Source organism: Lygodium microphyllum, chromosome 18 (genome assembly GCF_053477565.2).
Source record: "Lygodium microphyllum isolate KBCC chromosome 18, Lygodium_microphyllum_v1.1.10, whole genome shotgun sequence".
NCBI lineage: Eukaryota > Viridiplantae > Streptophyta > Polypodiopsida > Schizaeales > Lygodiaceae > Lygodium > Lygodium microphyllum.
The window spans coordinates 52,695,659-52,839,837 of record NC_141152.1 but is presented as its reverse complement, the minus strand read 5'-3'; the positions used below and the strand labels follow the sequence as shown (position 1 = coordinate 52,839,837).

Genomic DNA, 144,179 nt, shown 5'->3' with positions numbered 1-144,179 from the left:
CCACATGTGTTCAGTAGTTGTACTCTTCTTTCTATGAGGAGTTGCAGCAATCTAAGGAGAAGCTACATAAGACTAATACTAACCTTGCCTCTATTGAGGAAACCCTTTTTTATATTTTCAAACAAATGGAGTCACAAACTAAATTGCTAGAAGCTCAAAAAGTGAAAATATCCTCTTTGCAAGCCTAATTGATTGAAGCAAAGACTCAATTAGCTAGTGGCACTAATGGTAAAGATAATCTTTTTAAGAAAACCCAAGAGCTTAAAGCTTTAATTGTTTCCCAGAAAGTTGAGTTGCAATCAACAAACTACATAGTTGAGCATTAAAATACCAAGATTGAGGAGTTAAAAGAATAGTTGACTCAATCTATTCCTCCAATTCCTAATGTACCGCCAGTACCTTCTTTATCAACTATGGACTTTTCTACTCTCCAGCATAATGTAACCTTTTTTCCCTTATTTCAATCTAAGGTGGAAAGGCTTCAATCTAGAATGGACCTTTTGTGTTTTGTTTTGAGTAATTTATGAAATACATCCCCCCATATCATTCTTTCTTTATGTACTATCAACAACAAAAGCTAGCCTTTTATATTAAGCTGTCCATTATGGATTTACATCCTCCAAAGGATGGATGGAGTGGTGCTTGGTCCTCATGTCTTCTAGAAAAGGTTGCACGAATGGTTTTTGTGGATTTAGTTATACCTACACCATTTTGATATCTTACATGTATCTTAAAGGTGATCTTCTAATTCCAGATGATGAGGATTTATCTTGGTATGTGGGAGACATTATTTTGTAAGCTATTCTTTATGTTTGACGTTTGGAGTTGCAAATGGATGAGATTTTTCAAGCCTATTCCTTTGAAATGGATGCATGCCTTGAAGTTTCTTAGCCTTCCATGATAGATTCAATTGTATTGAATTAGTGAAAAGTGAAAGCCCTTGCATGTTTATAAAATACTAATCAACTAAGGGAGGATCTTTTAGCCCATGTTTCTAAACAATTTCCTTTTGACATTTCCTTCTTTGAAGCTTATAATTATCGATCTGTTTTAGGTCCATCAGTGCCTTTCCTCATTTATTATCAACAGATGGCCCACATATTTGATTCTTATTTATATGTACTTCAATTGAATTCCCATATTATTTCTCCTCTTCTTTTTCAACCGCAAGGTGCTTGCCAAATTTCTATTTTTACTCATTGCCCATTTATTGTGGATTGTTTTTTCTTCCCTATTCCCCCTTATCCTCCACTATCTGCTACACTCCTTTCTACTTTTATAGTGTATTTATTAACTCCTTTCTTATTCGATTCAATTAAATTACATGAGTCTCCATCTTTAACCCTTTCTTCTTTTCACGATTTTATCAATCCATCATCTCATCCCTTGATGTTTGTTTCTCTTCCTCCATCCACATCTTTTATTCCTAGTTTCCCTAAGTTGGTTAGTAGCCACCCATATTGAAATTTCCAAATACCTATATGTAGAGGGTGGAGTCAAACCAATTCATTGACATGTCAGATGACAGGTCCTTAGATTAATTGACTTGTGATTTCAATGGATTGGCACATTCCTATACAAGCTTATCAAAAATATTTACAATGTGCCTAAATCTATCATCAAATCCTTTAGTTAGATTAATTGCTCATTTTTCTTTGTACTTAGCATACATGCATTGTCCTTTTCATAATGATCATAAGCTAGTACCAAAGTTGTGTATTAATGTCAATGTGGATATTGATCTCCATCACTTGGATATATTGTATTTTCATGCTCTCTGTCTTTCGAGCAGATATCTTGTCCTTTTGGAGATGATGTGTTGTTTGCAATTTTTTCAAAATCCTCACAAGTTATTTGTGGATGAATCCCTTTTCATGGATAGGTTTAGAAATCATCTAGCCTTTAAAAGAGAACATCATCATTGATTGTTTCTTTCTAGATGTAATTGGTGGTTGAACTTTAATGAAATCTCTTTTCACTCTCTCTTATTGGGATGTCATTCAAATTTCTATGTGTTATATGTTTGTGGGTGGGTATGTTTGATTTGTGTCTATCTGGAGATATAGTTTGAGAAAGCTACAAAGATTTGAAGATGCTAATTTATTGATATGGGTCAAGTTTTGAAGACTTGCACAGGAATGGAAGAATCTCTTATATCCTTTACTAGTTTTTTTTGTTGCATTTTTAAAGCTAAGAATTGGTTCATGCTTCAAGGTTTTTTTCTTTTGTCAATCTTTTTTATAGATCCATGTTATTTTGGAGCTGGATGGGGTCAAGGTTGGTTTGTGGATTGATTGATGTTCGAGATAGAAGTGTTGAGATGTTTTTTAGGCTTAGTATTTTTTCTTTTTCCAAGGTTGCGAGGACACTTCCTGACTAAGTGTGGGGATATGTTGAGGGCTGAATTAACTTGTTTTTTAGGTTGACTTTTATTATTTTTGTGAGACTTGAATGGTTATTTTTGTGATGGAACGATTGGTTTATATTGAGATTGGAAGTGTTTTAGAGTGTGTTGAAATAGATTTTGTAGGTTTGAGAAGCTCATGATGGTTTTTGATGGAGATATGATGTGCTAATAGGCTCTGTGATGTGTTTGTTTTGGTTCCGATAAAGTATGTTGTTTTGTCTCTGTTTTGGTCTATTTTCTTTCTATTTGTGAGATTGAGATTGTGAATGAGTATTTTAAAAAATTATTGAGATTACTAGATGGTTTTTTTTTGTTTGAAGTGGTTTTGGTTTGAGCTATATGGTTTTTATGCCTTCTATAGACCTTCTATAGTGTATTGTTGAGCTTTTGTATATGGTCTCACTATAAGGGAATGGGGTGATAGCGATAGTCAATTGCAATGAAAAATAGCAGCATTGCTATTTGCTTTGCTAATTACTATTTACAACTAATTACTATTTACAACGTAAATAGTGACGCTATTAGCTTATGAAAATAGTGATGCTTGTAGCGACGCCACTCTAAGAAAAAATAGCACCGAAAATCTGTGCGACATTTGTCAAAAATATTTGCGAGAGAGAATGAAAGAGAGAGTGAGAGAGCTCAAAGATTTGAGAGGGAGAGGGAGAGGGAGAGCTCATCACCATTGCCATCATTGCCATATGCAAAGACGAAGGACAAGGGTGCAAGGGAGAAGGGAGGGAAGCCACGAAGAGGAGGCATAAAGGATTTTATCTTCAAGGCTTTGAGGTAGGTACATTATCTCTTCTTGCTTTATTTTTGTGTTTTCTTCTTTTTTTTCTTTGTTTTTGTTTGCGAAGAGATGCATTGAAGAGAGGGAGAGAGGAATGGAGGGTGGGAGGGAGAAGAAAGAAAGGAGAGAAAGAGAGAGAGAAATGGGCGAAAGAAAACAAAGAGGAAGGGGAAGAGAGAAATGATAGATGAAGGGAGGGAGAGAGGAGGGCAAGTGAGAGATAATGAGGGAGAGAGGGGGGAGGGAGAAACAAAGAGAGAGGAAACAAAACAAGGGAAACAAAGAGAGAGAAAGAGGGGTGGGGAGAGTTGTCTTGTCGGGTTATTGTGTTTTTCGTTAATTTTTTGATGACACAAAATAGTCACAAATGTTGATTCACTCTTTGCGACACACTTATGTGTGTTATTGAATAGGCAATCTTCTATCCAAATCCCTAGCAACCTCAATGATGGTACATTGTGCCGTCAACACCTCGGGGCGTGTGAGTGTATGATGAAACCAATGTCCCCAGCATGGACAAGGAGAGTATACAGATAGAGGGATCTATGTTGTGGGAGGTGGAGGGAAAAGTGCACGGAGGAGATAGACACAAGTAACATAGACGAAGAGATAGGAGGCTAGGAAATTTTCAAGAATGAAGTGGACTCCTCTTTCTGTGGAGACCTATGGAGAGACCTTCCCGTGTAAATCGAGCTGTATCAAGAGCTTGACATGGAGCCATAGGTGTGGTTGTATTTGCATCCGCTTGCTCAATTCATTGATAATTCACTTTTAAGGGTACTTTAGTATAAGTGTTTTAATTAACATCATTATTTGCAGATTTATGTTATCATGCTTTATCTAAATCCTTACATTGATTATGCTAACATCATTTTTTGATTAAGCAGGTTACTTTGACAATATCTAGAGAGCATGATATGTTGAGGAATGATAGATGAGAAGCTGTACAAGGTCTTCATGTGTGTCTCTGGATCAGATGGTCCACTTTAGAGATATGGAAAACCAGGAATTGTCAATGTCATCGTCATGCCACTCTACAAGGTCTGCCTTAGTGTACGCTCTGATGCTTCTCTCTAGTAGATAGAGTCGATGCTCTAGACTATGGCCTTAGATGGAGGAAGTGGTTCTAGGAGGTGTTGTGGAGATGTATATGCTGTGAGCCCATAGCCAATTGCTACTCCTTACTCTCATATTGATTCTAGAGAGATTGGCTTAGGTAGGTGTTATGGAGGCACTGATGTAGTTTCCCCGTCTTGTCGGTCTAGTAGACACTTATCACCTCCAGGGTTTGTCACACTTGTAAGGATGTCTACTCTAGTGACTCCAGGTTTCACTTAGTCATTTGCAGTTAGTGGCACACCTATGGGTGGTACTCCAAGAGATACCACCCCTGTAGATATGCTAGATGTACAAGGGTCTCCTAGTTATGCCTAGGAGCATGGCAGCAAGTGTGGAAGAGGCCACACCTTAGACATATCCTAGTAGGGTACAGACACCTCATAGATAAGAAAACATGTGTTGTGATTATGAATGATGAGAGGAGAAGGGTGATGGCTTGCATGAGAGAGTTGTGCCAACAAGTATTTAGGCACAATATTTTAGACCATTGGAAGAATTTACTGGAGAGAAGCAAGAAATATGTAGTAGCAACCTTACACTAGGAATTTCTGATACCTATGGTGGTAGAGAGGTTTTCCATCGGGTGGATGATGGATCGTATGCATGTATACATATCACATAGAGGATTAGATGCATGCAAGGCAATCAAGAGTGGCACCTCAAAACCTAAGTGGTTGGACATAAAGGATTGGCAAAGGCTCAGGGAGGAGACTATAGACTCTCCAAGACGATGCTGGCAGCAACGGGAGGCAACGAGGGCACAATTGGAGGCAAGGGTTCTTAAATATGCACCCCCCACGGATATTGTTCCCCAAGTTCTACAATAGGCTAAATTATCCTCTGAACACTCGTTTGGAATCAATGCACCCCATAGACCTCCAGGATGCCTTGATTCAAGCTGCTCCTATTGTGCGGGAAGAACAATCAAAGCCTAACAACAATAAGTTCTGGAGCTACAATAACCAGAACAAAGGAGGATTCAAAGGTCAAGCACAAAGAACTCAAGGCTAATTTTACCAAGGTCATAAGAAAAAGGTAAAATCCAATGCAGTTGGAAATTTTGTTCCTACCTAGGGAAACAGGGATGGTCTTAGGTGCTTCCATTGTAATGAGACAGGTTTCAAGAGAGATTGTCCAAAGCTTGGTAGGAACCATCACCAAGGCCAATTTCAAGGTCAAGGCAGAGAGCTGCCCAAGGCCATGGTCAAGTAGCTATGGCAAGAGGTAGAACATCAAATATTACCCTAAAAGAGACTAATAAGGAGGAAGACCCTACTATGGAAGAATATATTGAAAGAGCAATTGTTCATGCTGCATTCCAAAGGAAAGGACCAAATAGTTAATATTCGGTAATATAGACATCGACTAGTCACCAAGGTAAATCATTTAAATTTTTGATTGACTGTGGAAGTACGCTCATTTATTTCATCCAAGTGTGCTAAGAAGATAGGAATAGATAGAGTAAATGCATCAAATCTGCTTGTGGAATTAGCAAATGGAAAGGAAGTACTTTCTACACACCAAACTACCAAGGTAGAGTTGAACCTAGGAGAAAACCTTTCAAGTATAAGGTTCATAGTAATGAACTTAGGAGCCTATGAATGTTTACTAGGAATGGATTGGTTGATTCCCAATGATGCTCATATCCATTGTGAAAAGGTCAAGCCACATTTCAGGATTTGAATGGTGAAATAGCAACTACACAAGGTGAAAAAGGGAAACCTAAAGTTCAATTAGCAAAAGCTTCTCGAATTGTGAAAGGCTTAAAGAAGTGATTACTTGTTTACTTGATCAAGCTTAATAGGATAAATCAAGATGGTCAGGAAGAAGAAGAACCATCGTGGTTAAAAGAGTATGCCGACATATTTCCTGAAGAGCTAACTGAGTTACCTCTAGAAAGAGAAGTTGATCATGAGATCAAACTTGTTCCAAGAGCTGCTCCAGTGGCAAAGAGACCTTTAAAAATGTCTATTCCTGAAGCCATCGAACTAAAAGACCAACTCAAGAAACTACTAAGACAAGGGTATATCTGGCCAAGTGGTTCACCATGGGGAGCCCCAGTATTATTCCAAAAGAAGAAAGATGGAACTCTCCGTCTTTGTATTAACTACCGAGGGCTAAACCAGGTAAAGTAAAGAATAAGTACCCAATCCCGTGGATAGATGAGCTTCTTAATCGTCTACAAGGAGCAAAGATCTTTTCTAAGATTGATCTTTGGTCAGGATATTATCATATTAGAGTCAAGAATGAAGATATTCCAAAGACTGCCTTCAACAGAAGATATGGTCATTTCGAATTCATTGTGATGTCATTTGGGTTGACAAATGCTCCAACTACCTTCAACAGGTTAATGCAGGACATTTTTAGACCTCGTCTTGATGATTTTGTTCTTGTATTCTTTGATGATGTCCTAACTTATTCCAAGGAGGGAGAAGATCATAAACCACATCTTTGCATTGTCCTAGAGACAATGAGAACACACAAGTTGTATGCCAAGAAGAAGAAGTGTGCCTTCTTCAAAAGGAAGATTGAATACTTAGGATTCATAATGTCTGCTGAAGGTATATCAGTAGATCCTGCCAAGGTCAAGGATGTTCAAGATTGGCCACCTCCAACCACTATCAAGGAAGTGATAAGTTTTCTAGGTCTAACAGGATGGTACAGGGTATTCATCAGAAACTATGCTCAAATTGCAGTACATCTTACAAACTTACTTAAGAAGCAAGTTGCCATTAATTGGATGCAAATCAAACAGTCTAGCTTTGAGCAACTAAATCATAGTTTGGTAACTGCTCCTATCTTAAGGCTACCTGACTTAAGCAAGGAATTTGAAGTTTTCACAAATGCCAGCTCTCTTGCATTGGGATGTGTACTAATGCAGGAAGGACATCATGTAGCTTACTCTTCAAGAAAATTGAAAACCCATGAGCAGAAATATGCTACTCACAACCTGAAGTTGTTAGCTGTGATTCATGCTCTCAAATTATGAAGACATTACTTACTTGGAAATAATTTTTCCTTAGTCACAGATCATAAAAGTCTTAAGTGGATTTTTACTCAGCTTGATCTTAATATGAGGCAACGACAGTGGATCGAGATTCTACAAGAGTATGACTTTGAATTTAAGTTTAGACATGGTAAAGAAAATGTAGTAGCAGATGCCCTTAGTCGTAAAGCCTTCCTTAATGCTCTTATCACTGAAGAACCATCTAGGACAAAAACTCTAGCTACAATGGTATCAATGCCAACTAATCCTATCATCGAGTTGACCAAGGATGAAGCAAATAAGGACCTATACTATCAACAACCGTTTTGGGAAGTTCAGAATAAGAAACAAGATCCCAAACTCAAGACTAAGTATCAGGAATTCTGTATAGATGAAGACGAAGGACTTGTTTATTTCAGAATGAGACTATGCATTCCTTCAAGTCATACTCTCAAGAGAAGGATACTTTGGAAAACACATGATTCTCCTTTTTCATGACACCCAGGGTATGAAAAAACCCTTAATGCTGTCAGGAAAAGTTATTACTGGCAAAAACTCAAGGGTGATGTACTTAAGTATGTCACCAAATGTCTAAATTGCCAAAGGGTAAAATCTCAACGTGTCAAATTACCAGGAAAACTCTAGCCACTTGACATTCCCCATATGAAATGGGAATTCATTAGCATGGACTTTGTAGTTGGGTTACCTTCTGTACAAGGAGTATATAACTCAATAATGGTGATAGTAGACATGCTAACAAAGGTCGCTCATCTTATTCCAACAAAAACCAATTACAGAGCTTCAGATATTGCTAGAATTTTTGTAAAAGAGATTTTTAGGTTACATGGGTTACCTAAAAGGATCATAAGTGATCGTGATTCTCTTTTCACATCACACTTCTGGAAGAGTTTATTTGAAGCCATTGGAACCCAAATTTGTTTTAGTACTGCTTATCATCCACAAACTGATGGACAAACAGAATGAGTTAATCAAGTAATTGAGGATATTCTGTGTGCATATTGTAGCAAGGAACCAAAAAGGTGGATTCAATATCTATCCTTAGTGGAATTTTCCTATAATGCCTCCTATCATCGAAGTATTCAAATGACTCCACTTTAGGCACTATATGGTCAAGATTGCCGTATGCCACTTAATTTTTTTGATCCTACTCTAAGGGTAGAAGCCTCGAGAAAAATGTTAGAAGAAATGGATTATCAAATCAAGATTATTAGACAGGATATTCAAGCTGCCAAGGATCAACAAAAGGCATATGCTGATCTAAAAAGGCAAGAACGAATCTTCAAAGAGGGAGACATGGTCTTCATCCATGTCCATCCAAAGAAGAGCTCTTTGTCTTTGGGAGAATTTAAGAAGCTAAGTCCAAGATATTGTGGACCCTATAAGATTCTCAAGTGCTTAGGACCAAGCACTTACAAGATACAACTCCCTGAGAATATAAAAATACACAATGTATTTCATGTTAGCTTATTGAAAGAATACGTAGCTAACCATAACCATATCCTTGATGATCAACAAGTTGTAATACCTAGCCAAGGAGTCCTTGAGCTACAACCTGATAGAGTAATTGATGTAAGGGAGAGAAAATTGAGGAGTAGAACCCTTAGAGAATACCTTGTTCAGTGGAAGGGTTATCCTGAAGAAGATGATTCATGGATAGATGAGGATGCTCTTCATCAACAGTACCCAGGGTTTCTCTCGAGATGAGGACATCTTGATTTCTCTAAGGGGAGGAGGATATAATATTTCCAAGCAATAAAAGTTAGTTGGTTAGTTCAAAAGTTAGTTAGTCAATTAATAAGTTAGTAAGGTTATTAACTAAAGTTTAAAAAAATTAACTAACGTTAATAACTAACTAACATTAAAAATAAATAAATAAATAAAACGGAGAGTCGTAACTCAATATTTTTATGAATTAACAAGGACCGTAGCCACCCTTCATGGAAGTTACAACGTGAACAAGAGAAATGAGCTATATTAATCACTAATGTTAATGTGTATAGTAAGGATGGTCTAAAAATATTAGATTTTTGGACAATACTAGAATATTTTAGATATTATCATTTTTTTAAAAGAGATATAGAAATTTCTAGAACTGGATGTCATTTAAAAGAAAAGACAAGTGATGTGTTAGTTAGTTTGAAGATTTTATTTTTTTAAAGAAAAAAAGAAAAAGAAAGAAAGAAAGAGAGATTGGCGAAATCCTGTGTGCCACGATCGCAATATACAAACAGAAAACAACACTTCGAACAGAGAAAAGAAGGAGTGAACTGAGAGTTTTCTAAGCAAGTGTCTTGTGGTTTTACCCGCCTTTAGGAGCCAATGGAACCATTAGATTTATGATCTAAGCATCAGATCAGTGATCTTTCCAAGATCCCCCTCCACAAAGAGCTCCTCTTCTCAGCCACCACAACCCCTCTTCTCCAATTCACTATAAATAAGAGGCATGGAGAGAAGTTAGTGACATATAAGGAGACCCCAAGAGGTTGCAAGAGAGAGGTAGAGAAAGAGAGATAGAAGGACACTCCTTCAAGAGATTGCGAGAAGAAGCTAGAGAGAGAGAGAGAGAGAGAGAGAGAGAGAGAGAGAGAGAGAGAGAGAGAGGAAGAGAGGAAGAGAGTTACCTCAATTTCCTTGTCTCCATCTTTAACTAAGCCATATTCTCTTATGCTCTCTCATCTCGAATCTATTCCACCTTCTCTATCTCTCGAACAACTCATGGACAATGGCTCCAAAGCAATGAAGTGGAAAAACCATGGGGACCAATGCAACCGGTCAAGAACTGGGTATTGGCAACGATACGAGAGTGCCCGAGGTTGCGGGAGTTACCGCTACCAACGGAACATCGGGTGTGGCTAATGCAAGCGTGAGTAAAGACAAAATTCCTAATGTCGTCATGCTGTCAAACCAAGTTATTCATTACTAGATTGTTATTTTGCTATATAAGATAATAACATAAGATATTAACTTCCATATTCTTTACTTACACAAATTGATAACTCATCTAGAAAACATATTAGTGCAAGCATAAACAATTAATCGTTATGATTTGCAGCTAGATTAATTGAGATTCTAAGTCATAGAATCATGTTAGAATTAATTGCCAAATGTTATTGTACATATGTCTTTATGCGCAGTCGATATAGTTAATCAAATGCGACAAGATTAAGAGTTGACTAGAGATGGTTATAGAAACTAATTGTATATTTAAGAGTCCTATAGGTCATCTCGTTGTGTTATTGCCACAATGTATTTCTTTAAGGAATTTCTCTTATGTTGGGTAAGATAGCCCAAACGGAAAATTCATGCCTTGCTTAACATGTTATAAGAGATGTACTCAACACTTCTTTATGGGGAGGAGAATCCTCATTAGAATGTAAGGTTACCTTAGGATAAGGTCTACCTTGGCTATGTGAAGCTGTGAATCGCATGATGGGGTGATTGTCATTGCATCATTTGTTATACATTTGAAAGGCCTGTTTGTGTTTGCTAGAATCTAGATCTCTAATTGAAATTGTTGTCAAACAGAATAAAAGGAAGAATCATGCTAGGCTACCCCCAAGCTAGCGACGAGACCATACTCCAAGGAAGTCATGATTATCACTACAAGAGGCTTGGAGCAGCTCTGTAGGCGAAAGGTCTATCAGTAGGGATAGTCTCGGATAGTAGGAAATGTAGGTGCCAGAGGGGGCTCTAGCTGTAAATCCTACATTGTTCCCAGAATCTGACGAGCCCCTTCGTGACCCAGGATGGGATCCTAGAACCCTAAATACTAATTATGAGGGTGGAATCTTGGTGGATAGAATATCCTTATGGATTTCTATGTATCTTTTGCTGGGACAGAAAGATGGAAATTGTAATAAGCTTCCAATATAATAAAGAAGTTTGCTTTACTACTCGAATTATATGCGTGTCTGTGAGATAAATTATGTGAAGGAACCTGTGACTCAATGGACTAATTAAGAAAGCTGGTTGTATATGTTCCAATAAATGTGTTGTAGGTAATTAAAAAACTAAAAATGACCCATCATCAAAGGAAAGCGGGTGGGCGTAACCCTCGACAGGTCCGTCCAATGGTAGGGTGGTCCCAATTAGCTAGGAGCTTTTCTAAATCAGCATAGAAATAGAAAGATGGTAAATTGAAAAACTAGTCATTAAGTATAACCGACTTGCATTATTTTAGGGGGCCGGAATGGGATTTTGCTTTATGGGTACGAGGGTTGGCATACTGTACTCCCCTCCGTCTCACATTCTCTTTGAACCAAGTGCAATGGCAAGTCCACTTCAGATCGAGTAATCCTATAAAAGTGGGACTCGAAATTACTGATGCTAGCTAGCTGCTAGGAGACCCATCCGATTTTAGGAACCCAAAACTTCAGGTCGTCCTAGTGGGTCCGGCTGAAACTCTCCCATTGCGAAGTAGACTCGGTAGGGCCTAAGTGACAAACCCCGTGATGTTTCAAGGAAGCACCAAGCAGCATCCTTTTCGAAAAACCTACTGATGGACTACTAAAAGGTGTACCGTGGATTGAAACTACCAGACACCTCATACTAAAATATACTAGTTTTGCCCAAAATCTAATATTTTTGGACCATCCATACTATACACATTAACACTAGTGATTAATATGGCTCATAACTCTCGTTCGTGGTGTAACTTTCGTAAAGGGTGGCTATAGTCCTTGTCAATCCGAGAAAAATATCAGATTATGACTCTCGATTTTTTTTGAATATATATTTTTAATTAAATAAAAATTGTTAATTATTAACATTAGTTAGTTTTTACTTTATTTAGTCTTTATTTAGTACTCTTAATAACTTATTAATTGACTAATTAACTTTTAAACTAACCAACTAACTTTTAATTACTTAGAAATATTACATAAAAGAGGAAAATATGGCAAAAAGGGCATGATACTTGGCGCATGCATTTGGAGAGGTGCATGATCAACACCATAGCTTGATTCAACATCTTCATCTTTCTTCTCATTCTCCATCTCTCTTACAACTTTATTGTGAGTAGGTCATTCTTGGAGCCAACATGGTGAAGACTCAGCAAAAGAGGGTGTAAAAACTATATGTGAAGAGGAGGTGACAATAGCCTAGACAAGTTCATGATGGAAAAGAGGACTGGAGTGACAGCCACACTAAAAGCATCGTTTTCCTTGTCCAATGATGAAGTGGTGATTTGGCAACACCTATGATAGATTGTACTATTTTTTGGATACATCAGAGTATAGCACTAGAGGCTAGCTGATGCAAATTGGCGTATTTTTTGTTGAATTACCTTAGGAATCATGGAGTAATAATGTGCATGCAAAGTAGCAGCTTGCTATCTGATGGGACCTCAAATGGGCCGGCACTGGCTATGGCACTAGCCGGACCTCATGCTCATAACAGACAAACACACCCTCACAGCCTCGCGGGCCAGGAGCGTCTATCTGTTGCTAAAGGGCGAACTGCCCTAAAGCCTAATCTATGCGTTTATAGTTTTGTAGTCCAACGTTTCCCTTTCTATAAACTCCAGAGAGGGAGAACCCATACAGATTGGCAATAAATGCCACGATAATCACATATATGGGAGGCAACCTCTCGATGGAATCACTGCGGCCCCACTGCAGCTCTCCTACATCGCAGGGATTGGCCCCTTGATGCGCTGCTCAACATATAGAACAAATGAACGAACTCCACTCTTTCATTTTGAAAGTATTCCAGGAGATACCATGTGTCCTTACCAAATGATCCCCCAAGAAACGAACGTATATCCTACTACTTAGGTTACCCTTCCACACTCAAGCTTGGGTCATCATAATCGAAAACAGGTGCTATGCATCCAATTCTTTGTATTCTAATACCATGGTTTACATGCACATGCAAAAGTGGATGATCCTAAAGTTCTCAAACATAATTTTCAATCAGGAACATGTTGTGCACAACCAGGCTTTCCAATGCTCATTCACTAACCCATTGCGGCGATGTAAGAATAGCACCGAGACAACACTCGTGCTACTATCCTCTTAATTAAAATACACAAACTCTATGTCATGATGTGAAAATCAGCAAATCATCAATAATCATCACGCAAATCGCACCATTCAAACATCCCAACCCCCTACGTTTAGGTATTGCTTTCGTTGTATAGGTGTAGAGGTTCATTTTGTCATGTTTTGATGTATGAAAAGCAATAAATCACAAACTTTGACAAGGAGATAGGGTAAACTGAGGCTAAACCTCATGCTTTGCCACTAGCACACATCCACAAACAATCATTATATTTTTTCCTATTTTTATAAAGCTTATTTCTATTTTTTTCCTTATTTTTTCTATTTTCTTGATTTATTTGTCAATAAAATATACTATTTTTTTATTTTTCTTGTTCTAATCACTTCAGCATACTAACATTCAATATATTTTTCATTTTTCCCCCATAGGAACACATTTCACCCACCCGAAACGACAAAACTATCATATTACCGCTTAAAAACCGCATTTCGGGTTTATGAGAATTAAATAACGCATGTAAATCATTGAAAAATTAAAATTTTCTAATAAATAGCAATTAATCATGATGCAACCAGTGCTCAAACAAATTATCATTCAATAAGAACATCATTACCATCATAAACTATCAAAAAACTTCATTTTCCTTCATAAAAATGGTCATGCCGTGTTTTTACGAAAATCGAGACGCATTAAATGACTGCACGACCAGCAGACGGAGCCTCCATTGCTCTCAATTCAATGTTGCACATCAATCTTCATCATCTCCATCAATTTCCATCACCGTTTGCTTCAATCTCCTTCCCGATTCCTCCTTCAAGATAGTGCGCATGAACAGCCCATAGAGAGGAGAAAGAGGGAGGAGAGAGAAAGACTAGATTCTGATCTCTTCATCCAAACAGCCATATCTCCTCCGTGAGGACCAGCAATATGATCAGGGAAGAGGGAGAAGTTGGTAGCCAATCTCTGTTCCATGGGTTGCTTACAGCCCAAATTTCAATTTTGGGGGGGGGGGGGGGGGGGTGGTGGAGGTAGCGATTTTTTCGGCCGCCTAATCAGCGTGAAGATGCCGCCATACAAGAGTTTGGCAATGCCACAGGCACAAGGAATCAATATGTTTTAAGGCATGCCATTTCCAAGAGAAGGTTCTTCATCACATTAAATGGTTTATGGAAAGGTTTCTTCTCTTTATCAAGATAGATACAATCACCAAAGATATATTTGGAATCCTTTGGTATGCCAAAAATGTAGCTATTCCTAGTTGGCCAGGTATTATTCATGATAAGCTTGTGTAAGAAGTACATGCACCCACTATTAGAAAGCAATAGTAGAATAGTCTAATTGGATTGATGTTGGTAGCTTTATATACTCATTTACACGTGTAATGTCCAATTGTTCATTCGTCTCTTTGGGACTCACAAAAGGGGATAAGCTTAATGCATTCAAAAAGAAAAAGATAATAGATGGTATTCTTGTGGATCTTTATGACAAGGATTTGACTCATTCTAATGCTTTATTGCATGGTGAAAATAGTCAAGGCAAAGAATTTGTTGCCCCAGTGAATATGGATTATTCTTTACATGATGTATCTAATGCTGATGTGTGCAGTGCTATGCCTTTGGAATTTTCTGAACGGTTGAATGATGATTGTTAACCCTCGCCTTTTGAGACAGAAGCAACAGAAATGAAATGCAGATGAAATGGAAGAAGCAAGATTGAGAACAAGCAAAGGCACAAGGGCGGCCTCTAAAATCAAGTTAAAGGCAAAAGCGCATTTTTAAGTGAAATACACCCCAAAACTTTTGTAAAAGAGCGCTAGGATCCCTCTTATGAAAATTGTAAAAGGGTAGATGGGCCCTGGTCATGTAAAAAAGGGGATGACCACCCAAGGGATTTTAGGGCATGTATATAAACTCCAATAAGTGAATTAGAGGTCATTCTTTGGTGTGTGGCAATAAGAGACTCTTCTTCTTCTCTTCTCTTTGCTTACTTGTGTGTGCTTGAGAGAGGGAGTGTGAGAGTGTGAGGGAATGAGTGTATGAGGGTGAGGGATCAAGGAGGTGAAGCTCTCCACCATCTCCTATCTTCTTCTTCTCTTATCTTATCTTGTGTGCAGCTATGGAGGATGGAGCTTGGAGGTGGAGGCTTGAGGATGCTTGAGCTCGCATTAAGAATTGTGGAGCTACCGATGTGCTTGAAGGAGGAGACAACTCATTCAGGAAAGCATTGAGGTAAGCTCATTACACCCCAGTAGGATCAAAGGCGTGTCGGCTAGAGATAGCTATAGGTGCTTGCTTGAAACGCTTGAATGAATAAGTAGTCCGTGGGTCTCAACGGTTGAGCATAAGCTCCCTCTACAATGATGTTAAGCATGATGCGGTTCATGAAGATGTGGTCATAACGGGTAGACAAAAGAAAGTACAATTTTCTAAGGTGAAAATGGAGACTATGTCCAAGCAATCCAATTGTATGCAACAGGGAAACAATATGTCTCATGACAAGAAAGTATTGGAAACAAATTACATTTTTCATAACTCGAGGAAGCATGTTCATTTTTTTCTGAATTGCATAGGTTTTTGGTTAACATGAATGCATGTGGTGTGATCAAGTTGGATGTTGTTCTAGTCTTTGCAAGAACTGTTGTCTTGTATGAAGTTTGAGAGGGATACTATGCTCATTGAGATGGATTAAAAAAAGGAGTTTCATGCTAGTGAAGTGGATTCTTTGAGGAGACAAATTGATGAATATGGTGAAATTTTTTCGAAGTGTAAGATATCCCCGGCCACTTTCAAGGAATCAACATCCACCACTATGTAGGCAAAATTTTAAGGTGAGCTTGATTTAGTGGGTCAAGAGAATGCCAAACTCAAAGCTAAGAGGATTCTTCTAGATGCTTGGTTGGAAACTTTACTTAAGGTTGAGAAGCAACTATTGAATGACATGGAAGTTGATTTGGATGGTTCTGTGTTTATGCAGTGGGATTTGGCTGGTATGAGGACTACTTTGATTAGGGTTAGGCATGATCAATGGGTTTCTATTGCTGGAAGGATGTCTCAAGTTATTTCTTAGCCTTATTTAGTGTTGTAGTAGTCATTTGTTTCTCAAAATTTGGAAGCATTGATTCATGAACAAGATATGCTCAAAGAGAAGCTTGATGGGATGCAGGTGGAGTATGATAAATTTTTGGGCTTGATTACTAGGTTGCAAAGTGTTAAGTAGATTGATCATGCTCTGAAAATCAATTTTTGGATGTTGATGTTGTCAAGGCTGATATCGATGATGTATTACATGATATCAGTAAATAGGTAAAGATCAGAGAGCTTACACTTGAACAGGATTCATGATATGAATGTTTTACCTCTTATATCTCATGAGCAGCATGCACAGGAGCAATCTATTACTAACTCTCATGATGCTCATGAGCCTGACAGCTCATGAGATATTATTTTTCCAATGTCAAATTTTGTTTATTTTTCCCATTATACTTACTATGTATGCCTTTATTTTGTCTTGACTGCCTTTTGAGTGGATTATGCAACTACAGTAGAGGGCTATAAGTATCCTACTAGAGAGGCTCTACTTATCATTTCTCTTTGTGGCTTACTTCATGGTGCAAGGGTGTGAGTAAGATATACTTTTTCTCATTGGTATGTCACTTTTTGATAAGGCATTTGACACCATGGATTATACGAGGGTTCAATGCCAACCATCTATTTGGTTGTGCAAGTGTTAGCTATGGACTCACACTTCATACGTTATATTTTCCCTTCGTATGGTTAATACCTTAGTCATATTAGTTCTATATGTGGAGCAGCCCTTAAATGCCTCATGAAGTGTGGTTTATAGGCTTATAGGCAATTGTAAGAACATAACCTAAAGAGGCAACTGGTGTCATTCTCAATTTTTGGAACACCTCTGATGTTCACAACCTGTGCACAATGGATTCTTATCATGATATATCATGGCTCTCTCTCATATCCATGTAAGCTTTTCAACTTGGACACTCTCCCTTGCCTTTGCATATGGGATACATTTCATACATTGTAGGTAGCCTCTTTTGGATGCCAACTCATCCATCCTTATCCATCTCCATGTCTATCCATTATCTTAGGCCTAATTTCCATACATAAACATCAAATATGCTAACAACCTCTAGTTCCCTCTCCTTCTCTTCAACCTAATTTTTGAGCTCCCCATGTTGTTGCCCTAATTCTATTAGAATCTCCTAGTACTTCTCCGTTATCATGTCCAGCTATACTTAGAGCTCAAATTTTCCCTCATTGCTTGGACCTTTTCTGTGCATAGTCTTCACATAGGTGTTCCAAAAGCAATGTGCTCTTTTTTGTCCCAACAAGACATACTTCTTGTTATTGTTACTTTGTGGAATTATCCACTTGTTGGTGACTTTCTCTAAGGTGTCTTTTTCTACTACCCACTCTCTCTTCAACTCTTGAAGGTTAGCCTACAAAGCCTTCAAGGTTGCTATGGCATCCATAAAGTGGGGCCTTTCTCTGCCACCTTTAATTTGCCTTTGCATGAGCTATAAACTCTCCAACTTTGATCCAAGATTTGTTATGTCTTCTTCCTCTCTCCACCTCATGTGTCCTCCATGATGGACTCTTTAATGCCTGAGAGAAGGTTCTCTTAGTCTTTCTTATACAAATCTTACTCTCTATGCAAGTCCTCGAGAGACTCCCATAGTGTCATGGCCACATATTCTTTGTACTTGTACCTTTTCTTTTGTTAGCCTCTCTCCTCTTCATCAGCCATCATCCCCTTAGTCTTTGTCTCTCTATGTAATGTCTTAGTCTCTTCGATAGTCCTTGCATGTGAAGGGGATTTAAGAGGAAGGAAAATTAATAAAGTTATCAAATCTTAGTCTTTTAAGAAAAAGGAAATGAACAAATGGACCCTGAACTTGCCACCATCATCCTCGTTTTTTATGCTAACTCAAAGTCTAAGAAATTGTGCATCAGGAATGAGCCTCTGATGATCTCCTCATGATGATCATCATAACCATCTATTCATCATAGCTATCTCTTTATCAATAAACTTGCAACTTTCAAAGGCAATAACTCCATGCTCCTATAGTAAAACAGCCCCTATGCCACAAACAATAGCATCACAATATATTGTAAACTCTCTAGATAAATCCGTATATACTAAAATAGGAGTAGAAGTAAGTAGTTCCTTTAATTGATTGAAGCTACTATCTGCAAGTGCATCCCAAAAGAAAGCCTCCTTCTTCAACTTGCCAACCAAAGGAGCTATAATAGTCGCATAATGCTCAATGAATCTATGATAAAATGATAATAGACCAAGAAACCCTCTAAGTGAAGTAGTGTCAATAGATGTTGGCCAATGTTTAACACACTGCACCTTCTTAGGGTCATTCTTTGTATCCAATAGCTTTCTTTCCTTTAGGTAAGGGTACTAATTTCCACATGCCATTATCCATAAGTGCATCCATTTTTTCATCCATAGCATGCTCCCAATACTCATTACCCATTACATACTTTAAAAAGTGGATTCCACATCTTGCACAACCTTAGCCATGTATGTATAGTAATGACCTACATAGCTATCATATGTCAATTTTTGCATTGGCTTTCTCATTCTACTTGTCCTACATGGACTTAGATCACTACTAGGTGCTTTAGTATCCTCTTATGCCTTCCACATACTAGGTGGTTTAATAGATGGAATCCTAAGCTTCTAATCCAAGCTCTACTTAGAGCCATTTGAATCAACATCAACATGAGAGAAACTTGATGATACATCTGTCACAATAGGTGTGTCTTCAACTTTCTCTTTGCCTTTTCTTGATATCTGTGATGTACTTAGTGGAGGAATGTCTATGACCAAAAGATATTGGCTATTCTACATGTGATAAAGAAATGGCACTATTATTTGTATGGCAACCGATTTAGAGTTCAAAGTAATCACAAGGTCCTAAAGTATTTCTTTATTGAGTCAAATCTCACCCCTAAGTAGCATAGATGGGTGGCTAGTCATGAAGTGTATGCCTTGTCAACAGAACAAGGATAGCACCCATAAGCCGGGTGGTTTATTGCAACCATTGCCTATTCTTGAAGGAAAATGGACACATATTATCATGGATTTCATTACCAACTTACCTACTACTAGAAAAAGGGTTAAATAGCATTTATGTGATAGTGGGCAGACTCAATAAGACATCCCATTTTATTCCTACCAAGACTCAATTCACTGCTTCACAAGTGGCTAATCAGTTCATGGAGTAGATCTTCAAAATTACATGGATTACTACAGGTGATTGTGCATGATAGGGATACTAAGTTTATGGGTAACTTCTAGCAAGCGGTGTTCAACTCCATGGGTACTAAATTGGCTCCTTCTACAACCTATCATCCATAGACTAATGGTCAATTAGAAAGGGTAAATAGTGGTTGGAGACTTACCCTTTCCATTTCTGTCATGATGTGCAACATGTGTGGGATTCATGGTTACATTTGGCTGAGTTTACCTATAATAACTTCACTCATGCAAGCATTGGAGCTTCACCCTTTGAGGTTATATATAGCTACAAGGTGCGTCTACCCATACTTATTTTCAATGAGAAGATTAATCCTCATGCCAAGGAAGAATTAGAAAGAATGCATGCCCTTCTTCAACAATGTAAGATGAATCTTAGGAAATCTCAAGATAAAATAAAGATATATGCTGATGAGAAGTTATGAGAAGAGGTAATCCTTGGAGTTCCAGTACCCAAGTTGTATTCTACTTTAAAGGATGGATCCAACAACAAGCTCGCTCACACGTTCTATGGATCCTACAGGATCTTGAAGCATATTGGAGACTTGGTATATAGATTGGAACTTCCCTCTTCCATTAAGATTCATAATGTATTTCATGTTAGTTAGCTCAAATCCTTGTATGGTACTCAAGTGGAAATAGTTGATGAGCTACCTCGTATGGATGAAGAAGGACTTATTTAGTACATTTGTTAGGAGATCATATGCCAACATGAGAAGAAGCTTTGCTCTCATTCTATCATTGAGTATTTGATCAATTGGGAGGGTTTACCACTTGAGGAATCTTTTGGAGGCTAGATTCTATTTTGGATGAGTTTCCCTATCTATGGGATGCATTAAAGTTTGAGACATAGTCATCATGGGAGCCAGTTGTGTTATAAATAGGGTCTAGATAATAGATTTTTTAGAATAGATTATACTCTGCTTGATTTTCAAAAATATGCCACTTACATAGGATCAAAGTACTCTTCAATAGCTATGTTTTGACATGTGGCACATCCTATTTGAACGCTTTTATCAGAAGGTATGGCAATTTTGTTCAACATGACTTGTTTTTTATAGCAAGCTCTCTATTCTTTATAGAGTTTGTTTCTTGAAGTTTTGAAGGCTCCAATTCCTTTTGAAGATCCCGATTATATGTATGGAATAGGCTTTCCTTTATGACGTTATTTCAGTAAATAACTCTTCATTGCTTGATTCCATTCTTATCATTCGTATAGCTAAAATGAGAGTAGTACTCTCTTTCATCCATCCTTCTTTGCCATTGTAAATTTGTTTTTGTAAGCAAAAACCTTTGGATAGGGATGGATGGTAAGAAGCTGGGAAGACATGTTTTAGTGAGAGAGTTATTAATAATACCTTGTTACACTGATATAAAAAGTATGAGATATGTAAATTTTGACATCTTTTATCATAATATAATTATTGTCTCTCATCTCACCTACTTGTATTCAACTTTCATGGCTTCTCTCTCTTCTTTCCTATCTTTCTAATCTTTCTTTCTCCTCCTCACCCATTCTCTTTCTTTTTTTCTTTCTCTTCTACTCTTCTTTTGCTCACCTCTCAGCCGTCTTCTTGTTGACATGAGGGAGAAGAGGAGGAAATTGGAGGAGGTGAGGAGGTGGTGGAAGAGGAGTGGGTAGAGGAGGGCAAAGAGAAGAGGCAACAAGGAGGAGAAAAAGACCATGGGGTAGGGGGAAGGGAAGTGGAGATGTGTTAGCAATGTCATGCCAAGTAAAGGAGGGGGAGAAGGTAGCCATGGCTGTCAAGGATTATAGGTGGTACATGAGGGTGACACTAGCACACTACATGCATAAGTGGGATACTAAGCGGGCAATGGATGACCAATGGGAGGGAGGAAGAGAAGAGGAAGAAGAAGGAGAAGCAATGGAGAAGGAGGATGTGAGAGGTTGTAGATGACAAAAGATGATGATGATAATGACGAAAGATACGAGTGATAGATACTTTTTTTTCATTTTTGTTAAATGGTTTTTGTTTCTTTTAATTTTGATTAGATTATTTCCTATTATATGAATTAAATATTTAGTATTATTTTTTAAATTTAAATTTACAAGTAATTAAGGAAGATAGAGATCGTTACCATATATGCATTGGGTAGGGATGAAAAGATTTTTTATGTCAAGAACAAAAATGAATCTATGAATGAGTGTGAGACATAAGAGGGGCGGTGGTGTGTTGTTGTTGAGATGGTAAGCTCAACATGTATGGATAGTGATGATGGACCACTTGGTTAGATGGGTCCACATACCTATGTTTAGCACGTGGAAGCTGGTCATTATAATCCTCACATGGCCAGTAACTTATCACTTATTATATTTAGTTAGTTACACACACCTACAGTTGGCATACTTATAGCATCAATCAATTAGTATAGTCAATTATACACTGTTTGACATAGTAGGTCACTTTTCTTTATATTTTATCTTATCTATACTTTGTATACATTGTATTGTGTGAGGAAGAATGAAGAAAAAATCAGCAAGAAAACATTTTGGCCTCCATCTCTGTTCTTGTATTCTTGAGTGAGCTTCCTCTTGTATGTATTGTGATTTTAGCAAAGTAGGTCAAGCAAGTCCTTTTACCATACAATTCCTAATGTGGTATCAAAGAGGCGCCACTAAGAGAGGCTGGTTTTGAGGCTGAAGTGAAGGAGAAGGAAAAAGGATTCAAGCATATAAGCAATCTGTAAGAAGCTCTCCCATTCTCTCTCTTTCCCTTGGATAGTACTTATGGAGGCATTGGAAGCATAGCAAAGCAGAAATCTCAAATTATTGTGAGATTTGGTGTGCAAAAAAATAGTGTAAATTCTGTAAAAAAGCTCTTTACAGCTTTCCCGTTGTTTTTTGGGCCATTTAATGCCATTTCAAGCCCTATTTAAGCTCCACAGTGTTGCAAATATCAGTTTCATGATATTATAATTTCTACTATATCAAACATTCTCAAGTGTACAAGCTACAAATTCCAAGTCTATAAGCTTTGAAATATTTATTAGAAAGAAAACACAATTTTTATTTGCAAATAGGTTGCAAATTATATATATTATTGATCATTCACTTAAAAAGGTTGCTTGGTGTGTTGCTGTGCACATCCTATGAAAGGTTGCAGAAGACTTACTTGTTGTCTAGTACTCAGCTTTGTCATAATGGTCAAGAACAGTGGAAATCATATCATCGAGAAGCTAGAAAAGAACAATTACCCATCATGGAAGTCCCATGTGATGAAGTTTCTTGTTGAAAAAAGTCTCTATGAGTTCATTTCAAGTGAAGAAAAGGAACCAAAGCTAAGTAATCTTGTCAGACTACAAAAGAATTAAAGGTGTAAAAAAGGCCTATATGAGTTCATTTCAGGTGAAGAAAAGAAACTAGAGCTAAGTAGTCCTATGATTGTAAAAGAATTAAGAGCATGAAAAGAATGAAATGCAAAAGATAAAAATATAACTTATTGGTTGCATGCAGATATTGATAATACTATACTAGGGTATATTAGAAATGCAAAAACTTCACACGTACCTTAGACAACCTTTGAGAATATGTTTTTAGTATACAATGGCATAGAAGATTCAACACAAGCAAGAGTTATATACTTTGAAGAAAGGAAATACATCTGTTAATGACTATTTTTGAAGGTGAAAAGCATCGCAAATGCCTTAGCAACTATTGATACAATGCTTGACGATGATTTGGTTTCATCTACTTTGAGTGGCCTTAATAATGAGAAGACCTGAAAATCTTTAATTACTTCTATGTATTTACAGAAGCTATTTTTAGATTTCGATGAGTTGGTCTCCCTCAGGATCATTGAAGAGATCAACATGCAAGATGAATCATCTAAAAGAAGTGGTGAATAGGTCTAAGCATTTTACTCAAGTTCAAGAAGGGACATGGTAAATCCTCTTCAAGAGTTTGTGATATGGATTGTGCTAATGGTAACTAATAAAATAGATTAAAATAACAATTTGGTGATATGTAAATTTCACGTGACCATGGTAATTTTAAAGGTAGGGGGAGCTCTAGAGCAAGAGGTGGATGGTAGAACAAAGGTTCTAGCCACTTAAGTATTATTTGTCATTACTATGGAAGAATAATTCATATTGTAGCCCATTGCTTTGATAAGAATGATGATATTCATAATGGTAAGTTACAGTAAGGAAATTATGCAATGTCTTGAAGATAGAATGATGAAAAAAATGAGGATTTGTTTGTCATGTGACATATAATGAACATTGCCACAGAAAAGGGGGCATATAATGATGTATGGTATATTGATGCAAGTGCATCTAATCATATGGCTAGCCATATTGAATGATTTGGAGAGATGGAGGATTTACAAAGTCTAGGTTATATAAAGACATGTGATTATTTGTGTCATTTGACTTCACATATTGGAAAAGTATCTATATCCTTGCATGATGGTTAGATAAAATGTTTGTCAGATATTTTACATGTGTCATCTATCACAAAGAATTTGGTATCTATTGGTCAAATGGTAGAGCAAGGCCTACAAGTTACTTTAATATAAAGGGCTATTTTTTTGAAGACTCTAATAATAAGTGTAGGTTGATTTCAAAAGGAAGTAGAGTTGGCCACATGTTTACCTTGGATGCTAGAATTCTTGCCATAAATGTAGTTATATATGTTAAAGGCAAAGGTGAGGTTGCAAACATTGAAATATGGCACAAATGTATCGGACATGCAAATTTTCAAAAGCTGGAATTGATGCAGTCCAAAGGTTTGGTTGCCTATATTTAGAGTTAAAAAGTTACATAAAGTTTGTGAACCATGTCAATTTGAGAAGCATGCAAAAAAGTATTTTCACATATGATAGAGATGTAAGCAAAAATATACTCAACATTGTGCATACAAATGTTTAAATATCTATCCAAAATGTATCGCTTGGTAATAGTAAGTATTTTATTACATTCATTGATGATTGCTCTAGAAAACTCTTGGTATATTTTATAAAGGAAAAGGCTGAAGTATTTAAGCACTTCAAAACTTTCAAGGCTATTGTTGAAAACAAAAATAAGTTTGAAAGTTAAGTGCTTGAGGTCAAATGAAGGGGAAGAATACCTCTTTAATGAGTTCAATTATTTTTAAAAATCTCATGGGATAATGTAACAATTTATATGCAGGTATATCCCACAACAAAATAGGATGGGAGAAAGGAAAATTTGACATATTGTAGAAGTTGCACATGCATTAATAGCTAAACGAAATATGCCCAAGCATTTTGTACCTGAGCCTCTTCATAGTATTAGTTGTCTACCTTTTTTCAATTATTAGACCCCACAATATAAACAAGTCTCCCATAGCTGCAATTCATGGTATGATTCTTAAAGAACACTTTACAAGCAAGAAACCTAATGTAGTACACTTTAAAGTTTTTTGTTATATTGCATATGTCCATGTGCCTAATGAGTTAAAGAAGAAATTGGATTTAAAGGCTAAAAATTGTACTTTCGTTGGAGCAAAAAGGGGTATCGTTCTTTAGTGGTGAGTTTCAGGTGATCAAGGATATTATCTTTAATCATATGTGTAGTTGGTATGCATTTAGTGGAGATGTATTGGATGATATTGATGATCATGATAGCCATGTGCAGATAGAGAACCATGATTCATGGACTCTTAGTGGACCAAAGACATTATCTGGTAGTAGATCTACAGTCGACCCTTGGTCACTAATGGGAAGTCCCATATCTTTAGGTGTATCTACTAGTATTTTAGGTCATGAGAAAGTGGCGAAGAAAGTGGAAAATGGTAATAATGCATCTACTAGTCATGCAGTTATTGATGGAGACTCTAGTGGTTCAAAGATTTAGGGTGATGAGTTTGGTATTCCTTTAGTCAGGACACCAAGTATACAGAGAGCACATGCTAATGTAAAGAATCCATTGAGTAATCCAATGGTACGCAAGTCTACCAGGGGGTGAGATATCCTATTATAAAATTTGGTATTGAGGGCTATGAAGCTCACTATTATGATTATATGGTAAAGGTAGTTGAGGATATTGAGCCCTCTTTTTTTAGGAGACTATTGGTCATGTTCATTGGGATTCAACAAAATGGATGAGGAAATGACTACATTAGAGGCCAATAGGACTTGGGATCTAGTACCATTGCCCAAGGTCAAGAAAGCTATTGGTTGTAAGTGGGTCTATAAAATAAAGCATAATGTAAATTGTTTTATTATTTGGTATAAGGCCAAGCTGGTTGTAAAAAGCTATACATAGACGTAAGGCATAGATTATGAAGAAATATTCAATCCAGTTGCTAGGATGGAAACTATCAGACATGTGATTGATTTGGCAGCAATCAAAGGTAGGAGTTTACACCAAATGGATGTGAAGAATGCCTTATTGCATGGTGATTTACAAGAAGAGGTGTATATGGAGCAGCCAGCATGTTATGAGGATTAAATTATCCCCCATATGTGTGTAGATTAAAGAAGGTGCTCTAAGGGCTAAAGCAAGCACCTAGAGTATGGTTTGAAAATATTGGAGAATGTCTTTTCAACATTGGCTTTTATGTCCATGATGCAAATCACTCACTTTATGTAAGGAAGGGTATTGTAGGTTTGGTCATCATAGTCATCTATGTGAATGACTAGATTATCACAGGTTGGAACCCCAAGAGGAACACCAAGAAAATGGGGAGTCTACTACAAAAAAATCTATCTTATATCATCAACAAACATCTTTTTTATATTTGGTATGACTACAAAAAGAAAAACAACACCAAGAACAAGAAATTTTCACGCATCTTCATACAAACAATTCTCCCACGGCTTTAACTTGAACCAAAATTGATTATGCTCTTCATATTATTTATAGAATTCATCAAGATATCACAAATATACAAGAGAATACACCACTTTGAATGGAAATCATCACAATATTTTTCTTCAAAGGTTCCATATATTTCTCTCACAATTTCTCACTCATAGATACATTGTTTTGCATAAATTTGGCTGTCTCTCACTCACTCCCTCTCTCTCTCTTTCATGCATCCTCTCTCTCAATAATACAATAGGATAATCAAGTATAATTATCCACAATCCCTCTTTGGTCGTGGATACCCCTCCCAAGAGGTATGTCTAGTATGAAAGGTCACCAGAGCCACTACAATGTATGTCTCTTGAGAGCTCATTACTGTCATTGTCACTTCAGTATCTACTTCAAGTCTTCAACAGCTAATTTTTCCACTCCATCAATCATCATTCTAACCTATCATACAAAAGGAAAGCAGAAGCTCAACAGACCCAAACAGACACTAACAGAATATATCAAAACATCATATCTCCACTATAAACCATCATGAGCTTCCAAAACATAATCAACCTTGTCCAAAACATTCTCAAACACTTACTAAACATTATTCAAAATCCATCAAAAATCAACCATTCAATCCTAAAAAAGGAACAAAAATTAGCCAAAAAATTCAATCATTTCAACCCTCAACATATCCCCACACTTAATCAGGGAGAATCCTCGTGACCTAGGAAAAAGAGAATACAAGTTCAAAATATAGGTCATCTTGATCTTCTTCATCATCTTCAAGAAACATAATCCAAACACAACCCCAACTTATAATATGTATCTAATAAAGAATTGCAATGACAGGAAAACACATTTATCCATTATTACAGCTTTGAAAGAGAAAAGTGTGACAAACTTTTAACCGATATAAGAGGTTGGTTTTCATCCTCCATAAGCATCCATCCCGTAGATAGAATCATGAACCACCATTAGTTAACTTCTCAATCAGCTTCATCTTCATCTTGAACTCCATGCAAGAGGGATAAAATACCACATATACACCATAAAACATATATACAACTCGTAGGGACACAAGACAATGTAGTCTAAATGGCACATGCTCCCAAAAACTAAAGAGCAAGGAGAAATATTTTCATTAAAAAGGATCAGTACATCCAAGAGAGCATCCATAGACTATGTAGGATGAAGATATTTTTTATTGAACTTTATACTCAGCTTGAGACGTTCCAGACTCTTGTTCTCATCCGCAAAATGTAGAGGCACATTCTGAATACATTGTAAGCAACACATCCTTTCCAATATGATAATAAACCTAGTAGCAAAATCTTGTGCAAAACAATACAGAGCATCCATTTGAGCAACAGTCACATCCTCATTTGGATTAATCATCAAGTTGTTCGGAATGCTCTTCCTAGTATTCAAGTGAGACTACTAATGCATAAAAGTAAGATACCAACAAAAATGAGATGCCAAGCATTCCAAAGTATCCTCAAAACAAGCATGGCTCTAGCAAATTGAAGATAAGAAGTGGAACATTGCGCCGAAGTATCCCAAGAACCAGGAATGATAGCCTAATTAAACATTGGTCATGTCAAAGAATCATTCAATGTCCATTGCCATCGATGGAGGATATCACCGTTATACGCAGGAGTATCCATAACTGATTGGGTAGAATGATCAATATAATCAGATGGATATGGTAGAGGAATAATAAGAGAACAGTGAAGAGGTGGGTAAGATAAATCATAGAATGAAGATATTTAAAGGGATAATGAGGGTGGGAAAGAAGGGGAAAAAAAATATAAATTTTTGAAGGGATTCTGATGGAAAAATAGAAGGAATGGGTTGAATAGCAAAAGTAGATTCAACAGGAGTAGACGAGGATATAGGATCGGTAATAAATGGGCATGTAGTAAAAATTGGAATATGAAGGGAAACTACAGGGGTAAAAGATAAAAGAGGGATGAGATCATAAAGATATATGGAGCATCGAAAATCAAAAGCTTTAAAAAAACCCTTAGTGAATAAAGTATTGTTAGCGATATGGTTTAATAGTTGTGGGGTCTCAATGGCTGAATATTTGACTTGTGACATACACTCCGTCGACGGTGAGGCTCCAAAACCTCATCCTCCAAAGGAGGATGCCAAGCATAGCCTATACACCACAATTATCTGCTAATGATAATTCTTCAAGCCATCAACCAAAGTCATTTTAGCTAAATGGACATACATGACTACTTGCAAAATCACATCTTCTACATAACAGTTCATGTCCTCCTCATCAAGGATGTGCAAATCTCCTCAAGGATACATAAAAGATAATAGTTGAGTTTCATGAGAGATCAACTCATCAACAAATCTATCAAATAATACGGCTTTGAGTAAATTTGCTGACCACATATTTTGCCACCCATCCTATGGAGGTTCTAAGTCCACATTACTCAAGGAGATGTACAACACAAAGCATTGCTGGTGATACTAAATCCAAAATGATGATGGAGGTGACACCAATTCAACATAATGAACAAAATCCTCCCAGACACAATTCATACGCTACTAAAAGTGCTCAACCTTGGCAAAAAATCCATCACACAATTTAGCTTTTTGTTGCAAATGATCTAGTTCTTTCTTAAACAACAAAGAAGACATCATGGGGGCTAGAGGAGGAACAGAAAGAGTAGAAACTTTCTAATTAAGTTCGTCAATAAACTTATTTTTTGCGAGTCTATAGTCTCTTGAGAATGCTGCCAACTAGTCTTCACAAATACCAAGCTTATGAGGCCGATTCAATCATTTCCTCAAGGGTGGCATTCTTCTCTTTGGTTAAGGACACATTCACTTCCTCTAAAGTAGCAACCTTAGCTTCTAACTCTTTAATCACGGCATGCTATGAATCCATCAAATCCGTAGCTATAGCCATTTGTGTATGGATATCACTTAAAGCAGTCTTTTCATAAGCTAAATCTACAAGAGCTTTGCTAAGGTGACTAGTCAAAGAATCCACCTTGTCTTGCAATGAAGTATACATTCCCATATAGATTGTCTGAAGACATGAAGTCATGGAAGTCTCCAAAGCATTACCAGAAACTAGCTGTGACAACATAGATCCAGAAAGTACTATTTGCAAGGAAGGAGGAATCTGTGGATCCAATTGTCCTTCCTATTGTGCTGCAAAAATATTGGTACAATACAAGAACAAGAGAAGGGAGCTATCAAACACCTCAGGATTGGAATCTGTACCACAGGGGTTGGAACAGGTAAAGGGTCATAAGGATCATAAGGACCTTGTGGAAGGGGAACAAGATCAGGCACATGAATGCCACCTGGGGGAGGTGCCAACTAAATGATTTTCTGTAGAAAAACTCCATAGGATACTTACTGAGTTGACCTTTCGTGACTCACTAAAAATGTTAATCCTTCTTAGCCAACAAGAAGGTTGTCCAATTAAGCTTAAATCCTTCTTGGATCCTAATAGAGGCCGTGAAGAGCTCTTGGAACAAACACTTTGAAGTAGGCTTGCATGACATAAAGTGATCCTAGAAAAATTGGCATAATTTCTTCCATAAGAGAGAGGAAATATGTGCCACTGATACCCCTAAACTAGTGATAACTTTATGTGCTACCAAAGGAGTAGAGGTTTCCTTCTGCAACAAGGCAATGATCTCGGTAGTGGATAATAAATGATTACAACTAGGCACAAGGAAAGCTACAAAAGGTAGGAACAAGGCCTCATTGGCAGTAATAAGGGATAAACAGCCATAAACCAAGCCTAAAAGCTTCTTATAAGTCTCTAGAAAAGAATAACAGAGCTTTGTATCTACTAGAGGGAACTTCAAGGCCATAAAGAGATGAAGGCCAGCCTTTCAAATATACAGTCAACATCTAAGAGAAGAGAACAATCATGAACCGTTAACGGTACATGCTAGATCACAAGTGGGGGAGTGGAAGAAAATGCCATTTAGACCATACTAGAGTATCCACACACACACAAAACTAGGAAAAGAAGGAAGGATTCCTGCAACCCCACACATACCACCACTAAGATTGATAATAGGGGAAACAAAAATAGCAACAACAGATTGACCGCCGAACTTGATCAAACCTCCCCAAGCATTTCACATCCTATGAAAACTTTGACGTGACCTACGCACATATGCGACCGAAAACTTCATACGATGCATACATTCATGCACTCAAAATCCCCGTAATCAAACACTGAAAAGAAAATAAAATTTCACACATTCCGTATCCCATATACAATATAGAAATCAAGACTAAACCATAGATTCCAACCATCACTATAAATATAGACAGATAAGACCTTTGTCTTCGACCACCAAGAAAAATCCCAATCCCCGTAAATGTAAGGTGTATACCTATGGTGCGCTGAAGTGGGTGAGTGAAAACTATACGACTCATTGTTGCTAGATGATCAATTAATCACAGTTCATTATTAAATTATTCTATTAATGCATGGTGGGTCGTTTGTGTATCCCAACCCCTACTTATACACTTACTTGACTTGAGTGGGATCTCTACAAATGCAATTCATTTTTTTAAAAAGTTATTTGATCTATGGTGCAAAGCGCATGTATGCGTGACTTTGGGAGATTCATTAAATTAATTATAAATTAATTGTGTGTATAGCGAGTGTGTGCGTGCACTTGTGAATGGATTTTAAGTTACCAAATTAAATAGGTTATGGTGCTATGTCCTCGTGCAACGCAGAATTTTGTTTTATAAATTAATAGTCAGTTATTTTTAATAAAAAACTTAGGATGTGTATTCTATTAATTTTGTGGGTGCAACAATCGGTTGATTTTTAATTACAATTACATGTGTGTTGCGATGCATGTGAAGGAGGAAAAGAGAAAAACCTAGCGGTGTGTGGACAACCGCAAGGTCTAACGTGCAAAAACCCACTTCCAAACAATCCAAAAGAAAGAGGAAAATCATTGTACGTAAACAACAAAGTGACCAAGTGGCAGTCGACCTCATGTAAGATACGAAAAACTAAATACTAATGTAAAAAGAACAATGATAAAAAAGAGTTTGACACTTGGGTAATTATGTGTTGGGGTTTTGTTTTTTGTTTTGTTTTGTTTTTTCTAATGTTTCTTTTTAAATATTTTTGTGTATTTGTTTTAAGTTGGGTTTGGTTTATTGTTTTCTTTTTTTTCTTTGTTGATTTTGGTGTTAATTTTTTCTTTTTGTGAATAAATAAATAAATAAATGTGAGTACCCACATGGCAACAAATATTTAAAATATAAAAATATTTTTGTGGGAAATTTTTGAGGCATTAAAACAACCATTTTTCAAAATTTCCACAATATCTCATTGTTGAAGTTGTTTTTTTTCATCAGCTAACTCATTTCGAATATGTTTGCTAATTTTTATGTATTTTTAAGGAGTCATAATCATAATTGAAATTATTTGAAATTTTCTAAAAAATTTATCATTTTTTAAAATTATTTTCATAATTTTATGAAATTTGTATGACTTGTTGAAGTTTTGTGAGTTTTTGTGTTTTTGTTTAATAATAGTGTAATAATTTTCTATGTTTTATTCACATTTTCTCATTAATATGAAATACTCCAAAATTTTAGAAAAATTTGGATTTTTTTCTATGATTTTTTGTAATTTTCTTCATTTTATTGGAAATTTTATTGATTTTAGACCATTTTTAAATGTTTTTATCGAAATTTAAAAAGGGAGGGAAATATGGTACATGGTCATGGATGGCATGTAAACAGCTGAAGCTCTCCACCGTGTAGATAAATTGCATGCATGTTCTCGCACGTGAACGACGGTGATCACGAATGCACGTAACGAGAGTGAAAACCTCGCATGTGAACAAGACCTTGAGGAATAGCAACATGCGCACAACGGCAAAAAAGGGGGTGATCACACGCAAAAGATTGAAAGAAATGGGGAAAGGGGAAAAGGGTTTGGAGGGTTGGCATTAAGGTTTCTTGTGTGTGGTGTGTTTGGTTTTTGTTTGTCATGTGTTGTGTGTATTTTTTTATTTATTTTATTTGTTTAAGTGGGTTTGTGGTGATGTTTGTTAATGTAAATTGGGAAAGTAGATATAGATATATGGAGAGAGAAAAGGTGGGGGTGTGGGGGTTTGAGGGGGGGTTTTTTTGGAAATATTAGTACTGTTATTACTTTCATTGTTAGGGTGATGTAAAAGAAAGAATAAAAAACATATATATATGTGTGTGTGTGTGTGTGTAGATGGATGAGGATGGGGGTGTTTTTTGTTAAATATAAAATGGTTAATGGATAAGTTTGGTTTAGTTGTAAAATTTTAATTAGAAACTAATTTTGTTTTTTATTAGTTTTTTAGAATAAAAAGGGTGGTAAGTTTTTTTTTTTTTTTGGGGGGGGGGGGGGGGGGGGGGCCTCGTGTCTATGGTAAGGGGGGGTCTTTAAGGAGGGGAGAGTGGTGATCGACGGCCCCCTTTTTGCCCCCATCACATCCGATCATCTGGGCCGTCGATCACGTTGACTGTGAAATTCGAACGGATATTGGTCTTGTCGCCCAAGTGCCCGGCTCCGCGCGTGCCTTGCTCCAAATGTGCCCGGCCCCGAGCGTGCCCGGCCTCGAAAGTGCTCGGATCCTGGGATGCCCGGCCCCGGGCGTGCCCGGTCTCGGAAGTGCCCGGATCCTGGGGTGCCCGGCCCTGGGCACATTCGGTGCCGCGAGCTCAATTTTGACGTGGGTTCTTTTGGAGAGAAACAATTATCTGTCTGGAACTCTTTCGGCCGATATGTGCAGGCTCACGGGGCTATGGTACTTGTAAGGGTCAGCTCTCTCTGCCTGGAAAAGCTTTAGTCCTGGGATTAGAGGTGATGCAAGCACGAATTCTCCTATATCATGGACATTGACGATGGAGCAGTAGCAGAAGGGTGGTGCGCGCAAACTCTGGAGCAAGGAGTGTCGACCCTCAGTATCGACGGCCTGCGAGACGAGAATTTGCTCAGGTGAGTTCCTCTACAGCTTTGCGATCTGTGTTGCACCTGGCATAGAATAAAGAATTCCACTTAATTGCAGTAATTGCAGGGTATGTCATCCATGCCCGTAGTCGATAGCGTAGCCGCACAGCATGGTTTAGGGCTTTTGTGTCCAGGTGTGTTGTGGAGTTCGTCCAAGTGCATGTTTCAAATTAAACGTGTGTTTGCTGGCTCCAATAGAATGAAGCCGGGCAAAAGACCCAGATCACAACGGCAGCAAGCCATGCACGTGGCATCAGCACCCCCCCAAACACCCCAAGCACGCTCACCAATGAAGCTCCGATCACAAGGGCAGCAATCACCATCTCCTAAGCAAGCCATGCATGTGGCCTCACCATCTCCCGACGTACCCCAAGTCCCCTCGCCAAGGAAGCTTCGATCGCAAGGGCAGCAATCACCATCTCCCAAGCAAGCCATGCATGTGGCCTCACCATCTCCCGATGTACCCCAAGTCCCCTTGCCAAGGAAGCTCCGATCGCAAGGGCAAGAAGCCATGCACGTGGCATCACCATCTCCTCAGCGAGCCATGCATGCAGCATCACCATCCCCCGAGACACCCCAAGTGCCATTGCCAAGGAAGCTCCGATCGCAAGGGGAACAAGGCATGCACGTGCCATCACCACTCTCCCCTCAGCCAGCCATGCATGTGGCATTGCCATCTCCTGAGACACCCCACGTGCCCTCACTAAGGAAGCTCCGCTCTGGCAAGTTTGTTCCTGTGCGCAAATTTGTGGTGCCGCCGGCTCCCAGAAAGCAAGCAAAGGCGCAACAATCTCCAACCAAGAAACAATTGCCATTTGTTCACATCAATCGGATGCTTTCAAGGGAGTTCACTTGTAAGTTTTTATTTTTCGCATATAAGTGGTTTCAATTTATTTTTGCACCGAGGTTTAATTGCATTGCCTAAACAACAGTTAACCACGATGCAGGTACGGAAGAGCCTGCAGACGATCTTGCCCAGGAAGAGGATCCTGTCCTTGACAGGCCTTCGGCTGATCTTGCCGATGAGGAAGATCAAGCCGCTACCAGGTCTGCCAATGATATTCGTGATGAAGAACATCAAGTCCCTGCTGCTGACTCGTTGGCCGGTTCGGGGTTGGCACCAAGAGAGTACATTGCATGCCCATTTGGGATGATTTTAAAAACGTATACTATGGATTTCTTGTTGTTCTTGTCTGTAGATCAGAAACTCGTGTCAGAAAATATTGTGTATGAATGCTGTCATCAAGTCAGATTGAATTCTGAACATTGTTGTTGTGCCATTTGATGCTTTGCCAGGCGAAACGACGACAAGTGCAGACACACATGGCATTGACCGAGGTGGTCCTAGAGCACGCCCTGGGCCTGTGCACCCCACGGATGATGGTATCGTCCGAGCCTTCGAGATTGTCTTTGACAAGAATGGTCGATTGGCTCGCCGGTACACTTGTGACCAGTTCTGCAGCAAGCGCACACACTTCTACTATCGACGCTCAGCCATGGAGGAACATTTAAAAGCTGCACATGGCCTGAACATTGCAGTCCCTGCTGGAGGTAGAATAGGGCCTACTGATGCACGTGTATACGGCACCCACACGGAGTACGAGGAGCATCGTAGCCGCCAGAGATTCGAGGATGTGGAATTCAAGTGGCAGAAAAATAGAAAAAAGCATGAGATTGATTCAATGGTCAAAGGATGGAGGATATACAGTGAGTTGCCAGATTCTCAGAGGATGGGAGGTCCGAAGCAATGGGTGGACGCGTATGTGGCAGAACAGATGAAAAGATACGATGCAAAGAAGGATGATCACATAAAGAGGATCCGTGCTCGCATTGCCGTAGGATTCGATAGATATGTAAGTGTATCTCTGTTCTTCAGTTTTTCTGCAGTTGACTTTGCTGGTTTCCATTGATTTTTCTGCAGTCGACTTACTTTTCTGCGTTGCCAACAGCGGAGGACTGCAAGCACAGATGTTGGGGGCCCAGCTCGGACGCAGTCATTGCACCATGCACAGTCGATAGACGCCGCAGATCAGGAGGATGCTGCTGCAGAATACATTGTTGCGGACACACCCATAGAGCTCTTATCGCCAGAGGGGCCTTCATTGTCGATCGCATCTTACGACATTACTGTTTTGCCTGGTCGTGTGCTATATGCATTTTCTGATGGTGACAGGGACACATGCAGGATCATGTTCGTATACAATTGATTCTTCTTGTGGATACCTATTTGTCTGCTTCTTTGATTTAACACTTTGATTATATTGTGCAGATATCGATTCAAGTCAACACGCCTCCAACTGGAGTTGCCAGTACAGGGGGACTTTGAACAATTGAAAGATCCCGCACAGCAGGCCAGCACCTTGGACATGAACTTCTTTGCGCTGTGGATGGAGTTCAGCCTACAGGAGGAAATAAGCTGCAAATTCTGGATTGTTGAGCCCTTGTGGGTTAGCTTGGCAGGCATTGCATCTACAAAGTCGAGCTTGGCCAACTTTATGTCTCCGATTGATGAGCTATGTGACATTGTGTTTTTACCCCTGGTCATGAGCGGTCATTGGACATTGTTTGTGTGCTTCAACTGTTCGGGGCATGGGGTGACTCAGTTGCATCAGAAGCCGGGGCTGCTATTCTTGGATCCTATGAACAAGCCACCCACTCCATTGATGTGTGAGATGGTTAAGCTGGCCGTGGAGCAGATATGGGCTGCGGAGCGTCGCCATGAAACCATACTAAGCAACCCTCCTGTGCAGGCGGTGATACCGTGCCAACCGAACGCCGTTGATTGCGGGTATTATGTGATGCATTGCATGCGCCTGCTAGTGGAGGCTTGCTTGCAGGGAGTGGTTACGGCATCTTTTGTGAGTATATTTATTACATGCACTAATATGGATTGATTTAGGTCGGCTCAATCTAATCTGAATCCTTGTCTTCATTCAGCTGACAAAGCGATGGTTCGAGCATGATGATGTTGTGCAGATGAGGAGGACCTTGAGTCAGTGGGTTTCTCGCGTGGCTGGCAATGTCTGAGTGGGTGTTGATCTCCAGCCATAGTTTCATGGGATGTTTTTGAACTGTGGACCTGGGGATGGGTAGAATGCATTGTACATGTTAGGCCATTCTGGCGAGGCTCTTGTAAAGACTTCATGTTTGCATCAACAGCAGTTGACTGTGCATCCGCTTTCTCTTGAGGCGGATCAATTTTGGCTTTGTAAACTGTCAGCTTCCATTGACACGTTCATGTGGCTTGTAAACTGTTGACACTCATTAAGAAGATTACATATTTCTATTTGCAGCTTTGATGTCTACCCTGAGTTAATTTTGCAATTCATGGTAAATTTTGACTACGCCATTTGGGGCTGTGACACATCTATGCAAAAGTGGTCTCCATTTGAAAAAGGTGCTAGCATACGTATGTTAATAGGTTAAAACAACACGTTGTAAACATGATCCAATCTTTTAACTAAGAGTCTACCAAAATGGCAACAAGTATGAAACGTGTTTGGCAAATAGGAAATATACAACTGTTCAGGGCACCAAAATAGACATCATGCTTAATAAATGGATATCCTAGCTCTCGCATGGCTAGAGGCAAACCTTTCAGAAAAAGTTTTGTTTGTAAAATCATGATCTTCAATAACAGGAATCATCTCATGCCAAACAATTACTTTTGCAGGCAACTTTATGGTACTTAGGAATTGAAAGTTTAAAAGCCTATGCTGAGTAGATGTCTCATGAGTCGAGATTTAGCAAAATATTCAAGCACCTCAACCTACCTAATATTGCAAGCAGTACACACTTACATGGTGCACATTAAGGGTGTGTATGTATGCACGTAACATACATGTGTGGAGTGCACATGGTATACACATGCATGTCCCGCAATCAATTCAACAGCCTTTGACAGTGTCAATCAACAGAATCCTTGTCAAACAGGCTCACAGATTACCACAGGATCTTCCCAATTTGTTCCCTGTCTACAAAGAGACTATAAAGCTAATGGACACAGCAGTTTTAATTAGGGGCAACCTAACACCACAAGGATATGGCAGGAAGGACATTGACAGAGTAGCAGCACCCATGATGCATAAAGTCTGGCATGCATCACTGAAACTGGAAGACAACAAACCGCCAAGCAAGTGTCTCTGTGAATTTATGGCTAGCTCAGAATTTAGTCTGAAATAGTACTTGTTTCTAGATCAACTACAAGTGTTATAGGCGATATCAAGCTGGAGCAGCCAGATAGATGCTAGGAACAGTAGCTCAATGATGGAAGCATAGGGACCATTTCCTATAGGTGTATCTTGTTTCAAACCTTACAATTTTTCTCATGTATGCAGTGTTTTGTCTTGCCTGCTATTTGTTTTGCCCCTACCCAGCAAAATAGGGAAAGAGCAATAAGCACATATATATTAAACAAATACACGCATGCTGACTTGTCTCAGAAAATCCACCAACACCAATCCAAATTATAAGCAAGAATCTATAAAATCACTTGTAAGAATCAATTGCTCATATATATGTTGTCATTCGACATGTTCACAAAGACAGTCAAAGTTCAAATCACCTATAAGAACCAATTAGCCATATATAGATGTTGTCATTCCACATGTACACAAACAGTCAAAGTTCAAGCTTGAATCACATACATATTATATCCGAAATCCAAAGTTTTATGGCTAACATGTCATGAAAAATAACTCCACTGTCAAACCAAAAATTTAGACTGAAATGTAAAATAGTAAAACTCTAGAATCCCAATAGACAATCATCTTGTGTTCTTGAATTCTGACATTGTGTTCTTAAAAGCATATTTTGACAATCGGGAAAGAATTTCTGCCTTTAAGCTTTTCATTAAATGTAGAAACACTCCAGTGCATAGAGATCGACCCACAGAATATATTAAAAGATCGAAATAGACCCAAAGCCCTTCCTCAGTATCATGCTGACAAAATAGCAAGGCTTTGAAAAAATTGTGAGGGATGATACAACACTATGCTACATAGAGCTGTCAAGCAATCTGAATGCAGAAAAACAGGCTGCTGACTCACACACACAGGAGCAGCCAGCTTTAAGAAGGGCAATCAGCACTTTTGAGATTTACAAAACCAAGGCAGCAGAAACAGAAGGAATCTTAAAAGTAATTTTGGAGTTACTGTATACCAAGTCCAGCAATATATTCATAGCAACCACCTCAGCATTGCCGAATGGTTTATCTCAGCTTCCACTAAAACCATGCATAGGAGTGGACTCAAAGGAGTCTTAAGGACCCTCCCAGAAGTTCATGAGGCAGTTGAGGTCCTTCAAATTGATCAAAATCGCTTACAATAAAATTGAGAGCTCTCTAAAGGTGCAGTACTCTTGAAGTTCAAAAACAGTCAGCAGAAAATGACCTGACCATAAACATAACACTCATACTTTGATAATATTAGACTAAGATTAAATGGAGTTTTGCAAGGGGTTAACCACCAGGTTATATTAAGCAATCACCAAAGATGTGATAGATTGACATGCATTTGTGAATTCCAACATATTTGATGATCATGTGTACACTCTGTTGTGTGTCAACCCACAAACTTCACCACTTGTCTCTAGCTTGGATTGCTAAACTTTTTTGCAGTACATGCACATATCCCAAAAGAACCTAATGTCTTAATCTTAAAATATATTTTTACTCCTGTAGGCCTTGCCTAGGTTTGAAAAGGATGCATACAAATCCAAGAGAAGCCACAAACATAGCAGCGCCACTAAAAGCATCCACAAACAGCCTCTCTGCCATAAGCATTGAGAATATATAAGCTTCTGGCAAGAGTCCCAGTAAACACTATACCGCTATCATGCATAAGACATAGACCAAGCAACAGGTACCATCAAAAGTAACTTGGCATCCAACTTGGGCCATGCTAAACAGAAGCTAGATTTTTCTTTACCAGTGTGACATAAAGCACATGCAAATACATCACCAAAGACTGACGCAAGTCTGACCTTTCCAATGCCTTTGACAACTGAGAGACATCATTGGCACATGTGACCGAACCCCCATTAGGTGTACATTTTAAGAATATAAATAGGACATACCATGATGTAATGTGCTTCACTGCTTAGAAGCAACACTATCAAAATACTTGGTAGACACGGTATCAGTGGTAGACATAACACATCATAACCAAAGGGATCATAATGATTTGCCATTTTTGATCAATCATTGCATTGAGTTCAGCACCAAGAGCAGGTCCACCATATTTTTGACATGTCCTTGCAGCAGTCGGCTAGTTTTGGTAATTTCCAACTATTTATGTCTGGCCCAATATATTGGCAGATACATTGTCTTGCAAATTTCAGCACTCTCCGACATCCAGTGGCACTCCTCCCTCGTCCGGTGCTTCTCTCTGTCATCAGCTTCATCCAGTGCCCTCGCTCTGTTGATAAACACGGATGTAGAGCTAGTTAACTATGGTGGATGCAAATCAAACACACGATACATTATCAAAAATGAGAGATTGTAACTCAAGTGAATTAGGTTCCAAGATAGATTAGCTTGGACTCATAAACACAATCTTGAGTGAATTAGGTTCCAAGATGGTAGCCATGGAACCTTGGCCTCGAGCTCAGAAATCCCGAAGATTTTGGTCTCTCCTTGGTCCTCGGGAGTCCCTCTTGAACATTGCTCGAGATTTCAGCCATTAAGAAGAACGGGAAGAAGATCACAAGCAAGGTTTGAAGGCATGCACTTGTGGGCAGCCATGGCTATGGAGTAGGACCTCCAGAGAGCAAGAACCCTCATGGGGAGGTCCTAAACCATCCTGCCCCAAGCTTGATTTCACCCTTTCTTGAGGAAGCATACCCATTTTGGAGCCATGGAGCATTCGGGATCAAATGGAGCTCTCATGGAGGACTAAGGTGGCATCAGTGACTGCCTTCTTCTCCAAAGACTCAAGGTAACTGACTCTTGGCTCTCATTCTCTCCGTTTAAGCCTCTTGTTGAATCCCATCCAATTTTTTGAGAGAATGTATGAGTCCAAGTAGATAATAGGAGACCCAGACCTTGAATGCATGCTGATTCTCATGTCCCAGTTATTTCTCTTTGATCTTATAGTGCTGAAATGGATTTTACTCATGCTGAAGCTTCATTGTGATTATATTTTGCTTACCCATAACCCATTTGGCTTTTTGTGAATTGGCTGAGCCAAGAAGTGAAAAAAAATCCATCAAAGAAGTGACCCCCCTTGCCATCAAAGACCCTGAAGGGGTGCACAACCCGGACCAGGGGGAACTTTGCCCACCTCCCGGTGATCCAGAGCCCAAAGAATTATTGCAGGTGCAGGTACATTTGATGGAATAGCCCGAACGCTGATCACTTGAGCTTACAAACCCTTACATGCATTGGTAATGTCATAAACCGCTTGCTAATGTATGGTGGATGCAATGCAAGAAGGGTAGGGAATGCAATATGGAACTGGTCTAAGCAATAAGCTATGGATGCAAAGAATGTATGGCTTTATGGGGCATTGAGAGCCACCATTGAGGCCCTACATGTCTGGGATAAGACCCTCACCATTGGGATAAATAATGCTTCTTGAGGGAGCCTTTGCAGGATATTACAAACAGCCAGTCCTACACAGTCAGCCCACAAGAATTGATTACAGCAAAGCCTCTTTGTGTGATTGAGTGCAAGCTCTATAGCTTCACTCGAAGAGGGCATTTTCCCCTTCGATCTAAGCTAAAAATCTCCACATTCCGCCCTACGGTTTGAGAGATACACTCAGTTTTGTACCCAGAGGTACTGTGGGACAGGTAGCGGTCCTACACAGTCAGCCCACAAAAAGTGATTACAGCAAAGCCTTGATCATTTACTGTCGGAGATATTTTTACATAGACTCATAGAGGGAATCGAGGGCTTTCATTTGAATCAGAAAGTTTGGCAATCGGAGTTCCCTAGCTCAAGTTATCATCATTTCTGTAACAGGGGGTCTGGTAGACTGCACTTGGGATGACAGGCCACAAGGGTAAAGCAAAGGCCAAGGAGGAATTTCAGTGTGAAATAAGGGACTCCCATGCTTCAATGAACGATCCTAGCTATGCCCAGGAGGATTGTGAAGACTTGTTTGAAGAAGGTGCCCCCGAGATAGATCGCTTATCTCTGCTCAACCAAACCCTATGCCAACATGAGACCCGTCATGCTGATCGACATAGAGAGATGGAGCAACGCCACAGGGAGATGGAAACCCGCCAAGATCAGTGTCATTCCGAGATGATGGCCAAGATGGACTGACTCATAGAGCACATGGGCGCCCTCATTCCCGCCATTGCCCCCCCCCCCTCGGATCAACCCAAGGAGTATGTCTCTCCCCGTGACGCTAATCGCCCTCCCCCCTTGGAGACCGGGCATAGCTCACAAGGTCTTGGTGGTACCCATGGCATTTCCCATAGCACTTGATCAAATGGCAAGGCCTACCAATAGAGGAAGCCTCTTGGTGCCCAGCATCTATATTGGACGAATTCCCACACCTCAAGGAGGCTATGTTGGCTGGCACCTCACCATGACCCCTGTTTTGGGCTGCAGTTTGCATCTGGACAGCCACCTGTTTTGTACCAGATTTGGTCCTGGTCCACTCTCAGCCCCATCCTCCATACATGGCCAGAAAGTATACCTCGAGGGCTCCATTCCGACACCTTACTTGCCCCGATCGGAGTTCCCTAGTGGAAGTTATGGCTGTTTTTCTCCAGCCATACCATCTGGGACTGCACACTAGAAATTCCTGGACAGCCCTTTATTTTGTACCAGTTTTGGTCCTGACCTGATTGCAGCCCCGCCCCAGCCACATGGGCTGAAAGTACATCTCATGGGCTCCGTAAAGACACCTCAATTGTTCCATTCGGAGTTGCCCATACAAAGTTATGGCCGATTTCCTACAGCACACTCTTACAATCCATGACTACATCCCTTGTTTTTTAGGACAAAAACTTTATGAGACGGGATGGTTTGTAATGAACGGGAATCACGGGAATATCTTGTTCAGTGGAGGATAAACCCTACTACCTTGTTCAGTGGAGGACAAAGCTATCTTCTCTCTACAAGCTGAAGACCTTTGTCCACCGTATTACCACAGAAAAGAAGCTCTAAATGCTTCCCGTCGATGATCTGCAGTTGAAGACTTGTGTTATTTTTTCAAAGGAGCAGGAGGGGGTGAAGATGATCTGCAGTTGAAGACTTGTGTTATTTTTTCAAACAGGCTGAATGCCATTGTAAACTGAAGGTATGCATTGAGTGATTGCCTACTCTATGGGTCAAGCTGCAGGTTGTGGCTTGTTTAGAGCCTTGTGAAGGAGGTATTAAGCACTAGTGTGTGCTCCATCAGCATCAACCTCAGCAAATCGAGCTGCTGGAGCAGAGGTCAGATTTGCGTGAACTGCGCCTGTTTGCTGCTATGAGTTGTTGGGCTGCACTTCATCAAATGCAACACATCTGAAAAAAAGAACAGATCAGTTGCTGGAGCAGAGGACAGATCAGAGTGGGCAGATCTGAAAAAAAGGCCAGCACTGCTGTATACACAGCATACATGGTATATGCAACACATTGAAGAGCTTTGGAAGCTCTCTGACAAGCCCAAAAGTACTCTTGGAGCATAGGTATATGCTGGAGGTCATATGTACCTGTTGTGATCCACTGCAAGCTGATTTTGGTAACTGAAATGCTCAGATGTGGAGCATTTCAGACAGGCTGAAAACTGTCATTTGACATGGACAGCAAGCATTTGTTATTTACTGAAGCATACTGTGACATTTGGTGACATCTATGAGATGCATGTACTGACATATGTATGTCAGAATGTTCATGGGTTGAGAAAAGCATTAAGTGCCACTGAATGCTGAAATTTTTGAAGCTGAAGCAAATGCAATCTCGTCTTTTGGCATATGACTTTGCTCATTAGAGATAGACAGTCTATGGTCACTACATAGTCATGCATTGACCTTGTCATACTGGAGCACATGCATGGTTTGGTTTGAAGACACTTTGAAGTGGTTTGAAGCTGGTTATGCTGGTGTTTGGTTGATTGCAGCCTGCAAACAAAACTGTTGATACTTGTACTTGCTGATTATGCACTGTTTTGTCCTTCTATGCTCATGTCTCGAGTGACATATGTACTTGCAATCATCTGAGAAGACTTGGGACATATATGACATGTGTGCATGTTGCTTTTGGCATCAAAAGTATCGCTGTTAATCACAGTTTATAGGTTTAGACTGCATGTTTTTGGACCCTGCCAGTGGATCTGCAGGAGTTCAATCTGAAGCAAGTACACGGCATATGTATTGACAGTTATTTCTACGAGCTGGACAACTTGATTGTGGACTATTTTGGGCTGATACTGGGCTGAAATTTACTGGGTTTTTACTGCATTTAATTGTAGAAAATTGTCATCAACTGTAGTGGACTGAACTTAGTCAGTCGGACTTATTGACTTGCAGGGAGTCAGGCATTTGTCATACAGGCTGTTGCATCATGGCTAATGCACATGGGACTGATAATATCACGCAAATAGTTGGAGAAAAGCTAGACAACAAAAACTTTGCATTATGGAAATTCAGAAGGAAAAATTTTCTGGTTGGCAGAGGATACTGGGACTTATACACAGGAGATGAAGCAGCTCCTGAATTGCCTGAAGCAAATGCAACAAATGAACAGAAGAAAGCTCACAGGTTATGGACTGAAAGAGCATGTAAGGTACTGCATTGGTTTTCACTATGTATATCCGATGCTATGGCTATTCAAATCATTGGCTATGAGTCTCCGAAGGATGCTTGGGATATACTAATGAGAAATTATGGAACCATGACACATGCACGGAAGATCCAGTTGAAACAACAGTTCAATAATATGTGTAGGAATGGCAAGAGCATCCAGGTGTATACCACGGAGATTAAGACCATAGCTGATCAACTTGCTACTATTGGCTCAAGTGTATCAGAAGATGATGTGATTGCTGTTGCAGTAAACGAGAGGATGTGCCAACTTTGCGAATGGGAGCCGGAGAGCAATTACAGACCTTTTCAGTATGGGATCAGAGCCAATCCCAGCCACGTCCACCCCTCCAAAGAGCAATTACAGACCACAACGAAGAGAGCCGCTCTAAATAGAAACCACAACAACAAAGAATGGGTTGCACTACATTCTTTTAAGCATGGGTGCCAGGAAGAGACGGAGATCGGAAACCTTTTACCAAGTAAGCTGAAAGCTGGACACTGTACAATTTCCCTCAAATATGCAAATTCTCAGTATCAAATTCCATTGCCGAGCATTGAGAAACTTGCATTGCATAAACTCTTGTAACAACAATCCAAAAGACTGGAACTGAGATGGCCAATGTACTATAGCGATACTAGAAAACACAGCTGACCCATCATTTTCTGCAAAGCTGTGTGCTCTGACCATGGTACTGAATGATAGAACAACATCCTCTGTAAGGACATGTGAGACATCAATGTCACCCAAGGCAAAGAAACCAATAAGGACATGTGGGCAATCAACGAGGACGTGTGGGCAATCAATGCCATGCAAGGTAACGAAATCAGGAGAGCCTAGGCATCTCTCTCCACAAGATGGAAATTGGACTAAGGAAAGTCGAACGCTTTTGTAAATACTTTCCAAAAAACCTTGGAAGCACCAAATCCTGTCACCAAGAATATGCATAGACCAGTCAAGATCTCTGAGACCAACAAGGCCTCCATTTGAGGTGAATGGTTTCATGTTTTCCTTTACAGCATCAAAGACAGCCATTCGCTCCATTTCTGCGATGTCTGCCAAGCACCATGGTCCTGCTTGGAGAGTACTGCAAGCATTGCACACAGATTCCAGAGTGTGAGTGTAGCATTCCATGTCCATTGGAAGGCTGCTTATCACCTTCTCAATAAGCTCCATTAGAAGAAGACCGCATCAATCTGGATCCAAGAGAGTTCTGCGAGAACAAGACTAACAATCAAATGAGCTATGCTGCCATCTCTTATGCTGAGAACCGTCAGCACCACCCTCACAGAAACCTGACGATGGTGCCTCGCAATCTGATCAGACAAAGCCACGTCTTCGATCACAGAAACCAAACAAAGTCATCACAATCCTTTGCAAGTTCAATATATGAACAGCCCAATGGCCATCCACACACCCAAAGATTCATCTGCAAAGTTTCTATGTCAAAGAGTCCCTTCCCACCTCTAACTGTCTCCCTCCCCCACACTCAGTACATTTTATCTCGTTTCTCAATCTTGTTTTCCCTCAAAAATATGCATACAGTAGCCTTGGGGTCTGCATAGTTGCCTTTTTGCTTTTCATTAGATATCAGAATAATCAACTGCTGTAGACTGTGTCACGCTGACATGATTATCACGCAATGCCAAACAGAATATGCATACAATATGCAGTTGATTATCTCGTTTGTCAGTCTTGTTTTCCCTAAAAAATATGCATACAATAGCCTTGGGGTCTGCATAGTTGCCTTTCTGCTTTTCATTAGATATCAGAATAATCAACTGCTATATACCAGAGGTAGCCATGGAGCTGAGAGAAGACTTGGCCACAGATAGCCCCAATATCAACTTTGCAAGAGTGAGCATCCACATATAGACAAATTCACATTTTGAACTGTGATCAGACCCACAAGCAAACAATTGGTGAAGAGCAATCAACTATTCAACAGCTTGGGGGTGTGACAATCAGAAGACCCACGTATCATCATCATACTCATCTCTCAGCAAAGTTCCCCACCAAATGCAAACGATTGCAGAGTTTTCAGAATCAGACAACAACCACAGGCCAGAAAGGCATACTAGACCTGGCACTTGCAGCCAACTGAAATGCATGCCGTAAAAACATCAACAAAGGATATGACAAAAAGCTGTGGACTCAATGGACATCCCTGCCGCCTTAGAGATCTGTGTCCACAGAGTCCATATAGTCTGCCACAAAGAAACAAACTGACATGTTCGTCCTCAAACAAAAGTTGGGACACAGCAAGCAGTGTGTGGCCCAAGGAGCCGTGCTCTCTACTTAGAGGCCATAGCGGGGGACCAACCTGCATCTGGAGGCCCTAATTGCCTCCACTGAGCTGTCACCTAACATTTGAACAAGAAAGCTCCTTTCCCCCCCTTCAGTTGGATACGCAATGTCTGCAATTGTTCCATCCCACAACATTGCATCGCCATGGAATGCAGTGATTGTAAGACCAGTCAATGTGCTACGAGCAATCTCTGCATTGCAATCTCTAGCACCCAAAGGCAGCATTGCATCACATGTTTTGCAAGCAAATGTGGACCGGCAGTCAATGATTAATGTTTTGCTACAACAATGTGGACACTGAATACGATCTTGCTGAGGAAACCTGATTCGTTTACGGCCTCGTTGATGTTTTTTTGGCAGTCGGCCTGTCTGATTCCTTGGGCGCTTAGGTGAGATTCCAATTTTCGGATCAACATCACTCTTCTTTGCACCATGCCCGAGTCTTGTCTCCGTCACATTTGCTTGGATCTGCCGAATACTTCCCCCGGATGGCATCTCAGTGGTTCCAGGGGCAAGCAATCCAGCTATATGGCTCTGCAATGCTTTCATGTTTTCAATACAGCCCCTAACATCAGCAGCAGACAAAGAGGTTGCTACGTCCTCAAGTCTTTCCAAACTCCGACGTAGCTCGCTGATTTCAGCCTGCAGACATGCATCTTTCTGCGATTCCATGATATCCACGTCAACATCAACATCTTCATGCACCCCAACTGCTGGCAATGCTCCTCGCATGGACATAACATGGTCAACCACAGGAAGAGCATCGCGAAGATGTGAGAATTTGGTATGTAAAATTTGTCTTAACCCAAGTAAATGCTTGCATTCTGTGGTCTGGTCAGGGCAGTCACAGTAACTTGCTTGCACGGAAACATTGTACCAAATGTCCGAGTTTGACTCGCTTAAAACCTTGAACAGCATGGACTCCTCACTAACCACTAGGACAGTAGATGGGTCAAGTTCGAAGCGCTTGCATATACGGTATCCCCCTTGGAAGTGCTTTGCATGGTCTTTGGATGCCCCTCTGTGTGCATATCTGCCCGACTCTGCAATCCCCTGCTTCATCTTGAACCATTCAAGAGCGGTTCCACCCATCCTTGTGCCCGTCTGACTATCACCAACCAATGCATGCACAAGCTCAGTTATGGATCGATTGATCCTTCCATCTAGCAAGGTGTACTTAATGTACTGCCACAATCGCTCTACCAAGTTTGTCGTGTCAACGTTTCCATGGTAAAACAATCGCCCAAATTTGGGCCACATATATCGCCACTGGGAGCTTCTACCACACCAACCATGAGAAATGTAGCTTGTGACATCTGGAAACTGTGAGTACTCGTGCATGGTTGCATCAAACAATGTGTCAAAGTCTTTCTCACTTGTGCAATGCATTAATTGACTCATTCTCTGGTACAGGCAGTTTCTATCAGCGCTTCCAACCTTTGGCAAAAAGTTTTCTACCCAAGCTTTCTTGACATGAAACCAGCATAGTAAAATTCTGCATGCTACCAGCTGTCTTTCAGCATCATGGGACTGCCAGCAGTGTGGATCTTCAGCAATGACATTAAGAAGGGCAGAGTACTCTATAGGAGACTTGTCGATAACAATAGCCGCTGGTCTCACGTGATCCATTCTTGCGAATACAGCTTTGATGGTTACTGTTAGTGCAGCAATCTCCTGTGCAGTCCCTGGATCAGCCGAACACAGCATGAGCCATAGAGGAATCCCATGCCCAATATGGTTTGGTGCGACGGTTGCGTACAACGGAAGACCAAACATATTGGTTTTGAAAGTGCTATCTAGAGCCCATGCATTGTTAGGAGACAGACGCTTGCACATTTCCAACATCCACTCGTCTTGCAGTATCAAAATAAATGGTTGCTTTGCCACATTTTCAGCAGTTGGATCATATGGCTGCACATACAACACCTTGCCAGCCTCCTTCAACTTATATGCCTCATGCATCATTGAAACCCAATCATTGTCAGACACCTGACTTCCCATCCGCAACTTGTATGCCAGTTGAGCAACCTCTTTTGGTATCATAAAGAATCTATGTCTTGCCCTATCCAAAAGAGGAACTCTGGACATCTGCCATGTTTCTTTCTTTGAGCTCATTTTTGCTACGTGTTTAACTGAACCCACGTCAAACAAATCATCCACACAACAACGCATTACATTCTCGTGCACGGGTAGATTGTATCTGTCACTACGAGTACCCGGCTGATGCCCTTTGTGATCTGCGTATAGAAATATTGTAGCCCTGTCAAGCGTTGTTTTGTAAACCACATTCACGCGAAAGGGACAGCCACATCGCTTGGATTGTTTAGGTCTCCGCACAGTTGTGCCTCTTCTGTTGGGCTTACCGCTACGATGGCAATCGTACCGTTCATACCTGACATCCGGGCAGCTTCTCTTCCATGGCCTGCCCTTTCTTAGCCGACTATTGTGCTTGATCTGAATTTCTACCAACACTTCTTGCACCTCGTCTATCCGACACTGAAATGTCTCAGTCGCATTCTCTTGGGCCAGCAAAGTATGTTTAAACTCTTCAGCAGATACACGGCGCACTTTTTGACAAGCACAAGCAAGCACCAGGGCAGTCACATAGCCTATTGGAATCCCATGATGCAAGATATCTGTACACCAATGCTTTTTCAGAAAGCTGAGAGTTTCAGCCAAGCTCCTGTGACATCCGTGATCTCTATCGAAGTGAGCATCCCAAATGATATCAGACCATTCTTCGACCCATGCAATGTAAAGCTTGTCTTTTGACTTCAAGCACAAACGGCCGTTCGCAGCAATACATACATTCTCTTTTATTTTTCGCCATCTTCGTATATCAATGCTCTTGTACGAACATGCATGCCTCAAGCTCTCGATGGTTGCATGATTTGTGCCAGTAATATCCTGAGTCATTGTCTCATACAGCGGCCTTGTAAAGGCTAAATATTTGGATGACAGGAAATCTTGCGCGTTAGGCACATTTGTGTGTGGCCATTTGCGGTTATCACTTGAAGCATCATGGTCGTTTGTGAAGGAGTTGTTCCCTCCATTGGATTCCTCGCTGCTTTCAGAAACAGAAACAGAATCAGCATCTGAGGAGTATACATCTAAAGACATGCAATCTTCTCCACTACTGTCAATGATGTCTGCTGGAATTTGATCCTCTCCAAAAGCATATGCCATGGAGCCTGCCATTTGCAAGGAATGTGTTTACTTAGCAGGGGGGTTGCCTTCTTTGCAGAACGCTTGATTCTATGCATCGCCGATCAGACCTTATCCATTCTATGCATCCAGATCAAGCACGAATTCCGTTGCACTAATCCATTGCCATGCAAACATTCAAAAGTACCTTATCCAGTCAGTGCATCCAGATCAAGTACGAATTCAGTTGCATTTTACATTTAAATGTACCTTATCCCTTCAGTGCATACAAAACAAGCACGATTTCAGTTGTATTCTCCATCCAGATCACACACGAATCCAAATCAAGGCATGAATTATCCATGCATGTCGCATATTGGGTGCTTCGAAGGTGGTGCAGGCATTCAAATGTACCTTGTTCATTCATTCAGTGCATCCAAATCAAGGCACGAATTCTCCATGCATGTTGGGTGCTTCGAAGGTGGTGCGAGCTTTCAAATATACCTTATCCATTCATTCAGTGCATCGAGCTGGATCAAGTACGAATTCAGTTAACTGCATTCTCCATCTCTGCAGATCAAGCACGAATCCAGCTGGATCAAGCTTGGCACGATTTCTCCATGCATATCGCGCGCGTACTGGGTTGCTTCAAAGGTGGTGCAAGCCCGGTTTTTTCATTCGAATTTAAACTCTGTTCCCTTACCATAGACACGGGGTGGGGGGGGGGGGGGGGGGGTGGGGTGAGCCTTCAGTGGGCGGGCGGGTTGTGGGGTATGGGGAAGGGGGCGAGAGACAGGAGGGGTGACGGTGGAGGTGGCACCCAACGGGGGTGGAGGTGGCGGGTGTGAGCTCCGTAGCGCGAGCACGCGGACGGCTGGTGGACACCATAGCACTGGTGGGGCGGCGATGTGCAGGCGACCGCGGGCTCGAAGCAAGCACCAATGGGAGGCGCACCAGGCGACAACGTGGCAGCGGGCGACGACCACGGCTCCAGGGACATCTAGTGGCAGGCGATCCGCATAGCAGCGGGCACCAATGGGAGGCGCACCAGGCGACAACGTGGCAGCGGGCGACGACCACGGCTCCAGGGACATCTAGTGGCAGGCGATCCGCATAGCAGCGGGCATGCAGGCGGCAACGCTACGATGGCTACGGCTCTAGGGGGCGTCGACCTCAACGGCAAGCAACGGTGGGTGGTTGCGGCATGGCGGTGCTACCACGAGGGTTGGAAGGAAGAAGGGGGGAGGAAGGAGAGGAGAGGAGAGGAGGGAAGGAGGAGATGGGAGGTGATATGCAGGAGTAGATAGAGGAGGGAAGGGGGGGTAAGAGGAGAGAGGAGAAGAAAAAACGAAGGGCGGGGGGGCGGAAGGGGGTGTGATTTTTTTTAATGTTTTTGTTTTTTCTTTCGTAAAAAAAAGAGGATCCCCCCATCCCATGCATGAATCCGAGCTAGGGGTAAAAAATCGATTTGATATAGCGGAAGAGGCATACACACGGGAGAAGGATGTTGGCACAAACGTGTCAACACATGGAAAATCACAAAATGGGAGGGTATTCACACAAAAGCACGCAAAATGGTAAAACATAAATTATGAAAAAATCAATAACAATTAAACCGACAACTTTTAAAAAGGGATAAGACGTGTTCTCATGGGGAAAATGGTAAAACACACTTAAAAAATGGGAAAAAAAATTAATACGAAAAAATCCAGCTATTGAAATAAGGACAAATAAAAACAAAAAATATCCGTAGGAAAGTGACAAATAGGATGGGTAAGGTAATACGTTGTTTGGGGGACAGTACAACACATTCACATGGAAAAAACAACAAAAACACAAACGAAAACGGAGTCAAAAATTAATACATGAAAATTCTTGCATTAGAATGAAGTACAATGAAAATTAAAAATGTTAGAGGAAACTTGTGGAACATGGCCCTCAAGTCAGAATGCATTTCCACTGGCATTTAAGGATGTTCACATAGAAAATTTAGGAAAATTGGACACAAAAACTCATGGAAAAATCAATATCAAAAATTTGGTAAACCGAAACAAGATGGGGGAAAAAGAAAAATTGAGCAAGGGAGCAAGCCAGACAAGGCTATCTTAAAAATTTTGAATTTTGAGGTATCTAGGGCAGGTTCACATGGAAAAAGGAAAAAAAATCATACACAAGAATACCCAAAAATACGGAAAAATTAATAACAAACAAATCGTATATTGGAATGATGGGCAGTAAAAAGAAAAACTGTGGAGGGAAAGGTGTGATTCCACACTCAAGGCATCTCAAGTCAGTCTTGTTACTATTAGTTTGCTCCCTTTCGTGTCATGGATGACTGCAAGTCCAACATGTGATGGGTTCATGGTTCCGTCCTCCTAAGCCTATGCCTCTCCCTCTTCCTAATACCATCATCGGCACCGGTTGATAGTCCATGAGAACTGGATTGCCCTTTTCATTGTACAAGACGTAGGGGTTCACGTAAGGCTCCTCATTGTTTGGTTCCTCCACATAGTGGATTGGAGCATTGCTCAGTGGATGGGTCATGTAAGATCCAAGCGGCCTAGGTATGCCTGTGGGATTGATCTCTATCTTAGGGATGGCTGGCTTTGCATCATTAGGTGCTGGGAGGGCCAATGGGGCTCCTCTCCCCCAAAGAAATTCGGAGGGTTGTTCCCTAGGTAAGGGTCGTTGTAAGGCTGTGAGTATGGAAGTCTATGCAGTAGTCTATGTAGTGCATGGTATCGTGGTCGAACCTTCCGTAATCAGAGCAAGGTCGGGACCTAGGGTATTAACACCATGCTGGAAGGTGGTTTCCACCACAGAGTCTCAAATATCCTCCTTGTCCTTTTGCCTATCATTCATCAATCTAACTATGAGGTTGTTAGAGTATCCCGCCTCAGAGAATCTCTTGATGAAGAGACTCTTGAGGGTGTTAAAAGTAATTGTGTTTAGCATTGTCTAAACTAGTGTACCACATCCATTCTTTGTCTCCTAGGCAAAGTTCGAAAGCTTGCGAGTGTTGAGCGAGATATGTGAGGCTGTTAGCCTCGCAGACTTGCTCGAATTTCTTTATAAAACTGTATGATTGGCTGGTGCTTGTCTAGTTGTGTAAGATGGGTGACTAGCCACTTTGGCATTTACTCTAACAACTTTTACCCATAAATATCTCAAACATATGGATAGAAATGGCAAGGCTCAAACATATAATTGTTTTGTAATGCCTAGTGCTTTTTTCCATTTGTAACATAATGAAGGCAACACAAAAATGCACTCCTAGAAAGGTACCCACTTCAATAAATAACAAGTCTACCATTAGTATTGTGAATGAGCATATCAAAGAAAGCTCTATAAAATCTTCTAAATCAAGTGATGTCCCCTAATTTTTCTTTCATGATACTTTTATATTTTTCTTAATATGAAGGTTTTATTATCCAAATCTAATGTGCTTTTGTTTCATTAGAAATGCCGTGAAGGGCACATGCTAATCTTAGAAGAAAATCTCTATCAAAATATGAATATTTGTTTGATTGTAAGTGGCTAACTATGTTCGGCTCCTATTAATAATGACATTACTTACAAGTTTGTAATGATCTTTGCATATGCGCAATGTTGAGCTTCCCTAGAGCAAGTTGTGGAGAATTGTAAGAGGCTATTGAAGGGAATTTGAAAGAAGTTAAACACTTGGATCAAAGTCAAATGTAGTGTAGTCAGCACTTCGTAGTACATGGGAAATGCCCCTTTAGATTAGAAACGTATCAAGCAATAACTAGATGACCTACAGCAATGCCTTGTACCTATACCTAACACCATATGTACAAAGATAGTTGCAGCTCATGTAGAGCAAATGGTACAAAAAAAGAGAATAAAGTTTGAACAACTAAAAGGTGTTCTTGACAATAAATGAGTAGAGCTGTGAAAGAGACATGAAACCCAAGAGTGAAGGATCATCATTTTCCATTATTGTGCTTGTAGTAGACTTGAATAAGCTAAAGAAAAGGGATTGTGAGATGAATGGACTTAGAGACTATAAGAGAGGTTGCAATCCAAACATTTGCACTTTCTGATGCATTGACATTACTTCAAGTAGACAAGACCATCTCTACTATTAAGTTAGAGGTGAATGTATCATAGGCATATGCTCAAGTTCATGGACTTGGCAAGTACTTTTTGTAGATATTTTGCAAGTCTATTCAGTAGTAAGTTTAGAAATGTCTAGTGCAAGGACCTATAAGGTATGTGTCATAGGTGCTACAAAAATACTTGCAATTACTACTACCTAATTAGGCATATAAGTTAAGTTCATTATAATTGACAAGAACCTAGATGGCCCATTATTAGAAAAATATAGGTGATATCAAGTAAATATTATAAGTATATCACACATGACTTCAAAGAATTGTTGGAAGAGTCTCGTTAGATACTTATAGACTACTTATCATAGATAGTAAGATGCACTTGTAGTCTCTCAAATGATCTATGTTATCATAGATAGTAAGATGCACTTATAATCTCTCAAATTATGTATGTTAGGTACTTGTAAAGTATCTTGCATAGGTAGATTAATTGATAGTTGCAATCTAAAGCACTTGACATATGTGCTTAGTTTTATTTCTTAGGCCATTAAACCTTATTACAAGTCATAAGTGGTAAAAATTTACCTAGCATAGTACATAGCACATGTAAATTAATAATTTTAATTTAAAGTGCTTGATATAGGTACTTAGCTCTATGTCTTAGACCATTAAACCTTATTGCAAGCTATAAGCATTAAACAATTATCTAGTATAGGACCTAATACAAGTACATCACCAACACATACAATTTAAAGCACTTGACATAGATACTTAGGTTTGTTTCTTAGGCCATTAGACCTTATTACAAGTCATAGGTGCTAAACAAATACATTTGCATGCAAACTTCACAGTTGTTTGATTTCTATGTTCATTCAATATCCTACATATTGATACTTGTCATTTGAATTGCAAAATATAACTTTTTGTATTGAAAATAGAAGAGAGAAATGATATCTAGTAATCAACATTTTGCCACAATTATAGAATGGATTCAATTAAATATGCAATTCCCCACACCATATATGTCTTCACTAGAGCTTTAGAACATGATACAAGTAGCAAGAGTCTATGTGATGTGGTGAGATGCCTATTGATTGTGTCATTGTCAATGTATATATGTCCTGGCATGTGGGCATCAATATCATTCTCTATGTTTTGGTTATTGGGTGGATGCTAAGAAAGAATGTGGAGATTTCAGTTGTGAAGGGTGTTGCACTCTATGAGCTTAGCATCTGTACCATTGGACACATCTGTATTCTTTTAAGAATTTTGACCTATGAAGCACACAGTTATCTCTAACCTAGCCTACTACTCAATGATGAGAATAGATAACACACTTACTAAGACTCGCCAAATTGTAGGCATTGCATTGACAAGCCACATTCTCAATCCATGTGCACACTCCTTTGCTCTTGACCTTGCTTCTAGTGTTGACCACAAATGAGAGGAGTTGCAAATAATGAGCTTGAGGAGATGAAGAGAAGAAGAGAGCTTTGCAAACCACATCCCTCATACTCTCAACTTGACAAACTTTTGCTTGCATTCACAACTCACCAATGTAAAGAAATACTTGTCTGCAAATAATAAACACAATTGTTTGACAAAGCAGAGATTGATAAAGGACATGAGTAGGATTAGGGTAACTCAGAGATAATGAACAGAGAAGAAGATAATGAATGAATGATAAATGAAAATATGTACAATGCTCAATGCAACAAACACATTATGTAAAGGTGAAATACTAACCCTTGAACTCTTGTGTCTCAAGGATTGAGGCAGAGTATGAACAAGAGAGTGTGTCATACTCTGATGGAGATGAAGAGAAGAAGAGAGCTTCATGAACCACGTCCCTCAAACTCTCAACTTTACACACTCATACTTGCATTCAAAACTCACCAATGTAAAGAAATACCCATTTAAAAATAACAAACACAATCTCATGACAAAGCACAAACTAACAAAGGCCATAGGTAGAATTAGGGAAACTCAGAGATAGTGAACATTGAAGAATATAATGAATGAATGATAATTGAATATATGTACGATGCTCAATGCAGCAAACACATTATGACTGGTGAAATACTAACCCTCAAAATCTCATGTCTCAAGGACTAAGGCAAAGAGTATGAGAAAGAAAGAATGTTGTACCCTAACAAAGAAAAAGAGAAGAGAGCTTCATGAACCACGTCCCTTGACATTCTCAACTTCACACACTCCTTTTTGAATTCACAACTCACCACTATAAAGAAATACCTATCTATAGAAAATAAAAACTATCGTATGACAATGCACATATTGATAAAGGACATGGTTAGAATCATGATAACTTAGAGATAATAAATAATGAAGATAATGAATGAATGCTAAATGAATATATGTATGATGCTTAATGCAACAAACACACTATGAAAGGTGAGAAACTAACCCTTGAACTCTTGTGTCTCAAGGACCGAGGCAAAGATTGTGAGTAAGAAAGTGTATCAGCTAATCAAGGTAGCATCAACAAAATGTTGATCAAATGATAACACACCAATTGGGCAACAAGCTACAATAGCAAAATATAGATCTAGCTAGGTCATGGAAATGCTAGTACACAAAACACAAGGCTTGCTAATGAGATTAGCAACTGGCAACACTAGGAGGAGGATAAACATAGGCTAGAACATGATCTAAACCAATGAACACAATTGTTCTAATGATGATGGCAGTTGGCTAGAAACAATCACCAATAGCAACAAGGGACTAAACAATAGGTGCATGATGATATATAGTATTGGGAAGCATCTCAAACTAAGACATCCTTCGTAAAAAGAGTGTGGACAGCAAAGAGATGGAAACTACAAGCTACAAAAATTAGATTAAGACTAAGTATTGGGCAACTTGTCTATTCAAAGATGGATGGGTCCTCCCGAACTAGGGTATGGCTTATGGAACATAGATACTCTCTAGGATCATATATCTTTTCAATAAAATTTGGTAGATTTGAGATTTAAGAATATAATTAAGAGTAATTAAGTTTAAATCTCATTTCCAATTCAATTCTCCCTCTAGGATCATGTTTTTGTTAAATAAAATTTTGGCATATTTGAGTTTTGGGACTGTAATTAAGAGCTAATTAAGTTTAGAACACATTTTTAGCTTAATACCCCCTCTTAGGCCCAAAATTGGAGCCCAAAGGGATAGTGGAGATAGCTTAAGCCCACATTTTATTTTATCTTATAGCGTCTCACCCCAAAGTAGCCAAGGCATCAAGCAAAGGATACTCATCAGTTGCACAATGAAATACCAAGACTACAGAGGCAATGGTTATCTTACCAAGGGAGCCCAAGTGATCACCCAAAGAGGCAATGATTATCTTACCAAAAGAAGCCCAAGTGATGATCCAAAGAGGCTAAGACATTAGACAAAGGGTGTGCTCATCAGCTACCCAATGGCCTACTAGGACCTGCAAAGGCAAATGGAACTACAAGAAACCTTTTCTTTTCCAGTGTTTTAAATCATAGTTTTGTTATATTGAGTAATCTGCGCCTCAAGGGGAGAATAAAAGGGATAGTTAGAACCAACATATCACAAAATAGACAAGCTATTTTGACCATATGTGGGTGTCAATGAAGAAATAATCTATTCCCTCTTCTCCATTTGTCAGTAATCAACTAGTTTACTGTGTGTCATGAGTTAAAAAGACTTGAGAAAGCCATAGCTTACATTAATCTTGCATATACGTTTATCAATCTTGATGAACCAGATAATGATGGTAAGCTCATCAATGATGCAAATCACAATGATAATTACCAACTCATTAATAGGATCAGCCATTTCATGGATAATACGCCCAAACAAATGCACTCAAACAATAGAATTGTGAGAATAATGAGCATAAATATACATTCAAGTGGCATTCAAAGACTTGCTAAAGATGGTGGAGCAACCACTCTCTAATTGAAAAGGAATAAATGCATGCAAATACATGTTTATAAGAATAAAATGCCAATGCATGGGATAATGCAAAGGGAAATGCAAATGGTCGTGCTCATACAAAATATTATGCAACAGTGCCACTTGGATAGTGCTCTTGCAAGAGGATTGTTCACTTGTCACAAGCACCATTTTACAATCATAATCATCCTTTGATATGGATAATGATACAAAGCACAAAAATAATGTCTCTAAAGTTATCAAAATCCTCTAGACACCAAGAGGAGAAGACCAGCCCCTCTCATCATCATACCATGGAAGAAGATATAAGCACCCCCTCTCTCTCCCTAAAAAGATGGAAAGCTGAAAACACTAATCTTTCTTCATCTTCTTCTTTCTCTACTATAATGGTTTACAAAGAAAAAAAAGACAAAGCACAATATACATAACATACAAGTGGTCCATAATGTGAGTACACTAACTAGAAGGATCACTAGATAGATATCATGTAGCTTGGATAGGTGGACTAATTGATGTCTAGCTATAAAGTATCACTTGAAGCATATGCTAATGCAAGTACTAATGACACCAATGATATGAATGTGAAAACGGTCACCCAAGTACATGACTATTAGCTCGTGTTGAGCTTGATATCTTCCCTCCCCCTCAAGATCAACCCCATGACCTATACTCCAAGTAAGCTTTAAAATTATCAAAGTTTTTCTGCTCTCCTAGGGCCTTGGTGAAAATATCTGTAATGTGCTTCTATGTGCTTACATATATAAGATCAATGTCATCCGTCAAGACCCACTTTCTGATGTAATTGTAATAAACCTCAATATTGTGTGTGGATGAAGCATTGGGTTTCTCATCAACTATATACTACTCATGTTGTCACAATAAATGACAAATATCATATTTATTTGTATCCTGGAATCATCTAGTAGCTTTTGCATCCAAGCTACCTCACATGCCATCATTACAACACCCTTGTACTCTACCTCTGTACTTGATATGTAATAGTGGGTTGTTTCTTACTACTCTAAGTCACATCCCCACTCCCAAACAAGAGCATAGCTCCACTGGTAGACTTATTGTTAGACACATTACCTACCCAATTCGCATCAATATAACCAAATAGATGCACCATTGAATTAACCCCATAAAACATAGGATAATCCAATGTGGCCTTAGGGTACCGCAAGGTACATCTCGTTGTCCAAATGAGGCTTACAAAAGGCATCTACATAGATTGACTCTCCAAGTCAACTATGTAGTTACAATCTAGTCTGGTGATAGTGGTGAAGATCAAATTCAATATCTAGCACAACAAGTGGCTTGATTACTTTTTCTCTTTCCTTTTGTTATACATTTTTTGTACTTTTAGGAGCGCTATTTGCACACAACTTGCCACTCCATGGTCTCTCAAGAGACCTACTAGAAGAGGACTCTTTTGGCCCACTCAATATCTGTGAACAATGGATTCATATTTTCTACAATTACCTTTTCTTTTACATCATGTGCAAAAATCTATTTTCAATAGTACACCAACTTCTCATGTCATCAAATACCATATCTCTACTTACTTATAAGTGGATTATAATACATGTAACCTTGTGGTTAAGGAAATAGCCAACAAATACACACTTTTCAACTTTTGGATCCAACTTCTTTCTTAGCTCATTAGATAGATGTACATATGCAATGCATCCAAATACTTTAACATGTGAAAAATCTAATTTCTTGCTAATAAACTTCTCCTCTGATGTCACATCATGCACTACAATAGTGGAAGTTCTATTCATAATATACATAGCCATAGAGATAGCTTTCACCCAATAATAATGAGGCATGTTCTTTTTAGACATAAAGCCTTGTGCAATTTCTGTAATGTGTATATTCTTCCTTTCAACACCACCATTTTGTTGTGTAATATACATGCATGTGAATTGCCTTTAAATTCCATCTTATTTCAAAAAATTATTGAACTCATGGGAGAGGTACTCTTCCCCTCTATCTAACCTTAGGCACTTAATCAACACACATGCTTGTTTTTCAACCAAATCTTTAAAATCTTGAAAGTGAGATAACACCTCACGTTTCTCCTTCATGAAATACATCCATACCTTCCTTGTATGATTGTCAATAAAGGTTACATAGTACTTACATCTAGCTATCGATGCAGCATTTGTAAGACCCCACATGAATGTAAATCTCAAGTAGATGTCTACTTATATGTTTATCATGAGGGAATGCATGTCTTGCATATTTTCCAAATTGACATGCTTCACAAAATGTCTACATATCAATCACTTTAAACTTAGGCAAGCATGTTACAATCTCACTTTGTTTATATATTCTTTGACCGCCACACATTTACATTGCTAATACATGTATGCCGAATGTCAGTGTCAGCCACAACTTCTACATCTTATGCAAACCGAAAGGGAAGTAGAGCCCAGGAGGAAGAAGCTTGGCGATGAGAGCTATGGCGGATGGAGAGCAAGAGCAAGAGAGAGAGAGAATCTCAAAAGTGGAAACTCCAACAACCACAATGTGTGGCCGGGCCTTCCTTTATTCAAACTATCACTAAAAGAATAAAGAATAAGTGATTGTGATGGGCGCCCGCCACCTACAATGTGCAGTGGCGGGTACTGTCAGTGTAGTAAAGTGTAGTAATACATGGGCGGCTAGGCAGAGGCCCCTTTACCCCCAACAACCTCCCACTTAAAGGCGAATCTGTCCCAGGGAGAGAGAAGGAAAAAAAAGACAATACAACATGTACACATGTACAATAGGATGGGAAAAAAGATGTCATCTCATCCAAGGCCCATCAATCTGCTAAGGAAGGCAAAGTGCTCTGTAGTGAGGCTCTTTTGAGCAAGTTTGCAAGATTCTGCTCAGTCAGAATCTTGACAAGGTCAATAGACCTGTCCTCAAGGACCTTGCAAATGAAGTGATACCTCACCTCAATATGTTTTGTCTTCGCATGGAAGACCGGATTCTTGGCCAACTGAATGGCACTCATAGAATCCGAATGCAGTGTAGGCATATCATCTATCATACCAAGGTTTGAAATCAAACGGCCTAACCAAATAGCCTCCTTGCAAGCCTCTGTGGCTGCAATATACTCGGCCTCTGTAGTAGAAAGAGCCGTACACTTATGCGCCCTGGACATCCAAGAGACCCCACGACTCCTGTATCCTAGCTGCCATAGCAAATAAACATATCTGTTGTGTCCTTTAGGTACCTCATGATACCCTTCACGGCATCCTAATGTTTCTTGCCATGTGTAGCCATATAACGTGCCACAATCCCAACTGCAAAAGCAATATCTGGACAGGTGGCCATCATGGCATACATAAGACTGCCCACGGCTGATGCATAGGGAATCTTGGCCATCTTGGCTCTCTGCTTATCTGTTTGCAATCGGCCTATGAAACCTTCACATGATAAGGTAATGGACAAGCAATAGGCTTAGCATCCTGCATACGGAAGTGCTCAAGGACTTTATGAATGTACTCTCTTTGTGACAGATAGAGTAGTCCCTGAGATTTGTCGTGCGTAATGTGCATACCAAGTATATGAGAGGCATGTCCCAGATCTTTCATCTCAAAGCTCTTCTTGAGCTGAGCCTTAAGAGCATCTAGCTCCTCATGAGCTATCCCTGCCAAAAGTATGTTATCCACATAGAGTACCAAAATCAGTATAAAACCATCATGGGCTTTCTTCATGTATAAGCACAGATCCATAGCACTGTGTCTGTAGCCCTGTGACTGCATCAATGCATCAAACTTATGGTACCATTCCCTAGATGCTTGCTTTAAGCCATATGGAGACTCTTCTTTAGCTTGCACACTAGGTGTTCCCTGCTAGGGTCTGCAAAGCCCTTAGGTTGCTCCATGTAAATCTCATCATGCAAGTTCCCATGTAAAAAAGCCGTCTTGACATCCATCTAGTGCTTAAAGCCCTTAGCAACCAATCGAGCCTTGTATGCCGGCTTGGGGTGTCTAGCAGTACTTTTCAGTTTGTACACCCACTTGTATGGCAAAGCCTTCTTACCCTAAGGCAAGGAAACCAAATCCCAAGTCTGATTTTTATGCAATGAGTCAAGCTTAGACTGCATAGCCCTCTCCCAAGAGTGACAATCACCCCTGTGCATAGCCTCATCATAAGTGAGAGCCTCTCCTGCATCTGTAACCAGTACATAATCCATAGAGGGCGCAAAACGGTCAAGAGGTCATCTATCTCTAATAGAACTCCTCAACCCAGGCTCTACTGCCTGACCGACATCATGTCTAACATCAGCATGTCTAGTATCTGGGCCATGAGCATCAGGTGATGCCGCATCCTGTCTAGCTGGCTGTGGAGCAAGATGTACGGGAGCAGGTGGCTCCTCTTGAAAGATAACTCTGCATACCTCAACCACTTTCTCACGCTGCATATGCATTTTTTCCTCATGAAAGATGACATCATGGCTGCGGATCACTTTCCACACCTGTAGATCCCATAGATGGTAACCCATCTCTCCTACATCTCCATAGCCAATGAAAATGCATTTAACACTTTTAGGATCCAGCTTATTGTGTTTGTCCTTGGGCACATGGTAGAATGCCTCACATCTAAAGCCACGCAAATGATCATAAGAGGGGGGCTTGCTTGCCCATACCTCCTCTGTAACCTGAAACTCAATGCCACTGCTAGGTGACATGTTAATGAGATGCACTGCAGTAGTAACTACCTCAGTCCAGAAGTGTTGCGGTAAGCCAGCCTGACTAAGCATGCTAGAGACCCTTTCCTGAATGGTCCTATTCATACGTTCATCCATACCATTCTAGGGAGGGGTGTAAGGGGCGGTCAACTGACACTTAATACCCCCTCATCACAAAACTGCTCAAAAGCAAGTGATACATATTCACCCCCATTATTTGACCTTAGGCATTTCAGTCTATTTCCAAACTAGTTCTCTACTAATACAAGCCAACGCTGAAATGTGTCTAAGACATCGGATTTTCTCTTTATGGGATAAGCCCAAACCTTACGTGAGTAATCATCTATGAAAGTAACAAAATAATTTGCCCTACCTAGTGACTGGTAGGGCATGGGCCCACATACATCCGAGTGCACAAGAGCCAAGGGCTCATCCATGCGTTTCTTACCAGACTTTTTATGTGTATTCCCGGTCTGCTTGTGATACAAACAATGATCACAAGAATGAAAATGCGGAGTCAAAATGCAAAAGATACTGCAAAGCATGGAGCATTTTCATTCATTTAAGAGACATATGTCCCAAACGAGCATGTCAAAGGGATACATGGGGGATAGAATCCACAAACAAAACATGATTCAAGGTAGCTCCAGATACAAGTAAGGGATAGAGGCTGCTAGACTTGGCACCTCTTGCAAGCACAAGCCTGCCATGAGTAATCTTCCATGTAGAGTCTCCAAAAGACACAAAATACCCTGTATCATCAAGCTATCCAGTTGACATAAGGTTGTGAGTCAACGCAGGTACATGGCATACATCATGTAAAACAAAAGAACTTGTAGAAGGAAACTGCAGCCTAACATCTCCAATGTCCATAATGTCAAGAGACCTGTCATCACCAAGACGCACAAAACTAGAGATGGTACGATAGGTATAAAACCAATCTCTATAGGGTGTCACATGAAATGATGCATCCGAATCCAAAAGCCAGCATTGCACATACATAGAATGTGTCTCAAGAGGCCTGTAAGGCATCGCATGAAGAAGCTGAAAGTATGTGATCCTCATCTGAATCAGTGGCATGCATGATATTAACCTCTTCTATCTTCACACTCGACTTTGCAGGTACAATACTACGCTCAAAAGACTTTTCTTGCACTTTCTCTTTGCCCTTTTCCTTGTGCTTATCATCGCGCATCTTATGGCACTACGGCCTAATATGTCTTGCTTTTTCACAATAATGATAGGTAAGATCAGACTTCCGTCCATGGGACTTACTGCGGCCACGTGACTTTAATCTGGACTTCTGAGAGTCCTTGCCCTTATGATCATTATCATGCCTACCATGTCTGCAACCTCTAACGGTCAATGCATGTGAAAAGCGGGAAGCATCATCGTTTCTCCAGTTGATTTCCTTGGTCAATAAAGTATTCTCAACATCTTTGATTTTCATCCCATCAAGCTTATTCGTGCATATGGCAGTACGGAAGACATCCCATGATTCAGGCAAGGTGCCAAGCAAAAACAACGGGTGCAAGTTGTCTTTGAACTCAATACCCTATGACAACAGATTCTTCATGATAGTATGAAACTGGCTGAAATTATATATAAGGATGTCTCCTCCTTCATGTGAAGGTCCATTAACTGCTTCAGTCAATATATCTGTGACGCAGGACTCTGCTGTGCATAAAGCTCCTGAATCTTCTCCCATAAGTCCCATGCACTCTGACTCTTATCTTCAACAACATTATGATGGACCTCTTCTAAGAGTAACAAGATAATGATAGACTTGCATAGCTCATCAACGTCCATCCAAACATCATTATCCATATCCTCGGGTTTAGCACCCTTGAAATGCAATGGTTTAATCTACAACTTTTGCACCAAAACCTGTCATATCTAGGACTTCCAATACCCATAGTTGGTACCATCCAACTTGGCAATGTTAAAGAGAGCTGTGTCTTTTAAATGACCAGCCATACTGTCCCAAATCAAAGCAAAAATGCAAAATTGCAGGTTTTAATTAGTAGAAAATGCACTAAAACCACTGCTAAAATTGACTGAAAGAGTGGATATTACCAAGAGAACCACTGGTTCACTAAATATGACCAAGATAACATCAAACAGTAAGCATTACCCTCATACAAGTACTCGAAATCTACAGATTTCAGCTTGTTGGAATAAATTACAACAGTATATAAAACTGTCCCAAAGTGAAGCAATCACTGGTACATATGTCACTGTAACTGCCAGGTAGCAAGATACATCCAATAGTGAGTGTCAAGGGGTAAGAAGATACCAAGAACTTTCAAACCAATAACCTGTCATGCAAGATACATCTCATAGGTCTAGAAGTCATGCATGTAATGGATCTCGGGGTAAGAGAAGAGACCAAGGACAAGCACAACTGATAGAGCAAAAAGCTCAATGCATAACCATCCAAGATGCATACAAAATGGACAAACCTGGACAGAGATAGGTGCCTGCCCCAATAGGCGTATCAAATCAACCCACTACAGACTAACTGCAGACGTGAAGCTCTCAAGAGAGCAAATGCATGTAACTGTCCCACAAGCGCAAGCTCAAGTATAAGTAAAACTTTGTTTACATTCGGATATGCCAAGAGACTCCCATTGGAAGTAAAGTTAGATGCAAATAGATCAAGCAACGCTCAAATACATCGAGTACATAGCATCGGACATTCCAAATCCCAATAGCGTACATCCGGAGCATAAATCCCAAGCTATCTCAGACCACTAAAGCATAAGCTTGAAAGCATTCAAATAGCATGTAACCGACAACCAAATGTAATGCCCAGTGGGTCCAAAATGCTCAAATACATAACAGCCATATCTGATCAAAGCATAAATACAAGAGCCCTAAATGTCAAGCAGTAACAATAGGCATAAACCAATCCAAAGCATGCCAACTCAATCCAAATGCTAGTGAATGACGACCAAGACGAAGCCTAATCTAAGCTCAAAAGCATTCCAGAAAAAAAAAAGCATTTGGCAATCTCCAAATACATCGGTATGATCATTCAAATCTCCAGTAAGCACCCCGTATCCAAGAACCAATGCATACACCAAGTAAATGAGCTTCATCCCTCTATATTACAGCAGTATATTCACTGTCAAATGAAGTTCAATTGGTGCCCAAATCTACTCCAAATCAGTCCCAAAGCATAGGCATAGCATCCCATAACATCCGCGCATCACGAGGCATCAATAGGCATCAAACAGGCAATGCCAAGAAGCATCAAACATCAAATGTCAAGTGCTACCCTGTTTTTGAAAGTCCTGAGACTGTATATACAGCGATGGCTGAAGGTGGAAGCATTCGTATCGATTGTCGGGAGCCAAGAACCAATGTCGGGGAGTCCGAAGATGATCAGGAAGGTTACAAACAATGCCGAGAAGCCGAGGAAGGAGCTGAAAATGCCAGGAGTGGATTAACTGAGCCCCCTAAAAATGTGCTGCATTTTACGTTGGTTGCTCCTAGGGGCTGGGAGATCTTCAACAGTGCTACTAAGCACTTAGCAATGATCAGGGGGCTCAAATGCAGCCCTGCAAGGTGTCGAATGAAGGCCAAAAGATCATGGAGGAGGCTAGAGATCAAAACATATCTGCAAATGAAGGTGCCATAGCTGCCATTGAAGCTCGAGTTGAAGCTCTTCAAATACGAGTTGAAGAGAATGCCAAGCAAGCTCCAATGTCTTTACTCTGATACCAGTTGAAAGAAAAGTAGAGCCGAGGAAGAAGCTTGGCGGTGAGAGCTATAGTGGATGGAGAGCAAGAGCAAGAAAGAGACTCAAAAGTGGGAACTCCAACAACCACAATGTGTGGCCGAGCCTTCCTTTATTCAAAATGTCACTAAAAGAATAAAGAATAAGTGACTGTGACGGGCGTCCGCCACCTGCAGTGTGCAGTGGCGAGTACTGTCAATGTAGTAAAGTGTAGTAATACACGGGCGACTAGGCGGAGGTGCCTTTACCTCCAACACAAACATAGTACCCTGAATGTATATTTACATCTAAGGTAAACGTTCTTTCCACATCCTTACCTTTTGCAACCAATTTTCATGTATTCTTGAAGTCTTCTACAAAGCATTTATTCTAATTGAATTTTATTTGTAACCCCTGCTCAACCATTTTTCCAATAGAAACCAAGTTCTTTATAATGTTAGGCATATGCAACACATCAACCGAATACTCAAACTTTTCATCCTTCATAGACAATAGGACACTCCCAACATGAGCAATAGGATGTGTTGTATTGTCACCTATTTCCACTAAACCAAGCATTTCAAGATTTTTCATTTCTCTAAACCATTCTCCATGAGATATCATATGGTTAGAGGCACATCGATCCACATATCATACATTGTCATTCACCACTAATACATTTGTATTTACTATATTCATCATGTGCTACATAACAAGTAACTTTTCATTATCAACTTGATTAGTAGTAGACATATAATTGTTATGTTGCGTTCTCCCATTTCTATTATTTCCATCTCTTCCCTTTTCTAGACAATCATATGCAATATGAAATGTCTAAATATAATTATAGCATTCTCGATTATCATAACCTACAGTCTATCTATCATGTTTTCTATGGCCCACTGGCCTCTATCACATGTATATGACTATTCCTGTGAGTCATGAGATTGCCTTTGATTTTTCCCATAGCGACCATCACCCAGCCTTTACCACCATGATCTCTACCTCTATTTGGCTTAGACTAGAGCACTTATTCTAAGCTATCCTTGCTTTGTGACAAGAATGCATTAAGTCCCATGTTTTTCTGTTTTAATATCAACATAGATATTAGATCTACAAAATCAAGAATTGTATTTCTTATGTTGATGGAGGTTTGGAACTACTTTTACTTCTCATCTAAACCATCCAAACATGCAACCACTATATCATCATTATCAACCTACACTTCAATAGATTCAAGAGCTTCAACAATGCTCTTAAACTTCAATATATAGTCATTGATAGATAAATTACCACGCTTGATATTATTTAACTCAAACTTCAATAACGTTGAAGGTTATTGGGACTACATTGAAGGTGATAAATTGCCATGCTTGATATTATTTAACTCAAACTTTCTTTGGTATATATACCAAACAACTTGACCAAGTTACTCCATCCTCCTAGAGAACTATTTGTATCCTATATAGACCCAATCACATTATCTTAAACACTGATGGAAAGCTAGATATAACTTTTTGAGCACCATGGTTCCATTGCTTAGCTTGGCCTACCCAAGCATAACATTTTTCTCTGACACCTCTAGAATCTTAGCATTATCACCTTCAACGTAGTCCCAATAACCTTTACCCATAAGGAAATTGGTCAATATGAACTTCCAAGTATAGAAACTATGCTTGCCAAGCTTATGAATCTAATTAAACCCCTTGGACATTGTGCAATTAAAATCAAAAATCTACTATTAAAAATAACCTAGTAATTTAGGTAAATTATCACTTGTACTAAACTTAAGCATATGCTAAGCAACTCGCATAATGTCTAGTAGTTCGCAAATACTGTCCGCCACACCCAACACTTACAACTTGCAACATGTTCACAAAATGACAAGGTTTGTAGAGTTCTCAAACCTTACTGGATTTGCACATGAACAGCTTCTAACTCCCCAATGAAGATCAAAATGCACCCAAAACGCAAATCCAACCATAGAAACTCATGCTAGAGGTCTCTTACACACAAGTACTCCAAACTCGTGAAGACAGCTCATCCATTAGAGATCATATGAGAGAGACCTCCATATGTGCACTCCATAGTAAGGCTTCCTTGTAGACTCTTGTGCTTGAGGCTCATAGCTCCTTGCCTAGACACTGTTTTGATACCATGAAAAGATGGGGGTAGAGAGAGGGAGCTTAAGCTCTTATAAAACACAATACACAAAGAATGCACATAAGACAAGAAGATGAAACCCTAATCTTTCTTCTTCTCTACTATGACGGTCTACTAAGAACAAAGAGAGTATACAAATGGTCCATATTATGAGTACGCTAACTAAAAAGATGACTAGATAGATATCCCATTACTCAAGTAGGTAGACTAATCGATATCCAACTATAGAGTATCACTAGAAGCATATGTTGATGCAAGTATCAACCATGCTAGTGATATGAATGCAAAAATAACCCGAAATGTTTTCCCAAATTGAAACCTCACACAGCAGCCATTTCCTCGAAGGGGAAACATTTTAATTGGGGAAACGTGTTTTGAGCCAATTTGATTATCTTTTGGTGTTTTGGGCCTAACTCCTAATGTTTTAGGGTGTTTCCCACTTTTATCTTGCCAATATCATCCATGTCTTCTAGTGGGGCCTCAAGAGAGTGTGCATTGGTGGGCCATGCATAGTGCACTTTGCATCTCTTGATTGCTATCTAAGGAGACTCCCCACATCGATTTGGAGTATGCTTTTGACTGTTTGAATTAGTTGCAGTTCGAAAAGTCTAAGAATGTGCTACCGTGTAACCCCAAGATGTCTCCCTTGTGATTCCAGGAGTTGCTCTCTATAATGGTGCAACTCCAAGAGAAAAGAGTTCAAGGCAGCACTAATCTTGGAAATCCATCACCCTAGTTAGTGGTCCAAACCCTCTCGGGATATAGGCAATGGAAGCACCCTCTAATCTCATAGTACACTAGCCACCTACATATATAATTGCTTCTTGATCTTCGACTCAAGCTGGCAGACTTGATCCTTCAGGAGAAGGAAATCTACTCCATAGTGAGCACTTTCTATCTGAACTAGAGAGAGAGAGATTGCATTAAAGGGTACATAATATGACAATTCAGCAAGCATGTCGCTTCTTGCAAATCCAAAATAAGTGTGCAAGCTGAGATTGCCACTTCTATCACATTACTTCACATGCATCAATTTAATGCAGATATTACATTGAAAACAAATAGGTCTGATGAAAATGTGTGCTGAATAATAAGCCTTAGCATGATAGTTGAAAATAATAAGCTAATTATTGACCTTTGACCTTTCCAGCCCACAAACTGTCATTCTTTTAATGGTGACTAGAACTAAAGATATAGCTTCCCATGATTTTACAGGAGGTTGACAGAGTTAAGCCTGTATTCAAAACAGGTACTCAGATAATGTTCTATGTCACTTGCCAAGCTCCTGCAGAGATAGGCTGCAAACCTTTTCAGCTAGCAGGATGGGTGGGAATGGTGGGGGTTCCCCTAGATCAAAGGGATGAGTTACAAAATGAAAATGGGGAACAATGCTTTCGTGATGGGTGGTGTTCTGCCTGTCGATAGTGTGCCTGCAAATTCAATCATGGAAACTTGAGATTGGCCTGGGAAGCATCTCAAAAGTTTCTTGCTTAGGTCAAAACAAATTTGACAGTTTCAAATCATTTTGTTTCAAACAAACACGTTGATTCCTGCTCATCTTCAGAAAACTTCCAATCATCCCTTTGACAGTTTAGATCTAGCATAAACCACTAATCCCACCAACACATTGCCTTATCCTGAATAGAGCCAACCAAAAAAAAACCTGAAATATTTTTCAAAAATAAAAGTGATGTCATATCTGGCAGTTGATTAGATACACTTACAGCACCCCATACGGGTAGAGCAGTTGTTAAGGCCTCTATCTCAGTCACATGAGAAGGAAGGTTTGAATCCCAGGGGTGGACCGATGGTTTCAAGCTCAAAGTAATTGAAGCTTCCACATCGTCCATTTTGGGTCACTTCAACATTTTTCTACCTGACTGTTCTAGAATTAGCCATTTAATCCCACCAACACAGTACTCTGTCCTGAATGGAAGAACCAGAAAAAGGAAAAGTTTCCAAAATTCAAACTTAATTGCCATTTTCTGAAAAGTATCATGATGGAATTGTCACCCAAAACACACGCTCCTTGAAATAGTTTGTGATTTGTCTATGTTGAACCTTGGGTTCACAGCAAAAGCTGTAGCACAAACTTTTTGAGTTTGGTAGATAAGGCCGGTTACACACCAAAAAAGGGACACCCATTTTGTTAGCTTTGACCAATCAAAACATTTATTTAAGGGTTGGTGTCCGCAGTCCTTTACACACTGGAGAGGACATGACCTGTTGTTTACCTACTAAACAGGTGAACTACCCGCCCACTTTTGGACGGGGAGTCTCCCCTGCCCACTTGATAAAGTGGCGGACAAGGGTGCACTTTTTGCATTTGCAACCAATCAAAAGATTTATAAGTTTATTCTTTTTTATTTTTTTACAAACTGTATCCATTTGGTGTGTAAAGATATGGCACCCATGTCTGTGGCCAGTTTCAAAAAGTGCATGCCCACACTCTGGGCGGGGGTTGGCCGTCCATTACTTGGTGTGTAACCAGCCTAAGACAACTCTATTCTTCCACTAGACTCTCCTGCCTCTACTGCACGATCTGCAAGACAAAAGCATGCCTCGAAAGCCTCTACAATCAGATATGGCGGTGTCCTGACGACAATCATCGATGAGGCTATCAAGGATGCCGATGTAGATGAAGAGCAAGATATGCACCAAAGCTCACCTCACCGCGAGGAAGAAGGCTTGAGTGAAAACGCAATAAGCGACAAAGAAGAGCCGAAGGTACCACCCACTCAAGCGGCTAAACCATGGAAGCAAAAGAAGACTGACAAGAGCCAGAAGAAGAAGGAAGAAAGACTGAGCAAAGAAGAGCGAACCGAGATGAAGAGGGCTCAAAGAGAGTCAAGGAGGGTGGAGGAGGAACGAAGGAAAAAAGAAGAGAAAGAACTCCAAAGAATTAGAGAAGAATCAAAGAGGGCAGAAGAAGATGCAAAGAACGGCAGAGGAGGAAGCCGACGAGCTAAGAATGAAAGAACTTGCTGAGTTGGCTGAGGCCACTCATAGATCTATCGAAGAAACTCATGGGGAAGGAGAGATCGACCCTTTGAGTCCCCGTCATGAGGCTGAAGCAAGTGGCAGTGTGGAAGCGGCCAGAGTGGTTGTAGGCAAGGGCAAGTCCCTACTACACCCCCTGCCTTCCTCCTTCGTGCCAGTACCAACCGACACCACAACCACAACCACCCCACAACCCACGCCCTCTCTAGACACGGCCCAACTGATGAGCATGATGCAGCTACTTGTCAGTAAAGTAGCTGAGATTGTACCGGAAGCCGGAGCAAAAAGGTCCGCTGCCGTAGATGCCGAGTCCAGGAAAGATCCAAAACGACAGAAGCTAGAGGCGTCAACCACTACAGCCCCCACTCCCATGCAATCTAGTGCCGACTATGACGCTTATGTGGGTGAGCTTCTAGCACAATTGGACAAGGCAAAAGAAGAAAAGAAGGTGGCCCTGGTGGAGTTGGAGAAAGAAAAGGAAACTTCAACAGCCTTAAGGCTAAAAGTTTCAAAGCAAAGAGCCAACCGAAGAAGAGAGGTGAAAGCCCTACAAGTCAGCTGGAAGCAAAGACCAAGAAAGCCCAGGACAATGAGAGCCGCCTCAGACAAAGGCTGGAAGATGAAGAGCAAAACCTGGTGCCAGAACAGCAGAGCTTGAAGTTACTAGTGCAACAGTATGTTGACTTGGAACAAAGAACTGCCAAGCTGGAAAGATACCGACAAATAGAAGCTCAGGAGGGCGAGCCAAGTGAGCGACAAGAGGATACCATGGCTTTTCGGCTATGGTGTGAACTTAAAGAACAAGACAGATTGGAAAGAGAGATAGAGTTCCTAGAACAGGAAAGGTCGGAGTTCCCACAGCAGAAGCACAAAGGCAGCAGAATGGCGCACAACACTTGCAAGATGCGTTGGAGATTACTAAGGGAGACATAGAGGCCCTCATGGCCATGGCCTTCACCCAAAAAAGATTGCACTTCGCAAAGATCCAAAGCCATGAGCAGCTTGTGGAAGAAAAGTTAAAGCTATTTGCTGAGGCAGAAAAAAGATTTAGCATTGCAAATCAAGCAAAAGAAATTGCTAAAGAACAGCTAGCTCGAAAATCTAGGGAAAGGAACCAACTCTAGTTCTTAACAAATGAGCAGCAGCAAGTTGTGACGACCTTGGCAAGTGAGCTGGAGGAGGGAAGAAAGAAGATGGACGAGAGAGCCAACGAGTGGGAAAGAAACAACTTTGAAAGAGTTAGGAACTTAACGGAACGCTTGGCGGTGGCTGAGTGTGAGAGAGTACTCGCGGAGTCCAAGGCAGAAGCTGCTAATGTATGCGCCAACACACAAAGGCAAGCCTTCCTCAGCATAATACTACATGTCACCCAGGTGAAGGGCAATGATTCAGTGGAGAAGGTAAGAAGAAAGCTAGAACTGACCACCCGAGCACTAAGATATGACCTTCAAGAACGAGAGCTTTCAACAGGCACAGGAATCACAAAAGAGCAACAATTTCACTACCTACGTCGTACCGGCCTGTCCACTGTTGAGCTTAAGGAACTTGGGTTCGAACAGCATGAGCAGCCACCACCACCACCACAAGCGGCCGTAGCAGTTGCCGAGCAGAATGTCGAAGAGGGTCCGGACTTTGAGCAAGATGCTGAAGAAGAGCAACAAAGAATGCCCAGTCCGCCTCTACCAGACCTCCCGCTTGAAAAGCCCAAAGATGCCCACATGCCCGAGTACATTGTGACAGCCAGAAGAAGAAGACAAGAACTAGCAGAGGAAGCCCAACGCAGAGCACGATCACTGTCAAGACAATTCCCTGAAGAGCCAGTGCCACTACGGGGGGATCCCCATCCTATCGATTGGCCTCAGGAATTGGTCATATGGTGTGAACAGGAGTTCCAGACAAGGCTATTTGAACTTTCATTTACTTACCCACGCTCTCTGGACCGTGCGTTGCCTCTAGGCATCTAGCCAAGATCAAGGATCTGGCTAATGATCTTACAAACAGGTGGATAGAGAAAAGAAGCTTCATAATAACCAGATGGAGGCAAGAGCCTGCAGACTACTGGCAAGACAAGGTAAACAGGGTTCCCAAAACTGTCCAAGGCTACAAGGCACAGCCGAAGTGGCGGAGATGGATTTGGGATACCAATTTTGACGCCTGAACCGCCTTCTGCAGCTCACTCCCTGAAGAACGCAACGACCCCATCTACATGCCCTACTCCCGTAGGCATGGAGTTGACTATAATCGAAACATTCATGGGGATTTTGACTTTCCTAAGATATATAACATTAATGCCCGAAGCCCCGAGAAATGCCTAGTCTTTAGGTTAGAAGATCTCCTCCCATCTATCAACCGCTTCCTCACGGATTTTTCTTCTTGCCCAGATCCAGCCTTCCTAACTACCTGTAATTATCTTAGGCTTATCAAGTTCCTACTAATGCAGAGACCCACAGCCGAGGAAGCCCACCTCCCTCCACTCGTTTTTGACATCAACCTAGGGATAGATAGTAGAGCCATGACTAGATTAATGATGAGGGCAACCCTACTTCCCTCCTTTTGCCTAGAAATCTTAGAGGATATAAGTGATACCCACTTCACGAGGTGCAATCATCCTTTCTTGTCATCCACATCTCTGAAGGCCCGGGCCGGTATTAAAGAATATCTACAAAGTCGCGCATTCCTATCCCAATGCTTGCGACCGCCTCATAATCCAACTGAAGGTGACAGGCATTAGCCAGGACATCTTCCTTGTATGCAAATTCTTCAAAAAAAAAAAAAAAAACACGAGGACTCACTTCACTCACTACACCTAGGGTTCACACCTAGCCCCTCCTCCACTTCACACTTAGGGCACATCAAAAGGGCAAGACTTCCAGACCTGTCACCCTAAGTTTTGCATTGCACCTTCAATAACACACGAATTGGGTCCTCGAGTGTAGGACATTGCCAAGGGCTTACCCAAGGTTAGACCCATCTCCCAATTCCACTACACATGCACTTACACCACACCGTGAGACAAACACACCCCTTAGGGAGTGCACAACTTTCTCTTACACGCTATGATCGTGACTCAGTGAATGGCTACTCAGCTAAAGAAGATCATCCACGACATCCGCTACTGGCAGGAGTTTTTCCCTGAGTCGGACAGGACATCACTACAACAGTTTCAGGAGCTTTTGCATACTCCGATGATTGGATGGACCAACATGCTTGATGCAGCCGACCATCTGCCTCTCGATAGCTACCATGACTGAACCAAATCAAGCAGAAGGAAAACTCAATGATGGACCCACCATTGGCATAGATTTTGGAACCTCATATTCTCCAAATGATTAGAGATGCCTATGCAAAACCTTTATCAGCCGTCGCAGAATGGGAGCTACAACTGTGTGAGAAATGCTAAGCATCTTCATGAAGTCTAAAGCACGTCGGAATCTCTCCCGGTCATCGTTAATCAAACTCCATGACCTCCCATTTACAACAGCACCTTTTGATTGTCGTCATCTACCCAACATTTCCACTTAGCAACAACCCCAACTACCCCACTACTCCCCACCACAGTGCCATGGGACTGGCACTTAGCTAGAAGGGGGGTAATGTTTACCGCAGCACAGGGGAGCGGAAAAATGGAAGGAGATAACCGAAAGGGCACAAGACAAAGGAAGGAAAAGGCGCCCCGGATGGAAGTCAGACCCTGAAAATTTTGAATGACAACCTCTCTAGAAGGCCTCAATATCGCCCCGAGAAAAGAAAAAAGTAAAAGCGCACCATTAATTGTGAAAGCGCTCCCAAATCCTTGTAAAAGAGTGCCAGGCTCACTCCTACGCAAATTGTATGCACTAGTTGGGAATGGGATAAGTTAGAACAGTGGGAAATAGGAAAAGAGAACCTAGGCTAATGGCTGGCCATGTAAAAAGTGGGGATGACTGCCCAAAAAGTAGGGCATGTATATAAAGTTCAAAAGTGAATGAGAAGCTCATTCTGGTGTGCGGCCAAAGCTTCTTCTTCTTCTTCTCTTGTATCTTGCCTTCTTGCTTGTGCTTGAGTGAGGGATTGAGGGAGTGTGAGGGAGTGAGGGAGTGAGTGTGTGAGAGTGTGAGAGTAAGGGATCGTGGAGAAGAAGCTCTCCATCTTTTCTCTTCATCTTCTCTTCTTCCCTTCTCTTCTCTTCTCTCGCGCGGCTATAAAGGATGGAGCTTGACGGAGAGAGCTTGAGGTTGCTTGAGCTTGCAGCAAGGATCGTGGAGCTACCGAAGTGCAAGAGAGAGGAGGAAACTCGATCAAGCATTAAGGTAAGCTCACTACACCCGTAAGGTAGGCATTGCGCATCGGCTATGTGAGAGGTAGCCATGGCTGCTCGGCTTGCAACGCTTGATCAATAAGCGGTCCGTAGGTCTCGAGGTAGAGCTCCGTAGCTCCCCTCCAAGAGTTGTAGTGGGGAGGGTGTGGGGGATGTGGGCCCTCGCGTGAGATGGCCTATGACGCCTCTGTGGGAGGTGGATGTGGAGGCCTATGGTCCTATCGGGTGGGACGAGGAGAGGGGGGCCGCATAGTGCTCTGCCCCGGGAGGGAGGGGAGGGGGGGTCCCTCCTGCTCCCTGCTGCCGTGGCTATGTGTGAGGGGCTGACTGCGGGCCCCCCCAGCCGTCTCCCTCTCTGTCGTCTCCGGACTCATGTAAAGCCGTCTGCGTCCACCTATGGGCCTGTCGGCCAAGCCGCATTGGCTCCGAAGCACATGCAATCTGCTGCCTAATGCCCAAAGTCATGGCAACACAGACATTTCCCTGGCTGCCCGGTCGCAATAACCAGTTGCCTGAAGGAGTGTTCGCCTGCCTCAATCTCCAAAAATTGTAGTATATTCTTCGTCTCTTTCACTGCCACCCGTACCTTTGGGACTGCTATGGTTGTCATTGTGTCCGCAAAAGAGGCGGAAAGGACAGTGCCGAAGAGTCGTCCAATCTGGCGATACTCTACCGCCAGTCCAGGGAAGAGTAGGGTGACCGGATGTCTAAGAAACCTGTTGTGGAGTGCGAATGCCTCCGCTGTGAAACCACTGTACCAGGGAACCATGTAGATGACCCCCTTTGTGGAAGCATAGGGTGAACTAGCCACAAGCTCACGGGCTACGTCTGCCGAGGTGAGTCGTATCATGAAGATCCTTTGCCCCATGAGAACTGCCTCCACGATCTGCGTTGTGCCAATGCACAGCGTGGAGTGAAGCCAAACCTGAAGCTGGGCCATGGATGGGGAATGTCCAACGACCTGACCAAAGATCAATGTTTCTTTTAGCTCCAGCTCTATGGCACGGATGGCTAAGAGCTATTCCTTAGAGAGGACAACGTGCAAGGTGTTTGACTGGGGGGCACTTGCAGAATGCACCGGCATCTGACCAAGGTTTCCATTGCGCATCTATACTAAGAACCTACCAATTACACTATTGTACTGCCAAAGGGGGGAGTGTTGCTGCAAATGGAGGGAGCAACTTCGCAGGGGGGGGGGGGGGGTGTTTTGGATTCTGTTTTCCGACGGCGATAGAGGCACCGGGCACCACGGATTATAGTGTGGGGGGCCTGCAGGCAGGTGGCCGTAGGGTGAAGGAGGCGGGGGAGAAAGGGGGCAAGTACCAGGGCGTGGGGGAGGTGGTAGGGTGGGGGGAGGGTGACCATGCATGGGGGAGCAGCGGGGCGGAGGGGGTGACCAGGCGTGGGGGCGAGCGTGGGGGAGGCAGCGCAATGGAGCAGAGAGTTGGCGGGAGAGAGAGGCGCAGCACGCCACGTGGAGGGGCAGGCGGGAGGAACGGGGGGTTAGCGGGGGGCGCAATGGCAGGTTGGCAGTGCAATGGGCGGAAGCTTCCTTTCAGATTACACAAATATAGGACCCACCCATGATAGCAAAGAGATAGCTCTCTTGATTGAGATGCCAAGCAACTCTCTATGAAAATTCTGAACAATGCAAACAATGAAGACCAAAATCTGACAAAGGAGATCCTTCTCTGGTTAGCTCCCCCGAACAAAATGATGTTCTCCTATCTCAAAGCAGGTTTGTAAATACATCTCTAGATAGTTCCAAACACAAGGTAACACAGCCTCAAAATCTAGACAACTTCTGAAAGAAAACTATCATGCAAAATCAGCCCAAAATGACTGAAGCTGACCAATACAAGTTCACCTAGTAAAGATAAAGTCTAGAACAGCCTCACTGATGAAGACAATACCTGGGACACTGTTGCCTGATGAAGACTATGCTGCAGAATAACTCTTCTGGTGAAAAAAAAGCTCATACAGCCGTGCCGGTGAGGAGCACACACTAATGATATAGATGCTAAGGTGATACAGCCTTGCTAATGATGACACACTTTAATGACACGAACGTAAGCTAATACAGCCTTGCTGGTGAGGAGCATGGTCTAATGATATGGATGCTAACCTGTGGGGCTGCATGGATCATGGGCAATCTACATCTCAATCCTGAAAGGGTTCATAGAGGTTGATCATGGATCCTAGCATGGTTAATGGGCAATCCGCATCTCAAACCGGAGGGGATTCATAGAGGTTGACCATGGATCCTAGCATCCTACCAATCTAGTCTATAATGTGTTTAATGTACTGCAAACTATGTTTCAGGTTTTCTTTCAGACAGATGCTTATAGACATAACCATATGCAGCACTTGGGCCAATATTAGTGAAACAATAGAAAATAGATAACTTGTTTTGTTCTTACATGGAAAAGTGGCTGCAAGTTCTATGAGAAGATTATGTTTATAGTTTGTCTAAAAGAGTTGCTTCACACATTCCAGCAGAATATGCAAACATCATGCTGTGCACATGAATCTAAGAGTCAACAGCAACACATAAAGAGCCTGCTCCACACGCCATGATTTCATAAATTTATACCCAAAAAAAAATGATAGTGAGTCTAACAAGACCAGTTTCTTGGCACCATTGATTTTTCAAACAAAACAACACAAAAGTGACCAACCTGGACAGTTCAAGCTTGAGTGGTGGCATATAGAAAATTGTTCAGCCACAGAAACTGCATGCAGGCTACTGAATGATGAACATAAATATTACAGACTTGGGAGCCTCCATGACGCTCTTATGTTCACACTAACATATTCATGTGTCCAACAGCTTTGTCAAGCTCATCAATCTTAGAAAGTAGTGACTCCTTTTCCTTTATTAGTGCAGAGATGTACATATCTTGTTCTCTTTCTAAAGTTTCAATCTCATCAATTTTCTCACTCACACGTTCATACTCAGCCTCTTCTGCCAGCTGACGTGCTTCCCTTACTAGCCCAGATATCTGTTGCCAAAAAGCAGGATGGCATAAGCAATCCAATTGTGCTCAAGCATGTGTAGGACATAAAAAATGAGAGGGCTACTAATTTTAGAGAGGGCATTACCTTTGAGGAAATCTTTGATATCAATATATTTGAAGTCACAGCACCTTCACTGACTATTTTCCTGGCCTGGTGAAGCCTCCTTGTAACCTTGACATGTATTTCCCCTTTTCTTACACCCTGAAGGGGAATCCACATGTCTGCTGTATGATTATGCAGAAGACTTTGATATTGAACAGCACAATATCCTATATTAGAGGTTGGCAAGACAATATTGTGATCCTTGACATGAAGCTCTAATATTTTTCCATCATCTGGAAACTCTATAGTCTGGTTCCAACATGGATGCAAGGTCTTGTGAATGACCTGAAAAGTAGCATTCTTTGTATTATGCATTCATTAACCCCCTAACAAGCTTTTTACAAAATTTGAAAAGACATGACAATTCGTTTAAGTCATTACTAGAAAAATAGCAGAAATTTTTTTGCAGGTGTACCTTTGTCCTTTTCTTTTGTTTACCATAGTGAACACTCACAAAAGGATCACTTGTTCCACGCAAGTCAGCAGCTACTAGGTCTCTAGCTTCAACTAGCACAAGTTCAATCATGCCACTGGTTGAAGTCGAATTCTGCGCTTGAAGTCACAATTGGAGAATCAAAATCATGGATCACCAAAAATAAGAGTAGGCAAACAGTTACTGTGTACAGCAAATAAACTCAAAACCTGATAATTATCATTGTTGGATCGAGCTTTTGTGACCTTTATTATTAACTTAATCTCCCCAGTGTCCATGTTTTCAAATGGTATCCAAATCTCTCTTTCCTCATCATCTTTTAGCCCTTCCAAATTCACCCTAGAGCTTCCCAATGCATCATCAAAAATTAGATCAGCATCATAACATTTCAATTTCAGATACTCCCCACCACTAATTTCTGCAAACTCAAATGTTTGATTCCAAGTCGGATTGAGATTTTGTGGTACTGTCTTTGTTCTTCGTAGAGTCTGCATGCCCAGGAAGACGTATAAACAAAAAAATGTCTCACATAACTCTGAGTAATGACAAATGGCATTGCAAGCCAGTTCTAAAATGGCAGCCAACACCAGGAAAAATGACAAGGACTTGTCATGATGCAAAGCAATCCTTTCCAGTGTAGACATGCAGAGTAAATGCCATGGGAAGATGCACATTATGATGACAATGACGAAAGATTTGGCACAACAATTTTTGCAACATGATGAAAAGTACAGTGCATGCTCCTACATATGATCCTAGTGCATACAGGCCCTTGGAATTCAGATGGTCATAATTGTTTAGTATTAGGACATGATATGTCTACTTGGTGATCATTTTTTAATTTGTCAACATGGTACCCTAACAACAATTACTGGGACTTTCTGTCTTTCTGTCTTTCAATGACAATTGCTCGGACTAACATAAACAAATATCAGATTATGAAGAAGTGGTAACAGATGTAGACGAGGGAGAAGGCAGAGCAACTGAATAAGTCACAGGTTGATATGCAATACAGTTTACAGTCCCATTGACTGAGCTAGGCATTGTTTTCTGTTTGTATTGTGAACAGCAATCATTAGGCACCCAAACTTTGCATGACCCTAGGAAAGAAACAACATTTCTTTTGCACTCAGGATCACCTTAAAAATAAGAGAAAAACACTTGCAACAGATCAATTGATACATAGGAAAAGAGGTAACAGTAGAACATAAAGAAACAAAGATTAGAGGCAATCACTCATCCCTGACCAACAATATGCTGCACTGTCCGTAATTTTCATACATATATAGGAGACAATAAACCATCTCTGACCTTAGCAGCAAGCCAGGAGACGGAAGCTGTAGTACTCAGTCTGCAAGATTGTGAAAAATGTGTACAAGTACTGTACCGGTTGCCCACATAGCACAACCACATTGTAGCAATGCCCTCATAGCTCACACCTGTAAAACTCTTATCTCCATTGAGAACGAAAGCCCAAATATTAAGATACAAGAGCATAGGCCGAACTATAAGAGTGCATGCCCACAAGCCAAGTGAAGGTGGCAACTTTAGATGAACTACAACTTCCTAGGCCAACTTCACTAGTCCAAACTTCAGTACTGATGAACTCCTATTTCTGCTCCACTGCTCTTGCTTCACCTGCTCTCCCACTTCCCTCATTCTTTGGAGAATGCCTCTTGTCAATTCAATTAAAACTGAGAGAAATTCCCCATTTTAAAGAAGAGTTGGGGATAGGTGTAATCTTCAGCCCTCATGTCTAACAGTTCACTTATCATTATTGACAGACTCAAAAGTTTGTTTTAAAAATGTCTCACAATGTCAAACATTTTCAAATTTTGAATTAGCTATTGCACAAAAGTTGTAAAACTTTAAGCAAAGTTTGAATTGTTTGGCCTAACACACTAACAGGACTGAGAACAGTTACACAACAATACAATAATCTTCTAGTGATAAACTCGGAAGTACTTCTGATGCTGAAAATGGTAACATCAAGTCACAGCCTTGGAAGCACAAATGTAAGTCTAAAGCAGACCTTCTAGCAAACACGTGCTTGCAAAGAGACCATCTTGCTTCGTTTCTGCCATTTATCCTTGCACAGCCAAAATTACCTAGGGGATAACTGCATGGGGAGAAGTTGCCCCTTACAGTAAACCTATTGAATTGTGAAACTCCATGAAGTTGCTTCATGGACATTCATCATCAGTGAGATGGAAGCAGTTGGTAGCAAGTACCATGGCACTGCTCTAGATCAACTCACCAATAGAGTAAAAGCATGGTAAATGTGAACTCCAAATCTCTGTCTGGAGCAAAGTGTTCGTAAGTGCTACTTTATGGGTTCTAAGATATCTAGTAGACAATGAGGTGAGGGCTTTTGGAAGTTAACGTGGTTAAAAAGCAACACAAACATTATGTTTACTCTTGAATTACGGGAAGAGGCACATAAACAACACAGCCTTGTTAGTGCTAAAAGGCATAGATAGTGTATTGTGCTTATATTCCTACATTTCACATTGTTGGAAAGTTTGGCATCAGAATGCCTCAAACATACATTATCTTTCTAAAAGAAAAATTTGTCTATTATTTTCCCTTATTGAATCAAAGTCTGTTTTTTATTTAAAATACTCAATATGGTCAGCCAAAAGGTTGTTAGAAGACACAAAGGAAAAAGAAATGATTATAAGACTATTCAACCCTAGTTTGAATGATGCCATCCAGCACATAAAAAGGTAACAATACTTTTTCTAAAAGGCTCATTGAAATAATAAATAAGCTGGAAGATGGAGGGATTTTATACAAAAGCCTTCAGTTTCTTCAAATATTCTACACATTTGCCCAAAAACAGTACCTTTCCATATTGCAGTAGAACATAGGGGTCACTTGTTCCCGATTTGTCTTTTGCAGCAAGATTTCTGCCTTGTTCAACTGTGATCTTCAAATTTCTCCCCGTTGCAGCTTGAAAGCTGGAGAGAGATCCAAGTAAATGATGTGGAAATTCAGTGGTGGATCCATCAACATAATGCCACTCCTTCACCACAAGTTTCACAGTTAACTGTATCAACAAAGCCAGAAAAGGCTATCTGAGACATTAAACAATATTTGATGTGAAAGAACTCCATTATTGTGTGGAAACACCTAAACGCCCAACATTTAATCAATAAATTCTCATCACAAGTAAGAAAGCAAGAACATGTTGTATTACATATAATCACTTTCTAATATTCTTTGCTCTTTCACGTATCGATAGACACAACCTGACCTGCTACATGAAGGTGGAGTTTCCACCGATCCAGTCAATGCATTGAACATCCTTACAATGTGTACATCCAACAGCACTTCAATGTATCTGAAAAGGTCTGAAGTTGATTGCCAGCCCTTTATTTTACTGCTCTAGGAAGCTGGAAATAGAAATTCAATGGTAAAACCCCTTAAACCAGGATGTCTGAGCTTATATATGTGCAGCTGCAGCTCATCTCTCTGGTTTGAGGCTGCTAAGGTGTGTCCTGTTAAGCAATGAAAATTTTTATTGGAACATACAGGCAAGTACAACTCAGGGCAGATGTAAGCAAGCTATAAGAGGTACAACTCAGGGCAGATGTAAGCAAGCTATAATGTACGAATAACATCAACAGTAAGAAAAGTATCCACTACTCTTCAGACCAGATGGAAACGTACAGAACACAAGCATGACTGTCCCCAAAGTGGAAGACTAGGTCAGGGCTTCAAGTACAACCATGAGGCTGTGGGCTCATGTCTCCAAGGAGGGGTTGACGCCTGGTTCTTGCAAATCTTTATAGTGACACTGACCTTCATGGAGGAGCAAGTGGTTCAGAAGATGACACACATATGCAATCTGCACTGGAAGTCAAATGGGTGTAGATGAAGTCCTCCTGGGAAAGTGGCTAGAGATACACTAATATGTCTGGGTGCCGAGATCAAGGGTCTCAAAACGAAGGAACATCAAGTATGATATTGACAAAACCAGTGCAAATAATGGATAGTAGAATCAGCATCTATACAATGATCACACACATGTCCATGCACACAAGAGAGTGTCAAGAACAATGTTAGCCTAAGCTGCATTATTCCTGACAATAAAGCTTGGCTTCTGAACCGTACATAAAACTGATGGCCTCTCTTCCTAAGAACTAACATGATCACTTGCTTTTGTCAAAAAGCAGCTTTTAATGTTTGATTGTGCCAATATAAATACACCTAAAGGATGTTCATTTTATTTGTAAGCCTTGATGGTTAAGATTTAAAGGCTTGTTCTTAACAGAAAAATCAACTGCGCTCAGGAGCATGCAGCCAGGCAGGCCCTCCTTTCACAAGAGCTTCATGGACAGTGCCTCATTTCTCAATCAGATTTTGAATACAACAAAAAAATGTCCTTTAGCTGACCATAATCACAAATCTTTAACTTTACAAGATGTTGACATAGCTTTGATAACTAACAATTAACAGCCCCTGGAAATAGCTTCAGTACTGGCCTGTAATTGGGAACTAATGGCAGTTAGCAGGGCACATAGATTTGCAAGTACACAATTTACAATAATGAACATGCAGCAAACGTGCACATATGGTTTTAAGGCACAAACACTTATGTAGAATGCAACATGATCAGTCCGAAACTTTAAAAGATAATGGAAAAAGTTGCAAGGTTAGCAGATTCAGTAATGTCTCGTGCATGGGCATGCCAGGGGTTTAGAGTCTAGACAAATGCAAAAGAACCATAAAGATGGTTCTTCTAGTCCAACTTTTCATAACAAGTCTCCAGTCCCAAAAAAAAGAGCCATTAGATTAAGCACCTCTGCAGTATCATTTCCTTCAATTGGAACACTCATAGTGACTTGATCTCCACAATGTGCAGACCTTTTTGCCAAAGCACTGTTACTTTTTCCAATGGCCCAAAATACAGAGGAATCATCCTGAACATATTTGACCTGTAGATAAAAATACAAAAGCAAGAGGTAAGATAATTGGGTAGAAGAAGTTCTAAGGCATTTCTTACCTGCATTATTCAAAGTCTAGAGCACAGATGTGTGCACATTTGATCATGCAAAAGACTGACAATGACCTGGAAAAAAGAAGTGTTTGGGATTTCAGAATCTTACCTTTATTTTACAATGGCCAAGAGAGTTGAGCACTCTCTGGTTTGACACTTGTTCATAGACATTACAATATATGCTACCTGTGCTTCCTTCAAGCATCAGATCAAAAGTTTCATCCCATTGTGGTGATGGAACACTTTCACTACAAAAGCCAGTTTTTTTACTAACACCTTCCAGCTTGACTTCAACCATAATGCCTTTGCTTTCGTTTTCTGGAATGTCACTTTTATTGAATCTGGAATTTGAGGTACTTGATGATGCTCCCAAATTTTCAATAGATACAACCATTACAGATATTTTTGCACCAGATACACGTTTCTTCATGTCAACTGCTGGGAAAGAAAAACAACTCCTGTGGGGTTCCACCATAGTCTTCTTCAAAACTCCAGCCACAACTTTCTCCTGTCAGATAATAAGGCAGAAAGATAACATTTTGAGGAGTCAAAAACACTACTCTTTCAGGAGGAGCAAAAAAATATTTTGTAATGAGACAAACCAGGCACGAAGCGATGCCAGGCACTTCAAGTGATGGAGGTGATTCACTATCACCTCCAAAAGCAACCCCCAGATGAATTTCTGGAGTTGTCTCGAAAGAATAAAGTAAAGAATGACACTCAGGAATCGGTACAATGCGAAGCTGTCCACATACAAGATATGTAATGAAAATGGTGCTGGACTCAACAAAAGTTTACAAATGAAACATGCTGTAACTTAATAACCAAGAGACGCATAAACAAGAATTTCGTATGCCATACATCACCCTTCAAGTGAAGATTGTTAATAACGATTCGAGCAAGTCTTTCAATGGGCCCTGCTACAGTTGCTGCAAGAAGGATGCTCATGTCACTGGTATCCCATTCAAAGCCTATGTGAAGAACATGCTACACACACAAGGCAAACAAACTGAGTGAGACTATGCATTCACCCATATAAATGAAACATTTATCTTTCTTGATTAAATGATGACTTCCTGACTAGGGAAAGACAGAAACTTCTTGCCAAACAAAACATGACCCTCGTGCACATCATCAAAACAAAAGTGTCCACATGCAAGAGCACACAAGTATGATGTTTATACAATATGTACACATGACAATATGTGTGCATGAACGTGTACATATTTCAAGCCTCAAAACAGACCAACTTGGACAATGTATAACTTTTCAGCATACTATCTAAACAGACAATGCAATCATATTCAAACAAACAACTGACAAATTGAACATTGCAACAAGGTTGGGGGAAAAGAATCGACAAACCTCCTTCCCCTCCATTGTCCAATAGGAACCTTGCAGACCCAAACCAGGTGGTGCTAATCCTAACGAAAACTCCTGCAGCTCTATATTTTCCTATAATCACAGATATTTAGTTTTCTTAACAGTAGTGTCCAAACCAAATTAAGCTAATGAAAAGATATACTTCTTTGTTGACACTCACAATAAGTTTTGGTAATTTTGCCTTGAGTTTTTTCTGAAACCACACAACACAACTTAGCATGAATGAGAACACCACCTTTAGGCTAACATTTTTCTCATGATGATAATAAAAGACATGGACCTTGAGCAGACAAACATCTAATCAGAAAGTTGAGCATGAACTCCAAGTTCTCTCACCATCAACATAGCAGAAAACTTATGGGAGAGCTTTGGCTCCATATAATTAGGCCATAAATTTATCAGTAGCTTATTCAGCCATTCGCAGGGCTCCAAAGGTGTTAGCGGCTGTAAAAGATAAGCCAGTAGTTAGACAAGATTCTCTAACTGGAACAAGATTAGCATGAGACAAATCAACTGAAAGTAGAATGAAAATTTCTGCTCACATACTAAGGTATTCTGCATGTGCCACTTCCTCTTAAGGTTCATTTCTTCTACAAGTGTTTTGCGTTGATGCCTTTCAAACTGTCAAACACAACCCACCAGAAAACCTTGAAATCAAATTATCTGATTAAACTTTTGCTCATGTAAATAGGTCAAGCATGAAAGAAAGCTGAGTTAGAACAAAAGGAACACTTCTAACTTGAACTTGAGAGAAGTTGTAGTGAGTAGAGTCTAGGTCAAGGGAAACTGTAAGTGCAATGAAACAAGAACTGATGAGCACGAGGAAAGAAGAAAAAGAAGCACCGCATCATTGAAGGGTATGGATGGGGGGAGGGAGAACAAGGTTTATACAATAAAATTAGAGTAAAACATATTAGCCACCTAAAATTTCCTTTCAATTTCTCACATTGGTGGTTTGCTGTGCTCAAGACCCATTCTCAAAGGACAACACTCTCCAACAATCTCCCTCAGCCGGCTCCCATGGGAAACAGTGGCTGCTGAACAGCCTCTGCCCCTTTATCACCCTTGGCTGTATCTCTTCCTCTCATCTTTCATTCATTACAGCATACATTCATTCTACAGTTTCTTCTTCTTCTTCTTTTGTGTTCTTGTCTGAGTTCATTATGTGTTGCTCGTGTCCATACACATTTTGCCTTCTCTCAACAAACCCCAATGTATCTTCAGATGGTATCAAAGCCGGTGCTCCTCTGAAGGGTATCTTATGTGACTATCATGGGAAGCTAGGTTTGCATAAGCAATGCACGTCTAACTCATGGAGACTCAAATGCCATCTTGGGAACACAGTCACTGCTTAGGGCCTCCCCTTCATTGGAGGACCTAAGGCAGCATTACTTTCTAACGTGGAGAACAAGGCTTCATCGTCATCTTCTCCCTCTTCTTTTGTGAGTCTACCTATTAGCAGACGTGTCAACTTCTCTCTCTCTCCCTTTTTTTTCGTGAAGATAATTGAATTAAGTAGTAAATACTTTACATCAGACCATCAGGTCGGCTTAGAAATAACAGAAAATAACAGTCCTAAAGGAAAGTCTACACAAACTCTAACACAGAAATATCACACTGAAAGCACAGCTGGTGTGGAGCGAACAATGTCCAGCCAGGGAGTAGCAATATCAGGAAGAACCAGGTCAGCAGACACCATAGAGGTGATTTGCCACAACACTAAACCCCAAATTCGGGCCACATGACCATGAATCCCAGATATACTGAATCAAAAATGAAGGCATTCTGAGTACGCCAAATATGCCACAAGGCTGTCCATCTGAGGAAATAGAAAAGGCAGGAATAATCTGAACTCAAAGAGGCCATGGAGGTCATCTTCCCCAAAATCCATGAACGAGCTGAAATCCGGTATCGAGTCAACGAGGACCAAACACAGAAAACAAAATTCCAAATCTGTCTTACAACAAGGCAAGAGACAAAAAGATGAAGCACTGTCTCATCACATGTAGTACAGAATATGCATCGACCAGCAGAGATCTTACAAGCACGCAGCACAATCCCAATAGGAAGAGCCCCAATAAGTAGCCTCCACATAAACACTTTTCCCTAATACGGAACCTTAGATTTCTAGAGCTGGATGAATCTGTCCTGCCACTTCTTTTTGCTTTCCTGAATGTGCCATACTTTATTTGTCTTATCCATGACCCATCTCTTGGTCTCTACCATCTGATGATATATCTGATTGGCCAACCTTTTCTCGAAATCATCACGAATCACAAATATCCAATTGCTCCAGGGAGACGAGAGCTATAATGTAGGCAAAGGATAGTAGCTTGTAATTCTGTTGTCCTGTATGGCCGTCCAAATAACATGATACCCTCTAGGCACCCGAAAGTGCTAGCGAATACACCGAAATGAATAAAGACGGGCCTGTCCAAGAATGACACCATCCTGGACTGACTGCAACCCCAACCGAACCATGCGGTTAAACTTGTCTCTCTGCAGATCTTTGTCAGGCCAGTCCAACAACCTGGAAGAGGCTGGTACTTCGCCTAGGAGAGAATTCTCCTCCTTGCGAGAATCCGGGGAGCGCCAAACCGAAAAACGTAACATCGCCTGCTAAGATGCAATCATATGGAAAAGGAGAAAAGACTGGGAGACCTTAACAGATCTTGTGGAGTTAAGCACATGCCACCAAGAAGATGAATAATCGTGCTACCATGAGAAATGTTAGTATTTTCTATAAAACATTTTGCTATATCTGTCCAGGGATGAGTCTGTACACAAAGAGCCTACAGAAGAGCTAACCTCAAAGCAGCCATATGAAAATTAACATCCAATAGAGCTGCTCCCTCCATTCTTTTAGGAGTAGTCACGTGCTGCCATGAAATCCACACTTGACCCAGGTGATTTCCTTTCTTCTTCCATAACATGAATCGGATAGATTGGACCAATTCCAATGGGGACTTGTTAGTTCAAGGAAGCAAAGGCAAGCAAAACGAAATCATGCTGATCATAATGCATTGTGCAACTTTAAGTCTCACATGGAGAGGCCAACCTTGTGACTTCCAGTACATAAACCGATCATGAATACGAGATGCCATCCAATCCAACAAGGCACGAGGAGCTACCTCCACTCCAATAGGATAACACAAGTGTCTAGTTATATTCCCCTTGGGAATCACAATACCATTCCAACCCAAAGCTTGTAAATCATTTTCTATACAAGAGAGCAGAGTGGATTTTTTAGCATTAATGTGTAGTCTTGATGCCATAGCAAAAAGTTTCCACACAACCATTGCCCGATTAACATTGGAGCGATCAGCCTTAAGAAACATAAAGGAACCATCTGCCAAAGATTGACCCACAAGTTGGGCCCCACTGGGAAGAGACAAACCAACGATCTCACCTTGATTGGCCAACTTATCCAACAAAGAAAGCATCGGGTGAGTAACTAATGCAAACAACAAAGGACTGAGAGGGCAGCCTTGACGGAGAGAGCGGGATAAGGTAATTTCATTAGTGATGCCTCCATTAAGTGCAATACGGGCCACTGCCCCCTAACAAATAGTATCCACAAGAGAAACCATACGTGGCCCAAAACCCATGGTGAACATTAGCTACCTCAAAAAATACCAACTTACATGATCAAATGCCTTTTCAATATTAAGCTGAAGCATGACCACCTGCTCACCTGAAGCTTTTGCAAAGTCAATCCACAGATGAAAATTCAAAATGGTATGCATTATATTCTGACCCTTAATGAAACCATATTGGCAAGGATGAACCAAATGCGGAAATGCTTTCTGCAATCTATTGGCAATGATTTTTGAAAAGATTTTGTATAAAGAGCCCATAACAGAAATGGGTCTCCATTGTTTCAAAGAAGTAGGAGAGGGAACCTTGGGCAATAACCGAATGACTACAATCTTCCAGTCTAAAGGCATGGCACCGGAATTCCAAACTTGCTGACACATGCGAGTCAACGGGTCCTTAAGTTGCTCAACATTGGTTGAAAACAACTCATTAGGAAGGCCATCCCAACCAGGGCTTTTTCTTTTAGGCAAATGGGACAATACCTCTTCCACTTCGTCTTCTAAAATATCCGCCTCCATTAAGGCTACCCATTCTCACTGAACTTGATTACTAACCAGATCACAAATGTATCTGCAAGCAAAGTGAACAGCGTCTGACAGAATCTCTTGAGGGCCCAACAATGATTTGTAAAAATCTACACACATCTGAATGATGGATGCAGGTTCTGTCACCATAACACCTTGTTCATTTTTCAGACGCACGATATTTTCCCGGGTATATTTCTGATGTAATCGAGCAAAGAACTGGTGAGATTGACAATTGTTATCATGCAAAGCCTTTGCTCTAGACAGCAATTTAAATTTAGCATGTTCCTGTTCCTGTAAAGATTGAACTCGGCCTTTCAACCATTCAATGCCGGATAGCAAGTCATCTGTAGTATCTCCCAACTGGCATAAAGACAATGAGCGGGCCAACAAAGATTGTGCATGCAGCAATTCAGCGCGTAAAATGGAAGCAAGTTGAACCAAACTGTCTAGATAACATACGCGCATTATCCCTAAAAATAGGCCATGCTTCCAATCCTTCTAATAGAACCCTGGAATGAAAGAAGTCAATTATTCACTAAATACATTCCAAAAACTGATTTTGTAGGAGAAAAAATTGATTGAAACGAAGAGGCAAGCGAGCCAGGAGAGCCTTATAGGCATGAACAGGTCGATGTGTCATTTCCAAGATCAAAGGATGGTGATCAAACAAGACATGCTTTCGCTCTATCCACATATCAAGGACTGCAGGGAGAAAAGAATCACTTTGACAAACATAGATCCTATCCAGTCTGGCCCATGTGTTTAGATACTAAAGAGAACGATAAGTATATCCTCAGTGTGAGGGATGCAACCAAGACCACATGTCCTTTTTCAAAAACTCGGATGCAAAAGCATCCCAAGCCTAACGCTTAGGACCATCCATAACCAAGTGTTGAGAAGTCGTCTAATCCATAGATGTACAGGCATTGAAATCGCCCATTACAAAGCCTTGATGGGCCATAGCAAGGCAATGCAGGTCATCCTAAAGCTGACGATGTTCACAAGAAGTAGAAGGAGCATACACACCCACCAACCATAAAACTTCTCCCTCATACTGGATTTCCAAAATCATGAATCTACCTCGATGATCCTAAGAAATCAAAGATAGTTGCAATGAAGATCTGACGGCCAACATTACTCCTGATTTATACGCCCACTATAGAAAACAAAGTAATCCTTATATACATAAGATGATCCTACCAAAGCGTGCTATTTATGCTCCACGGCACATAGAACATCCCAATTACTGACTAACACAACTTTCCACAACCGATACTGCTTACAACCCGAAGAGATACCTTTAACGTTCCATAATGCAATTCTCCTGATGGAATACAAAAAAGAAAACTATGGAATCCCCACCTTCCCTTTCCCTTTAATATCAACTGCTTTGGTTGCCTGAAATCTTTCCATCTCACTTCGAATCACATCAACCAGATCTGCCCTTTTCAAACAAGCAAAGTCCACATGGCATGTTGCTTATTGCGAGAACAAATGCCTCGCACATTCCACGTGGCTATCTTCATGTGTATTCAAAAAAAAGACAATCAAGAAGGAGGCAAAGCTTGCCGCGATTTAACATTTTCTGCTAGAATGTCAAGGACTCCCTCATCCAAAAAATCAGCTAGCACGGCAAAAGAGTTCTGACGGCTAGATTTAGAGGTAGACGGTGTATCCACTGTCTTGGGGATGGAACGGGGATAACGACGATCCCATGGGGTAATCACGTTACCTCTAGCATCAAAAGCCAACTTAGCAAGTGGGCCCTTCAGACCGTCCGTATATACTTTCCTAGTAGGCTGATTGCGAGGAGCAGAAGAAACCATAGCATGAGCAGTGTGCTTTGAAGACAACATTTCTTTCCTGCGCCTATAAGTACACAAGGAATCTTGTGAAGCATTAGGCACAGTATCCGCCATGCCAACATCAAACCTTTTACCTTTTTTTACACGTACATCTACCCAGATATTGCCACGGGAATCCAAACCCGAAACATGTTGTTTACCTTTATCCAAAACTTTAGGTGGCTGGGTTGCATCCTGCGACGAAGCATCAAGCACCATATCTTCCATGGGAGACAAAACATGCTCAGCATCTGAAGTCGGTTGCTTCACTGGGCATTCGGCCATAAAATGCCCCAATTTTCCACACGAAAAACAATGCCCTGCAAAGTTACCCCATTTCAAACGAAAGTGCAAAGGATGCATGCCAGAGCAATTAAGACGTAACCAAGCAGGCCTTTTCCGAGCAGTGTCCCATAGCATACATAAATGGTTACGATGGCCTTGAGGCTCGGGGGAACCAAAACAATGCCCACAACGGCCATGGCATCCTTTAACAGTCGCCAATACACAACCGGACTGTTTTCCACTTCAACCCACACTGGGCATTCACGTTGAAGCAGGCGCTGAAAATCTGCCATTGGGCGCCATGGCACAACATGGACCAAACGGCGATCAAAGAACAATGGCAGTTTAGACAGCAGATCGGCACGATACTTCTCAGATTTCAACAGCACCTCATAAAAGCCTTGGGGCCCAACAAAAATCTCTTCAACACGCTCCCCTTGTAGTAGACTTTGCAGCCACTAGCGAATATGGGAAAGCACTGGGATCCTACCAGTGAAGAAGAGCATAACAGCACATTCATAAAACACTGAGAATGAGCGCAAGACATTTTTCGGATCCACAGTGGCTTCCAGAACATCTTCAGTTCCAGAGTCAAAAAACGCTTCATGATTATGTTGAATATAATCACCAAGCAGAGTGTTGACAAACTCCAACAAATGCTCCCAGTACATCCTGAGAATCCACAGAATCAGAAGCAACTTGAGCATAAGAACGTTCCTGATGATCCATTGTATCTTCTGAAGTATGCTTGGTGCGTTTGCCCGCAGGCTGGAAGTCAGGACCAGGGGGCATCTCCTCTGCGCAAGGAACCATATCCTCTGGTTCCTCTGTACCAGAATCCGGACCAAGGGCTGCCACTGTTTGGTCGATAAAGGCCATATCCAGACCAGCCATGTTGTATCACCACTTGTGCAGATCAGATGCAGAGCCACGATCCGCAAGTAAGATGACCTTCAAGCAGGGTGTGCTGAAGACTGCTCGGACAGCAGGACTGTTTCTGCCTAGGACAGAGCTATCCCTTCTCCCAACGTGGCATCTGTGTCTCAGGAACAGATCTGGGTGCCACACGAACAAGTTGCAGGCATGCACGGGCAGAGGTCGCAGAATGCAGGTACCGATGACAGGTTGCAGGCGTGCAAGGACAGAGCTCGCAAGACGACACAGAAAAAGCAGAGCTCAGGGAAGGCAGAAATGGCGCAGGCTCTCTCTCTCTCTCTCTCTCTCTCTCTCTCTCTCTCTCTCTCTCTCTCTCTATGCACATTCTACGCAACTACAGATCCAGGCTATAGCAGGTCTGCAACAACACGACTGTCTGTAGAGTCACACAGAATACACAGAGTGGAGGGGCGGGATCAGAATTTGAGTCGACGAGCTGCCCTAGACGAGCAAGAGATGCAAGGAAAATCCCCGCAACAAGAACCTCAAGTCACGAGCAAATTCGCCGCCATCTCTCTCTCTCTCTCAATAATCCTCTCTCTCTCTCTCTCTCTCTCTCTCTCTCTCTCTCTCTCTCTCTCTCTCTCTCTCTCCATAAATGGGTAATTATATTAATACAAAAAAAAGTACAGGATAGGAAGGTTACAAAGTGCAAGGTGGCTCTAAGCCATCATGTATGTGTGAAGATATATTGGGGTTTGCATTGAGGAAACATAGCATATACGAACAAGACTAAAACACAAAGACTTGGATACTGACAAGTAAAACTCAAACCCTAAACGCAAAATGCAAATGCAAAACTCAAAACTCAAGCACAAAGACAAACACAGAGAGAAGAAACTCTGGAGTGAATGAATATTGTAAATGAATGTAAGAGTGTACAGAATGCCCAAGGGCAGAGCAATGAAGTGTTGGAGAGTGACATCCACCGAAGACAAATCCCGAGTGTTGTAACCACCAGTTGGAGATGAGAGAGTGTTGAATAATCAAGGGCAGCAGGCTGGTCACCAAAACACAGCAATAGAAGGCACAGAGCTATCATGCGACAATAGGAGATGTTGGTGCTGATGTAGGCGGTGGCCTGCTGGACAACACAAACGCATGTATTGCAGCAGCCGCCCGATTGAAGAGATGGCAATAGCTTGCCGCCCAGCGCCAGATGCAAAAAAGGCAAGCTAATCAAGTGTTACGATAACACAGCATATGGAGACCTCCAAACAGTAGAGGGATGGCTGAAAAGAGCCCGCCTAGGGCTGGACAGCTGGATAGCGATAGGCTACAATCGGTGATGTTAGGTGGCTGAAATCTACACAATAGAGTGAGAAACCTGCACAAAAAGATGAGGCCAAATGGTGGGCAGCCAATCTATTTATAGATGTTGAAGGGTGCCCCAAAAAATTAAGGTTTTGGAGGACCACTAGAACTCTCTCAAATCGCACATCAATTTTGTGTTTTTCATTAATTAAGTGTATTTTGGGGCTCTTTAAAGATGCTAATCAGTTGTAAGGCATGTTTTAGCTCAACACCTCCTCTCACACCCAAAACTGAGCTGAAAAGGGAGGGCCTACAATGTTTACCCCAAGGCATTCCATCCTAAAGCAACCAGGGTCTTGAACAAAGGGTGCACGGTGGCTATCCAGTGGCCTACTAAGACTATAGAGGCGATGGTTATCTTACCAAGGGAGTCCAAGTAGTCACCCCATAAAGGATACAACATCGAATAAAGGGTGCTTGTCGACTGCCCAGTGGCCTACCAAGCCCTACAAAGGTAAACGGAACCACATTGAACCTTTTTTTTAAAATTGAAAAGTTAATTTGATGGGTGGCAGCCGATTAAGTAACAGTGACCCGAAAGACGATAGTAGGGATGGCACCCAACACATCACAAAGCAGTACAAGCTTACCTATCCACTCGCAGATGTCAATAACAAGGGAAAGGTGATGAAGTATCATGTAAAGAAGGATAGTGGCGTAATCCGCCATTGGAAACAACTTAGGATCCATCTACATGTTGAAGGATGTGTGCAGCAAATGCTACTTGGACAGTGTCCCTCATGGAAAATTGTTCACTTGCCTAAGCGCCCTAGTACAAAGATGATGAAATCATGCAATGCATAGAGGAAGGTATAGTAGGGGGGGAAGGCTAATGTCGAAGAAAAGTGTCAAAACCTATAGAATAGCAAGGGTAGGAACCCCCTCTCAACCTAGATGGCAATGCTAGAGAACAAAGAGGAGTGTCACGAGAACGTGAAATTTTGAGATGTTTTAATATTACCAATTGCATTTGATTAAGTTATTATGTTGGGAAAAAAGGACCACCGTGCCTTTTATACGTGCTTGGATGTGAACACACCCTTAGCACTTGTACTTTAGTCCTTTACATATAACTATCAAAAACCTAAAGAGTGGTACAACTCTTTGTACCCACAGATCATGCATCTCACTCTCTACTGTTGTTGCTCGCTCTTTCTCTCTCTCCGCCATTGCCATTGCCATTGCCGAACATCGAACCTTCACTGTGCGTAGGCCACCACAAATTGGTATCAAAGATCCAAGCCATCCCAACAGAGCTTCCGAAGCTTGTCCGAGATGTGACACCACAAGTAATCAGTCTAAGTTAGGTCACGGGACTATCCAACAGTCAAATGTAGGGAGTCAACAGAGTCGTCAAGCAATTAGGCAACAGGCAGGTGCAGGTGGCAGGTCATGTCATGCAGGCAAGGGGTGACACGCAGGCTGCAGGCCATGTCATCAGCGTAGACGAAGGCAAGCGACAAGCATGCAAGCAACAATCAACGACACGTAGGCCTTGACAAGCAAGTGACATGCATGTGGACAGTCAAGCGACATCTCGGCAAATCAATGCATGTGCAATTTCAGCAAGCAGTCAGCCGTCACCCGCCGCTGTCAACTTTTTTTTTGAAGTAATCATTTTTTTTCAAAGATCTATCCTTTTCATTTGAGTAGTTTGAGCAAAGTAATTTTGGGGTTTTTGACCGTGAGAGTCAAATTGGTGCCTGTGGATGCATTTGGAGCAAAAACTGCAACTAAAATTGGGGCTTTCTCATGCAATTGATGTATTAGCTTGTGATACGGCTATAATTGCCTATGGTGTGGTGTAGCACACATTTTATTCCTCTGAGAATTAATTTGCAGATCTGAAATTTCTGCAATTACTTGAATTTTCATTGCTGGTTGGTACTTGCTTTGCACCTTGGTCATTTGTGTGACAATTGGGCTCGCCTTTGTTGACTTTTAAGTCACCTTTGAGCTGTAAATCATGGCTGGCAGCAGTGATAGCAGCAATCTTCTACACATTAAGAAGCTTGAGGGTGCACATAACTCAGCTATAAGGCAAAAGTAGTACTATAGTATCTTGGTGCAAAAGAAACAGGTGAAGCCTATAAAGACAAAAGGGGTAAAACCAGCAACCATGGATATAGATGAGTGGGAAGAGTTAGATAAGCTTGCATGCTCTACAATAGAGCTTTCCGTGTCAGACACTTTGCTCTTCAACATCAAGAAACTAAACTCTGCCAATGATATGTGGCAAAGACTTGAGGAGTTATATGATCAGAAAAGTGTAACCAGCAAGGTTTATTGGTTGAAATTTTTTATGGACCTTCGTACGAAGGAAAGTACAGCCATGTTTGTACATTTGAATGAGTTAAACTCTAATTTCAATAGCTGATTGCTTTGGAATTTCACATTGATGAGGAGTTCAAGGCAACCTTTTTGCTATGTACTTTGCCTGAAATTTGGGACACTTTTAGGACAGCAATGAGAAATTCTAATGCTATGTTGTTATATTCAGATGTGGAAAGCTCTTTACTCATGGAGGAGCTCAATAGGCAAAATATTTCAGCAAACAAGTCTTCCAGTGCACTGCATACTAGAGGCAGATCCCAACAAAAGGGCAACTCTAACAATGAAGCATGCAACAAGTCTCGTGGCAAAAATGTGGAGTGCCATCATTGTGGCAAGAAAGGGCACTTCAAGCGGGATTGCTTTAAGTGGAAGAAAAAAAAGAGCACATGCAAAAACATTGATGATAACAAAGATGAGAAAAAGAACACCCAACATGCAAAGAAGAGCAATGTGAAGATAGAGGAAGTCAATGTAGTCAATCACGAGAGTGACAATGGCACTGGTGTACTCTTTGCTTCTTTTATTGCACAGTCTTTGATTGCAGATTATGATGATGGCATGCACACCTGGATTCTTGATTCAAGTGCCTCATTCCATGTAACACTATACCATGAGTGACTCTCTGACTAAAATGGTGGTAGACATGGTGTTGTCCACTTGGGGAACAATTATACATGTGACATTGTAGGGATTGGCAATGTGTAGTTGGCATTTCAGCAAGGTTCGGTGTTCACTTTGCATAATGTGAGGCACGTACCCCAGCTCAAAAAGAGCTTGATAAGCACAGGGCAGTTAGATGATGAAGGCTATCATACCACTTTTGGGAATAGCAAACGGAAGATATGTAAGGGCTCTAAAAGTGATACTCTATATCCATTACATGTATCTAGTGTGTGTAACCATGTGGTCGCCACAACCAAGCAGCGAAGTGTGTCTTTGTGGCATGGTTGGTTGGGGCACATGAATCAAACTAGAATGAAAGTACTTTCTCACTTTGGGTTATTGCCATGTTTGAGGTAATAGCAAATACCTACTGTAAATGACCCTATAAATGCAACGCATGAGCTGAAATTGATCAGCAAGAAGTTGCCCATGATATACCACAATTTTAGCAAGAAAATGTGCCATTGGAATAGTCGAAACAGGCAGTACAGCATGCTGAACCTTTTGAACAGCAAGCTGTTAATGCAAATTTGCGGGCTGAACAGCCAGCAAATACTAATCATTGGGTTTGTAAGTCGACCAAAATTACCAAATAACCAAATAGATTTATTCCTAATATGAGTTATGTTGTTGATTATGTCATGTTGACAGATTGTGGTGAACCATCATGCTTCAAGGAAGCAATGGACAGAGAGGATAGCAAGAAATGGCATAAAGCTATGCTGTCAGAGATGGAATCTCTAAAGAAAAAATGGTACTTGGGGATTGGTGCATTTGCCTAATCATTGGGTTCATAGGTCGACCAGAAATACCAAACAACCAGATAGGTTTGTTCCTGGTGTGAGTTATGTTGTTGATTATGTCATATTGACAGATTGTGGGGAACCGTCATGCTTCAAAGAAGCAATGGACAGAGAGGACAGCAAGAAATGGCATAAAGCTACACTGTCAGAGATGAAATCTCTAAAGAAAAATGGTACTTAGGAATTGGTGCATTTGCCCAAGGGGTAGAAAATCCTACTATGCGAATGGTTTTACAAGATGAAGGTCACCTCTGTTTTCTCGCCAAAGTATAAAGCACAACTTGTTGCCAAAGGGTACAAGCAGGAACCTGGGATTGACTTTGATGAGATCTTTTCTCCTATAGTCAAAATGACTACTTTACGAACCATATTGGATTTGGTTGCATATGAGGATATGGAACTCATACAGATGAATGTAAAGACTTCTTTCTTACATGATGATCCGCATAAGGACATATATATGCAACAACTAGAAGGTTTTGTGACTAAGGGATTAAAAAAGATGGTATGTATACTCAACAAAAGCTTGTATGGGTTGAAACAGGTACCTCGTGAATGGTATCATAAGTTAATATATTCGTGTAATCTCAAGGATTCAAAAGAAGTCAAGTAGATCACTGCTTGTATACCAAGAACGCAGCAAATGGCAACCTTATTTTATTGATTTTGGGTGGATGATATACTGATTGATGACAAGGATGTTCATGCATTAAGATTTATTGAAGCAGAACCTACATAGCAGCTTTGATATGAAGGATCTTGGTGAAGAAAATCATATCTTGGCATGTGTATACTTAGGAACAAATCAAAAGTTCTTCTTTATCTGTCACAATAGGAGTATGTATCCAAGATTTTGTAGCGTTTCAATATGGAGGGGAAAAGCAATTGGTGTACTATTGCCTCCATATGTGAAACTCAGTGCACAGAACAACCCTACATCTGATGATGAAAAGGATGAGATGGCCAAGATCCCATATACTTCAGCTGTGGGTAGCTTGATGTATGCTATGGTTGCTACATGTCTTGAGATAGCATTTGTGGTGGGAGTGGTTAGCAGGTACATAGCACATCCTGGTAGAAAGCATTGGGAAGCATTGAAAGGTATCATGAGATATCTCACGGGCACAAAGGATTTGTACATCTGCTTTGGAAAGCAGAAGGCATTTGTTGTTGGCTTTACAAATGCAAACTATGTTGGTCATGTTGACTGCAAGAAGTCTACTTTAGGGTACGTATTTGTTAGGAATAAAGAGCCATCGTGCCTTTTATATGTGCACAAGTGTAAACACACCCTTAGCACATTTGTACTTTCATATATATATCTATCTAAAAACCTAAAGAGGTACACTCGTCATTGTATCCAAAAACGTCATGCTCACTCTCCTCTCTACTCTATACTCTCTCTCTCTGTCTCTATTGTGAGAAAGCATTGTGTGTCTCAATCCTCGCGCTCTGTCTTAACAAATTGGTATTAGAGCTCACAGGTTGTGCACGCTTTCTGAAGTTGGCACCAGTCGTCAGCATTTGGCAAGTGCAGGAGAGGTGTTGTAGGCGAGCAGGAGTTGCAGGTCACGGGCTGCAGACGTCACGCAAGCAAGCAACAACAGCAGCTGGGCACGACAGAGCAGCGTCGTGGCATAGGGCGACAAGGCAGGGCAGGCGTGACGGCGCAACGGACCAGCAAGGCAGCAATCACACGACTGACGAGACACGCTCCAACAAACACGGGAGGCCACACGACTGACAGGCTGCAATGACACGCTGCAGGTGTGGGTGAGGCGACAAGCGACAAGCGACAAGCTGTAGGCACCGACAGGCGTGTGGCGACCTGCATGGCAGGTCAACGGACCCCCCCGTCGCATTTTTTTCTCAAAAAAATCAGTTTTTTACCCCTTTCCTTTGCGGGCGTTCGTGTGTGTAAGCATAGTTCACGATTTTGGGCAGATTTGTGCCAGAAATTTGGGGATTTGTCCAGATTTGATGCGAGCAAGACATAACAGTGATATTTGTCTCAAAATTTGCAGGGAATTGTGAGATTTTGCCTCCAACATTTGGGGCTTTTCATGTACATGCAAGAATTGGGCTGAAATTTACCCAATTCTCAACATTGATGCACATAGGACCCCGTGCAATTTGGGGCTTTTGCTGTTTGGGTAAAATTTGTGCGCCATTTGGTCATTTTATATACATACCGGTTTAATTCCATGCAATTTGGACACCCAGCACTCGGAAAAATTTGGGGGTTTTGCTGAAATTGCTCTATTTTGGCAAAATTGGCCTGTTCTATGCATGTAAGAGACAGTGCAAATGTCTGGTTGATGCTTTTAGCAGAAAAAATTTGGGGCTTTTGACCATGGGTGTCAAATTTTGTGCCCATGGGTGCATGTACAATAGAAATTGCAGCTAAAATTTGAGACTTCTCATGTAATGTGATGTATTTGTCCTTGGAACAGCTATAATCAGTTGTGGAGTGCTGTAGCACAAGGTTTAGTGCTTCTGAAAATTTATTTTCAGGTCTGAAATTTCTGCTTTTATGTGGTCATTTGTTGCTGGTTGGTACTTGTTTGTACCTTGGTCACTTGTGTGACAATTTGGGCCTGCATTTGCTGAATTATTGGTCACATTTGGGCTGAAAATCATGGCTGGCAGCAGTGACAGCAGCCATCTCATGCACATTAAGAAGCTTAAAGAAGCACATAACTTTGTAGTCTGGCAAAAACAGTGCTATGATATTCTATTGTAGAAAAAGCAGGCAAAGCTGATTAAGTCCAAAGGAGCAAAGCCCGCAGACATGGAACAAGAAGATTGGGATGAGTTAAATAAGCTTGCACACTCAACCACCAAGCTATCGATTTCTGATGCCTTGCTGTTTAACATTGAAGGTTTGGATTCTGCCTATGCTATTTGGACTCAACTAGAAGAACTATATGCATAGAAGAGTGCCGCAAGCAAAGTGTATTGGCTGAAAAAGCTTATGGATTTGCGTATAAAAGAGGGTACAGCAATGTCTACTCACTTGAGTGAGTTTAACTCCATTTTCAGCCAGTTGGTTGCCTTGAAGTTCATGATTGATGAAGAATTTAAGGCTACATTCTTGCTTTGCACTCTGCTAGAGAGTTGGGATACATTCAGGCCTGCTATGAGCAACTCTAATGCAATTCTTCTGTATGCCGATGTAGAGAGTACTCTACTCATGGAAGAAATGAATCGGCAAAACAATGCATCCAGTAAGTCTTCCAGTGCTTTGCATACTAGGGGCAAATCATAGCAGAAAGGCAAATCTGATAGCAAGGGACGCAGTACATCACGTGGCAAGGATGTTGAATGCCATCATTGTGGCAAGAAGGGTCACTTTAAACGTGACTACTACAAATGGAAGAAAGAGAAAGGAAAGGGCAAGAAGATAGATGATAGCAAGGAAGAGAAGAAAGAGAGTCAACCTAAGAAGAGCAGTGTCAAAATTGAAGAGGTGAATGTAGTCACTCATGATAGTGACAGTGGGAATGACGTACTCTTTGTATCTTCACACTTTAGTACACATGCTTTACTTGCAGCTACGGATGATGACATGTATACTTGGATTCTAGATTCAGGTGCTTCCTTTCATGTCACCCCTCATCGTGAGTGGTTTTCTGACTACACAGGGTGTTGACATGGTGTTATCCATCTTGGGGACAACTATGCATGTGAGATTGCAGATATCGGCAGTGTGCAATTGCAATTTTAGCATGGTTCTGTCTTCACACTTCAACATGTATGGCATGTACCTCAGTTCAAGAAGAGCTTGATTAGCACAGGGCAGCTAGATGACAATGGATTTCATACCACCTTTGGTGATGGGAAATGAAATATCTGTAAGAGATCTAGAGAGATTGCCAGAGGTTGTTAAAGTGATACCTTGTATCCTCTCCATGTATCTAGTGTAAGTGATCATGTTATTATCGTGACCGATCAGCCAAGTGTTTCTTTGTAGCATGGCCGGTTGGGACACATAAGTCAAACTGGAATGAAAGTGTTTTCTCGTTTGGGTTACTTGCTGTGTCTTCATTATGTTGATTTTGAGCATTGTGATCATTGGTTTATGATAAACATGCATAGACGTCTCATAAGAAGTCTCTTTCACTGAAATCTTCTCCTCTAGAGTTAGTACATTCCAATTATGTCAGATGCCAGGGTTATCTTTAGAGGGAAAGAAATACTTTGTCACCTTTGTCAATGATGCTACACGGAAGGTAAGGGTTTACCCTATTCATAGCAAGGAGGAAATGCTTGACAAGTTTAAAAAATTATTGGCCTTGGTTGAGAATCAGAATAATAAGACACTTAAGTGTCTTCGCTCTGACAATGGTAGGGAATATATGTCCAAGGCCTTTCAGGCATTTTGTGATAGCAAAGGGATATAGAGGGAGCTCATTGCTCCTCATAATCCACCCCAAAATGGAGTTACAAAGCGTATGAATCGATACAGGATAAGGTCCATACAATGCTCTCTCATGCTACTTTACCTCATGGTTTTTAGGCAGAGGCTGTTATGACAGCCATACACTTGATTAATCGGCCACCAAACAGGTCTTTGGAAGGGGGGGGGGGGGGGGATTCACCAAGAAGCATGGTTGTGCAAGCCACCTTTGTATGCGGGGGGAGGGGGATTCCCCAAGAAGCATGGTTGTGCAAGCCACCTTCGTATGCACACTTAAAAGTGTTTAGCTGCGAAGCATTTGTGCACATACGTAAGGAAAAACACAACAAACTTGAGCCAAAGTCGTATTTTCCTAGGATATGGTGATGAAGGTAAAATAGGGTATAGATTATGGGATCCCGAGAAAAGGAAAGTAGTATGCAGCAATGATGTTATCTTCCGAGAAGATCGCACGCATAAACAGCCCGAAAAGACTAAGGAGATCCGTAGGGTTGTATTTCGGGAAGAACTACCTTTTGGACAGTAAAACGTACCCGCTATACAACAGCAAATACCTACTGTAAATGAGCTTGCAAATGCTGAAAATGATCAGCCAGCTCTTGCCCATAATGATGAGCCACTGGATGTGCAGGAACAGCCAAGAGAGCAAGTTTTTAATGCTGATTTGCAGGCTGAAATGCCAGGACAGCAAGCTGAAAATGGAAATTTGTAGGCTCAACAACCAGCAAACAATAATCATTGGGTTAAAAGATCGTCTAAGGCTACTAGACAAGCTGATAGATTTGTTCCTGGTGCAAACAATGTGGCTGATTATGTCATGTTGACAAACTGTGGTGAACCGTCTTGCTTCAAGGAAGTAATGGACAGACAGGACAGCAAGAAATGGTATAAAGCCATGTTGTCAAAGATGGAATCTCTCGAGAAAAATGGCACTTGGGACTTGGTGCAGTTGCCTAAAGGGTAGAAAACCCTTCCATGCAAATGGATTTACAAGATGAAGGTCACTTTTGGTTCCTTGCCAAAGTACAAAGCAAGATTGGTTGTGAAAAGGTACAAGCAAGAACATGGAATTGATTTTGATGAGATCTTCTCTACTGTAGTCAAGATGACTACATTGAGAACTATTTTGGGCTTGGTTGCAACTCAGGATATGAAGCTCATACAGATGAATGTAAAGACTGCATTCTTACATGGTGGTCTCCATGAAGACATATATATGCAGCAGCCTAAAGGGTTTGTGGCACAAGGGAAAGAGAAGATGGTATGTAAACTCAAGAGTTTGTATGGGCTAAAACAAGCACCAAGAAAATAGTATCATAAGTTTGATACATTTATGTAGTCTCAAGGCTTTCATAGAAGTCAAGTGGATCACTGCTTATACACCAAGAAGGCAGCAAATGGCAGCCTCATTATCTTGGTTTTGTATGTTGATGACCTACTGATTGTTGGCAAGGATACTCATGCCTTAGACTCACTGAAGCAAAGTCTTCATGGCAGCTTTGACATGAAGGATCTTGGTGATGCAAATCACATTCTTGGCATGCAAATACTCAGAGATAGGTCAAAAGAATTACTCCATCTATCTCAACAGGAGTATATCTCCAAAGTTTTGCAGCATTTCAATATGGAGGGGGGGAAAACAATTGGGGTTCCATTGCCTCCATATGTGAAACTCAGTGCAGAGGACAGCCCTACATCAAATGATGAGAAGGCTGAAATGGCCAAGATACCATATTCTTCAGCTGTTGGCAGTTTGATGTATGCTATGGTTGCTACACATCCTGACATTGCCTTTGCAGTGGGAATGGTTAGCAGATACATGGCAAACCCTAGTAAAAAGCATTCGAAGCAGTGAAATGTATTATGAGATACCTCAAAGGCACAAAGGATTTGTGCATTTGCTTTGGAAAGCAGAAGGCATCTATTGTTGGATTTACGGATGCAGACTATGCTGGTCATGCAGATTGCAGAAAGTCCACTTCTGGGTATGTGTTTACCTTCATAGAAGGAGCAATCTCTTGGATCTCCAGGCTAAAAGTGTGTTGCATTGTCTACTATAGAGGTAGAGTATGTGGCTGCCACTGAGACATGCAAGGAGGCTTTATGGCTTTCACGTCCAGTGGGAGAGCTTGGCATCACAGAGTTACCTGTTCTCCATTGTGATAGTCAGAGTGCTATCATGCTAGCACAGAATCCCGTCTTTCATGCAAAGACGAAGCACATACATATAAAGTATCACTTCATTAGAGATGTACTTGACAACAAGAGCATTGAGCTTGTCAAAGTGCATACAGATGATAATCCTGCAAATCTTCTCACGAAGGGTCTTCCAGCAAAGCGGTTTGCTCATTGCCGACAAATAATGGGAGTTGGATAGATTATGTATTCAGCTTTGTACATACCTAGACTTAGCTTATTCTTTTCTCCCCTTAAGGCACATTGCCTTTAGGTGGGACGTTGTTGGGAATAAAAGGCCATCATGCCTTTTATAGATGCGCAGTTGTGAACATACCCTTAGCACATTTGTACTTTCATATATATATCTATCTAAAAACCTAAAGAGGTACACTCGTCATTGTACCCAAGAACGTCATGCTCACTCTCCTCTCTACCCTGCACTCTCTCTCTCTGTGTCTCTCTGCTGTGAGAAAGTATTGTGTGTCTCGACCCTTGTGCTCTCTGTCTTGACAATATTCACCTTCACAGGGGGAGTAATTTCTTGGATCTCTAGGCTACACAAGTGTGTTGCATTGCCTACTACAGAGGCAAAGTATATCGCTGTCACTAAGGCATGCAAGGAGACTTTATGGCTTTTACGTCTGGTGGGAGAGCTTGGCATTACTGAAACTCCTGTCCTCCACTGTGATAGTCAGAGTCCTATCATGCTAGCACGGAATCCTATCTTCATGCAAAGACAAAGCACATACAGATGAAGTATCACTTTATCACGAATATACTTGATAGCAAAAGCATTAAGCTTGTCAAGGTACATACAAATGATAATCCTACAGATCTTCTCACGAAGGGACTTTCAATAGAGCGGTTTGCTCATTGCTGATAGATAATGAGAGTTGGATAGTATATGTATTTCAGCTTTATACATACTTAGACTTAGCTAATTCTTTTCTCCACCTTCAAGCATGCTACCTTTAGGTGGGAGGTTGTTAGGAATAAAGGGCCACCGTGCCTTTTATACGTGCTTGGGTGTGAATACATTCTTAGCATTTGTACTTTAGTCCTTTGCATAAACTATCAAAAAACCCAAGAGTGATACAACTCTTTATACCCATACATCGTGCATCTCACTCTCTACTATTGTTGCTCACACACACTCTCTCTCTCTCTCTCTCTCTCTCTCTCTCTCTCTCTCTCTCTCTCTCTCTCCGCCATTGCCATTGCTGAACATCGAACCTTCACTGCACATAGAGTACCACATATTAATCAAATATGCAAGGTTGTTTAGCACATGTGATGCACATGGCAGTTATTTCATGGTTCCGTTGTCAGGAGACCACTCAGTCCCTTGATTTGGTAGGCCCGAGGCACCTAATTATAAGCCAAAGCTTTGCGCTAGTGCTAATTTTTTCTCTCAGCTAAGAAATTACAGCAATATGTCTTCATACAGTGAGATGCAATCAACTAGTGATTATGCCTCTCAGTATGAACATTCACATGGGAATGAAGAAAATGCAATGCCTCATCTTGGACAAGGCTCAAACCATGAACAACAAGCTGAAAATGTTGCTATTGGGCAAGTTGCAAGGCCTTCAAGGCATAATGAGGCTGATGACCAGCAAAGTGAAGAGGGATTTGATGACCAGTTCAAGAATCGGATTAAGACAGTAGTAAATCTCTTTGTTAAATTGGCAAAGAATCCTCAATTCACCCGATTTTTGAATGCTCCAAAGAAGGATAGCAAGGGCAAGAAGAAGAAGACATCTTCTACACCTTCGGGACAACAAGGTGCACCGAAGGTAATGCCAACACCTTCATTTGAAGCTCCCACAGATGCTAATGAAGCGAAACAATTGCTACTTACAAGGCAAGGAATGTAAATGAAAGGCCATCATGGAAGTACGAATCCAATGGATTTTGGACAGCCAAGCATGCATGCTATGATGGGGCAGCTAAAATATTTTTGTGGAAGTACAATTTTTCATGTAATGTTTGGATAGGGACTGCACAGGAATGTATGGCACAAATCCCCATGGTATGCAGTAACCAATGCATGGTGTGCAAGGCCCTGTATTCGGTATGGGTAGAAAATATGCAAAAGCCTATGTATGGCAGCATTGGCTTGATGCCTAGGGCACAGAGTAGCATGTTTGATAATGCATCTGTGCCCCCAAATGCTTATGGGGCTCAAGGAATGAATGATGGTCATGCAATTGCTCCATTTGGTATTGGTTTTGATGTAAATTCAAGGAGTGTACCCTTTTTGCAGCAGCCAATGTATGACTACTTGACACCCAAAGGGGCAGCAAAAGACTATGATAAGGATGGAAAAGCAGCAAAGTTTGAGTCCTTCAGTGGTGCACAAGATAGGTTGAAATCTTTGACTTTCATTCAACAATTTGATGCAGCCTCTTTAGAGGGGAACTTCACCGAGTCCTCCAAGATTCAAAAGGCAACCACTTGCTTGAAAGGGAATGCATCGCAATGGTGGTCCACTCTTCTAATGCAAGGTAGAGTACCATCAACGTGGGTACAATTCAAGCAATTGTGTGCATCGAATAGGTTGACAAATAGCTTTGAGGTGGACATCATGACAGCTTGGAATAAGTTATCATGACATCTTGGAATAAGCTAGATGCTAAGGAATGTAAGAATTTGGAGCTATATAATAAAAAGTTTTGGGATGCACTGCTGCCTATTACTTCTTATCGCCACATAACCCCTTCATGAGCAAGCGGAAAAATATGTTTGTGGGCTGCCCAAAGGAATCAAGTATTTTTGCATTAAATCCACCGTGTCTAGCATGTCTGAGCTCATAGAGACTACTGCTACAGCCAATGCTTTGCTTCGTGGGAAAGATTCGGGCTTCCTAAAGAGTGGGGAGAAGCCGAATAAAAAGTTGTTTAAGGTTGAGAAAATGAGCAAATCTGAAAATCATCAAAGAAAGGGCTTGAAAACATTGGCACAACATAGGAAATTGACAGCTGCAAATAAATGTTTGATTTGTGAATAATAGACAACAAGCTAAAAAATCAGAAAATCAAGGAGATTCTAAAGAAAAGAAGCCCAAAACATCAATAGGATTGGTACCAGATGTTGTTAGTAATCAACCCAATGATGATACTACTGAGTTATGCAGAGCATGGTGCAAAATTAGGGATCAGCATACATTGACTTTCTTTGATAATGGTGCACGAACCAACTTCATCTCTATTGACATGACAGCATGTCTAAGCATCAAAGAGGATGAGATGGGACCCATGGGGGAAGTTGGAATGGCATGTAAAGGCCATGCAAAGCATGTCATACCACTCATTGAAAGCTTCGGTTGCATATACTGAGATATGTGGACAATGAAGAGTTTTTCATTGCTCCACTTCAAGGTTATGATCTATTGCTTCCCATCTCTGCTCTAATGATCTCGTGTGGCACAGAGGGCTTGCTCCGAATCATCCGTGAGATCATAAGTACCAGGGGTCCCTCCATCTACTCCCATCCCTCATATATATATATATATAGAGAGAGAGAGAGAGAGCAGAAAATGAAGGAAGAAATACTGCACTGACTGAAATGAATGCTGAGAACAAAGCTGTGGACTGATCGGTCCCTGCACACAGCCCGAAGCATCAATGAGAGGGCACCAGATCAGGCTGGAAACAATGGCAGCACCAATGTCGGAGTGGGAATGGAGGAGTATGTGCTGAAATCTGCAAGAGAAGTGAAGTAGAATGACTTGGGGGGGGGGGGGGGGGGGCTGGCTGCTATAAATAGCCCCCCATCAGCAAAACTGGCCAACCTACCCAAATATGGGCCGACTGCACACTAAAAGGCCCATTTTGGGCTGAATGCCACCCAAGAAGGAAATGCAAACAAAATCAGCAACACAAGAAAAGCCAAAGCTCCTTTGTTTCCTACCAGACTCTAACGGGAGCTCACAACCAGGAGATGACAAATTGACAATCAAATAAGGCAGGCTAACAGCCCCTCTCAAATCCTGGAAAGGTCTGAAGACCTAACAACCACATGTGATGAAGCAAAGAAGCCTAAGGCAAAGGCTTCGTGAAGAGATCAGCCGTATTGTCCGCCGTGGGACAATAGGTCACCACCAGCTCCGAATCCACGATCCGCTCCCGAACATAGTGGTACTGAACCTCAATGTGCTTTGTATGAGCATGAAACACCAAGTTCTTCGCTAGAGCAAGAGCACTCTGGTTGTCCATGCGCAGCTCCATAGGTCCTAACTGCGGAAAGCCAATCTCCGCCAACATACGACAGAGCCAAACTACCTCCATAGCGGTCAAACATAAGGCTCGATACTTAGCCTCTATAGAAGAAAGTGCCACAATAGCTGCTCCAAGAGACAACACCGGATCCAAGGGTAAAAGCATAACCGATAGTGGATCGTCGAGAATCCACATCACCTGCCCAATCAGAATCACTCCATCCAGAAAGAGTGGTCCCACCGTCATACATGATCCTGTAGGATCGAGTCCCCTGCAAATACAGAAGGACACGCAAGGCCGCCCTCCAGTGATCTTGAGTAGGAGTCGTCATAAAAGAAGACAACAAAGCCACCACAAAAGAGATATCCGGTCGAGTATGAATAAGCCAGATAAGTGAGCCAACAAGGTACCTGTAACGGGTGGGATCGGTAAAGGGAACTTCATCTGCCACTAGCTTGGACTCTGGGTCCATGGGGCAAGAAATAGGCCGACACTCGGCCATACGAAACTATGAAAGAAGCTCGGAGATATACATGTGCTACAAGATAAAGATGCCACGTGCCATCTGATAGATCTCCAATCTCAGAAAGAAGTGAAGGATCCCTAGATCCGTCATATCAAACTCCTGCCGAAGAATAGTCCGAGTGCGATCCATCGCCTAAGTGTCGCTCCGTATAATGATAAGATCATCAACATACAAGATCAGTAAAACACAACGGTCACCCTCAACCTTGAAGTAAAGGTTAAGGTCATGATCGGAGCGATGGAAACCACTCCATACAAAGAAGCGGTCAATCCTCTAATACCAAGCACGAGGAGCCTGCTTTAAGCCATAGAGGGCCTTTTGTAGCCTATAGACATGATCCTCCTTCCCCTGCACAAGAAAACCTGGAGGCTAGAACACATAGATCTCCTCCTCAAGGACACCATTCAAAAAGGCTAACTTGACGTCCATCAGGTAGACAAGCCAACGATGGTGAGCGGCAAGGGCCAAAATAACTCAAATAGTAGACATCCGAGCTGTAGGAGAAAAAGTCTCAAAATAATCCAATCCTACACACTGAACAAAACCCTTGGCAACAACCCTAGCTTTGTACTCGTCCAAGGAACCATTTGCAAGATACTTGGTTTTAAAACCCCATTTTACACCTATCACCTTCCACTTCTTGGGACGCAGTACAAGCTCCCAAGTCTGATTTCGCTCAATGGAAGCGAGCTCTGCCTGCATAGCCTCTCCAAACATCCTGTGCAAGAGCCTCCTCAACAATAGAAGGCTCGAAATCCTCAAGAATCTGAGATATAAGAGCATAGTTCACACAAAGTGAACTATCCTGCTGGGCCTATAATCGAGTTGATCTGCGTGGACCTGAAGGAGAAGCAGGAAAGTGAGAAACACCTAACTCCTGCATAAGTTGCCTATACCACCGAGGAATCTGAAGAGACTTCTCCTGCTACGAGGGAGACCGAGTGGCCTCCGGAACCTGCAAAGCACCTGTCTGTGGAAGGGACTCCCCCTCACCAAGGGAAGGTAGATCCTCCTCATCTGAAGAAGGCTCCCCATTGGTGGACGGCTGTGGATCCCTAGAAGACTCCTGACGGGAGGCTGAAGGGATGGAAGTACTCGATAAAGGAGGCACGTCCACCAAGGGTGGAAGGGAAGCCGGAGTAGAGAGTACATAAGGAGGAGAAATAGGAGGGGGAGGAGCCGAAGAAGGAGCGGTGCTAAGAGGCAACTTGGAAGGAAGAGAATGGAGAGAAGATGAGGCACGGTCAGTCAATGACAAAGAATCACCTATAAGAGAATCATCAATTGGATCCTCAGAGGCCGAAGCTTCATCGAAGATCACATCCCTACTCACCTCAATCTTCCGTGTCGTCAGATCGTAGAGCCGATATCCCTTCGTGGTCGTGCTATAGCCCACAAAGATAAGCTTGCTCGCACTTCAAGTCAAGCTCTGTCTTCCTCTTCTTCTTGTCCACATGGACATAGGCATCACATTCGAAGATGCGAAAGTGGGACACGAAAGGCTTCTTCCCAAGGAAAGTCTCATAAGGAGTCATGTCCTGTAATGCCGAAATTAGAGAGCAGTTGCGAATATGCACCGTCATAGCCACTCCCTCACCCCAAAGGGAATGAGGAAGACTCCTATGCTCCAACGGGCCATCTCCACCATGGTCCGATTCGCACATCAGAAGGATCCACTGGGGAACGATCGATGGGTGAAGAAACCAGCTCCCATAGGTTGAACGTATCAAGGATGCATTCCACCTTGCACGACTAGAGAAAATAGTTGGAACCATCCAACTTGTCTTCCTTAAGAAAGGAAGGGAGTATGGGCTTTTGTATCGAGGGAATCAAAGGCGGCATACGGACATCTGAAGCAGTCTTTGCCGATGAAACCTTCATAGTAGATGGAACCCTCTACAATGCATGGACTGAAGGACAGCGGATACGAGGAGACTCCTCCCGTCATCGATCACGAAACTCCTGATAATCCCATCTCTGCTCAGAGGAGTGATGAGAGAGAAGCTCGTCCTCTAAGTCATCGAAGCCTGAAAAATTGGTAAGACATCTTCCAAATCTTCAATCACCAAAAAGTCTGCAACCAACAAACAGTCAAGATGGAGCTGCCTATGTCAAAAACGACCCAAAAGATGTCACCTGCAAGAGGAGAGAGAAAATGTTGCCACCTGGAGAAAAAAAACGGCCGCCTATCCTCTAGAAGATGACGCCTCCTCTGCTGATTTGGAAGACCTCCTGTTGGCTGCGTTTGATGCAAACACAGGCAGTAAACACCTAGAAAATTGTCACCTACTCCCCTTCATGCTGCAAAACAGCAAAACGCAGGTATGGAAGGTTGTGTTTCATCTTGGATAGCGCCGCCAAGGGCTAGAAAGGACGGAAAAGGGGCTGCACTTGATGATGTCCTCCTCTGCAATGAAGTTCTCCTCCGTGCTCTCAGTTAGGCAATGATACCATGTGAGAGTGCACAAGAGAACAAGGAACACGTACACAGAGAGAGAGAAAGAGAGAGAGAGAGAGAGAAAAAGAAGAAAATGGGAGAGAGAGAGAGAGAGTATTGGCACGTCCCTGCCGTCACCGGACCTGCGCGTCGCTGCCGCCGCCTGCCATCGTCTGGACCTGCGCGTCTCTGCTGTCGCCTCGACCTGCGCGCGCCCTCCTAGAACGGACCTGCGACTCGTTGCGTTAGCCGCTTGTGCCGTTACTTCGCGCCACGTTGCAGACGCTCACCAGATTTATCCACCCTGCTGGCCTGCGGTCCTTCTGATCGTGCTCCTCCTGATCTGCACAAGCGCTGCAAACCCTAATCTCGCCTGTTTTTTACAACGACAGAAAGCATCATGTTATGGCCAGGTATTCTGCACCTGCTGCCCCTGGGTGCCACACTTGCACGCTGCTGTGCCGAGAAGTGAGAGAGACGTGTAATTTGGCAGGGCGTGTCTGCGTCTCTGCACAGGTCAGAGTGCTCATTGCCTAGAGAGAGAGAGAGAGAGAGAGAGAGAGAGAGAGAGAGAGAGACTGGTCCTGCGCGCCCTCTGCCCCACCACTCAGGCGGCTGCACTGCAGAATTCACCTCTTCTAGGTTTCTGGCATAACAGAAAGAATTCTGTGATACAGTAGAGGGTCGTCCTCCGCCGTGTGAGAAACCAGCTTACAGGGGTGCAGATTTCTAACTCAGCCGACAGCGATCTGCACTGTGCGTCAGTCCTCCTTCGAGATCAGATCGTGATACGTGATGGCTGGTTTGGATTTGGATTTCATAGACCAAACAGTGGCAGCACTTGGCCCGGATTCTGATGCTGAGGAACCTGAGGATATGGTTCCGTGCACCGAAGAGATGCCCCCAGGTCCTGACATCCAGCCTGCGGGTAAACGTACCAAGCATACCTCGGAAGAGATAGGTGTTCATCAGGATCATTCCTATGCGCAGGTTGCTTCGGATTCTGTGGACTCTCAGGATGTTGACTGGGAGCATTTGCTGAAATTTGCCAACACTTTGCTTGGCGATTATGTTCAACATAATCAGGAAGTCTTTTCTGTCTCTGCACCTGACGATGTTCTGGAAGCCACCGTGGACCCAAAAACTGTCCTATGCTCCTTTTCGGTGTTTTATGATCGCGCTGTGATACTCTTCTTCACTGGTCGAATCCCGCTGCTTTCCCTTTTTCGCCAATGGCTGCAGAGTCTGCTACAAGGGGAATGTTTTGAAGAGATTTTTGTTGGGTCCCGAGGTTTTTTTGAGGTCCTGTTGAAATCTGAGACGCACGGTGCTGCTCTCCTGTCTAAATTGCCTTTGTTTTTTGATCGCCGGTTGGTTCATGTGGTTCCATGGCGCCCGATGGCAGATTTTCAGCGCCTGCTGCAACGTGAATGCCCTGTGTGGGTAGAAGTGGAAAATTGTCCGGCTGTTTATTGGCCACTATTGAAGGATGCTATGGCCGCTGTGGGCACGGTTCTGGTCCCTCCCAGTCTCAGGGCTGTGAATCGCAACCGCTTGTGTATGTTATGGGACATTGCAAGGAAAAGGCCTGCCTGGTTACGCCTCAATTGCTCCGGCATGCATCCGTTACACTGTCGTTTGAAATGGGGCAATTTTGCAGGACATTGCTTTTCATGTGGACAGTTGGGGCATTTTATGGCCGAATGCCCAGAGCAGCAACACACTTCAGATGTTGGCCATGTTGCGCCGCCCATGGAAGATATGGTGTGTGATGCTCCGTCGCTGGATACTATCCACCCGCCCCAAGTTCTGGCCAAAGGTAAACAACAGGTTTCGGGTCTGGATTCCCGTGCCACTGATTGGGTTGAAGTACGTGCAAAAAAAGGCAACAGGGTTGTTGCTAGCATGGAGAATACTCTGCCTACTACCTCACAAGATTCCATGCGTACATATATGCGCAGGAAGGAAATGTTGTCTTCCGAGCACTCTGCTCCTGCTATGGTTTCCTCTGCCCCCTGTCCTCAGCCCGCCAGGAAAATGTATTCGGATCGTCCAAAGGGTCCACCTGCTAAGCTGGCTTTTGATACCAGAGGCAACGTCATTACCCCGTGGGACCGTCGTTATCCCCGTTCCAACCCCAAGCCAGCAGATATGCCGTCTACTTCCAAATCTGGTCCTCAGAACTCTTTTGTGATGTTGGCGAATTTCTTGGACGAGGGAGTCCTGGACATTCTCGCCGACAAACTCAAATCGAGGCAAGCTGTGCCTCGTATCTAATTTTGTTTTGAATACACATGAAAATAGCCACGTGGAATGTGCGAGGAATTTGTTCTCGACACAAGCAACATGCCATGTGGGCTGCATTGTATGAGAATCAGTGGGATGTCCTGTGCGCTGTTCAGCACAAGAGTCACGGTGAAGCCAGAAAAGTTGTGGATTGCCATGGCTTTCGTTTGTTCTATGCAGGAACACAGGCCATGCATTATTCGGATGTGCTCATGATTGTACATGACAAATATCAGCCTGTTCTTATTAAAAATGATGTTCATGGCCACTTTTTGGTGATTGAAATTTTATTCGAAGGGGAAATCTTATGGTTACTTGGCCTCTATGCTCCGAATGATTCGTTATCTCGCCGGGAGCTTTGGCAGACTTTGCAAACCTCCTTGTCACTTGGCCAACGGGGCTTCTTCATGGGGGATTTCAATATGTGTGTTGATTCTTCCCAGTCCACATCGGAGCATTCGGTAATGGATGCGCCGGAAAGTCGTATGTGGCATGAGTTGGCTCTTGCTGTTCTTAAGCAAGATCTCTGGTCCTGGCTACACCCGTCTTCTACAGGGTTTACTTTCCATTCTACCCAGTATGCAACAACATGGTCGCGGTTGGACCGTATATATATCATGCAGAATGATGATTTTCTTCCTGAGATGCTCGAAATAAAAGTGTTGCAGCAATACGCCTTGTCGGACCATTTCCCTCTGCAGCTCGAGTTGCTTGCACAACCCATTGCACCTTTCAAGCAATTTCTGGAGAGACTCCCTTTGCATTTCAACTCGTCTTACTTGAAGTATGCAATCTTTCAGGGCTATATGCAGCAATTGATTGACAGATTCTTCTTGGACTTTTCCTCTCAAGGCACTGCGTCATTTGAAAGATTGCTCTCTAATGTGCAGCGGGTTGCTCGGCAGTATGGGATCTATCATGCCTCTCTTTGTCAACGGCGTCGACAGGCAGCGGAGGACCTACTGGTTTTGGTTCGTTCTCTGCTGGTGGACACTCCGAATGATGCATTTCTGCTCGCACTGGCCATGCGGGTGGCTGATCTTATTAAAGAATTCCAGTTGAAATCATATCAGCAGGCCAAATTACAACATCTGACAAAGACTTTGCAAGATAGTGCATGTCAGACCCATAAGTTCTTTCGAGCTCTCCAAGCCTCTCCTGCTCGAGAGAATATGACCAGACTCGAGGATGCAGAAGGCCACCTTATCCTGGATCCACAGACTATTGTGCATATGTGCAGGAATTATTTCCGCGACCTTCTCGGTTCCACTTCTCCACCTTCAGCCCAAATTACTCAGGCCCGTTCGGTTTTTTATGACCTGGTCCGTAATCAGCTTCCGCAGGACATGCAAGCTACTATGGAGTCAGATATTTGTGAGGCAGAGGTTATGGACGTCTTGTTACACTTGCCCAAGGATAAAATTCCGGGTTGGGATGGTCTCACCAATGAGTTCTTTGAAGCTTTTGCTACCCAACTGGCGAAACCATTGCAGGCTTTGTTTTAGCAGGTGTGGGAAACGGGGATCATGCCTTTCTCATGGAAAGAAGGACTTATTAAACTGCTTCCAAAAGTTCCTTCGCCATCTAAGTTGACACAATGGCGTCCAATTTCTTTGATGGGTTCAATGTACAAAATCTTTTCCAAAGTAATGGCGAATCGGCTCCATAAGCATCTCCCTGCCCTTGTGCACCCTCTCCAGTATGGTTTCATTAAGGGCCGAAATATTCTGCACAATGTATTGAATGCTCAACTGAAAATTGATTATGCAAGGCATTCTAATCAGGAGGTAGTACTGATTCAACTGGACCTGGAAAAGGCTTTTGACTATCTGGACTGGTCTTTCGTTGCTGAACTTATGTCTACTATGGGCTTTGGTGCTCGGATGTCTCGTCTAATCTACACCATTAGCGCTGCGGCGTCTTCACGAGTCATGCTGAACGGAGGTGTTACTGAGCCATTTGTCCTTGCCTGTTCTGTCAGACAGGGGTGTCCTTTGAGCCCTCTATTCTTTGCCCTTGCGACACATCCAGTTCTCTCCATGTTATCTCATATGGCAACCTCTTCTCAGTTGGCCAGACTGTCGCTTCCTACAGGACAGCACTTCATTAGCCAATCCTTGGCGGATGATACCTTTATGATTTTGCGTGCGGACAAGGATAACCTTCGAAAAGCATTGGATGTTTGGGGTCTCTTTGGTCAGGCGTCCGGCCTTCGTATCAATGCGCTCAAATCAGCCATTCTAAGCTGCACGGAGTCGGATTTGCAGTCCTTGGACTGACAAGGTCTGGTTGTTCCTCGTGGCTCCATTGTCAGGCATCTTGGGTACCCTTTGGGTGTTGATATTCCCCCAAAGCAGCTTCTGCAGTGGATTTCTCAAAAAATGGTGGCTAAGTTTATGTATTGGAAGTCTCAGGCCTGGCCCTTCCATGTTCGCCTCAAAGTAGCCCAGACAATTATGTTGCCAATGCTCACATATTTCTTGCCATTGTTGCCTTGGACTACTACGACTTTGAATGCTCTTACTCAGTCTATTCGCTTCATGCTATGGAAGAAGGACTCATTGCATGCAGGTATTTCCTGGATCTCATGGTCGCATGCGTGCACCCCCAAACGCATGGGTGGCGGAGCTATTTTAGATGCCCAAACTCACATGTAGGCACTCCGTTGGTCTCTTTTCCGCGCCATGTACTCGGATCATCATCCGTGGGTCGATATAGCCCGTTATTTCCTTGAGGGCCATGGGCTTCTGCATGGCAATACCCAAATCCGGAGTTCTTGGTGGCATGTTCTTAATGCTAATTCGCGGTTCTCCAGTTCTTCTTCATCGCTGCTTACTCATTTGGTATGTTCTTGGAAACACGTCCTCCAGAAGGCTCAGTGGCATCCAACAGAGGATCGCTTAGCTACTAACTCTTTTCAATTGGAAGTACTGGCAGTCTCGCGTTTACTTTCGTGGAAAGGTAAACATGAGCTTAGACCACAATTCAACTGGATGGCACATTTGGGCTTGTCTTCGGTTGCGGATGCCACCCTTGCCAGTCGCAATGTGCTTATATCGTTTCGTACAGCTAGGAGGCTTTTCAGGATCCCTCGTGGATATAGGCCTTTATGGGAACAGCTTTTGAGGGTGCTGTTGCTTCAGATCATCCCTGGCACGATTGGGACCTACAAGGCCGGCTGAATTTAAGCAAAGATTCTGCTAACCAAGTGTATCATCTTCTGATTAAAGATCATCAATGGCTAGTTACTAAAGCAAATGCTTTATGGGGATTGCGTAAATCCCGGTCATGGTGGAGGGCAACTGTGATGGAGGGCTGGTTGAACAAGACACCCTTTAAATATAAAGTCTTTCTTTGAAGAGTGATGATTGGTGGTCTTCCACTTGCTTCAGCTCTTTCCAAGCGACGAATCTTCAATGGCACCTGTTTCTTTTGCACCACTACTGTGAAATCCGCCCGCCACCGATTTATTTCTTGCCCCATCGCTAAGAAAGTCTGGTTATTTTTGTCGGCTGTTTCGCAAGGGGTGGTTGGTTTCACCCTACGCCCCTTTGATTGGGTTTTTGGCCAGCCCAAATACCCCACTCTGGCACAGCCACATATGAAGCTCATGTATCACTTTCTTCGATATTGGGGCTGTTGGCATAACTGGACCATTCGGAATGCTTTTCTTTTTTACTCCGCCTATAATGTTCAGCCGCATATTACGAGGCTTAAGGGCCTCTTGTATTGGCAGTTAGCTCTTCTCCACCATTCTGATTTGCTCTCTAGGGAGGACTTACGTCCCTGGCATATGGCAATTTCCTCCGCGTCTTTGCCATGACATTGTAACTTGTAGTACTTAGAACCTCTTCACATGATGGCTTAGATTGTCGTCATGTATCTTGTAATCAAGTAATCTTGTATTTTTTTTCGTAATTAATACAATTACCTTTTACGAAAAAAAAAAGAAAGCAGAAAATGAAGGAAGAAATACTGCACTGACTGAAATGAATGCTGAATACAAAGCTGTGGACTCATCAATCCATGCATGCAGCTGGGAGCGTCAGTGAAGGCACCAGATCAGGCTGGAAACAATGGCAGCACCAATGTCGGAGTGGGAACGGAGGAGTGTGTGCTGAAATCTGCAAGAGAAGTGAAGTAGGATGACTTGGGGGGGGGGGGGGGACACTGCTATAAATAGCCCCCCATCAGCAAAATTGGCAGACCTGCCCAAAGATGGGCCGACTGCACACTAAAAGGCCCATTTTGGGCTGAATGCCACCCAAGAAGGAAATGCAAACAAAATTAGCAACACAAGAAATGTCAGAGCTCCTCTATCTCCTGCCACACTCTAACAAGAGCTCACAACCAGGAGATGACAGACTGACAATGAAATGAGGCAGGCGAACATGGAGGGTAGGTAGATGGTAGTATGGAGAAAAAGAAAGTGCTAGGGGCGGAGATGAAAGATCCAACCCCTAGTGTGCTTTGAGCGGAAGTGGAGTGTCATCCCAAATTTTGGAAGGAAGATGTGAGTAGATCAAAATGTGGAGAAGATAGTGGTGGAATGGGAGGGAGTTGAGAAGGGAGCTCACAACCAGGAGATGACAGACTGACAATGAAATGAGGCAGGCGAACATGGAGGGTAGGTAGATGGTGGTATGGAGAAAAAGAAAGTGCTAGGGGCGGAGATGAAAGATCCAACCCCTAGTGTGCTTTGAGCGGAAGTGGAGTGTCATCCCAGATTTTGGAAGGAAGATGTGAGTAGATCAAAATGTGGAGAAGATAGTGGTGGAATGGGAGGGAGTTGAGAAGTGTGGTTTACTTACTCAAATGAAACAAATGGTAAAGATATACTTCATGAAGGGTATCTACTTTGAGAGCCTCCTCTATTAAAGTTAACATACTAAAAACCATCTGGATCCTACACAACAAAAGAAGAAACAAGAGAGGTTTTTGGCTCATACGACTGAAAAGGGTTATACAAACCTGACAGCCTAGCTATGATGAAGGATATGGATCACCAAATGCACCGAATGTCGTGGTCCCTTCAAGATCAAAGAGATAGCCAATCTCACCAATCAATCCAAACAAAGTAGTAGCACTCATTGGAGGGGTGTAAACTTGACGATATGTGATATGCAAGTACTCCTCAAACTCTTCAACTGTAAGATGACCAAAATGAAAAGAAGAAGATGGTAAAGATAAAGGTGTGTCTACCTCCTCCTCGAGACCATAATGCCTTCTCTGAATCTCCAATGATGGAGAAGCCTAAGAGGGTGTCCTCAGATCTGTAGAAAAAGGTGCCTAAGACATTATGAGTCAGAATCGAGACATGGGTGAGTCTCACAAAAAGACTAGCCTCCACAATCACCCCACGATACTCTTTAGAAGAGCACCGACTCTAATACCATGTGAAGATATGCTAGGGTTTGCATTAAGGAAACACAACATGTACGAACAAGACTAAAACACAAAGACTCAGACAATGACAAGCAAAACTCAAACCCTAAACACAAAAAGCAAACACAAAACTCAAAACTCAAACATAGAGACAAACACAAAGAGAAGAAACTCTAAAGCGAATGAATGTTGTAAATGAATGTAAGAGTCTATAGAATGCCCAAGGGCAGAGTAATGAAGTGTCGAAGAGTGACATCCACCGGAGACAAACCCCGACTGTTGTAACCACCAGTTGGAGATGAGAGTGTGCTGAATAATGAAAGGCAGCAGACTGGTCACCAAAACACAGCAATAGGAGACTGAAATATGGTAAACGCAACAGTGTACCACCAGAGAAGGCTAAAAACTGGTCACCCGAGACAAAGCATTGTCCAGTGACAACAAGAGAGGTGTGTGTTGATGTAGGCAGCCTATTGGACAATAAAAACACATGTACTACAGAAATCGCCCAATGGGAGAAATGGCAGCAACTTGTCACCACTCACTAAATGCTGAAAACGTAGGCTGATCAAGTGCTATGATAACACAGTAGATGGAGACGTCCAAACAGCAAGGTGATGGCTAAAAACAAACCACCTATGGATAGTGATGGGGGATGCAGTCAGTGATGGCTGGATAGCAAATGATAGGTGGCTAATGGCTGAAATTTGCACGGTAGAGTGAGAAACCTGCACAAAAAGATGAGGCTGAATGGTAGGCAGCCCATCTATTAATAGATGCTAAAGGGGCCCCAATAATTAGGGTTTTGGGGGACCACTAGAACTCTCTCGAACCATGCACCAATCTTGTGTTTTTTATTAATTAAGAGTGTTTTGGGGCTGTTTAAAGATACTAATCCGTTGTAAAGCGTGTTTCAACTCAACAGTATGAACCAGATAAAAGGTACCTCAAGACTAGACAGAAACAAAGGATCAAGAGTTTTGAGGAGATTTTGTCGCGTGGGCCTAGGCTTTCACTACCAATGTCTCTAGTACACCATCTTCTAAGAAGTCTCCCAACACCCCAAAGGGATAGGATCTCTAATGGTCAGCTTGTGAGGAGGAAGGTGCATTTGTTGGGTGGGAGGTAGAACCTGGATATTGGTGATCCCATAGAGTAATGACTCTACTAGAGGCATCAAAGGCCAACTAAGCTGGAGGGTCGCAAGCACATGGTGATGGCTGAGTCAATTGCTATTGTTGTTATTGCTCTTTGGAGGGCGACAAGTCCTTATTGTTGCTCTTTGGAGTATGCGCATCCGAAGATTTGTCTTGCTGACGCAAATAAGTGCGGCGAGGGTCTTGCAAAGAAAAATGGTCAACAGGCACTACGGGCACAAAAGTCTCCTTTGCTTTTCCTTTGTTGCAATGAGCTTCCGTCCATCCTTGTGTGTCCAAATCTAAAGAGGAGGCAAGCTTCTTGCCTTCAAACTGAGGAGGCTAGGCAATCCTTGGCTGAGTAGAGATAGGAGTCATGCTTTGGTCTCGTTCTTTATCATGGGACTGATCCACAAGAGTGCTCTTTCAAGCTAAGAAAGATAACACTCCTAATCAAATTGCCTACAAGAGGTATATGCATGCAGCATATCCTCCATGGTTTGATTTGTTTGTTCAGTCAGTTCCTCGGTTTCAAAATGTTCCGAGGATGACATGGACAGTGGAGTTTTCCATTATTGGAAAACTATTTGCTAGAAATGGATAGTGAACTTAGGATCCCAAATCACTAATTATTTCGTCGGGAAAATGAGAAGTCTATAAAGATGTTTGACAAAGAGACTAGCCAACTCATGGCTTTTCACGATCATGTTTGTGGGAATGAATTGAGCCATTTTCATCAATCGGTCAACCACATCCTAGATTGTGTCATGAGCTCAATTCATACTTGGCAATCCTACTACAAAATCCATAGAGATATTACTCCATTTTCTATCAAGAATTCGTAAAGGATGCAACATCCCCGCATGTCTGTACTGTTCGGCTTTATTAAGTCAACACACTGTGGGCACTCACGCACATAAGACTCAACCATACTCTTAATATGCAGCTGATAAAAATAGTGAGTAACCAAGAGCAAAGTCTAGTGTATGCCAAGGTGTCCAGCACTCCGCATACCGTGACACTCCTATAAAATTTTCTTGCAAATATCATGATCATCAAGTACACACACTTAGTCATAGGTTTATGAGGATTTTTTGTGCCAAGTGAGGAGCATAAACAAATTCTTAGATCTAAGTCTGTGTCTTTAGAACTAGCCCTGCTCGTTGCGCTGCTGCCCCGCCATCGCGCCCCAGCTTTCCCCCTCGAATTCCCCCCCCTGTTACCCCCCGTGGTGCGCTGCGCCTCCCCCTCCCACCAAGCAATCCTCTCCCTCGCGCTACCCCCGCCTTATCCCCCCCGCAACAATTTCCTTGCCCTGCTCCCCTGCCCTATTTACCCCCCCGCGTTGCCCCTGCCTCCTTAGCAGCCCCGTCCAGAAATAGCACAACAACGTGATTGGTAGGTTCTCAGCAGGGATGCGCAATGGAAACCTCTGGTCAGACGCCAGTGCATTCTACAAGTGCCCGCCAGTCAAACACCTTGCACATCATCCTCTCTGAGTAACAGCTCTTAGCCGTCCATGCCACAAAGTTGGAGCTAAAAGAAACAACAATCTTTGGTCAACTCATAGGACACTCCCCATCTAGGGCCCGGCTCCAGGATTGGCTTCACTCCACGCTGCGCATTGGCACAGCGCAAATCATGGAGGTAGTTCTCATGGGTCAAGGGATTTTCATGGTCCGACTCACCTCTGCAAACGCAGCCCATGAGCTAGTAGATAGCTCACCTTATGCCTCCACGAAGGGGGTCATCTACATGGTTTCCTAGTACAATGGCTTCACAATGGAGGAATTCACGCTCCACAACAGGTTTCTTAGACATCCGATCACCTTACTATTCCCCGGACTGGCGGTAGAGTATCGTCAGTTAGTGGAGGACTTTGGACGGCTCTTCGGCACAATTCTTATTGTCTCCATGGATGCAGTGACAACCACAGGATTCCCAAAGATAGGGGTGGCTATGAAAGATACAAAGAACATACCAAAGTTTCTGGAGATTGAGGTAGGTGGACACTCCTTCACGCAGCAAGTTATTGTGACTAGGCAGCCACGGCAATGCTTGCGATGCCATGACTTTGGGCATCAGGCAGCAAATTGCATCACTTCGGAGCCAAGGCGGCTCCGCCGACAGGCCCACATGTGGGAACGCTAACAGCTTTACCAACAGAGCGACAGAGAGGGAGACGGCAAGGGGGGCCTCAATCAACCTCAGACACAGCTACGGCAACAGAGAGCAAAAGGGCGAGCAACAAACCCCCGGCAAAGCACCCCACAACCCCCCCTAGCTCGTCCCACCCGACAAGATCACACACCTCCACATTCACCACCCACCACAGAGGCGTCATAGGCTACCTCACCCGAGATCCCATAGCCCCCACACCCACCCACTCCCCCCTCCTCATGGATCCCCCCCCCCGACCCTAGCCCATAGCCTCCCCCTTCTAGGGCCACCGTTTCCCCCCCCCCCCCCACACCCGCCTCATACCTCCGATCACCCCACCATCCCTCGATCTTCCTCCCTGATCCTCACCTAGTATAGGCGACCCCCCCCCCTCCGGCCCATTCCCCCCCCCCCCTTCTCACAGGAGATGACGAGCCTCATACGCCTATATCCTCCCCTCACCAGCAACCTCATAGCTCTTCTTCTTCATCAGCAGCTTCCACACCAAACAGATGCCTATTCGGCCAGTCACAAGCTTCTCTATGAGTCTACATCTAGCATCCTGGAATGTGAATAGTCTCCACTATAGTGGGACACGTGGTTCCAGGAAGTTGATTATTTGGCAGGAGTTGCAGCCTACCCTTGCCAAACGGATCGACATCTTACCTCTGCAAGAGCACAAGCTCACCTTCGCCTACGCCCATCGGGTAGGGAAGGTACTTCCATAGGCAATTCACACACCTATTGGGAGTACTCCATCGGTGCCCACGGCAAGAGTGGAGATGTATGCACCTTTATTGGCCCGAGCCTCACCGCCTGTGTACGTGACCACGGGACGATTGTGGCAGGGAGGGTCTTATGGATCGGATTGGATATTGGGGACTCGTGCCTTGGAGTCCTCAATGTTTATGCTCCTACTAAGGTTAGGGCACGCAACAAGTTCTGGGTGGAGATCGCAGCAAGACTCCCAAAGGTGAACTCCTGGATTGTTGGAGGAGACTTCAATAACCTGGAGGCCTTAGAGGACCAACACGGCAAAGGCAAAGATTACCAAGGTATGGCAGGGGAGGAGCAAGAGGCATGGGAGGTCTTCCTCCTCGTAGTAGGAGCACGTGATGCTTGGCGGGACCCAGTTTTCCACAGGAGGGAGAGGTCACTAGACTTCTCTTGGGGATACAGGCAACTAGGCAGAGCTCTTTTGGAGCGGCTGGACAAGTTCTATGTCGAAGAGTGGGAGTGCTCTCGTAGAGGCCAGGTAGGGCAGTTGGTTAGCACCACTTTGTCTGATCACTGCCCAATTCTCCTTACACTTGATGCTCCAAATTCAGCCCTGGACACGCGATCCTGTCAAATGCCTAACTCAATCTACAGGGGAGGGAGGAGGTGAGGAGGCAAATTGAGCAACTCTGGACTAGGGAGTGGGACAGGAGGGACCGGATCGTAAATAGGAGGTTGCAGAGGTCCTAGCCGAGCAGAGTTGGGAGGAGAGAGCACTCCGGTGAGACCTAGTGGCCACACAGAGACTACTCCAGGAGGCACCAAGGGATCCCACTCTCCACGCACAAGAGGTGCACGCACGGGCATCCCTCGCTGGTCTCGAGGACAGGCACTCGGAGTTTTCCTTCTGTACCTCGGCAGCCTTTTGGGCGCGAAAGGGGGACACGATGTGCAAGGATTTTTTCCAAGTGCATCAACCTCGCACCTCAGGAGATCAAATTCGCAGCCTCCATGATTAGTATGGGAGGATTCGCTCTAGCGCAGATGAGGTGATGGAGATTGCCAGTGACTACTACAAACACCTTTTTCGACAAGAGGCAATCTCAACCAGAGGACAACGCTATGGACAACAAGTCTAGGACCACATTCCATCCCTCGTCACAAAGGAGATGGGACGCTCCCTCCTAGTCCTCTTCACAGAGAAGCAATTAGAGACTTTCCATGAGAAGGAATCGTCACAAAGGAGATGGGACGCTCCCTCCTAGTCCTCTTCACAAGGAAGCAATTAGAGACTTTCCATGAGAAGGAATTAGAGGAGACTTTCCATGCACAAGATGGGCAGAAATGCCTAGGAGAGGATAGTCTTTCTAAGGCCTTCTTCACTACCTACTAGGAGGTAGTGAAGGACCCCCTACTACTGGCCTTTCAGGAGATCTTTAGCTCAAGACGGATGCCAGGGAGTCTATCAGCAAGTCTTATCAGTCTCCTCCCCAAAGGGGTGTTGTACTAAAAAATGCACTTAGTGACTTAAACAGCCCCAAAACATGCTTATTTTAGGCTTATTTTAGCCAAAACCCTAAAATGGGGAGCGGATCGAGAGAGTTAGCTGGAAGAGGATCTAGAACCCTAATTTTCTATAAATTGGCAGCCAGCCCTCCACTCTTCCCCCAATCTTGTTTTTGCAAGTTTCAAGTGTTTTAGCTTGCGGCACACCCTGTTCGAGAAGGACATCTCAGTCGAAGCTGCCCATTGCTGTCTCCATCAATTGGCACCTGATTTCCAGCCCTCTTCACGCAATTTGGAGCTGATTTCAGTCAGGCAACTACTGTTCCTATGCAGACTTGCTGCCATACAGCTTGCCACGCCATCACAATCCTGCTGCCATACAGCCTGCCACACCATCACAGTCCTGCTGCCTACGTTTTTCAGTCTTTCTCTCTCCTGCAAACTATCATGCCTGCATTTTTAGTATTTCTATCACCTGCTGCCTACGTTTTCATTCTTTCTCTCTCTTGCAGGCTATCCTGCCTGCGTTTTAGTCTTTCTCTCACCTACTGCCTATGTTTGTAGTCTCTCTCGCTCCTGCAGGCTTTCCTGCTTGCGTTTTTAGTCTTTCTCTCTCCTCACTGCTGTCTACATCAGATTCAACTTCTCGCTGCTGCGTTTGCTGGTGTTCGACACCTGGAGGCTGCCTTACTGCAATTTGGGATCCGTTCGGAGTACAACAGGCTCTCCAACTCATTACCCCTGCCTTGATGATATAAGAGTTCAAGGTTCAGTATTCATTCACTGCATAGTGTGTTTGCTGCATGAGCATCGTATTATTCAATAGTTATATCACTTTATTTATTCACTGTATTCATTGTCTCTGAGTTACCCTAACCCTACTAATTGTGTTCTTTTATCAGCTTGTGCCTTGTCGTACGGTTTCTGTTTATATTTCTGTGTTAGGGTATTTCTTAACATGGTATCAGAGCATGGTATTCTCTGAGAAACCTAGGCCTTTGATCTGAAAGCTCTACACAAGAAGCAAGAACAACAGTAGGTCCAAATGACTTCGAACACAACAACACCGATTCAGTCTCCAAAACCAACTATGCCGAGAACCGAGCGAGAGTGGGCCAATCAACTTGCTCCACAAAGTTTCGACATGGTGGATGACACTTCTGATTGCATGGAAGAACAGCTAGGCAAGCTGACCTCTGAAGCATAGAAACCGATCATAGCTTATAGACGAAAGAAGATTGAGGAGCTCGATCGAAGGATTGCTCTTCAAGAAAATCTCCTAAATGAAGGTATGCATGAATTTCTCTTCAGATTTTGCGCGTAAGTCTGATGATGTTGCAGGGCCGTCGAGATCTCCATCAGGGATGGGTCCCCCCTGTTGGAAAATAAGACCCGGAGTATGTTCCTTTATTTCATCCACTCCAGTGCAAGGTACGTTAGATTCATCTTTTGTGCCTTCTTTTTGTACTTCTTTTATTTTGCAATATTCCGGTAGAGATCATGTGGAAGAAAGTGTACAGTCTATTGACTACGGAAAAGGTCCTTTTGAGGACCAATTCTTATATGTTAACACACGTCATGGGGATTATAAGAAAAAGCCAGGTACCTTTTCTTCTACCCTTCCTTCTTTTACATCTACTTCACAAAATCAGAATGAATTTGGTGTTCCTTTTTCTTCATTGCATGGTGCATCATCATCTTCACATTTTCATTTCCAATCATTAAATGATAAAAATGAACAAAATGCATCTGCACCTCATACACCTCATTTTCAAAACCCACCCATCCCACCACATTCATCAACTGCTTCTCCACTTCCATTCACACCATTCACTTTTCCATTTTAGACACCTTATGTCGCAGCGCACATCAAACCGGGGGGTTATGGAAACATAGGCACATCCTTTAGGACCTCATCCTTACCTCTGTCGGGTGGTGTTCCACCTACTTCACACACACTTTCAGGATCATTGCAGCCTGGGTATCCCCCCAGTCTCTCCCGAGTGTGGATCAGTTGACTCCACAGTTTGCCTCCATGGCTTTTCTTAGTGGACCTTCTAGTCATACTGTTGTGCCCCAACCTCACTTTGGACAGGGCTTCTGTGTCCCAGTGCCTTCACATACACCGGCACCTTATGGAAACATTCATGTTCCAGTGCCTCCGCCTCAATCGGCACTCATTGAACACTCACAACCTACTTCTGTCTATCCATCTTTTCCCCCTCCTCCTCCTTATCAAGCACATCAACCTCTACCATCTTACCCTTCACAATCTTATCCCCCACATCCATCTTACCCTACCTACTCGACACCTCATGGTTCTAGCTCGTCTTGTGCCAAGCATGCATTTAATAACAAGACTTGTTTTAACGAGTCAAACTTTACTACTTGGTCGAACTTGATGAGACATGTCCTTCACTCCCAGAACCTATGGGATCTTGTGCAGGGGTTGGAACCCCAACCTGATCCCGCACTTGTTTCATACGAGGTTGTCCGCTCATGGAAGGCTAGAAATGCCTCCGCTATTGTCGAGCTGATGCAGGGCTTAATGCATGAGTTTCATTCTCAACTTCAGCATTTTGACTTAGCGTCAGAGCAATGGGCACACTTGACTGACTCCTATGCAACTCAGGATAAGACCCGTCGTATTAATCTTGACCATGAGCTTCAGCTTTTCAAAATCACTGACCGGGATGACTTGAAAGTCAAGTTGGCTGAGTTTCGGCGTCTCCTCGCTGAATTCTCCACTACGGGGACTCCTAAGTCCTCTGACGATCAAGTCACATTGTTCCTGAACAAACTCCCTAGAAAATACTTCAATTTTGTGAAAGGCATAATTTCAAAGCCTACCATGCCTACATTCTATAAATTTGAGTGTTAGTTGTTGCGTTACGCACGGTTGTTCAATCAATTTCATATGAATTCCTCTTCAGAGAGGGCTCTTGTTACTCATTCTTAGAAAGGGCAACAAGGGAAGGGAAAACAAAATCAAACCTCCACTCAAGGTCAAAATCAAAATCAAAAGCAAAAGCAAAATCAATCTAGGGAATCACAAGGAACATCCCAATCTCTCAAACCTGGGTGGCAAAATGTACCTAAAAAGAATAGGTATTGTCAACATTGTCAAAAGGCTGGCCATTTTGATAACGAGTGTCGATCAAAGGCAAGAGGCACAGCACCAAAACCTAAGTCTCAAACCCCCACCCCTCAGTCGGGCAACCCTTTGCAAGGGAGATAGAGTGATGGCAAGGGGTAGTTTAAAGGTCAGACTCACACTGCCACCGCACAACCATCTCAGTCGACAACATTCTCAACTCCAAAGGGCTTGTCTGACTGGTTTGCAGAGGCTCACATCATCTCCATAGAGACATCAAATACGAGTCTCGTCCATATCTGTGAGTTGCCTCCCGACGAAGTTGCCGCAGAGGCCCACTCGACACAACCAAGCACTTCAGCTCCTGTTTGGATTGTGGACAATGGAGCTACACATCACATGACTCCTATAGAGGACATCTTCCGTATCCGAGCCCCTGCAACTGGGCGGATCCGCGTAGGAAACCACTCCTCAGTCAAGATTCGGGCACAAGGTTGCGTCAATTTTTGCCACTGATAAGGGTCCAGATCTAGCTACGCTAGACAACGTATATCATGTCCCTCAGCTTGGGGTGAACTTGTTATCTGTTCAGCAGCTTTGCCAGTTGGGGCGAGCAGTTTTCTTTATAGCGACCACAGTCAATATGCTTGACTCTCTAACTCGTTTAGTGATTGCTCACGATGAGGCACAGCCTAATGGCCTATACCACATGACACACTTTCTCACCGAGCCAATAGCCGAGGGCTCTGCACTCCATAGCTTCCAGACCTTAGCCATCTCTCAGGAGCCTACGAACAATGAGCGTCTTTGACATTTTCGCTTAGGGCATCTTGGTTATGACTCACTTTATGAGTTGTCACATCGTGAGCTGGTTGAGGGCCTCCATGCCTGAAGCTCGCTCGAGATGTCTGTAAAGCTTCTCAACTCGGGAAGCAGCACTGTACCCCATTTCCTCAACAGTTCTCTCATAGAGCTGAGGCCCCTCTTAGATTGATTCATGTTGATCTTTGTGGGCCGACATCCACTGTTGCCTTGAATGGCGCACTGTACTTCTTTTTGATAGTGGATGATCATTGTAGATACTTGTGGGTGTACTTCCTCATGCATAAATCCGATGCTTTCACATACTTTTCTGCTTGGGTGCTCCTGGTTCGTAACCAGATTGGTCATCGTGTCGATTGCATGAGGAGTGATAGCGGTGGTGAGTTTATCTCCCACGAGTTCTCTGAGTTTCTACAACAGCATGGCATTTCTCGCCAGCTCACCTCTACCAACTCCCCTTCTCAGAATGGAATTGTACAGCGTAGGAACCGAACAGTCATGGAAATGGCACGCTCTATGCTGTTCTCAGCAGAGCTTCCTGAGAGCCTTTGGGTCAAGGCTGTTAACACTTCGGTATACATCCTTAACCGATGCCCGACTGCAACTCTTTCTTAAAAGACCCCATATGAGGCATTCTTTGGCTCTTGGCCCATTATTTCCCACTTTAAAGTCTTCGAGTGTCGTGCGTACGCACACACGCCTAACGACAAGATAGAAAAGCTCACTCCTCGAGCTGATCTTCTTATTTTTGTGGGATATTCCTTTGAGACAAAAGCCTATCATTTGTTCGATCCTCGGACAAACAAGGTGATTGTTAGGCGGGATGCCGTCTTTGACGAGAGGGATATTATGCAATCTTCTGCACCGAATTCCAATCCGATTCCTTCTTCCACATCATCGCAGATCATGCCCACTGAGCCTGGTTTACTTCCCGCTCCTGACCTTCCCGCAGATTCTTCAGTTCCTAGGTCTCCCTTCACGAGACCCGTTACCTCACCGGTACCAAGCAGACCTTGCGAGATTCGGGGATCCTACCACCACATTCCACTACGGAGGGACCTAGAAGATCTGCCCAACTTGCTCCTCAGGCATCATTTGCGTCGCTGTTTATAGCTGATTACATAGCGCATTCTGAGCCGGATACATAGCAAGAGGCTCTTCAGCACCCTCAATGGTGAGCGGCCATGGAGAAGAAGCTCGAGAGTATTGACCGAAATGCGACTTGGACATTGGAAGATTGTCTGAGCCACAAGAAAGTCATCAGGACAAAGTGGATTTTTAGGACTAAGCTAAAAGCTGATGGGACTTTAGACAAGTACAAGGCTTGCCTTGTAGTGCAAGGGTTTCGACAAAAGCATGGCATTGATTATGAAGAGACCTTTGCCCCTATTGCACGGTTGACTTCCTTTCAGTTGCTACTCGCGCTAGCTGCTCCCCATGGTTAGTCGATACATCGGATGGATGTCAAGAGTGCCTTCCTAAATGTTTTCTCAAGGAGGAGGTCTATGTGGAGTAGCCACTAGGCTTTCCTTCTGGCAACCCAAGGAATAAGGTCTTTCACTTGTATAAAGCTCTTTATGGGCTGAAGCAAGCACCGCGGTCTTGGTTCCATATGATGGATGAGTTCTTACAGACTTATGGATACCATTCTACCCCTTATGACCCAAACTTATATGTTCCATCTACTACAGAAGGGGTTAGCTATATCCTAGTATACGTTGATGACTTACTCCTCACAGGTTCAGATTCTGCTGCCATAGCAGAAATTAAGGCTAAGCTTCATGCTACATTTGAAATGGCAGACCTTGGTTTGTTGTCCTATTTTTTGGGGATGGAGGTAGTTCGTTCTGGGGGCTGTATTTTTGTGTCACAGCAAAAGTACGCACTTCAACTCGTGGACCAGTACACTACGGCTCAAACACGACCAGTGGCCATGCCTCTTGATCCTACTGTCCACTTGTCGAAGAATACCCTAGGACAGCCCTTCAATGGCATTACCTATCGCTCTGTTGTAGGAAAACTTCTTTGGTTAATTCACACTGGGCCAGATTTAGCTTACTCAGTTAGTATACTCAGTCAGTATTTCACAGTACCTAGGATGTCACATTGGACTGCATGTCTTCGTGTGTTGCGTTATTTGCGGTGTACTTTTTCTCATGGCCTAACATATGGTTCTGGTTTATGTTTGCAGGGGTACACTGATTCTCATTGGGCAGGAGATCCTGACATCCGACGTTCCCATGGCAGCTACCTCTTTACCTTGGGCACGGCTCCCATTTCTTGGTCTAACCCTAAGCAGGAGATGGAAGTAGTTGGGCTTTTTGATCGGTTCAAGGGAAAAACTAAGGAGTTAAACAAGCCAAGCAATCTCCGAATGTTGGAATAGTGAATGTCCCTTCATGCCACAATCTAAATGTAGTAATAGCTAGAGTTGTTTTTTCATGAAACAACAAGACTTTCAGTTTAACTGCTGAAAATTGTAGCTCCTATCAATATTGCTAAAAGCAATCATAACTACACAACTTGCTTTGCCATAAGTACCTGAAAAACCATGATCTCTCTCCATATTGGTCATCTTCACACAATTGACAAATAGCTCTCAAGGGAAGTCAAAGTAAGGAAGAATTTATGCTTTGATATCACTAAAACTCGTCACACTGTTAGAGAATATGTTAGCTCATGTGTGAGTCGAGCTAGGCTAGGCATGTGTTAGCTATTTTAGGCATTTTTATTGTACTTTATTTATGGCATTTTAGGGCGTTTTATGCCGGTCAGCCAATCAACTGCTGTTTATGGCATATTTATTACCTATATATTGTGCTTCTCCTCCTCAGTCATGGCATTTATCACCTGGAGGTCCTATTGGAGAGAGGAGCCAATGCCAATGCCCGCGCAGCTAGTGACTCACAATTGTACGCGACTATCTCATGTCTTGGTATATGGATTTCATTTCCTGAGTCTTCTTCTTAGTTCTCTCCTTTTGTAGTGTTCTTCTTTCTTCTCTGTCTTGTGTTCAGTAGTCAATTTCAGCATATATATATGTCGTTTTTGCTATTTTGGGCATTTTTTGGCTGTATTTTTAACCTCCTACAACAGTCTCCCTCATCTTCTAATCAACTTTTGGTTTCCATTAAGTGTGAACTTTCATTTTATGCAGTCTTTGCTATTGGTTTGGCTGTCTTCTCTCTCTGTCCACCTTCTATCCTCTATCATCTCTTCCTATCCTCTCCAAATGCCTCCTCCGTGCACTTCTACTAATGGTAAGTTACGTGTCCATGACTATCTAACTTGGAGTGCTGTTATGAAAGCCTAGTTTCTCCAAAAGCAGTTGTGGTACATTGTTTGTGGAGCTATTCCATGTCCTCAACGTCCTTTCCCAGTTCCAGAAGATTTTGATGAGGCCAATCATGAGAAAGCTTACAAGACCAACAACAACACATGGAATTTGCTCTTCGACATTATTCAATCATTTTGCTCCGTGCTGCATTGGTACAAGACTAGCTTTAACACATGCAATTTGCTCTTCTAGAGACACATCTTATGGGGACAGATATCTACAAGCTCCCCCCGAAGTTTGATGGAGTGACCAATGCTTTGAGGGCACAAACATCCTCAATACTTGTGAGCTTTACCTATATGTCCTCCATGCTACTTTAGCATAAGGCATCTTTGCGTCTACAGGGCAAGCTTCCATCTCATTATGCAAGTTTAGATGCGGCTCTTGCAACTCTAGAGAGGGGTGACAGAAAAAAGTCGAAGGCCCAGTGTAATCACTATGGTAAAAAGGGATACTTGCAGAAGGACTGTAAAGAGTTAGTGGCTTCGAGGAAAAAGCAAGAGAAAAAGAAGAAGCAAGATCCAAAATCTTCTGCTAAGTCATCCTCTTCGTCAAACTCTGATTCAGATCCTTCGCCCCAGGCAAAGGGCCAAGGCGCAAAAGGAATCCTCATCTTCAAATCAAGGGAAGGGCTTTGGTTGTCCCTTCCTCTGCTACTTTCTAGCAGGAGTGATGCAGTCATCCCTCGCAACTCTCTGGTGTCAGAGAGGGAGTATAAGAGGGTGGTGAGATGGGGTTAGTAAACCTCATCCATACAGGTATACAAGTGCATAGGTTCTAGAGAGAGACATCCCTAATGCATCGTTTGGTCTGACAGGTTCAAATCCTAGAGTTGGAATTGACATCTAGATTCATGATGAGTTGGTATTTTACAAAGAGCAAGATTGGCTCCTAGTCCGATGCTCACACGAGGGGACACTTTGATGGTCTAGCCAAAAGCAAGGAATTCCTAGGGCATTTTTGACAAGATGGTCTTGTATACTACTACGAGACATCGTTGACAAACATTAAGAGCTGCTTTGATTCTTCTCTATTTTCAGGGGCTAGTATGATCGACATTGATGTCAAGTTCTCTCCGAGGCACCTTGGTGGTCGCTTGCGCACCCACTGCTTAGGTATCCATGATTCTACTCTGGTACTCCTTGTTGTATGTACTTTGATGGGACTTTATCATTGTATATTGTATTGCATCAGATCACCCATAATCTGAGAGAGTGTTAGCAAATATATCAGCTCATGTATGAGTCTATGCATGTCAGATTGGACTGGGCATGTATTAGCTATTTTAGGCATTTTTATTGTGCTTTATTTGTGGCATTTAGGACATTTTATGCCAATCAATTGGCCAACCAGCTACTATTTATTGCATATTTGCCTATATATTCTGCTTCTTCTCTTGGCCGACCAACTGTTGTTTATGGAATATGTATTGCCTATATATTGTGATCCTCCTCCTCAGTCATCACGGTAATTATCACCTGGAGGTCATGTTAGAGAGAGAAGCCAGTGCTAGTGCCCGCGCAACCAGTGACTCACTATTGTGCGCGGCTGTCTCATGTCTTGGTATATAGATTTCATTTCCCAAGTCCTCTTCTACGTTATCTTCTTTTGCAGTGTTCTTCTTTCCTCTCTGTCTTGTGTTTAATAGTCTATTTCACAAAGAGTGGGTTTGGCTCCTAGTCCAGTGCTCACATGAGGGGACACTTTGGTGGTCTAGCCAAAGGCGGGAAATTCCTAGTCACATATGTTCAGAGGCATTTTTGACAAGATGGTCTTGTATACTACTACGAGACATCGTTGACAAACATTAAGAGTTGCTTTAATTCTTCTCAACTGCTTTGATTATTCTCTATTTTCAAGGGCTGGTACAATCGACATTGATATCGGGTTCTCTCCGAGGCACCTTGGTGGTCGCTTGCGCACCCACTGCTTAGGTATCCATGATTCTACTCTGGTACTCCTTGTTGTATGTACTTTGATGGGACTTTATCATTGTATATTGTATTGCATCAGATCACCATAATCTGAGAGAGTGTTAGCAAATATATCAACTCATGTATGAGTCTGTGCATGCCAGATTGGGCTGGGCATGTATTAGCTATTTTAAGCATTTTTATTGTGCTTTATTTGTGGCATTTAGGGCATTTTATGCCAATCAATTGGCCAACCAGCTACTATTTATTGCATATTTATTGCCTATATATTGTGCTTCTCCTCTTGGCCGACCAACTGTTGTTTATGGCATATCTATTGCCTATATATTGTGATCTTCCTCCTCAGTCATCACAGCAATTATCACCTGGAGGTCATGTTAGAGAGAGAAGTCAGTGCTAGTGCCCACGCAACCAGTGACTCACTATTGTGCGCGACTGTCTCATGTCTTGGTATATAGATTTCATTTCCCAAGTCCTCTTCTACGTTATCTTCTTTTGCAATGTTCTTCTTTCCTCTCTATCTTGTGTTTAATAGTCTATTTCACAAAGAGCGGGATTGGCTCCTAGTCCAGTGCTCACATGAGGAGACACTTTGGTGGTCTAGCCAAAGGCGGGAAATTCCTAGTCGCATATGTTCAGAGGCATTTTTGACAAGATCGCCTTGTATACTACTACGAGTCATCCTTGACAAACATTAAGAGTTGCTTTAATTCTTCTCTATTTTCAAAGGCCGGTACAATCGACATTGATATCAGGTTCTCTCCGAGGCACCTTGGTGGTCCCTTGCGCACCCACTGCTTAGATATCCATGATTCTACTCTGGTACTCCTTGTATGTACTTAGATAGGACTTTATCATTGTATATTGTATTGTATCAAATCGCCCATAATCTGAGAGAGAATGTTAGCAGATATATCAGCTCATGTATAAGTTTGTGCATGCCAGATTGGGCTGGGCATGTATTAGCTATTTTAGGCACTTTTATTGTGCTTTATTTGTGGCATTTAGGGCATTTTATGCCAATCAATTGGCCAACCAGCTACTATTTATTGCATATTTATTGCCTATATATTATGCTTCTCCTCTTGGCTAACCAGCTGTTGTTTATGGCATATTTATTGCCTATATATTGTGATCCTCCTCCTCAGTCATCACGGCAATTATCACCTGGAGGTCATGTTAGAGAAAGAAGCCAATGCTAGTGCCCGCACAGCCAATGACTCACTATTGTGCCTGAGTATCTCATGTCTTAGTATATAGATTTCATTTTCCAAGTCCTCTTCTGAGTTATCTTCTTTTCCAGTGTTCTTCTTTCCTCTTTGTCTTGTGTTCAGTAGTCTATTTCAGCATACATATACGTTTCCATTGCTGCATACACTTCTAATAGTCATAGCATATAACAAGCCATTCTATAAGTTCTCAATTACCCAATTCAAAGAAACAACAATGCAACACTCAATTGATTCATTGGGCAAATTTACAATGATACAAAGTGAAAGCCAAAACTAGATAGGGTTCCATAGAGACAATATGGAAATGAGCATGAATTTACCCTCTGAGCTTAAGATATTCAACCAAGGGTAGCACAGCCATGACTGCAATAAGCACTATTTGTCATGGCATGTCTTGTGAGCAAGTCATGGCAAGATGGAGTACTCATAATCTCCATCCATACACAACCATCTTTATATCCTCCATTTGGCACTTAGAGTTGTATCCTCCTTTTGACACTCGAGTCGTTTGTCTTGATTGATGCTATTTGGCCAAAAAAATAGCTAAATAAGTAACAAGTGATTCGTTATAGCGAATGCGCTGCCGCATTCCGTGTTCATATAGTATAGTGGGTTCATAAATACACCACAAGTTTTTGGCACTTTTCCATGTGGGAAAGGGGCCCTTTTCCCTTGTTTTTGCCTACAGTAATCGACATCGGGAGGCATTGCACACCAAACTAGGTGCGGTTGGGGCGCTCCCTCTCTCGGAGAAGCTCATGAAGTTATCTTAATTCACAATGTGGAAACTATAGTGGGAATTTTGTCTAAAACTTCTTGTGATAAGATCTCTGATCTACTCCAATTTTTTTAATGCTGGGAATTTGTCTAAAAACTTCTTGTGATAGGATCTACTCCATTTGTTTTAAGAGTCTCTGTTGATTTTTTTCCTTTAAACGTGGGTGTGGGTGTGAGGGAAAGGCGGCAGGTAAGATGGATTACCTTGATCAAAGTCCAGACTATGAGGAGAAGAGGAACCCAACTGGACGAAGGGAGCCTTCTCTCCAACCACCATAGGAGGAAGAATGCAAGAGCAAGGACGGCCAATAGGGGTGTTTGCTGAGACGGCATGTTGTGCACCAGAAAGCCTGAGACTCGGCGAAGCTTAGCAAGAAGTGAAGAGGCGGCCATAGCCCACCCAGCCATAGACTCCTCTTCAGCCCAGGCCTAAATCATTCTTCTGCAATCTGACTGTGATTGTGACGAGAGATTGCACCACGATGACTTGCCGACTGAGACTGTGGGTTTTATATGACTCTTACTATAAGGAACTACAGCCTTTGGGAATTGAGATTGCCCGGTCAACGTTACTACTAAGTTACTCCCGAAACTGCCTTCTAATAAGTTCTACCATAATTCAGAGTCAAAGAAAGAAGGGGCGGCTCTCCAGTGTCTTCTTCCTTTAGTGTCTTTTTTCCAAGCAAGATCTTCAAAAAACCAGTTGAAATTCAGGCGGCTGGCTCTTTTTTAGGAAAACCGGTTGTTTTTTTGGCATTTTAGTTATAGCTTGTATCTTATCTGTACTTTGAGTACATTGTATAATGTGTGGAAGAAGAAAAAGAAATCAACAAGAAAACTTTTTGGCCTCTATCTCTCTTCTTACATTCTTGAGTGAGCTTCCTCTTGCGTATACAACATGTGTTTGGCGCAACATCTCAAGCAAGTCCCCCCACCACGCGATTCTTGACATTGACAACTTGTCAAGGGACATGGAGTGAAAGGAGTAGAGTTTGTGATAAATGATGTTGTGGAGGCAAGTAAAAATCAATGAGGACAAAGAATAGGCATATCTACAGTTGATATGGTGTAATTTTATTAGTGTCATTGGTGGGAATATGGAGATGAAAACTTAATAATTGACACAAGACCTAGTGGTCTTTATTTGTTTGATATCTTGGAGAGCTTTACCTCAATGGGGTTGACTATCCTTAGGACTTTGTGAAAACAAGGGAGTGGAGGAGGAAAGAAAAGCATGCCAAGATGTTTTTTTTTTGGGCTAGTTTTGGTTAACTTTTGGAGAGATCACGCTTTGAAGTAAAAGGATGGCAAAAAGCATGGGAAAGAGGGTAAGTGGGGGACGAGTGCATGGCAAGGAGGAAGCCACTTGGACTTTGTGGCAAGTCATGTGATGGAGGAGAGTAGAAGAAAAGTAGTTAGGCATGAGGGAGGGAAAAAAGGTTTTGGTTTACTTGGATTCTTTTGGATTTTGTTGCATGGTGACACCAAGACCGGCATCATGGCTATTTTTTTAGGGTGACAAGGGAGGAGAAGAAGATCAATAGTAAGGGAGTTAAAGAAGACACCAAAGAAGGAGGGGGTAGAGATTAGGGAGGTGTCATCTCCTTGGATAATGTGGATTTACCATGCCTTGAATCATGGAGAAACAATCCATCATCATTGTCTCATAGAGAAAGTAGTATTGCTTTTGTGACAACGAGCCAGTGGTGAGTAAAGGAGCTCATTGTCTCAACTTTGGAGGCTGTCAACTACACAGAATAAATTTTAGGATGAAGGGCATAGTTAACATCATCATCTATCTACTTCTGAGCATTGTCAACTAGTAATCGTCCTAGAAGAAGTACACTATCCCAGTAGATCCAAGCTGTAAATTATATCACTAGGAGCATGGGGGGAGAACAGCTATTGAAGGGAAGCTTCAACTTCAGCATGGTCCTAAAGCACATGGTGGAGGAAGCCACGTAGATCAGTAGGTTGACTACAATATTTAGCAATTATAGAAGAAGGTGTTGGAAATCTGATATTGGAGAGCCTACGGTGGTGCCTTTAACTTCATCATCACAAGGACACTGCCTTACTAAGTTCACAAGGATTGTCAACCTCCAAAGTAGGTAGTATTGGCATCATAGCTAGAAATGCGGATAAAGTTGTGGATAAGGAAGAGCATGCATCTTGATATGCATGGCTGTTTATGGTGAGGGAAGTGTTGTATTTATGAAGCAACACAAGGATAATTGGGAGGATCTCCCTAAGGTGGAAGCCCCATCTACTACATCTTCTTGGAGAAGTGTTTGTTGACATATACAATATTGATCCAATAGTTCCCCTTCCATGTTTTGGAGCATTTTAGTTTAAGTTAACCAAAAGCATTGCCAAAACACCCATTCAAATTTGAATTCCATGAGTATTATATCTTGAACTTGCTCTCAAAACATATCCAACAATGTATGAACACCTACTCAGTTTTGAATCCCTTGGGTACTTAGACTTGTACTCCTCATTTTCACAAATAGCATGAGAAACCTTAGAAGAATCCAAACTACCTAAAGCTATCTCTATCTTACTCAATCCATCATGCCACTCAAACCCTTATGTCATAATGTTACTTGATTATTGTAAAATCTTCCCCGAAAGAAAGAACCTACCTATCTAATTTGTGAAATCTATTATGTATGAATGCATTGATGTATGGGTGACTAAGGGGTAAAGTTCCCTCTTTGAGATCTCAAACACAAAGAAAAAGTCATTTGTTCTTCCATCTTGTTTCATTATCCTTTGCAGTTTTGTGGTAGGACACGATTACCCTTTGATATCATGGTAAACCTAACGTGAAAGCCATCTCCTAATTGTTAGCAAGATGGGAGAACCACCACTTTTGACAGGTACATCAGATTCTAGTGAGGAGATGAAGTAGCTTCTTTGGACTATTTATTAGAATCTACTCATATGAACATGTACTTAGAGAACATCTAGGAAGATAATATCTATATATTTACGAGAACTAGATAAGATAGATCTAGAACATGTGGAGGATACTTCACTAAGAGAAGTGTCGACGTTCTCACAACAAGCACACTGCCAAGACCTAGAGACCACTGATTGCTTCAAGCATTTCAAGTTGAGTGCTATGGATATCTCTCACATAGCCATGTACACTCTCACACACTCATGTGGAGTGAGCTTACCTTTGAATCCAATCAAGTTGCCTCAATCTGCCACCACCGATAACTCCACAATCTAAGTGCCTTTTCAAGTAAGCTCCATCTCCAAGATCTAAGATTCAAGCCATGCGTGCGAGAAAAGAGAAGAGAAGAAGGCGAAGATGAAGAGAGGAGAAGAAGAGCTTCTCCGCAGTCCCTCACTCTCTCACACACACACACTCTCTCACACACATTCCCTCTCTCTCTCTCATACACAAGAATGAAGCAAGAAGCAAGAACAAGAAGAGAGAAAGTTTAGCCACACACTAAGAATGAGATTCTTCATTCACTTTTTGATTTTTATACATACCCTACCTCCTCCTTGGACGACCATCCCCTTTTTTGGTCCTAGCCTTTGTCCATTCCTCCACTCTTTTTCCTCCTCCTTTCCTATTATCATGGCTTAATCTTATTAATATTAACCTTATTATTAAATTTCACTCCTTATAGATCAGCTAATAGAACCGTGGACTTATTTTTACCTATCTGAACTATCTTGTAAGGGCCATCCCATCGAGGTTTCAACTTTCCTAGAAATAGCTCCCTACGCGCATCGTAATATCGAACTAACTACCCTTTCTTAAAAGTATATATCTTCGCTTTCAGATCATGCAACCGTTTCATCCAACGTTTAGCTACCTCCTGGTGCAACAAACTCTGCAATTTGAGCTCGTCTAAGTGGACTATAATTGTAAACCGCTCAAATAGGGCATCTTAATCCCCAAAGAATGATTAATTGTGAATCTAATGGTAGGCAACTCAATTTCTAAGGGCAAGACACACTCCTCCCTGTAAACTAATTTAAATGGGATGTGGCCAGTGGCTCGTTTAAACATTGTATTATATGCCCAAACCGCCACATATAATTTTGTATCCCAGTCCCACTTCTTTTCGGAGACTATCTTGGATAGGATACCTACAAGCTGCTTATTGGTACTTTCGACTTGTCCATTTGCTTGCGGATTATAGGCGGTCATCTTGTTATGCTTGATTTTCCAAGCTTCAATTAAACTTTTAATCACTTTATTTAAAAAGTGAGTTCCACAATCCAATACTATTTCTTTTGGTGGACCAAAACGGCAAATGATTTGCTCAAGTAGGAAACTGGCAATCTCTTTTGCATTGTCCTGCCTCGTCACTCGTGCTTCTGACCATTTTGTAAAATAATCAGTTGCTACTATAATGTATCTTTTCTGAGTAGTAGACGACGGGGTAATCGATCCCACAAAATTGATGCCCCATTTCTCAAACGCAAGGGTAGCCATGATAAGCGTAAGTGGGCATTTCCTATTCTCTCTACTATCGTGTGTTTGACATGTATCACATCTCTTAACGTACTCAAAGGAACAGCCACCAATATCCAGCTCTTAAAGCCTTCTGTGTTGTGAAGTGCCCTCCACACACGAAGTCATGGCACTCTTCCAAGATGAAAGGAACCTTGTCAGGCATCACACATCGGCGATAGATATCATCAATACCTTGCCGATATAATGTGACTGCAATCAAGGAAAATTTCAATGCCTATTGTTTAATTTTCCTCTTCTCCAATTTTGATAAAGTAGCTCCAGTCTCTCCCGTAGAAAGATAGTGCATTATAGCAGCATACCAGGAGGAAATAGATGACGTATCAATCTTGAACAAAGTTTCCATGTCACTTCCTTCAACCACGACCTCTTTTGGCTCTCCAAATCCACAAGACACTCTACAAGGCCCTGAAGCTTCGGTGGTTTGCTCTTAATCTCATAATCAAATTCCTGCAAAGTGATTAACCACTTTGCTAAATGGTCAGGCGGTTGTAACTTATTCAACAACAATCGAAGCCCTTCCGCCTTCGTATAAAAAACCACCCTCTCATAAAGAATGTAGTGCCTGAACTTTTTGCTCGCAAATACCATCGCAAGGCACAACTTCTCCATATAGGTGTAGTTAATTTCTGATATGCCCAACTTCCGGCTAGCAAAAGCTATCGAATGGTACCAATTTTCCTCCCAAATTTGAGCTAAACAGTAGAGCTAATACTATACATGGTTGCTGCTGAAAATATATAGAACATTTTGCCCTTTTAGGTGCTTTTAAAATAGGTGCTTTGGCAAGCTCCTGCTTCACACCATCAAAAGATACTTTGTAAGCATCACTCCATGTAAAGTGACAGTTAAAGGACAATAGGTTGGTCAGTGACAATGTTCTTTCTGTAAGGCATTGATAAACCTCCAATAATATCCTACTGATGACAGAAAGATATGCACTACGTGGCGGACTCATGGTGACTGTGACCTTGATCTTTTCAGGATCAGTCGCAATCCCTATACGGAACTGACCACATGGCCTAACAAGAGCCCATAAGGGACTCTGAAGACGCACTTTCGTGGGTTAAGAGCTATGCAAAATTGTCTGCAACGCTCAAAACACTTACACAAAATGATCAACCATCTATCCCTTACGGTGGCTGCCCCCAGATCATCAATGAATACTTTCAGCTTCTCTGGGGAGATTTCACCAAAGGTCTTGTCGGTTGTTCTTTGCCACGAACCAAGCGCATTACACAACCCAAATGGCATCACATGGTATGCAAAGGTACCGAATACTGTAATAAACGTCGTTTTTAGCTTGTCTTGCTCAGCAATCGCCATTTGGTTATACCCTGCAAAGCAGTCCATAAATGAATAGATTTCCCTACCCGCTAGTTGATCCAAAATTTGGTCAATAAATGGCAAATAGGTAGTAATCTTTAACAGTGTGCTTATTCAACTCTCTAAAGTCTACACAAAGCTGGATTTGATTATTATTATTCTTCCTGATCACAACTGGTGAGCACCATTCAATATGCTGAGCAAGGAAGATCAAACCCGCTTTTCGCAACTTCTATAGTTCCTTGTACAACCCGTCCCTTAATTCAAAAGGCATACGCCTTACTTTTTGACGTACAGGACAGGTACCTTTCTTTACAGGAATAGTATGCATAGCTAGACTGGGAGGAATACCCTGAAGTTTGTCATAGCTCCAAGCAAAGATATTGTGGAACTCTCGAATTAAAGACACATAATCCACTCTTTCTTTCGAACTGAGCATGCACCCTAATTTAATTGGCCGCAAATCATTTAGCGTGCCAAGGTCCAGCTCAATAACGTCCGCGTCTCTTATTCAATCATGAGGCTCTATCGTCTCATTCAAGGTTATCTGATAAATATCCTCTGTAGTGGACCCTTCCTTAGATCCATCGCTCGATGACGTCTCACTACCAGATGGATCATCTACTATTTCTAGTTCGGTGGAGGATAGTAGCTCTCTCACTCTGAGGAGACTCAAGGTAAGCATCCACTATTACACAATGGGCACCTCGACCTAGAATCACTCGACCAGCGGGTATATCGACTTGACCGTCTGTCCGTAGAATCCATGGCCTGCCTAGCAAAACTCGATAGCTAGGACGTCCTGCAAACCTTATCACCCTAAAGTCCAGATAGCATTCCACACTCGCAACTATAACATGGACCTTAGTAATGCAACCTTCTGGTTGTCTTTGACTATCATCAGCCATCCTAAGAAGTGTGGAGCCGCCTTTTTGGATCTCTAGACCTAACCTCTCCATCAAGTCTGAACTTATGATATTGACGGAGGATCCAATGTCCACGATAGTGTGCTCCACTAATATTCCATCCACATATGCTGGAACCCTAGGGCAATGCTTTTCAACATGATTGAACCAATCTTCCCCCACTCTAGCTATGCCCAAATGTTCTACTATATACCCTATATGCAGGATTTTCTTGAATTCCTTGCATACTCCTGGAGAAAGTTTAATCAATAGCAGGAGATTCACATCTGGTTTGACTTCGCAAAGGGAACTTGCTAGATCAAAGTCGTGATAATTAGCCAAAGTTCTCTTCTCGCGCCAAACCATTCTCTCCTTTGGTCTTTCCATCGGCTTTGGTGCCTCTTTTTTAGCCTTTACCTTTTTTCTTGGCAATCCTTTATCCTCCTCGGGATTGACTTTACTACCAACATGTCTTAACGGTCCACCTTCCATATCAGGATTCATGACTCACTTTTCCTTAGCATCTTGCTTAGGGCTTCCCTCGACAGGTTTTACAATTCCTTTGTCACCCTCTTTAATCTTTTGACCTCTTGTTATGGCTCGTAGATTAGAAGTTTCAGCATCATTGACACGTACAACCTCAATAAGGCTGACTCCACTGCCATGAGGTAACTCCTCTACAACAGCCTTTCCTCTTTGCAGTATTTGCCTTGGTCCATCGTCTTGCTAGAGAGTATTCCCTTGTGCGTGATGGTTAACTGGACCTGGTTGTTTACTCCCTTGTTGGAGAGAACTGATCTTACTCCAACAGGTAGCAGCTAAGTGGCTAGACTTCCCGCAAATATCACATTTGACATTTGGACAATTCCTAGGGAAATGTTATCCCCCACACCACTTACAGCTGAATCTTGAGGGGCCACCCTCTTCAGGGCGTCGGCTCCCTATCAAATTCTATTGCTTCTTAAGAAAATTGACATCCACAGCTATTTGTCGATATTGTTCAGAGATCATATCAATGTAGTGCTTCATCATGTCCTTAACTTCACCAAGGGCATTAGAAGCACTCGACTCATAGCCACAATCGTCAGTCTATCGTCCCATGGGCCTAACCACTTGATTAGGAATCAGCCGTTGACCAACTGGGACAACATTAGGATTCATTTTTTGGTTTCCATCACTATTTAGCGAGGCCACTTGACCAGCCATAGGCATAGTCATGCTAGGAGGAGTTGGTAACATAGGCAAATTTGGCATAATACTCCCTCTACCACTCATATTTAACATGGGGTCCCCTTGATTCCCATTGGTCAAGGCCAAATTATTACCATTCCAATTTATCCTTGCTGCATAAGCTACTTGCAAGCACGACTCTACTCCTTCTGCTTCGGTAATGGTAGTGTCAATATCGGCCAAAGCAACAGTACTCAGCTGCACCTGGATATTAAAATCCAATCCATGTAGGAAATATTGCAACTGTGCAGCCCCGCTGGAATGGGAATATAAGCGTTAAGTTTGCGAAGAACTTGCTTTAGTTTCTTCGCATATGCCTGGA

The 144,179-nt window shown here is 42.0% G+C and overlaps 1 protein-coding gene across 5 annotated transcripts; it reads right to left on the bottom strand.

Moving 5' to 3' along the window:
- Positions 1-54,673: 54,673 nt before the first annotated feature.
- LOC148020888 (synaptotagmin-4-like) lies at positions 54,674-136,533 on the bottom strand. Of its 5 annotated transcripts, none has more exons than XM_087698694.1 (16): positions 136,097-136,529; positions 135,436-135,638; positions 85,965-86,043; positions 85,759-85,866; positions 85,583-85,615; positions 85,405-85,494; positions 84,901-85,026; positions 84,642-84,782; positions 84,149-84,547; positions 83,843-83,977; positions 81,883-82,086; positions 79,247-79,525; positions 79,020-79,151; positions 78,587-78,889; positions 78,163-78,486; positions 69,256-69,617 (listed from the first exon to the last, which is right to left on the bottom strand). In XM_087698694.1, the coding sequence occupies exons 4-15, from the start codon at positions 85,798-85,800 to the stop codon at positions 78,286-78,288; spliced, it is 2,085 nt and encodes a 694-aa protein (XP_087554820.1). In that variant the 5' UTR covers positions 85,801-85,866; positions 85,965-86,043; positions 135,436-135,638; positions 136,097-136,529; the 3' UTR covers positions 69,256-69,617; positions 78,163-78,285. The 5 variants fall into 5 exon arrangements, with proteins under 5 accessions (XP_087554817.1, XP_087554820.1, XP_087554818.1 ...); XM_087698692.1 differs by having other exon boundaries at positions 85,969-86,043; XM_087698691.1 differs by lacking the exons at positions 69,256-69,617; positions 135,436-135,638 and adding an exon at positions 54,674-55,251 and having other exon boundaries at positions 85,969-86,043; positions 136,097-136,530.
- Between the last annotated feature and the right edge of the window lie 7,646 nt (positions 136,534-144,179).

Coding starts and splice junctions, on each gene's coding strand:
- LOC148020888 (XM_087698691.1), bottom strand. CDS start 136,300: ATGGCTGGGTGGGCTATGGCCGCCTCTTCACTTCTTGCTAAGCTTCGC. Junction 84,548..84,641: donor CTGGCATCGCTTCGTGCCTG/GTTTGTCTCATT, acceptor ATTATCTGACAG/GAGAAAGTTGTGGCTGGAGT. Junction 78,890..79,019: donor AACAAAAGAAAAGGACAAAG/GTACACCTGCAA, acceptor GCTACTTTTCAG/GTCATTCACAAGACCTTGCA.